The following is a 144,179-nucleotide window of genomic DNA, read 5'->3' as shown; positions in this document are numbered from 1 at the left end:
ATTGTCTTAAGTGAAATACTGACCGGTTATTTTCAACAATATGATGCAACCGCGCATACAGCTAGCGTTTCTATGTCACTGCTTGCAGAAGTTTTTGGTAATCGCATAATTTCACAGGGACTTTGGCCTCCCCGATCGCCTGACTTTTTATTCTGGGGTGCAGCGAAAGCAACTGTCTATAAAAACCGTCCTAAATCCATCGATAAATTGAAAACTGCGGCATACGGTACACGCGGCTAACAATCATAAGGCACTGCGGAGAGACACCACGTACCTTGTGTACGCGATGCTACCGCCATCTGTATATGTGCATGCTGTTGTGCCATCAGAGTTTCCGCAGTCACTACCAGCTGTGACCTGAAGTCATACCCGATGGCTCCCCAACTGCATTGGGTAACACCGTTTTGCATTTCGAAAACATACTTCATAGCCTATTCGCTGACAAAGGTCAAAGGTCATCCTGCTAATTCAGAACTGCTGTTCATCGCTGAACCCAATGCGATGACATTCATCAGCAGTGCACGCTTCCCGGTTATGGTACAACTCAAATCGGAACCGTTTGTGCTGCGTTGTTAACGTCGGCCTACTACGAGTGGGGCAGCAACCCCGTAACCTGGCTGCAGCTAGTCTCCGGCTAATGGTGTAGATGACACGGAATGTTGTAAGAGTGTATCACTTGTTCTTGGATGGCGTGGGCGGCTTTGAAGGGGTTACTATGTACCTGGTGTGGAATACGGCCATTATGGTGGTCAAACGAGTTCAACCATAACCTTGACAAAGAGTGTGCTCGCCGTTACATTCCCAAGCTGTCCAATATCGGGCCACTGTCACACGCGAATGAACCATGTATCTGGATATTTCACGATACGTAGGCCCACAACGAGGGCCTTTTCAGGGCCTGATAACACTGTATCACAAGAGTATGCGGCATCTGCGCCCCTTTCACTGTGATCTCTTAACAGCAGTTGCTGTTCACGCCTCATACTTCCCACCATGACCAATAACAACACTAAACATGATCAACACTAATGCACTACGGTGGGCGTTCTACCTGTCATAGAAAATTACAACTTAAATCATTTACATACCCGCCAATGGTGTTTTCACGTGCGGAGTTACATTTGCATCGGAGCTTGCTTTTTGTGTCTTTCACTTTTCTTGTCAGGAAGTGAAATTAAACTAGTCTTCTCACTCTACAGCCCACGTGTAGAAAAACACCCGTACGCTTCGTATATGTACATTGCCTTGGTATGTCTGCGTACTTTAACAGAAGATCCTGATGACGCTAACTCCGTAGCCGCAAGCCTACGTTAAACATTGTGCTGCCATACATGTATGCTGTGTGCAATGGTAATTGTTAATTGAAAATTAAGCCTCTGAAATTTTGATGTGAAAGGTCTTGCGGCTTTTAAAATAAAACAAACCCTCCCTATCGGCATGACGAGTCCAGACCACACACGAGTTAGGCAACATCTGCCTTGGGTTCACTGTCATCGATCATCCTCCATGAAGTACCGACATGGTCCAATCCGATTTTCATCTGTTTCCAAACCTTAAAGAATACCTTCGAGAACTCCACGTTCATAGTTATGAAGCGGTGCAAGCAGAGGTAAGACTGTGGCTCCGCCAACAAAGTCAAACACGCTGCACTGATGGTTTCTACAAACTGGTATATCATTGCGATAAATAAAATTAGTTTTAATTAAAAAATCTTTCAGAGCATTCACTTAAAAATTTCGGAGGCATTAATTTTCTGCACTCTTTTGTATGATTTTGAAAATGGTGGCGTTCATCCGAGCCAACGGTGTTAGTGATTTCAATTTTATGACGACTATGCCATCAGCATTCGTATTCACGTTGACGGTGGACGATATCTAAATATGCACAGATACAGTTGTGTGGCATACACTGAGGTGACAAAAGTCCTGATATAGATATATGAACATGTACAGAAGCGGGTACTATCAAGTAACGAGGTACATAACATCAGTGCATTGGCGGTGATGTCATCTGTACTCACGCGATTCATGTGAAAAGGCTTCCGACGTCATTTTGGCCGTACGACGGGAATTAAGACACACTGATAACAGAATGGTGGTTGGAGCTCGACGCATGCGACATTAAATTTCAGAAATCTTTACGGAATTCAGTATACCGAGATCAACTTAATGACCAACGTTCTACACTTAACGACCGAGACGCTCGGTGTTTATGTAGAGTCGTCAGTGCTACCAAACCAGCAGCACAGCGTGAAACAACTGTATGTATCAAAGTGCGAGGTACAACGAATCTATCCGTCAGGACAGTACGGCTACATTTGCCGTTAATGGGCTATGGGAGCATACTACCGACTCGAGTACCCCTGCTAATTGCATGACATCGCCTGCGGCTACTGGACACGTGACCGTAACGATTGGATCCTAGACGACTGGAAAAACATTGCATTGTAGGTGAATCCTATTTCAGCTGGTAATATCTGATGATAGTATTCGAGTGTGACTCAAACCACACGAATGCATGAACCTAAGTTTTCAACAAGGCACTTTGAAAGCTGCTGAAGGCTCCATAATGGTGTGGACTCTTCTTAATGGAATGGACTGGACCTCTCGTCCAACTGAACCGATCAGTGACTGGAAATGTTAATGTAAAGCTAGGTGGAGAGCAATTGCAGCTATTCCTGGATTTCAAGTTCCCAAATAACGATGGAAATTTTATGGATGGGAGTGGACCATGTCATCGGTTAAAAGGACATTCTGAACAATTCGAGAGAATGATATGGGCATCCAGATCATCCGATATATATCCCATCGAACATTTATCGAAGATAATCTAGAGGTTAGTTGGTGAACAATCCGTGCACTGCCAATACTTTCGCAATTGGGGATGGTCATAGAGGCAGCGTGGCCAGGTATTTCTGATGGGAACTTCCAGCGTCTTGTTGAGTCCATGCAACGTCGAGTTGCTGCGCTACTACAGGAAAAAGCGGTCAGATATATTACGAGGGCGGCCGCTGTGGCCAAGTGGTTCTAGGCATTTCAGTCCGAAACCACGCTGCTGCTACGGTCGCAGGTTCGAATCCTGCCTCGGGCATGGATGTGTGTGATGACCTTAGGTAAGTTAGGATTAAGTAGTTCTAAGTCTAGTGGACTGGTGACTTCAGGTGTTACGTGCCCAAGTGCTTAGACCCAAGAGCCATATTATTAGATATTGGTCTTTTCCACCTCAGCGTAACATGATATCGATAAATTTGTGTGAAATAAGGCCGGACTTCTTACTATGTTTAAGATTTGACTGATTGCTATGTAAGTAGGCTGTCTAGGTTTTTATGTTGGTAACGTCACGTAGCGCTCTGACTGAAAATCACGGGCTGTGCTGTGTGCAGTCTGTGGCTGGTTGGCATTGTTGGAATATTCGCTATTGAAGTGTTGGGCAGTTGGATGTGAACAGCGCGTAGCGTTGTGCAGTTGAAGGTGAGCCGCCAGCAGTGGTGGATGTTGGGAGAGAGATGGCAGAATTTTGAGAGCGGACGATCTGGACGTGTGTCCATCAGAAAGAGTAAATTTGTGATACTGGATATCATGAACTGATATATATATATATATGATGACTTTTGAACATTATTAAGGTAAATACATTGTTTGTTCTCTATCAAAATCTTTCTTTTGCTAACTATGCCTATCAGTAGTTAGTGCCTTCAGTAGTTAGAATCTTTTATTTAGCTGGCACTATTGGCGCTCGCTGTATTGCAGTAGTTCGGGTAACGAAGATTTTTGTGAGGTAAGTGATTCATGAAAAGAATAGGTTATTGTTAGTCAGGGCCATTCTTTTGTAGGGATTATTGAAAGTCAGGTCGCGTTGCGCTAAAAATATTGTGTGTCAGTTTAGTTCAAATGGTTCAAATGGCTCTGAGCACTGTGGGACTTAACTTCTGAGGTCATCAGTCCCCTAGAAATTAGAACTACTTAAACCTAACTAACCTAAGGACATCACACACATACATGCCCAAGGCAGGATTCGAACCTGCAACCGTAGGGGTCGCGTGGTTCCAGACTGTAGCGCTTAGAACCACTCGGCCACACCGGCCGGCATGAGTTTAGTGTTGATCGGAATAAGTAAAGAGAGAAGTGTCTGAGTACGTTCAGTTCTGCTCGGCTGTTGAAAATCAAATAACGCTAGGGGTTTACCAGCACAGTAATTCATTAATTTTTCTAAGGGGATGATTCAGCTAATACAAGGGATGCGTATTGCCTCCATTTAATACGACCCGTGATAATTGTTATGAGCGAAATTGTTAATCGCAGAAAGAATAAAGGAAATAAGGACAGATGCAGTCCGCATTGAATGATTTTCAGAAGCTGAAAACAATGTACCACAGGAGTAAGCGGCATTTCTGCCTCCTTTACAGCAATCCCATAATATCCTTCACGCCTCTTATACACCACCAGGCCTGCTAATGTGGTGTCCTGCCCACTCGTGTAATATGGGGTGCCTAGGATGCTGCTTTCTTGGATATCTAAACAACAATTCAAGCAGTTCACATTACTGGTTTTCATTACACTAAAGTAGATTGACAATACTTAACTCTGGGTTGCAAGCAGTTGGCGACATGCAAATAATCAATGTCCTTCGCTACATACAATGCCCATGCAAATTTATATCACAAGTTCAATTGGATCACAATTGCTGGCCGGTGTGGCCGAGCGGTTCTAGGCGCTTCAGTCTGGAACCACGCGACCGCTACGGTCGCAGGTTCGAATCCTGCCTCGGGCATGGATGTGTGTGACGTTCTTAGGTTAGTTCGGTTCAAGTAGTTCTAAGCTCTAGGGGACTGATGACCTCAGATGTTAAGTCCCATAGTGCTCAGAGCCAATCGAGCCATTTTCTTCTTTTTTTTTATGATCACAATTCACTGCTCTTCCAGTGCTTCTCTTCTTGTGCGCGGTTCCTAGTGTCTCTCTTCTAGTACGGGTCTGCTAGTGCGGCACCGGCTATGCGGCGTGTAGCTTTTATTCCCTTCGTGTAGAAACCACTCCTGTATAGGTGACGTCCTAATCAGCGTACAAGTGGCTGACGTCGTCTCACAGCCCTCTCTGCTGTATTGTTCTCGATCTTCGTGCCAGCGCTTGTCGTTACGCCGGAACATAAGATAACAGTAAACACCGTAGCAGCGGACTCGCCTCAATGAACATCAAAATATTAAACTGTTATTATTACTACCTCCGTCACATCTCCATCGCGTTCCAACCCATCTCAAATGATCTAAGATAGAATTTGTTGTCTCTGTCGCTACCTGCTACTTTATGGTCCTTCATACATACCTTTACAGGTATCACACAACTGTAGGATTACCGAGTTCCAAATATCGCAATTCTTCCCAAATTCAGTTCCACTAGGACGTCAATGAAAATGAGAAATTATTTAATATCAGCAGCAGTACATAAACATTTCTCGTATGTTCTTTTGTGGCGCTTACCGACGTTCTTAACTGTGATTATGCTAGCTAATCACCTGTTGCTGCCTTTCAAATCGAGTTTTCTGTTGACTTGTATAAGGGGTAGTCAAATGAAAGCGAGACGGGCCAAAAAGAAAGTAAGTAAACAGTTTATTATTTCAAAATTATAATCGTCGCAACTGTTAATTTATTTCTCTTATTGTGAGTTAAACCGGTCATTGCCTGAATGGAAACAGTTTTCGATTGCCTACGGAACCATGACTGACGCAGGCGTGCACCTCGTCTCCCAAGGTTTCAAAAATGTGAAAATCTCATGGCGAGAGATCGGGAGAGTGTGGAGGATGTATAAGGGCTTCCCAGCGAAACTTCGGCAGGGTACTGTAAGCACCTTTGTCAATATGTGGGCGGAAGATTAATAGTTTACCTCCTTTCTCCCATCTGCCTCGATTTGATCTCACTGCTCCTTATACTATTTACGTTCCTCGCTTCAATGATCCTCTTAGTTTCTGAATCCTCTTTTTAAGCATTTTGTAAGTGCATAATCCTGACAATACCGAAAGTTTCACACGCTCAGATGTGAGTTGCTGTGGAGCGGTATTTTAACCATTCGCGCCAGTCACTTCACTATCGTGATGCTGTTATTGCTTTGCACAGAAAGTCGTGAAGCCTTGTGAAACGGGGCAGCATGATTTCGCCCACACCAGCAAAGGCAGTTGAGTTTCCATAGCCAACCATTTTTACACCCAGATGTACATTCATACTACAACAGCATATCACTCAACACAGTCATTTACTAACATATTCAGAAACATGTATCGTTCGCACCCTCGAAACGTAAATAAACAATAGTAGCTCAAAATATTGTGGAAACGTCGCAGGCTCAGTAGCACCTTTGACAGTGACTTCCAACCACGCGACAAGTAGTCGGATGTTACCCCAGAAATATCAGTCATTCAAATTTTATCTCCATCGTTCAGACACTAATGAAATGTCAATTAACTTGAACAATGGAAATACTAAATAGGGCCACTGGGCACCATACAAGTTATTAATAAAGGAAATAAATAAATCTACTTCACGAATAATCCTGCCTAGAGAGCTTACAGATTTTTTTTGTATTACAATATTACAAGAACATGTTTTAGCTATTGCCATCATCGGAGCCCAACTTAAAACTTGAACAAAAAATTTCAGCGTCAATTTCAGATAAACCTTATTCTGAAGCAGGAAGTGATCCATTAAACTCACTTCCCTATGGCCGTCGCTCTCAAGAAGATACAAATTATCAAGAATCTCTTCACTTTGGTCAAAATCTCTCTCAAGAAGATACAAATTATCAAGAATCTCTTCATTTTGGTCAAAATCTCTCTCAAGAAGATACAAATTATCAAGAATCTCTTCATTTTGGTCAAAATCTCTCTCTGGCAATACATCAGCTGTCTTTTCCTTATATATATATATATATATATATATATATATATATATATATATATATATATATATAATTTCGGTGTCTCCCTCGGCAACCTTATCTTCTGCTTAACTTCACGTCTTCCTGATAACGTATCACTTGTACACTCCGTAAATCATTTCAGCATTTATTTGCCATAGTTTATCTTGAAAATATCTACTGATTACTCTGCCTTCCACTTTTGTACTCCTTGTAGCCGTTATTTTCTTGCAGGCATGCAGTTCTACTATATCGCTTAAAGATGATGAAATCCTCTTGGGTAAAATATGATGGAAATAAAGTAGCCCCCCATTAGTATCTTCGGGCGAGGACTAATCAAAAAGATGTTACCAGTAAAAAAACTGGTGCTCTGTGGATCGGATTGTGTAATTCCGCCGGCCGGGGTGGCCGAGCGGTTCTAGGCGCTAAGGTCTGGAACCGCGCGACCGCTGCGGTCGCAGGTTCGAATCCTGCCTCGGGCATGGACGTGTGTGATGTCCTTAGGTTAGTTAGGTTTAAGTAGTTCTATAGGGAACTGATGACCTCAGACGTTAAGTCACATAGTGCTCAGAGCCATTTGAACCATTTTTGTGTAATTCCTTAATCGGGTATATAGTGCACAGAATTTAAAAAGGGAAATGTATAGGTGGAAGATACATGTAATGTAAATTTATGAAGTGCGGTGGCAGTAAGAAAGAGACTTCTCGTGAGGTGGATACAGAGCTATAAATACGATATCAAATACAATGTAGATGTAGCTCTATTATTGAATAAGAAACCAGTAATGCGTGCAAGCTATCGTGAACAGCGTAGTGAACACATTGTGGTAGCCAGGACAGAACAAGCAAGGCAGTAGTACAATTTTATATGCCTACTAGCTACTGATACTATGAAAAGATTAAAAGAATATTTCATGAGATAAATGGAATTATTCACGTAGTTAAGAGAGCCGAAAAATTATGAAGAAGGTTCGAATGCAGTAATTTTGTAAATCCACGTCACCAGTTTTGTAGAGGCCTCGTCTCTACTGCTGTGGAGGTCGAGTTTCAACTGATGTTACGGTAGGCCGAATTTGCGAGTTCGTGAAACAATTTCTCCCTACCAGTCTCTTATTTTATTTTTATTTCTTTTTTAAGGGACCAAACTGCAGAGGTCATCGGTCCCTAAACTTACACACTACTTAAACTAACTTAAACTAGCTTATGCTAAGGACAACACACACACCAATGCACGAGAGGGGCCGCGCAATCCATGACATGACACCTCTAACCGCGTCGCCAGTCCGCGCGGCAGAAACGAAGGTTCTAAAACACTCCAACAAATTAGTAACAAAGTCACACAAATGAATTGAAAAAGGTTTACTTGTCTTTGTGACTTGTTGAATAATGAAGTCTGCAACACAACAGTTTGAAACAACTGCCTTTTCACTTTGTAATCTCCGCTGTCCTTCGTAATTCCCACTTTCCAGGCTTTTATGAAGATTTTCTAGTTTACTTAGCTGGAGTTGGTTCCAGTTCTTCTTGTCTAGGAGTCTGGTTGTTGAAGCTTAAAATATCGCATTTTAGGTCTTTACGGATACATTGCATTAAATAATTTTAAGAATTATTGTTGCAGAACTTTTGTTTTTACGTAAATATATTTTCTCACATTTTGGTATGGATACAGTATTTTGATTTTTCACATTAACAAAGCCGAAATTACATTTTTCGCACAGAATACAAAAACACGTCTGCCAAGCCTGCGACTCCCTCACACTCTGCGGAAATAATAATATTCCAAAAGGCTTACAATGTTTCTTAACTAGTATCTGTTGGGTTGTTTGGGGGAAGAGACCAGACAGCGAAGTCATCGGTCTCATCGGATTAGGGATGGATGGGGGAGGAAGTCGGCCGTGCCCTTTCAAAGGAACCATCCCGGCATTTGCCTGGAGCGATTTAGGGAAATCACGGAGAACCTAAATCAGAATGGCCGGACATGGGATTGAACCGTCGTTCTCCCGAATGAGAGTCCAGTGTGCTAACCACTGCGCACTAGTATCTGTTATGTTCGATTATTATTCCATAAGTGAATCCAGAAATCAACATAGCAAACAGTACAGGATTGCGTAATTAATAATAGAAATTTTAAGTGTGCCAACAATTCATAATTTCATATTTTGTGACCCGCTATAAGGTTTGCCAAACGCTGTTCAAAATGATGGCAAAAGTTAAAATACAGATTGTCGAAATTAAATTCCACAATTATAAGATAATTTTAGGTTGTATGATCATCACTTCCCTATGAACATGAGTATAGGTTAGCTTACAAAAAACTGCAAGTGGTATAGAGAGAAATACATATCCTCTGACAAATTTCTGATTACAACAGATTCTTGCTTACAATTTGTCTATAGTCCAGATAAGTGCGGAACATGAGTAGTGAAATGATAAAATTAACGTAAGGTGCAAATTTCCAAAATTATGGACAAAATTCGCATGAAATTGCTCTAACATATCTATCTTCATACAGAATAGTCCAGTCTAGTGTAATTTTTGAGTCTCTTTCAGCACTGTAATGAAAGAAGTTTAAGTGTCTGTTAGTTTTACCTAATAATGAACAATAAAATATTATAGAAAAATGTTACTGTAATAACATAATGTAAATGAACATAGTGCAGAAGTGAAATATTGTTCCGACAAACACAGTAAATAACACAGGTGTGTGCATATTAAGCAGCGTAAAGATGTATTCAAATGTATAGAAGTATCTGATGCATATATATATATATATATATATATATATATATATATATATATATATATATATATATTACAGAAAACATAAGAAAAATATCCACTATGCAAGTGAGAACTATACATATATGACAATATGGCATTCACATTTTCAGATCTGTGGAACGTTCTGTCTAAAAACAAATGATACAAAGTTAAAACTACAACATTACAACACTAAATTATAGGAATAAATGCAGAGGCAATGTAAAGTACTACAATTACAAATTGAAAGTTTATATCTATTAAATCACACCTTTAATATCATCAAAAGATAAGAAAAGAAATTCAGAGCCTAAGTGCACCACAAGTGAGCAGACTCGAAGAACTCACAACAATGGGTACTGACCAGAATAAAATATACTCAATCCGAAGTAGGAGTATAGCACAAAAACAACCAGCCACATAAACCCGAGTATGTAAGGATACGTTGACTCACGAAAAGAGAAAGTAATGAAAAATATTAGGACCGACCCATGAATCCCAACCACACTGGGTACACAGCATCAGAAATGATTCAACACAACAAAATGAATAATGTTCATAATCATTTATCAATAAGTTCAATCGTGTGTAAAGAAAATTTAGAGGAATAATCTAGCCACAGTCAACAGTTGCACATTCTTCTTGAGTACATACACACACACACACACACACACACACACACACACTGTTTCTATGACCAGGGGTACCCAAATAGAGTTAAGCATGAGTTTTTACACAACTCAAGTTCCAAGGAGATATAATAATGCAGTACTCTGGATAAATGCAGGTAATCAGAGTTACAAACAGATTTGAATGATGACACAATCGAGTAGCATGAGGACCAAAATAAGAGTGGATATCAGAAATATATACCTCTTGTTATTTGGTCAATACACAATTCATGATAACAAACGTAAATGCCTTCCATACTATTTGCTAATTGTTCACACAAACCAACTTGTGCTCATAGAAGCCTAGAAGATTGATATACCATTGATAAAAAATTCATACTGTTTATTGAAATAATAAAATTCATTGAAACCTACGACTACTAACCTAACAATTTTATCAGATTCTAATAATTATTTACAACACGGTTCATTGAACATACTCCTGATCTTTTTAATTTTTCACATTTCTGTGTTGAACATAACAAATCATCAGTCATAGAACATTAGAACATCAACCCACGTCAAACACAATTTAAAGTTACATAATTTATTGGGAAGTTAATCCCCCTACTTGAAAAAAAAAATACCTTTATGTGGAATAAGACTGTCCATAGCAGTGACTTCTATTCTAAAAAAATTATTCCTTGAAATTTGACAGACATTGAGTATCTTACCCAGCACCTATGATCACTTCCTGTCTAGCTTTCACATCGAATCATGATCCATTGTTCAGAACGTATGTACAAAAGCAAGACAAGTTGGACTGTACTAACACAGCACCTGACAAATGCCTAGAAAATGAGGTATGGGCCATAGTCCACGATGTAGTGACATAAGAATTCTATGTTTAACATACACATGTGTTTGGTTTGCACTACGAAATTTCAAGATATTATTCTTAATGGTGCACCTGAATAAAACAAGTCTTCACTCAGATTACCACAACACCCATGACTTTACCCAAAAGAGTTCAAGACAATTAAATTTAGCAACTCTCTGCAGAGTACAGAATAATAATAATAATAATCAACACTACTAGCATTTTAAAACAAGAAATTTATCTCTACATATTTAACGGCGTTGTCACACTTCAAAATTGTAAAATAGTCTACCCATTTAGCCACATGGCATATATGCATCAAAATCAAAAGCACAATTCTATTACCTCACAGAATTATATAGTTGCATGAACCTGCAGATATAGTGTGGCATAGAATTAACTCACACAGTAAATACGACGCAACTTTAGAAATCACAGTATCTTACATGCTGCATTCCTGTCAAAGGAGAAAGAAGAAAAATAGATACTAATGGATCATGCCTATAAGCTTTCTGTAAGCTTGACTCAGTGGCCCTTATTTTCTTAAGAAGAAAGGCGTGCTACAAGGCTAGTCTTCTGGGCACAAATAAATAAGATAAAGATACCGTTATGGTTAATGTAAGAGTCCCATGGAAGCGGGAAAGACCAAAGGTTGGCCAGGCGCTTACATCAGGAGTGACCTGGTGATACGATATCTACGGTCTCCACGCCTCGAGTAGTTACCACATAGCCTGTCCCAGCAGAGGAACAAGTGTCGTGATAGCGTCGACGCAGCAGAAAGACTATGATTCGGTTTTGGCTGATTTGATGGAAATCGATGCCTTGTCAAGGATGGGTATAGACAGTATAGATCTCCAAAATGAGATTTTCACTCTGCAGCGGAGTGTGCGCTGATGTGAAACTTCCTGGCAGATTAAAACAGTGTGCCGGACCGGGACTCGAGCTCGGGACCTTTGCCTTTCGCGGGCAAGTGCTCTACCAACTGAGCTACCCAAGCACGACTCACGCCCCGTCCCCACAGCTTTACTTCCGTCAGTACCTCACCTCCTACCTTCCAAACTTCACAGGAGCTCTCCTGCGAACCTTGCAGAACTAGCACTCCTGAAAGAAAGGATATTGCGGAGACATGGCTTAGCCACAGCCTGGGGTATGTTTCCAGAATGAGATTTTCACTCTGCAGCGGAGTGTGCGCTGATATGAAACTTCCTGGCAGATTAAAACTGTGTGCCAGACCGAGACTCGAACTCGGGACCTTTGTCTTTCGCGGGCAAGTGCTCTACCAACTGAGCTACCCAAGCATGACTCACGCCCCGTCCCCACAGGTTTACTTCCGCCAGTACCTCGCCTCCTACCTTCCAAACTTGCCCGCGAAAGGCAAAGGTCCCGAATTCGAGTCTCGGTCCGGCACACAGTTTTAATCTGCCAGGAAGTTTCAGTATAAATCTCGTTTATAGTATGCAGAATGCAAGCTGCCATCTTCGAGGCGAGGAGGAGTTGACAGGAGCCTGCAAGCTGCAACGACCGTACTCTGCCGCTACTAGCTGCAGCCCTGTTGTTCACGCTAGCACAATCTTAGCGCCCTCGAACCTGCTGGCCTACTTCAGCCACTGCAGGCCTCCTACAGCTGTGGCCTACGTTGGTGGTCCACAGTTTGAACCTGGGGCAATGGAACTGTTCACTCGACATCGCCTGCGCAGGCTATCGCCTGTCTGTCTGGCTCCTCTTGTGTGGTCAGGCACTGTTGCAGAGAGCGTGAATCTGCATGCAATGGCGCGTCTTCCCCCAAGCTGCTCAGCTCCTTTTTATCTGTGTGCTGCCGTCATGCGCTGCGTTCAGTCTGAGTGGTAGCCGCTGTGCTCTACCAAAACTACGGTTCGGTAGTTTTGGTACAGTGCACAAATGACGTACACTATGTGATCAAAAGTATCCGGACACCTGGCTGAAAATTATTACAAATTCATGGCGCCCTCCATCAGTAATGCTAGAATTCAGTATGGTGTTGGCCCACCCTTGGTCTTGATTACAGCTTCCGCTCGTGTGGCATACGTTCAGTCAGGTGCTGGATGGTTTCTTGGGGAATAGCAGTCCATTCTTCACGGAGTGCTGCACTGAGGAGAGGTATAAATGTCGGTCGGTGAGGCCTGGAACGAAGTCGGCGTTCCAAAACACCCAAAGGCATTCTACAGGATTCAGGTCAGGACTGTGTGCAGACCAGTCCATTAAAGGGATGTTATTGTCGTGTAACCACTCCGCCACAGGCCGCACATTATGAACAGGTGCTCGATCGTGTTGAAAGATGCACTCGCCAACCCTGAATTGATCTTCAACAGTGGGAAGCAAGGATGTGCTTAAAACATCAATGTAGGCCTGTTCTGTGATGTTACCACGCAAAACAACAAGGGATGCAAGCACCCTCCATGAAAAACACGACCACACCATAACACCACCGCCTCCGAATTTTACTGTTGGCACTACACACGCTGGCAGATGACGTTCACCGGCATTCGTCATACACACACCCTGCCATCGGATCGCCACATTGTGTACAGTGATTCATCACTCCACACAACGTTTTCCTAATGTTCAATCGACCAATGTGTACGCTATTTACGCCAATAGAGGTGTCAGTTGGCATTTACTAGCGTGATGTGTGGCTTATGAGAAGTTGCTCAACCATGAAATCCAAGTTTTCTCACCTGCGTACTTGCAGAGGATCCTGACGCAGTTTGGAATTCCTGTGTAACATTCTGGATAGATGTCTGCCTATTACACATTACGACCCTTGAAACGTCCCCTTGGAAAAATTATTGAATGATTGTGCTGCTAAACCCCTTACGTTACTTGATTTTCAAACAGCTGAGCAAAACTGAACGTACTCACACATTTCTCTCTTTACTTATTCTAATCATCACTAAACTGACACACAATATTTTTGGCGCAACCCAGTCTGACTTTTAATAATCCCTGCAAAAGAATGTCCCTGACTAACAATAACCTATACCTTTAATGAATCACTTACCTCACAAAAATCTTCATTACTCGAAATACTGCAATATAGCGAGCGCCAATGCTGCCAGCTAAATAAAAGATTCTAACTACTGAAGTCGCTACCTACTGATAGGCATAGTTAGCAAATGAAAGATTTTGATACAGAACAAGCACTGCATTTACCTTAATAGTGAGGTAGCTGATGTGGAGTGCCTGGCAGTAGGTGACAGCACAATGCATCTTATATGAAAAATGTATGTTTCTTGGGATGTCCGGATACTTTTGATCACGTTGTGTATTAAATGGTATGGTTAGTGGTAGTATTCTTAGCTTTGTCAGGAAAAGAAATCTAAATGAATGTCTGAGGGACAAAATGAGAGCAGACGACTTCTCCTCGTTGTTTTTTTGTTTGTTTTGATCATAATCAGAACCGCATAAGATCAACGTTAGTCCATTGCGTATTTTATGTTATTAAAATATATGAAAAGCAATTTATAAGTAATAAAAATTACTTGATTGCGTAACTTCTGCGATATTATATATCCATGCAATTACTTTTGATACAACACAGTTTACATGCACAAACATGGAACATATTGTTACTTTGAACTAAATAGAATGTTGCACATGGTGATGAAAGGCAAGAGTTTCTAGTTATCACCGATAACTTCGAAGTTGTTTATGAGTAGCAGAAACATGTGTTATATAAGCTGCACGAAATACTGAAGTGGAGTTTGATCTCTTCTTGTTTCGCTATCTTTCTAAATTTTATCTCTACTTGACGCAATTGCGTTTTCTAATATTGTATGACAAATCTGTACTTCTTTATTTTTAATACAACATCACTCCGTTTCCCGTTGCAAATCAATAGTTCTAGATTAAAATATGAATTGAACGTTGACAATTTTAATTTTGCTGTAAATGCTGCTTATTTTTAAGTAAGAGGACACGAGAATAACTGTGTAGAATAAAAATGTTTCTAGGTTACGTGGCTCATCATAGACACATCAAAAAGAATGTTTTGCATCACCTCGGTTCCGAGAATTCCGTGACCTGTACCGAAAATTGGAATAGATATCAACAAAACATCATTTATGCCCTTTATGCTCATGAAAACCACACATTGCATGTCGTACCACTATACAGCAAGACCTTCAGAAGTGGTGGTCCAGATTTCTGTACACTCCGGTACCTCTAATAATCAGTAGCATGTCCTCTTCCATTGACGAATGCCTGTATTTGTCGTGGCGTACTATCCACAAGTTCATCAAGGCTTTGTGGGCCCAGATTGTCCCACTAGTCAATGGCGATTCGGCGTAGATCTCTCAGAGTGGTTGGTGTGTCATGTAGTCCGTAAACTGTCTTTTCCAATCCATCCCAGGCATTTTCAATAGCGTTCATGTCTGGAGAACATGCTGGACACTCTAGTCGAGCGATGTCGTTATCCTGAAGGAAGTCATTCACAAGCTGGGCATGATGGTGGCGCGAATTGTCGTCCATGATGCCGAATGCCTCGCCAATATGATACCAATATGGTTGCACTATCGGTCGGAGGATGGCATTCACGTGTCGCAAAGGCGTTACGGGCCTTCCATGATCACTAGCGGCCTATGACGGCTCCACATGATGCCACCCCAAAACAGCAGGGAACCTTCACCTTGCTCCGCTCGCTGGACAGTGTGTCTAAGGCGTTTAGCCTGACCGGGTTGCTTCGAAACACGTCTTCGACAATCGTCTGGTTGAAGGCATATGCGCCACTCATCGATGAAGAGAACGTGATGCCAATCCTAAGCGGTCGATTCCGCGTGTTGTTCGGCCCATCTGTACCGCGCTGCATGGTGTCGTGGTTGCAAAGAAGGACCTTGCCATGGACGTCGGGAGTGAATTTGCGCGTCATGCAGCCTATTGCTCACAGTTTGAGTCGTAACACGACGTCCTGTGACTGCGCGAAAAGCATTATTCAACATGCTCGCTTTGCTGTCAGGGTTCTTAAGAGCCATAATCCGTAGGTAGCGGTCATCCACTGCAGTAGTAGCCCTTGGGTGGCCTGAGCGAGGCATGTCATCGACAGTTCCTGTCTCGCTGTGTCACCTCCATGTCCGAACAACATCGGTTTGATTCTGTCCGAGACGCCTGGACACTCCCCTTGTTGAGAGCCCCTCCTGGCACAAAGTAACAATCCGGACGCGATCGAACCGCGGTACTGACCGTCTAGTCATTGTTGAACTACAGACATGAGCCATGTACCTCCTTCCTGACTGGAACTGATCGGCTGTCGTACCCCTCCGTCAAATAGGAACTGCTCATGAATGGTTGTTTACATCTTTGGACGGGTTTAGTGATATCTCTGAACAGTCAAAGGGACTATGTGTGATAAAATATCCACAGTCAACGTCTATCTTTAAGAGTTCTGGGAAGTGGGGTGATGCAAAACTTTTTTTTATGTGTGTATATCCTTACTTACTTTCTAGACGGTTCATTGCTTCCGGTTTGTAGGGGAATCTAGTAAGACACTCATCGCATACGCAAAGAAATGGGATCGAAATGAGGTAACTCCCGACAAATATGCAACACACATAAAATACAAGTAACGTGTCTACGATCTTAACTGACAAAGGCTGCTCGGAAAATGACTTTATTCTACGCTTACTTCCGATACTCTACGGTAGCCTACGGTGGTTTTACAACTCTAGCTGCTGCCCGCTGCTGGAGTCAGCGTCCTTTCCAGAGTCGCGGCCGTCATTATTTCACTGACAGAGCGGTGTCACAGGTGGACAGGAGTACAAGCCACTCGCACGGTAGCACTTTCTCGCCGTCTGCATACAGTATACACTTTGGGGGCGTTCCTTTCCGGAGCACCATCACCACTGTTGTGGTATGCTGAGAAGAAAAATAAATACTTTTATCAAAAGTGTTTTCATGACGAAACGTCGGATGACGCAAAAGCCTTTACTCGCCGCTTCACAGTCATCACACTCAAGGAGGTGTACTGACTTCCTGACATCTGACAGCTCAGCTCCAATGCCCACCGTAGAGTCCAACCATTGCTGGCCTCTCTAGGATGTAAGAACATTTTTTTTGGTGGGACAAGAACATTTCCAGCAAAAATAAGAAGATGGCAAATGGAAACGTGACAGACGACCATGTTCTTGGACAAATGATATCAGCGAACCAGTGGGGCCTTGCAGTGTACGCGAGGATGTTACCCTGGGCAGAGAGGCTTGGTAGAAGACAACAAGAATACAACATAATGTTATTAATTGATATTTGCCCTAATTCATTCTGTGTTAATAGTAAACTATCGCATTTTGTTCAGTTGGGTTAAGTGAAATATCTTAGTCTTCAGTAGTTATAAAATTTAAAGGTATCTAAGGAATTTAAAGGTGGCTGCGTTCACAAATTGCAGCCACTAATAAAAACGCCAGGAATGTTCTTCGTATGTCAATGACTTATCAGTGACTGAACACGTACGAAAGAGCTAATGTCCTCGACTTTTCAAAAGAAGAAGTACTAAATATTAGAAATAAAGAACTAACTGCAAACAAGTTACGTGCAAAATAAATTTCAGTTCTTTTTAATACTAACTGGAAACAAATATGAAACTGTGTTTGTTAGAAACATTCGGAATATTTGAACGGAAAGCTAATTTTGCGAGCTGCTTTGTTACAATAGGTCAGTCATGGTTACACCACTCCACATTAGAAACGAAACAGCTACCAAAATGAAATCCGGTGACCCACCACGGAAAAAAGGAAACAGTTGCGTTCATTTAAGGGAAAGCTTATAGGAAGTGTTTGTGAGATTGAGATGTTTTGATTTCTTATTGACAACCTGCACTGCAATAATGGTTGACTTTGCTGCTCAGGATAGTGAACCAGCCCGCAAACGTACTTTGGTTCTGTGATATCTGTGGGACTTGAAGTATGAATATTTGAAAGATCTTCAATTCTCGCCTAGTTTGAAATACTTCTAGCAAACGTTTTATGTCCAAAAGCGAGGTAGTGGTACAAGTATATAGGAATTTGTAGACATTTCACGAATAACATATCAGGGATTAAATCTACTTGTTGGAAAAACGTTGCACAAATTGCGTTTATCTGACTGGCAGTTACCCCGTGAAATACGCCGTCCTTCTCCTAAGAGATCCAGCGTTCCACGGGGGCCGAGGATATTTCACCGCGTCCCCTTATATGTTGTCACGCTCTTGCATAAGAGAATCAGTAGGAATAGGAAGTCTCAAAGATCTAGGATAATTTCTGAGCGTCGTTCAGATCAGTTTATTTGGAAAACCCTATACGTTAAGGAAAGATATTCCGAAGATTGCATGTTGCTATGTACAAAAAATCAACAACCGAAATTTTTCTCTTTTAATTATAGTTGACAAAATAAAGAAAAAGTTAACCATTCAGTGAGACTTTCAGGAACCTCATACAGTAATGCGCATATATTATTCTTCCACACATGCATTCCATGTCGCAGCAAAGTGCTGATTCGTGGCACTCACAAGATATAGGAAAACATTATCTCATCGTACATTACCAGAATGGCCTAAGAACTTTTGAACCACACGTTGCGACAGTGGCAAGTACAAAGTGGCCATCGTTGACTACGTATTGTAGCCCACGCAAGTAGCGTGGTCTTGCCGCTCTTTCCTCCTGGCTCACGGATTCGCACAGGGACACTTAAATGCACGTTCCACATTATTCAGTAAAATGAAATTAAAGTGCGCTACCGTTTCTTGACATAAAGAATATCACAAATATAGTATTTTGTTTGTGATTCGATGTGTGACAATATGCACGAAAGTTTTTGATCAAGTTTGACTCAGCTGTCATATCCTAACTACAGGAACGGATAAAAGTCTCACTACCAAAAAGTAGTTGTGCGACGTAAGCAAAAGTTGGTAGGCGTGTTTCTACAGCTGAAAGACGATGTCTATTCAAATTTCGCACCAGTCGCGTTAGACTGGCGCTAGTGGCGCCACCATTAAGATGCAAATTAGGATTGCGTCAAACACACGGTGTACTCGTAAGGTTTAGTTACCTTTGTCAGTGGACGTGGTGAGTTGACTTTAATCAAGAATGCCTTTTAGGAGACAAAGATGCCATTTCAGCACATCACTGTGAAACGTCCCCTTAGAAAAATTTATGAATGACTGTGCTACGTTATTTGATTTTAAAACAGTTGAGCAAAACTGAACGTACTGAGACACTTCTCTCTTCACTTACTCTGATCAACACTAAACTGACACACAATATTTCTAGCGCAACGCAATCTGACTTTAAAAAATCCCTACAAAGGAATGGCCCTGACTAACAATAACCTATACCTTTCATGAATCACTTACCTCACAAAAATCTTCGTTACTCGAACTACTGCAATACAGCGAGCGCCACTACTGCCAGCTAAATAAAAGATTCTAACTACTGAAGGCTCTAACTACTGATAGGCATAGTCAGTCCATGATATCCCATATTAAAAATGTATTCTTTCTGATGGACACACGTCCACATCGTCCGCTCTCAAAATTCTGCCATTTCTCTCCCCACATCCACCACTGCTGGCGGCTCACCTCCAACTGCGCAACGCTACGCGCTGTTGTTCACACCCAACTGCCCAACACCACAATGGCAAATATTTCAACAATGCCAACCAGCCACAGACAGCACACAGCAGAGCTAGTGATTTTCATACAGAGCGCTAGGTGACGTTATGAACATAAAAACCTAAACAGCCTACTTACAACTAAGTTTGAATGAGGTCGTATAATAGGGCTACGAGAAATTGGATGATCGCTCCGCGATGCCGCAGAATGCTCTGGCAGTGATGTAGCCACTGTACGTGATGGATGGCAGCGATCGTCGCGGAAATGTACTCGCACGGACACAAGAAGACCAGGGTCTGGACGACCATGTGGCACTTCAGAGAGGAAAAACCATTATGTCGGTGTATAGCTCTGGCACATCGTATTGCATCTGCAGCAGCAGTTGACACAACAGCGACACAACAAATCTCACAAATCGGTTACTTCAAGGACAGCTTCGGGTCAGACGCACTATAGGGGATTCCACTGATACGAAACCACCACAATTTTCGACTCAGTGGTATCAAGCGAGAGCTCACTGGAGGGCGAGTTGAAAGCTGGTTCTGCCTCGGTGACAGTGGGGGCTTTGTGTTGGTTAGGAGGAAGCCATTTGAGGGCCTGCGACCATTCTGTCTGCGTGCTAGACACACTGGACACACACATGGCGCCACGGTATGGTGCGATCTCGTATGACAGCGGGAGCGCACTCATTTTTATCCCACACACCCTGACTGCAATCTAGTGATTCGACCCGTTGTGCTGCCATTCATGAACAGCATTCCAGGTAAAAAATGGAATGGGCGTATGGCATCGTTGGCCGGGAGGCCGCTATTCGGAGAAGCACGTGCAAGTGTTATTCATTCGACGCCACATTGTGCGTCTTCCGAGACGGTGATAAAGGATGAAATGATGATGAGGACAACACAACACCGTCCCCGAGCGGAGAAATAGAAACACCCAGTCTGATCGAACCCGGGCCCACTTGGATGGGTGGAGAGCACGTTACCATCTTGCTAAGCAGGAGGACAGTAATCCAGGTGGTGTTAACCAACAGAATAACTCTCTTCCACGTATCACTGTTGTAGCCCAACATGCTGAACAGAGTGTCGACATGTTGTCTTGGCCTGCAAGATCATAAGATCTGTCTGCAATCGAGCACATATAGAATATCATGGGACGACAACTCCAGCGTCATCCACACGTAGCGTTAGCCGTCGTGGCGCTGTCCGACCAAATGCAGCAGGCATGCAACTCCAACCCAGAAACTAAAATCTGGCACCTGTACAACAAAACGCATGAACGTTTGCCTGATTGCATTCAACACTCCAGCTGTTACATTGGTTCTGAACGTTGCATTATTCCACATTTGCAATGACTTACCTCGTACTTACTTTAACCTTTGATCTTGCAATGTTAATCACTTGTACGTGTTATCTAAACAAATGCATTCCCGAAATTTAATTATTCTACATATTTTTTTCCTTCAATGTATAAAGAGAGCAGTGACGATGTCGAAAAATTAATGCGAGACAGAACGACACCGTCTGGTGTTCATGAACGGTAAACCGCCCATTGCCAGCTTAGTTGGACGCATGGGTCTGAGACGGTTATATTCTCGACGTTGAGAGTCAGCTTAAGATATCAGTATTACTGCGTCGTTTCTCAACAAGCGGCTGTGGTAGCGGTGTCATTAAAGGCAAGAATGACGCATGAAGAGATAAAAATCCAATTACTTAATGATGATGTGTGGTTTGTAGAGCACTCAACTGCGCGGTCATCAACGCCCGTACAAAGTCCCAATTTTGACACATTCCAATTTTTACGCAGCCCATTCAAGCCACTGTCACGAATGGTGATGGTGATGATGATGAAGATGAAATAATGAGGACAATACAAACACCCAGTCCCCGGGCAGAAAATATCCACAAACCGGCCGGGAATCGAACCCGGGACCCCGTGATCCACAGCCAGCAACGCTAGCCACTAGACCGCGAGCTTCGGACAATCTCATCAGTATTAGAGGCAGTCTGAGTGTGTGAATTGTCTTCATACAGGAGTCAGTACTACTGCACCGTTTCTCAACAAGCGACTGTGGTAGCGGTGTAGATAAAAGCAAGAATGACGCATGAAGAGATAAAAATTCCATTAGTATTAGAGGCAGTTTGATTGCGTGAGTTGTAACAACAAAGTTCGTTCATAGTGGACAAATATATGCTGCTGACGTAATTGCAACACGTGATATATGTTTACTCCTTGTAGATATAATTAATTAACAAGAATAATTTGCGTCAGTGATCCATTAACACACCTAACCTTTTTCTCAAGTGTGAAATGTTTGGGTATTGGCAAGACATTAATATACTAAAAGCAAAAAGCACGAGATAGATGATTGCAGACGCAAGATAGGATTGCTATAATAACTAATTTCCAGTGGATATTTAAGTTAGTAATAATCAGTTGCGGAAGTACTTAAGTGATCAGTTAAATACACAGTGAAAGGGTCACTTTTTTGAAGCCCCCTCATTTTACCCCATTGTGACGCAGGACTGTGACTCTTGGCTCAAAGATTTGTACACCCTTCATCTGTAACAGTACAAAAGTGTGGCGCCCAGAACCTAGGGCTCGGCGAAACTTCAGACACCAATGTGTCAACACGTAAGATAAACGGTAAGAGCTTAGAAGTTCATGAGAGGTGTAAAGTGGGCTACCGAGGTCACAGTGACACCAAATTTCATCAAAATTCTACCCAATGCCACCGTGGACGTGTCACACGATGAGAAGGTTTTCTTATGAGTGGCGAAGGAGAACATCTCATACACACCGTCGCTCAAAAATGACGCGGAAAGGCATAAGCTGTGTCATTAAATCTACCCCTTCCCTTGGGGCTTTCATTTAGACACATTTCACAGTTGTAAATGACGTGCAATAGACTGATTGTTGGTTCAGTCCTTCTCTAAGCATTTCGTAGGGCTCCAGTCCCAGTGAACGCGATCGCACCTCTTATTGTCTAGTGTGACTGCAGCTTTGCTGTAGTATAGAAGGTGGAATTTCTAGAGACCGTTCAATATCATTCGACGAAATTTGAACGTGATACGAAGCAGCAAAGGGTGTTTATGCTTTTTCATCCCTTCTGTCTCACGCCCTCTTTTATCTGCTCACTTTAGGCATTGCGTCGGGGGGGTGGGGGGGAGGGAGGGGGAGGAGGTGGGAGCAATGCGACAATGACATGTGCATGAATTAGACAGCCACCAATGCACCTTTGACTGAATTTTCTCATACTGTGATCTTTGATGGAGAAATCTATGTTTTTACTTGCGAAAAGACTTTGTGTCAAAGATGGTATAAATTAGTCTTTATTGATGAGAACAGGTTCAGACGGTTGTATATGTCATCCTCTGCTCAATAACATAGTGCATATACCTGGAAAATACCTCCTACCACGATTTAGGAAAATATATTTGAGGAAAAAGATTCGTTTCACATTACAAATACGAAAATGGAAAATATACATTCGCATATCCTTAAAAAATAATTGTTATAAGAGGTGCTACACAGCATGTCATGTTGTGGCACCACGATGGCATGAGGTGATAACTCAATATCGAACGCGTTTTATATCCAAAATTTTTTGAAGGTATTAAACGTGCAGTTTCGAGTTCCGTGTTTGTAATGTTCTCAAATATTTTTTCATAGATCGTGTACTAATATCGTGCGGCCCAATGGTACGGCGCATGTCTATCAATGAAACACCACTTTTTTATCCATCTGTATCTCTGACATTTTGCCTACAGCAGTTGTGTGCGAATGTCGCATGACATCCTTTAAATTTCATGGATGAGAACTTCAATCAGTTCTTTTATAACAGAGGATGGCCACACCGTTACCGGGCAGGCGTAGCTACACATCCAGCTCGCCAACTTGCGTGTCCTTGACTGGCAGTTGTTAACTAGCTAGAGAAAAGACAACTACAGTTTGACGTTGAATTAGAACAAGTTCCTGGTTCCTCTTTACATCTTTGAGAAGTTAAAACTCAGACTGAAAAACCGTGGTCCGATCGTGATTCCATCCCACGCTTTATCAAATGGTTCAAATGGCTCTACGTACTATGGGTCTTAACATCTGAGGCCATCAGTTCCCTAGACTTAGAACTACTTAAACCTAACTAACGTAAGGGCATCACACACATCCATGCCCGAGGCAGGATTCGAACCTGCGACCACAGCAGCAGTGCGGTTCCAGACTGAAGCGCCTAGAACCGCTCGGTCACAACGGCCGGCCATGCAGACACAGTTACGGTATGTGTTGAAAATGGTATCCACGTGTCTCAATGCATGCGTGCACGCGCTATAGCACATTCTGTCCCACACGTTCACATCGGCAAGGTTGCATCCGAAAAGTGTCAAAGGCAGCATGAATAAGCTGCTCCAGCGTATCCATATCTGGAATGGCCTCTGCATACGGGATACTTTTGAGTTGGCCCGTGTAACCAGAAATCGCACGGGTTAAGACGTGGTGAACGAGCAGACCATGCAACTGGCAACTGGACTCCTTCGTCCTATCCATTGACCAGGGAAGATACGATTTGGATGTGGCCGGCAAAATCGGCTGGAGCACCATCACGTAGGGGTCACATAACCTTTCAAATCATCAACGCCACTTCTTCCAGGGGAGACAAAGTCATCCACAAGAAAAGCCGATAGTTCCGGCCTGTTAGGCGACGTGGAAGGAAGACTGGTCACAAAATACGGTCGCCAATTATCCCGGCCGATACATTCCGGCTGCATCGATGCTAATGATTCGCTATCACCTTATCAAGGGGGTTCTGCATACTATCCCACACATGACTGTTATGAAAGTCGAAGATACGTCGCCGCGTAGTAGTGGCTGTGAATGAGCAGGTCATGCCTCTGTGGATGACACAGATCCCGGAATCGCGGTTGCCTGATCAAGAAACCAGTGACAAAATTGCTCCTGATGGGGAAAGTCTGTCGCTAGTAAGCCCTGCACACGCTGTAAGTGATAAGGTAGTAACAATTGTCATGCAGAGTGTTCCACACGATTGTCTGGCTTACGTTGTACTGGCGAGCGAAATGCCTGGTACTGACGTGTCGGTCGCCTTCCACAGTGTTAATTACATATTCCTCTAAGTCTGGTGTCCGAACATTTTGGATACGTCCTTTATGATTTTGTGCTTCCTGAAACGACCGTGTCTCAGACAAACACCGAAAAATTGTTGCAAACATTGAATGTTGTGGTTTTTGTCGGCGGGGATAGGTCTCCTGATACAACCTTGCTGCCCGTCGCCTGTTGTCATTTCCCTTGCCGTACGTAAACACCTTGTCGGCAAGCTATCAACTTGAACACGGAAGCGTTGTGTACAACTCTGTATCAGATCTACTACAAGGTGAGTCAGCAAGAGAAATGGGACACAACATTACCAATTACTGTGGCAGGAGAGGACGCTAGGGCATGACGTATGAGGAACAGTTACCACCCTCTAGCAGGAAACCACGCACACACTACGTGTGTTACACCGCAGTCTTTGTGACAAAATATGATTGAATAAATGGTCTCTAGCATGGAAACCATGCATGTGCGGACATCATTAGACATTTTTTGTTCCGTGTCCTCTCATCAATCAATCCCTAACGTTTGTACAATGTGGAAAAAATCACCCTGTATGTTTGATATGACTCCACAGGGGCAGTCAAGGGGAAGAAGCTCATCCTTAATTCCTGGAAAAAATCCGGTCAGATTTGGTACACATATATGGAAAGAAATACCGAAGTGGTAAGAAACGCTACCCTCCTATTGGAGTAAGCGTGATAAATTGGAGAAAGACAGAAGGACGAGGATACGAACAGACAGCAAGGGGGAAGGAGAGAGGCATAGATACGACGAGGGTGCGATGGACAGAGACAGGGGAGGGGTAATTGGACAGAGGGAGGGGAGATAAGGAGATGGATAGTGGAAGGAATGGAGATGGACAGAGATATGAGGAAGAAGAGGTAGGCGGAGAGATGGGGAAGGAGTCGTCGAACAGAAGGGGAGAGGGATATGGACAGACAGAGGGGCAAGAGGAAATGTCCAGAGAAGAGAAAGAGGAGGAGATACACAGAGAGACGTCAGAGGAAAGAGGTGGAGCCGAAAAGGATGAGGTGGGACGAGGAAATGGACAGAGGGTGGAAGAAGGCGATGGGTAGAGAGTCCAGTATGAGGAGATTAACAAATAGAGGGGGAGGAGGAAATGGAGTGTGGAAGAGAAGATGTACGAAGGGGGAAGGAGCAGACTGACAGAGAGAGAAGGGGAGAAGGAGAGTGAAGGGGCAGGAGGAGATGGACAGTTGGGGGTGGAGACGTACAGATAGAAGGGATGAGGGATATGGACAGAGAAAGAGAAGGAGGAGGTGGACTTCTCGTCCTAATGATAAGGCTTATTACTTAAAAGTTAAATTGAAAATTTTATTAAGAGACAGTCGATTTCTTGTTGGGATGAATGAAAACCAGGGCAATGTCGGTACTTAGCTAGTAGGTTGATATAAACCAGTTTTCAACCACAGTCGGAACTGGGGATCTAACGATAAAGCGTGGCCGGCCGCTGTGGTCGAGCGGTTCTACGCGCTTCAGTCCGGAACCACGCGGTTGCTACGGTCGCAGGTTCGAATCCTGCCTCGGCAGGGATGTGTGTGATGTCTTTACGTTAGTTAGGTTTAAGTAGTTCTAAGTCTAGGGAACTGATGGTCTCAGATGTTAAGTCCCGTAGTACGTAGAGCCATTTGAACCATTTGATAAAGCGTGGGATGGAATCACGATCGGACCACGGTTTTTCAGTCTGAGTTTTAACTTTTCAAAGATGCTAGAAAGGAAGACGAGATAATAAAAATTTCAAATAGGTTAAAACTCCTACCAATTTAAATACAGCTATTTAGATTGTTAAAGAAAATACCTTCTTTGTTGTATTGTCACAGCATATGACGCTACTACTCTAGCAGAATTTCAGGTGTGAGAACAGCATGAATAGCTGCTGCTACAAGGAAATGAATATACAGGGAGAATGGGAACATTGAAGTCCTGTGTCCAGATTAATTTTTCAGTGAGCAGTATAAAGGTGGAAGACAGAGTAATTGATAGATACTTTCAAAAAATGGTTCAAATGGCTCTGAGCACTATGGTACTCAACTTCTGAGGTCATTAGTCCCCTAGAACGTAGAACTAGTTAAACCTAACTAACCTAAGGACATCACAAACATCCATGCCCGAGGCAGGATTCGAACCTGCGACCGTAGCGGTCTTGCGGTTCCAGACTGCAGCGCCTTTAACCGTACGGCCACTTCGGCCGGCTAGATACTTTCAAGATAAGTTGCACCAGCTAACAAGAGATTATATAAATCATGACATGAATTACAGAGTGTACAAGTGGTGTGTCATCAGAAAGATATGAAGTTACGCAGAAGATAAGGTTGCCACGGGTAATTCTGAAATTGCAACAAAACTTAGTGTATAAAAGGGGAATTCATCTGATGTCTTGTCAGAGCGAAGTGTTGACGAAAATGAAGAGCTTCCTGATTTGTATTATCTTGGGAGCGACGGCCTCAGGTAAGTGGGTCTTACGGTCGATTTTCTGCTTTAGAATAAGGTTTACCTCACACAAACGCAGATTTTTTGTTGATGAAGTTCTTAGCTTGGCTTCGAAACAGATGAAACAAGTTACATGAAAAACTGAACACAAAAAATCAATAAATTATGCAGCATCATTCGAAAAGCATATTTACTTATTTTCTTTATTAATTGCTTTTATGGAGCTCCAATGACCCAATTTAGTATTCTCATTCTTCAAATTCCTTGATATTCGTTATCGCCTCTACGAAGGAGGTAAAACTTGAATGTTTGGTATTCCCGATGTAACCTCAGATGTACTTTATGTAGTTGGAGGTTATTATCAAAAGTGCTAGTAATGTGTGTTGTAGTTCATGAAGATTTTTGTTTCATAATCTTCATGTCGGGGAGTCTAATATGGATATAATAGACAAATTACCGTCGTAAGACATTTCCACACTTTTTAAGCTGCTTTTCAGTGTTTGTTTACGTTACGTCGCACTCAACGAGGCAGTACTTTTCTAAATATGTTGATGAATGATTGACTTGAGAGATACGATATCGTAGTGTGAGATCAATCTGAGTTTATGTCTGCCTGTTGGTAAAATACGATTGGGTATGTAAACTAGACAGTAATTGCTGGTGCTGTAGAAATCATGTTGCCCACCTGAGGACTTCCAGTGCGAAGTGATGATTCCAACCCAGCGATAGCGCTACTGACACAAATATTTGAAGTACCGCTGTCGAGAACCGACATCTGAGCCTGTGAAATTGGCGGTATTGGCAGGCTTATGCACTTACTGAATGCTTAAGAAAGGGATTCGAACTCTTAGAGTGTCAGCATGGCTTGAAACTTAGGTAGTATAAGGGGCAGTCAATTGAAAACAATACGGAAGGAAAAAAAGTAAGTAAAGTGTTAACGGTTTTAAAAGTTATCGCCCGACCACATATTGTCAATGCTGCTTGGAGTACGCTGCGGAGGTTTCGCTGGGAAGCCCTTACACATCCTCCACATGGTCCTGATCTCTCCCTATGTGATTTACATATTTTTAGAGCCCTGAAGAGAGTCATTTGTGCCCGTCGATTTGCTTCGAACAAAGAAGTGCACGCCTGGGTACAATCATTGTTCCGCAGGCAACAGCAAACTTTTTCCGTGAAGACAATGACCCACTTGTGTATTGTTTAATGTATATTGAACCGCGGACCTAGAAAAGATGGAGAGGCTTCGTCGCGCCATAGCTCTCAGTGGTTCACAGCTCCACAAGAGGCCACAGCAGTCCACCCACCCCACCGCAGCCCCACACAGAACCCAGGGTTATTGTGCGGTGCGGCCCCCAGTGGACCCCTCTGGGAACGTCTCATACCATGCGAGTGTACCCCAAATGTTTGTGTGGTATAGTAATTATCATGTACGCTTACTTGGAGACAGTGTGTGCGTAGCAAACGCCGGCATAGTGTAACTGAGGCGGAATAAGGCGAACCAGCCCACATTCGCCGAGGCAGATGGAAAACCTGGCTGGCACCCCGGACCTCGACATGAATCCGCCGGGCGGCTTCGTGCCGGGGACCCGGCACGCTTTCAAGCTCGGGAGGTAGCGCGGCAGACCGCGCAGCTAGCCGGGCGATGACCCACTTACCTCACAATGGGACTAATGTGTTAACAGTTACGGAGATTACGTTTGAAATAATAAAGAGTTTACTTACATTTTTCACCTGACTCGTTTTCATTTCACTACCCCGTATACAAAGCAATAGAAAAAAAAATGGCTCTGAGCACTATGGGACTTAACATCTATGGTCATCAATCCCCTAGAACTTAGAACTACTTAAACCTAACTAACCTAAGGACATCACACAACACCCAGCCATCACGAGGCAGAGAAAATCCCTGACCCCGCCGGGAATCGAACCCGGGAACCCGGGCGTGGGAAGCGAGAACGCTACCGCACGACCACGAGATGCGGGCAAAGCAATAGAAAAATCTGCTTTGAAAAGCAGTAACCGGTGACTAGCTAGGGTAATTACAATGAAGAATGCGGGTACAGACTGCAAAAGCGTATACGGGAAATGTCTGTTGTAATGCTTCTGTTATTAAATAACTTGTCATTATCGCTGTCTTGCTACTTAAAGTAGAATTGGAGAAAACTTCGACACTCAGAACTTGGTAACTCAAACTGTAAAGTAAAATTACGATTTATGATACCTGAAAAGGCATGTATCAAGACGACAGAGGAACAGACAGCGACAGAGACGAGAAATGGTGTCACAACATTTGAAACGTGTTGAAACGCGATGGTGTTTATGATGTGATGTGATGGAGACAGTAATAATGCAGTTCTTCATTATGTTGGTCATTGACGCTGAGTACGCAGCTAACGTGTTTGGTATTGTTACTCCAGTGTTCAAATGGTTCAAATGGCTCTGAGCACTATGGGACTTAACATCTGAGGTCATCGGTCCCCTAGAACATAGAACTACTTAAACCCAACTAACCTAAGGACATCACACACATCCATGCCCAAGGCAGGATTCGAACCTGCGTCCGTAGCGGTCACGCGGTTCCGGACTGAAGCGCCTAGAACTGCTCGGCCACCACGGCTGGCTACTGCCGTGTCATCTATGACCGCACCGTGGTGCACAGCGTTTCGGGGCCAGGAATCAGACGGCGTTCAGCTCGCGGCCGACAGGCAGTAGCACCACCGCCGCAATACAAAGCAAGCTTAACCACCCCTGAGCCGCTTCAACGTTAACACCGGCCACGCCGGCCGCCGTACACAGGGAAAATAGCTCCCTACCGACTACAGGCGAATCACGCCATACTACTCTACAGCGGGCTCACCGGGGGTCTGTTCACTCCTGCATGCCCCGACTAGCTAAAAGCGCACGCTCCGCCACGAACAGCACTGCGCACTTAGACGCAGCGCTTGTAACTGCAGACATATACAGAGTCGAAGTGACAGTGATGTATGATAGTGATAGGGACTCAGTGCATAATTCCGGCTGACAGCGTTTCTTTTCAGATCTTGCGTGAACTTCAGTTGAGAGATTAAACTCGTTTTTCCACTAACGCTTCCAGTCTTTGCTGTTCCGCGCTTTACGGATACAAGTTACCAGGCCTGGTGGGGTATATGAGGCGTGGACAGCCTACGATGTTGAGGGATCACTTCTAAGGAGGCTGAGATGCTGCGTACTCTTGTGAAACAGCGTTGTCAGTACCTGAAAATGATTCAATGCCGCCTGCAGCTGTCGTTCTTCCTTTTCTTCTATGTACAATTGCGCACGTTCGGTCTTAAACGATTATCCTATTAAATAGAGGCAATATAAATCCCCTGTAACCGCAGTCAATTAAGTGTTAGACATAGTAAGAAGTTCGACCTTACTTCACACCCAATTATCGATAGCATATTACACTGAGGTGACAAAGATCATGGAACACCTCCTCATGTGTTGGATCTGCTTTCTCCCGACATAACTCACTAACTAGATGTAGCATGGGCTCAAAAGGTCGTTGGAAGTCACCTGCATAAATACTAAGCCATGCTGCCTCTACAGTCGTCCATAATTGCGAAACTGTTGCCGGTGCAGAATTTTTTGCTCCAACTGAATTCCCTATTAGGTCCGATAAATTTTCACTGAGACTCATTTTTGCCGGGCGATCTGGGTGGCCAAACCATTCGCTCTAATTGTCCAGAATGTTCTTCAAATCGGTGACATGGCGCACTGCCAAGCATAAAAATTTAATCTTTGTTTGGGAACATGAAGTCCACGAATCGCTGCTAATGGTCTACAAAAAGACAAAAATAACCATACCAGCCAACGATCGGTTGAGCTGGACCAGAGAATCAGTCCTATCCATATAAACGCTGCCCACGCCACGATGATACCACCACCAGCTTCCTCAGCGCCTTCTTGACAACTTTCATCCAAGGCTTCGTGGGATCTGCGCCACACTCGAACCCTAGGAACTGAAATCTGGACTCATATGACCAGGCCACGGTTTTCCCCGTCTAGGGCCAACCCGATATGGTCACAAGCCCAAGGAAGGCGACGCACTCGTGTCGGTCATCTGCTACCACAGCCCAGTAATGCCAACTTTCACCACGCTGTCATGACGGATACGTTCTTCGTACGTCCCACGTTGATTTCTGCGGTTATTTCACGCAATGCTGCTTGTCTGTTAACACTAACAACTCTACGTAAACACCACTGCTCTCGGTCGTTAAGCGCAGGCTGTCGGACACTGCGTTGTCCTTGGTGAGTGGTAACGCCTGAAATGGGTATTCTCGGCTCGCTCTTGAGACTGTGGATTTCCGAAATGGAATGTCCGATGCGCGTAGCTCCTGCTACCAATACACGTTCCAAATCTCTTAATTCCGGCCGTGTGGTAATTCTCACGTCGGAATCTTTTCACATGAATCACCTGAATACAAATGACAGCTCCACCGATGCACTGGTCTTTTTTCCTTATGTATGCGATACTACCGCCATCTCCATATGTGCATATCCCTATCCCGTGGCTCTTTGTCACTTGTATGGCATACAAGTCTCTGTCTCTGTGCTTATTATTTTAAATATCGTCCACCGTCACTGCACTTACGTATGCAGGTAGCATAGTCATCATAAAATTGAATGGGGTAGCTCCGTTAGTATGTTTGCACCTTACAGTTTTCAAAATTATACCAGTGCCCCAAATTTTTAAGTGAATACTGTTAAAGATTTGTAAACCTTTGTTTTTAACATTGCACATCTTTACATGTCTGTACAGTTTTTTTTCTCAGTATAGTCACCCAGATGACGAACACATTTCTCCTATCGAGTGACCAGTTTGTTGATACCGTCACTGTAGAATGTCTGACTTTGTTGTCGGAGCCACAACCTCACCTGTGCTTGCACCTCTTCAGCACTACCAAATTGAAGTCCTCGAAGTTGTTCTTCAAGTTTTAGAAAGAGATGAAAATCGGATGGCGCCATGTCGGGACTTCGTGGGGGATGATCGACGTCAGGGAACGCAAGCGTCGGACTTTTTCATATGTTGCAGCGGCCGTGTGTGTTTTGGACTCGTAGTGCTGATGGAGAGGGTACGCATGTGTGGTCGAGCTCATAGAATTCGAAACACAATTACAGCACTCCATTTCTCACACAGCGGCATAGTTAAGTTACACACGTCCATGTTACACACTACAATTCTCAGACCTCTAGCAGCAGAGGGCTGCAGATACGTGGACGTAAAGAACAAAGCTGTAGAGAGTTAATAACGTTTGTTCTGTGTGAAAATCTTTAAGATCTTTGACATAAAAATGTCGGACGCATTACTTTTCAGCATGCTCTTGTATATCACACGTATCATCGCACTCAGCATACACGTACGGCCGCACTACATCTAATGTTGGCATGGGGCTACTGATGTAGTGTTATCAGGATCTTGTGTTAAAGTACACACAGACATATCAAGAAGACGTACAAATACGAAGCGCTCGAGTGATTTGATTCATGTGTACTGAAGAGTGATAAAACAGGTTCAGTAAGGTTGCCTGACAACTAAAGTGAAGCACTCAAAAAGCGTGGTCGGATGTTAATGTAGCTTCGTACATGCCTACAACATCAGTGCGTATGTAAATGATTTAAGTAGAAGTTCCCTATGACAGGCTGAACGACCGCTAGGATGCATTAGTGCTGTTCGTGTTTAGCGTTGTTACCAGACCTGGTGGGGTATATATGGCGTGGACAGCGTCAGATATGGAGCGACTACTGCGAAGGAGGCGGAGGTGCCGCATACTCTTGCGACAGTGTTGTCAGGCCCGGGGAAGGGCCTCTCTGTGGGTCTCCGTATGGCCGTCTGGTATAATCGTGCAATATCCAGATACGTGGCTCATTCGTAAATGACAGTGGCCTGATGCTGGACGGAATGGCAACGTAGGGGCGAGCAAACTCGTTATCAAGTTTCCGGTCCACCACGTCTGACCACCACAAAGGAGCACCACCGTGTTATGCACCAGGCACATCTAAACCCTACAAAGCTTCGCAAGCATTCCGAGACTCCTTGCAACATTTTGAGTCACTGAATTTTCTCATTGAAAGGGATCTGCATTAATTGTTAAACATCGTCCAAAAGCCAAGATCGCAAAAAATATATTTTTTATTGAAGACATCTGGTTTCACCAGAACTGAGTTTTATTCGCGTGTCATCTTTTGCATGAGGTTCAAAGTAAAATGAACATGTGTTAAAAAAAAAAGTGTTTATGACCTGAAGAATGCGGTTGTCTCAAATAAAACAAAATATTCTGCGCAATATCATTAGCCGGAGACTAATTGCAGCCAGGCTAGGGAATTACTGTCCTAAGCGTAGTAAGATGCCGTTAATACCGCAGCACACAAGGGTGCGATTCGAGAGACGCGATAACTGGAAGCATGGAATGCTGTTGAATGACGTCACATTGGCTTCGACGATGAATCACAGTTCTGCACTAGCAGGTTGACCGTCGTCAGTGGGTGTCGAGTATGGCGGCGACCTTCAGAGAGCTCCTTTTCTTTCAGTGTTTCGGATATGCGCAGGGACAATACTCATGGCATGGTGTGAAGAGCCATCGGGTAAGACTTCAGTTCACGTCTGTTAGTGACTGCGGGAACTCTGACGGCGCAAAAGTACGGCGAGGACATCGTGCATCCTCATGTGGAACCTCGCATGCGACTGTGGTGCGGTACACCTATTCAAGAGGACAATACTCGTCCACACATGGCACGCTTCTCTATGAAGTGTCTGCGCGATGCAGAGGTATTTTCAAGGCCAGCAAGATCCCCAGATCTGATCCCATATAACATAGGTAGGACACGCTCGGTCAACTCAATCCCATTCCCACTATCCCATGTATCAAAGATACTTAATACAGCTGTGGGCCAGCTTGCCTGAGGAGAGCATACGATTACTACAGGGGATAGGCAAAATAATGTGAACACCTGCACTGACTTGGGAATGGTTTATTAATAAGGGGTTGGAGCCCGTAATAGAGCTGCGGTTCTTCTTGGAACAGTGGCATATAATGATTGTATAGTCTCCAGTGGAATGTTATGCCACTCTTCGATCAAAGCCTGTTCTAACGCCCGTAGTGACGAGGGAGGCGAAAATCTGCTCCGGAATCTGCATTCCAGTTCCGCCCACAAAGGTTCGATAATTTCAAGTCTGTGGACTGTGCTGGCCAGGGAATACACTGCAATTCAGTTGCGTGCTCCTCATACCACGATTATACTGTCCTTCTTGGGTAAATGGGTGCATTATCGTCCTGAGATATGGCATCATTGTTGAGGAATAGAATTTGAATAATGGGGTGCACCTGATCACTTAAAATGTTCACACAATCGTTGGCTCTAATACGGCCTTTGAGAGTAATGATGGGACCAGAAGAATACCATAATACGGCTGCCCGAACCTTTACAATTCGACCTCCATGCTCAACCGTTGGAATCAAGAAACGAAGATTGTAGTTGTTCTTTTTTTTTTTCTTTTTTTTTTTTTCGGCGTTCTCCAGACGTAAACCCAGCCAAATGTTGGAAATAACGAAACCGTTGACTCGTCGGGCCATATGACGTGTTTCCACTGATCAGCCGTCCAGGTTTCATGCTTCTGACACCATTTTTTAGGCTTCTTTGCATTGGTTGTCGTCACTAACGGTTTCAGTATATCAGTTCGTCCATAAATATTCCGTTTATGAAGCTCTCGGTGGACAGTGTCGCTACGTAAGAGGTCCCGAAGATGGCTTTCAGCTCTGCAGTTACTTTAACCGGCGTAGGTTTATGTTGTTTTCACACAATTCGTGTTAGCGTACGACGATCTCTGTCATTTACTTTTGATTTGCGCCCACTATTATCTTTAGACGATGATGTTTTCCCATGTTTTGTGTAAGCTGTCAGGCCTGTTGAAACAGTTGCTTTTGAAAGGTTCAGTAAGTTGGCTGTTTTGGTTACTGATACTTCAGCTAATCGGGCTCCCACAACCTGCCCTCTTTGGAACTCTTTTAGGTCTTTCATTGCACGTCGAGCTCGTCCTCTGAATGCAAATACGAAGTTTGCACTACTCGTAAACAACCTATACTGATGGCTAGGCAGTACTGAACACGCACAGTCCATCCGCAGCTCGTGGTCGTGCGGTAGCGTTCTCGCTTCCCGCGCCCGGGTTCCCGGGTTCGATTCCCGGCGGGATCAGGGATTTTCTCTGCCTCGTGATGACTGGGTGTTGTGTGATGTCCTTAGGTTAGTTAGGTTTAAGTAGTTCTAAGTTCTAGGGGACTGATGACCATAGATGTTAAGTCCCATAGTGCTCAGAGCCATTTGAACCATTTGAACGCACAGTCCAGCAAGGCACGAGCCTTACTTGCTTTACTGACCATCAAACAAAACCACTCCGTTACTACCGCTGTTCACAATATTTTGCCTGTCCCCTATACATGATATCCTTCTCAACCGATTCAGTGCATGCATCCAGACCACAGGTGCAACGTGACCTCATACTGCAAAGTTCATCACAAATTTGATTCGATTTTGTAATCACTAACATTACGTCACATGCCCTCTCAAACCTTGAAGTTTCGTTTCCTCCTGTTCTAGACACTTTCCCTTCCTTGACAGTCAGTGTGTATACAGAAAAACTTCCTTTTAGGTGCTTCATGTCAGGCAGTGTATGTGAAATGCAATGTTCATTGTACAGCCACGTGATCCCTCCTTAAGGAACGTTACACAAATGAGAATAAGTACCGTTCATCACAAATAATTTTTGCCATGTCGATACCAAATGAAAATAGATTCGCGATAGCGGGAAATTTGTGTCACTCGACATATCAAACCCTCATAAAAAATTACGCCAGCAGAGACTATTTAAAGCATTAAAACTTACCTCCCTAAGTATAAAAGAAACGTCTAGATAAGTTTATGAATAGTATATCTACTAGAGTTCATAACTGCATACAACTATTTCTCGTTCTAGAACGAAATTTGTATCCAAGAGGATGGAGTGGTGTTGGGTTTTCCCTGGCGGGCACATTAGGTGACATGTTTATTAATAATTTACTAGAAAAGATTTTTGCGGGTTCACTGGAAAACCGAGAAAATAGTTCATTGTGATAGGTGTGTCGACGATATATTAATCTTATTTTATTGTACAACAAATGAGTAATATTAAACATTCACATTTCAGCAGGTTGTGTCATCAGATTAAATTCGCAGTGGAACCAGAGAAAATGAGAAAACGTCAGCTTTTCTTATGTCAAATTTTCGAATGTGAAATTTGAAGATACATTCGATATATTTCGTAGCCCCTCCACAACGTACGTTATTATTCACAGATAGAACCGTCACCAGAAGGCACATAACCTTGCATCAGCTTACTCTATGATTCATAGGATGCTGAATCTACCACTGGAAAAAAAATTGACTACAAATGCTGCGGAACATAGCTGTAAATAACGATTTTACTAAGTAGGTAGCTCACACGTTATTTAGAAAACCAACAAAATGCGTCTCAATCCCGTTACTTTGATTAGGGATACAGGGGAAAAGAAGGAAATCAAAATTTATATTTCTCCTTATATAGGCACTTTTTCCGATTAAATAGCTCGTTGCTTTAAGAATACGATTGTGAGAACCAGTCAGAGGAACGATAACAATTTGCAGAGTTTATTGAGACACGCGCCACGTAAACCGGGGCTTTTCCCATGATACATAAAATTAATTGTGGAAATGATTTATGTTTTATATTGGTCAAAGAGAAAAGAGGGTTCAAAGAACACACGACGATAAGTGACAGTAACTCCTCCACTTTGTTGCACATTTAAAAGGCGTCAAGCACAAAGAGCTTAGTATTAGTGAATCGTTGCACGATCTGCATGAACTGCACAAAAGTAAAGTAACGAAAGTGGTGGAGGGAATAGAAATTTTTCTTAAAATAAGGATCTAAGTGAGGTAACTCAATGATTATCAGACTGGACTCGAATTGGGGGGAGGGGGGAGAGGGGGGAGGGTGAGGGTGAGGGGGAAGGAGGAGGGGGAAGGGGGGATGACGGCTCAAATTCAGATTTAGGCTTCCAGCGATTTCCCCAAATCGCTCCAGACAAATGGCGGAATGGTTGCTTTAAAAGAGAATGAAGATGTAGTTTCAAGATAAATGACGATGGAGATTACATGATACGAAATGCTTTAGAAGCACAAAGGAGGATGTGAAGACTGATCGAGCTGATGCAGCTGAACATCGATCTGGAAAGAAAAAAATTCAAATAAATCAAAAAATACAGACAAATGGAGGAAAAATAGATCCCTGGATCGAAAAATAATGTATTAATATGAAAATGAAGCGTGGAAGCTCGAACACGGACGATGAAGTTATCATACACGTTTACAAAACTTGGGAAGATTTTAATAACGGGGAAATTATCAAAATTTGTTAAACCTGCTGCATTATTGTTTTGAACCTGTCAGGCATGAGTAACGGGATTTAAAAGGAGACGTTACATATTTACTTACCAGTTGTGAGTACAAGCTGAACTACAGAAAGGTGAAAACTGTAAAAAAAAAAAAACTTTAAAGAAACCTTCTCTGTGACTCCACCGCGACGTTCCAGGTCAATTGGGCGTCAGCAAAAATTGGTAGCTGAAATCAGACGTGTCATACCATCACCAGCTCTTACATGCCAATTCCATTCATTAATCATAGGATAGATGACATATTTCTTCCATGCTGATTCTTACAGCACACAAGTGCGCTGTTCCTTTGATAGTGAACTTTGTTCTTGCCAATCTGGCAATGTTGCTTAATAGGAAGGAAATATTCTCTTGAGAACGTCAATTGCATAGCTTTCTGCTCGTCACCATGAGCAGTAGATCAACAAATTTAATTCCGTACTTCTTCACACGCGCTAAAACGCCAGGAGATATTCGTTGACATTCGACATCAAAATTTTAGTAGTACTGTTTACAAATGATATTTTTAGTCATCAGACTGCTTTGAAGCGGCCCGCACCGAACTTCTCGCCTGCGCCAGCCTCTTCGTCTATGGTAACTCTTACACCCAATGTCCTCAATTATTTGTTGGATGTATTCCAGTCTCTTCATTCCTCTATAGTTTTTTCCCTCTATTGATCCCTCTAAAACTAAACTAAACGCCGCCCGAACAGGTCATGGAAGGCCCAACGGAACAGACCGGCCGTCGTGTCATCCCCAGCCCACAGGCATCACTGGATGCGAATATGGAGGGGCATGTGGTGAGTACACTGCTATCCGCTCTCCTGGCCGTATGTCAGTTTATGGGACCAGGGACGCTACTTGTCAATCAAGTAGCTTATCAGTTTGCCTCACAGGGCTGATTGCTGCCCCTCTGCGAACAGCGCTCTGCAGACCGGATGGTCATCCATTCATGTGCTAGGCCAGCCCAACAGGGCTTAACTTCGGTGACGGATCCCTCTAGCACCGCGGAGGTTATTTCCTGATGTCTTAACATATGTCCTATCATTATGTCCCTTTCCCTTGTCGGTGTTTCTCGTGTCTTCCTACCTTCACCGATTCTTCGGAGAACCTCCACATTCAGTATCTCATCAGTACACTTAATTTTTAACATCATTTTATAGTACCACATCTAAAACGCTTCAGTTCTTCTCCAGTTTTAACGTAGTCCTTGATTAACTGCCATACGATGCAGTGCTCCAAACATACAGTCTCAGAAATTTCTTCCTCAAATTGTGCCTAAGTTCGATACTAGCAGACTTCTGTTGGCCAGAAATTCCCTCTTTACCTAAGCTAGTGCCAGTGTGCTTCTTATGCCCTTGCTACGTTGTTACGTGTTATTTTGCTACCAACGTGGCACTTCTTCACTCACCAGCAATGTCATCAGCAAATTTTGTAATAAAGGGTGTGTTCAAGCTGCATTTTAACTTCCTTGCACCTATGTTTTTCAACTTTGCCTCTTTTAGTAAAGCCAGTTCTCTCCAACTTAACTGCCTACTACCGTGTTTACTGTCTCAGTATTTACATACATAAAGAACTTCCAATTTGCCTCATCATTCCACAGTACCTATGTATCTTATTTCTTTGCACATTGACGGTTCCCTAACATTCTCTTAAACTTCAGTCTGTTGTTCGTCATTTCTGTTCTGATCAGAATCCCTGTGTAAGCTTTAAGTCAGTATCTGTTGTCGGAATCTGTGTTTCACGGCCTTTTTCTGGTATATCACCTTCTGAGTATACACTATTATTAGCTGAAATTTATTGGACAACCCGTACTCTTCCACTATCATTGCTACTGCAAAGCCGTATTCGCCCGTTACTCCGTATGCTATTCCTTCGCCTACCACCACATTTCAGACCCCTTTCATTATTAGACTATCTACTTTTACACACTGACTTACTAGTTCAATATCCTTACATATTTCGTATATCTTCTGCTGCACGTCGGTTAGTAAACCAGAACTCTTGCCTCTGGCGTTGGATTGCCGATTCTAATGAAAATCACACTATCACTGAGCTGTTTGTGGTAACTCACTCTCCGTTTTACTGTTCTATTCATAAAGAATCCCGCTCTTTTTATACCATTTCTTGCTGATTTTCATGTTATCCTAAACTGGTCGTACACACGATAACATTAACACATTTACTGAGCAAATAGGGCGTTCCAGATAGAATTAAAAATAATGCTTTGAGACTCAGGCTCTTTTTGAAGGATCATCGTTGTAAATTACCAGTGTACTACAGACATCTCAGGGGTTACTCTCAGTATGTTGCTTCTTGCTCTAATACATCGCTGCCCCAGCTATATAGAGACAAATTCGCAGAAAGCTGACACTATTATTTGCCCGCCGTATAATGCTGACCAAAGAAGTCTAGTAGTATCAAATATGGCGTCTAACTTAAAGAAGAAATTCATGAATGAACTCGGAGTTGTTTGGAAGTGAATAATTGATTATAGAAGAACTGGAAAAGAAGAGAACTGAAACGATGACATATGGTACTATAGGAAAATGTTGAAAATAAATGGACTGATAAGGTAAGAAATGAGGGAATAATTTCCTTCATGCTCTAGGGAGATCTGCACAGGGTAACAGCCGAAGGGGAAGACAGAGATTGGAATACATCAAAGAAATAGTGAGGACAATGGGTGGATGTACTACTCTGAAATGAAGGGGTTGGCACAGGAGAGGAAAGAGTGTTGGGCAGAAGACTGATGGAGGAAAGCAAAGTTGCACCGCTCTGGCCTCAGACGAGTAGGACGGGAGCGAACGATCGCCATATCATCCTCAGTCAATGACGTCATTTTGATGCGCTGTGGATTAATGTGGGGTCAGCACTTAGCTCTCCCGGACGCTGTCGGCTTTGAAGTCTTGGAGCCGCCACTTCTCATTCAAGTAGCTCTTCAGACAGTATAACGAGGCTGAGGTGAACCCTTGCCAGGCGTCCCATCGAGAAATCAATCTCGTGGAGTACCAGGAAGTCCGGTCGCGTCCTCTACGTGACTGAATGCCATGCTGACCGCTCAGATACCCAACGCACCACGGAAGAAAAAGGAAAAATTTGCTCTAAGCATTCAATTATGTCTCTACTTCGCGGTAAAGACGTCACATGAAAGTAAATAGCTGCAATCTCGATATTGAATCCTGCATTCGCCTCTTCTTTAAGACGCTATCTCGCGTTTCTGTACTTCGATTTGGAACTCTAGTTTGTTAGCGTGTTTTCTGTACGAGACTACTCTAGCTTTTCTCATCGGTGCTGACGTGAGCTGAGTTTAGGTACAGTCATAACTTTCATCCCCATACAGCATTTTCTGCTACCGATTTATCGTCGCTTTATTTTTCTATACTATACGCCATTCGCAGCAGAGGGGTGACTAACCAGGCTACGCCACAATACTTTCTACACATATCATGACATGTAACGATTTTATGTTGTAATATATATTTTAGTTTATTTACTAACAGAAAACTAAAGTGCATCCAAACACTGAATAACAAGCAGCAGTTCAGCTGTTGTGTCAGAGTGAGAGCTCCACTGTCTACAGAACGAATGAAATTGGCAGAAAAGAAGCACCTGTCTATTATTTTTCAAGCTTTGTGGAGACGTTCAGTTTACAAACTTTTATTTGGTTTGGAAGCGATGTCGATCATTAACATCGGTATGAGGTGTAGCCCACATGGTCACGAAAACAGACTTGCATTCATTTAGACATGGAACAAAAAACCCTTTGAAGGTCATCTAGAAAGAATTTCTTGTCTACTTGGAACACTTTCTCAGTTCATGAAAGTTGTTAGGAGGCTGGTATGAAAGTTGTCTTCATGCAGCACCTCAGACATTCTCTACGGATGGTACATCAAGGGTGACAACACATCGGTCAGAGATTCTTGTATTCCTCACTGTATTTGTGGTGTGAACTGCAGTGTACGGTACTGCTGTAGCCTGCTACAATACACCGTTTATTACCCTGTTCCCGGAGGGTATGACAACAACTGTCAATCCTCTTGGAATTTCCCATGGCACCCGTCTACAGGAGTTGGAGAGGTATGAGTCTGGAGAATCGCTGTTCATGTGACTCTTCACCATGTAATGCAAGTCTCTGTAGTCCATGGTATAGAGTCCGCGGTAAACGCCATCCAGGAACTTGAGAACTCGACTCAGCTTTCATTAATGTTTCCAACTATGACCTTCTGTTTGTGACATCTTTCCCAATTTCAGCTGTTGTCGTCCGTCTACCCCTAAGAGCCACTCGAAGACTACTACGATCATCTCGTGCTGTAGTCCTTCTGTAAAGACCTTTGTATCTTCTCTTCCTCCCACACTGTTGTCGTAAGTTCATCGTTCGTTATTTCACTACTGGCCAGCAATCATTGTGATTTGTCGGTCTGATGCTCCTATGACATTAATTCCAATGATTCCACCTTTTCCAAAATCCGAAAGATTATTGTAACCTGCACAAGGACATCCTTCTCCTAGAAAGTATCAGTAACGTTAAATACGCCCGAAAGTCACGTAATGATACCATTTTTCATCGGCAGGAATGATTATTTTCTGGATGAAAAAAAGCTCTGGTGAGGATGAGCTTTTAATGAATGTATGTCAAATCGTTGGAAATACTGAAGTATTAGCTAGCTCTCACTCTATCGAAGTGTTCTTCATTTCCCATTTATTTCAGTGTGATTCTGTAAGTAGCGTGACAGAGATTTCGTGAGAGGTTTTACTGCTCGTCAGCGTGACGTGATGGACATCATGTCCGGTATAAATGTATTTTGGTATGTGCTTTCCAGATGCATGGAACATCATGTTAGAAGTTACACAGGCACAGGGCTTTCGGCGTTTAATCGTTTCAGCAGATCAATTGTCAATTCATTAGTCACTATTAGCAAAGACTGAAGAGTGAAGAGCTGGTAGTTTTAAGCTGACAGCTCCCTATGGTATACAGAAATCCCCGTGCGAGACATACCTCACTGTATACAGGCATTAGTAGTAACGCTGGAACGCACCAGTGGGCGCTTGAAACATCAAAACGGGTGGCTTAGACTGCTGGTGATTTGCAGTACACATTGCTAAACGACGAAGTACGTCAAAAATCAGAGCGAACAATCACTTTTGCCGACAGATAAGATTCCGGCTGATGGGACACCTACTTCTATGTGGGAGATGTTGCTGTGAACTGTATTGGAGCTCGTGATCCAGTTTACAGTATGATGGTGAGTGATACACGAACATACAGTTCTATCGTGCGCATTGCCATTAGAACAATGTTGAATCTTATCTTTGATGAACATGCATCACGTAGCCACAAGAATAGACTAAATCGGAAATCGCGTACATCGTGTATGATATAATATGAAGATTTATTAGAGCTACTATTTGGCTGCTCCAAGAATAATACCAGTTAAACGCTGGCCGGTGTGGCCGTGCGGTTCTAGGCAGCCGAGTTACCGCTACGCTCGCAGGTTCGAATCCTGTCTCGGGCATGGATGTGTGTGATGTCCTTAGGTTAGTTAGGTTTAATTAGTTCTGAGTTCTAGGCGACTGATGACCTCAGAAGTTAAGCCCCATAGTGCTCAGAGCCATTTGAACCAACCAGTTAAACAACCGAGAACATATTACATACCAGATGACGTGATGAATGATCAGTTTCAGAGCTCTTCGTGGAATTCGTATATGCACGATATGAATACTACGATTTCGTTGCGCAGTGTGTTACCACTTCTCAGTTCTGACGGTAAGCATATAATATTCAGCATTTTCACAGTAGACAGATATAATACATTACTCCATTGCTGTTACTCCGTGTTGTTATTTAGCTGCGTCGTGAGAGCATCGGATAACGTTAAAACTTTCTTTCTCCAACGACCATACCATCTTTTATATCTATATCTACATACTTTCTCAGCAAGCCAGGGTACAGTGCATACCGGAGGCTACCCTGTACCACTTACTAGTCATATCCTTTTTTGTTTCACATGCAAACGGAGCAAGGGGAAAACGACTGTTTGTATCCCTCCATATGAGCCCTAATTTCTCTTTATCTTCATGGTCCTTACGCAAAGTGTACGTTGGCTGTAGCAGTACAGTTCTGCAGTCGACTTCAAATACAGTTTGTCTAAATGTTCTCAGCAGTGTCCCTCGAAAACAACGTCGACTGCACGCCAGGGTCTCCAGTTTGAGACCGAGCGAGGTGGCGCAGTGGTTAGCACACTGGACTCGCATTCGGGAGGACGACGGTTCAATCCCGTCTCCGGCCATCCTGATTTAGGTTTTCCGTGATTTCCCTAAATCGCTTCAGGCAAATGCCGGGATAGTTCCTTTGAAAGGGCACGGCCGATTTCCTTCCCCATCCTTCCCTCACCCGAGCTTGCGCTCCGTCTCTAATGACCTCGTTGTCGACGGGGCGTTAAACACTAATCTCCTCCGCCTCCTCCTCCTCTCCAGTTTGAGTCCAGAAGCATCTCTGTAATACCTGCATGTTGTTCGAACCTACCGATAACGAATACAGCAGCACGCCTCTGAACTGCCTCGGGGTATTCCTTCAATCCGAAGAAGCACTGATCCCAAACACTCGAGCAGTACTCAAGAACAGGTCGCTCTAGTGTCCTAGATGCGGTCTCCTTTACGGATGAACCACACAATTCTAAAGGTCTCCCTATTAAAAACCTTACATGCTCATTCCATGTCTTATCGCATTACAATGTTACGCCTAGGTCTCTAATCGTGGTGGCTGTATCAAGCAACAAACTCCTAATGCTGTATTCGGACATTACAGGTTTGTTGTTCCTATTCATCCGCATTGAATTACATTTTTATACATTTATAGCTGACATCCATTCGTCACATGAACAAGAAATTTTGTCTAAGTATCCTCCTACATTCGCCAAATGGTGATACTTTCCACTACATCACAGCATCATCGACAAGTAGCATCGGATTGCTGCTACCCTGTCCGACTGTAATAACTGAAACGGCTTTTGACACCCAAAAGTAACAGTTGTGTTACTACATGTGACACTTCTGTCACTCAATGTAACTGTGTTTTCTCTTTTGATGCTGTCATTTGTCAGGATGAGCATTCTAAAGCATTCTGTCAGGGTGAAAATATTAAATAAATTAACTTTTCTCTCGTAACAACATGTGGGCAGGGTGGGTTCTTCCTTGGCTCGGGTATGAGGTCGAATGAAACATCATTTTTACATAAGTTAACTTTTATTGAAAGTTTCGTACAACTGTATCTTACTGGGACGTTCTGGTTCGGAGAGCGGCAGCTGTGTCGTTTGTGAATCTTCTGCTACGGCAGCGGCGGCGGCGGCGGCGTCTGATTACGCGTAGCGGTGTGAATCTCGTGTCGCCGTCTCGCCCAGCTGACGGGAGACGCGCAGCGCGAGGTGGCCCGTTTAATTATTGCGAGCGAAATCGTGCATCGGATGATACCTTGGGTGCGGCGTCCCAGTGTTTCTCGTCTCTAAGCGGCCGCGTGTGTTCTGCGTCGGCCAGCGGAGCGGTGCGGCGGGAGAAGGCCAGTGTAGCGGACTCGAACCACGGACTCCAGCTTGCCAGTCTTCGGCTGTCAGCTCTTCATCCCAGCTCACAGGTGACTACTGATGTGAGGCCGTCTCCTTCCCGTCCTCACGAGTCACCCGGGTATGTAAAAACCAGACTTCCAATACCTTTTAACTTCTGTCTTCTGGCGCCGCGGCTGCTGCTTGCTATTCCATTACAGCGGCGGACTTGGTGCGTCTGTGCATGATGCAGTCTCTTCTTGCATGACGGTCTTCAGCACCGAAACTGACTGAAAACTACTGCTACTCTTCTTTTCTTCCTTCGTCTCTCGTCTTCGTCTCCGTCTGTCTTCATCTGTCTTCATCTGTCTTCCTCTGTCTTCAACTGTCGGGCCCACCGCGTCTCGCGTATTTATTCAGTTCACTGGAGGTGAACGACTTCACGGCCATTGCCTCTTCTGTCACGTTGAAAAGCTTCTCGAAGAATCTTCTTGACCTGGGTCATTGGCTCTTGAAATGTAGGCGGGGGCCTCTGATCGCATGTGACGACTGAGAAACACGTGAGCCGGTCATTGCCTCTTCCGTCACGTTGAAAAGCTTCTCGAAGAATCTTCTTGACGTCGGTCATTGGCTCTTGGAATGTAGGCGAGGGCCTTTGCTCACAAGCGACAACTGAGAAACACGTGAGCCGGTCGGGCGATGCCCTGACGGCTGAATCGACAGCGCCCGCTTATGTGGAACTCGCTGACTCCACGGTCATTGTTTCTTCTGTTCTGCCCGCTGAATGCCAGTATGTAACTCTCTAAACTAAACCAAGTTTTCCATTTATATTCTAATTTCTAGTTCACTTTGATTTCACTAATTTATTTACTTAAGTAACACTCAACATTCCTCCACCCTTCGGAGAAATTCGCCCTCGAATTTACCACTCAACATTCCTCCACTCTTCACACGGCAAAAGCACAAACACTGAAAACTCTCGAGTTAGAAGATTACACACGCTTCACATTAAGTATGTGGAAAATACTTTATCACTTTACAAAAACACTGTACAGTCATGAATCACATAGTTCTTACATAAATGGTTGTAATAAGTGTAACAAATCTTGATGACAATGAATAAACAAATAATGTATTGTGCACTTAGAAAATTACAGAGCAACAGCTGTTTAATCTACCCTATACTAATGCAAGAATATCTATTCTACAGTATTGTTTATGTTAACAAGAGACTGTTTAATAAAGAATGAAGTACAATAAACAAAATTAATACATTAATGCTCAAACGTAACTGCTGAAGTACACCAGTTAAGAGTGTGGTATCCAGTTAACAGGGATTTGATGAAGTGGTATATTATTATTTGGCTTATTTTTTCGTGTTAAATAAAAGAAAACTGTACAAAGCAGAAACACCAACACAAAGGTTCCAGATATACCCGTTCCTAGCATTATAATTTTAGTTTGCGTTCACCTTTTAATTTTAAGACATGTTGCATCATTACATTGGCATCAAATTTGCCTTGCTGTGAGTTTATGAACATATCTAATGACTTCAGAAGGGAACTGTCAAGGGAGTCATTGAGGTAGGATAGGTTTTGTGTAGGAAATGCTTGCATGGCGTTTTCTGAAAAAAGCAAACAACATGGTTATGAACCTACAAACCTAGTAAAAACAAAAACAAAGAAAAGAGGAAATACATTGTTAACTACAAGATCTACATGTTTCTACGTTCAACTTTCTTTTTCTTAAAAAATAAACCATTATCATTTATTAATTATTCACATTTGTATATTATCCACAGTCTACTAAGATTCCACTAGGACATTCGCACTCTTGGTCGAAGATTGTATGGTGCCATGTGTGTATGTTGTGCTGGCGTGGCCACTCTTTTTCCTTTACGGAAACTTCCTCCACCCTTCGGAAAAGCAGACACTGTTGTTGAAGGAATTACATCTGGAGCGCCCTTAAAAGGTTTTAAACGACTTGCATGGACAATGGTAGTTCGGGTGGGCAGTTGCAATTTAACGTTGACTGGTGACGTGATCTCAATAATTTGGTAAGGACCTCTGTAGTTTGTTACAAATTTCTTCGTTTTTCCTTTGGCTATGTAAGGAGTTGAAAGCATAACCCACTGACCGATTTTGTAATTTGGATATTTAGCTTGGGTATTACCTAATCTTTCCTGTCGTTCCAAAGCCTTTGTATTAGATTTTTGAACCTTTTTCCATACATCCTTCATCATTCGACTGAAATCTCTTACTGTTTCTCCGACTTTTCCGTTTTTCTGCCTGATTACATCAAAAGGGGACGGCATTTTTTTTCCATAGACCACTTCATAAGGTGACATGCCAGTTGCTTCATGCGTTTTGGCGTTGTATACCGACACGATTATTGGTAAATACGTATCCCAATTAGAATGTTGTTCGTTAATATAATAACTAAGCATCTTGCCAATTGTCCGATGAACTCTTTCTGTGCGCCCGTTGCACTGAGGGTGTAACGGAGTTGTGCGTAATTTGCGTATTTTTAATAAGTGGCATAGCTGTTTCATTAATTCAGACATAAAATTAGATCCCTGATCTGTGATAATAGCTTCAGGTACTCCAAATTTAAGTATCCAGTTGTTAACTAAAGCTTGGGCAACTGTATTTGCTTGCTGATCTGGGAGACTCACCATAGCTAGATAGCGTGAAAAGTGATCGATAATTGTAAGAACATACTTATTACCAGCAGGTGTTTTATGAAATGGCCCGTAGAGATCTATTCCGCAGATTTGAAATGGACATGAAGCCTCGGGGAGTCTCTGTAAGGGTATTTTTGAACGAGAAAGTTCAGCTCGTTGTGCGCACGCAATGCAATTACGAACGTACTGCGCAACATCCTGCTTTCTGGTTTGCCACCAAAATCGCTCTGCTACTCGTCTTTCGGTTGTCCGCTGTCCACCGTGTCCTGCAAGGATATGATCATGGGCCTCTGCCATTATTTCTTGTCTAAGGTGTTGGGGAACAACAATTCGCGGTCCAAGTTTTGTTTTACGGCATAATACACCATCTTCAAAGCAAAATTGTTTTTGAGTTGCGTATTTTTTACATTCTGTATCCTCATCTTGTGCCTTTCTCCAGTCCTCAGTATCTCGGCCTGTTGCTTCCAAAAGTGCTATTTTCCGACTTAGGCAATCTGCATTCGTGTGTTTTTTGCCTGGTTTATGGATAACTTCGAAATCCATTTCGGAAAGACATAGGGCCCAACGGGTAAGACGACTAGATGGATCCTTTAATCCAAGCAACCATTTTAAAGCTGCGTGGTCTGTAATGACCTTGAATTTTCTACCATACAAGTAGCATTTAAAGTATTTGATACCATAAATAACACTTAACAATTCTTTCTCCGTTGTGGAATAATTTCTTTCTGCCGTTGTTAGTTGTCTCGAAGCGTAGGCTATGGGGTGTTCCGCGCCATTAATATTCTGACTCAAAACAACTCCTACTGAATGACCACTTGCGTCACAGGATAAAATAAATTCTTTGTTATAATCTGGGTAGGCTAATACAGGACTGTGTGTTAACTTATCTTTAAGGGTTTGAAATGCAGATTCACAATCTTCAGACCAATGAAATTTTGCACCTTTTTTCAATAATTGGGTTAAGGGTCGGGCAATTTCAGCAAAATTTTGTACATATTTTCGGTAATACGATGCGAGACCAATGAAACTTTGTACTTCCTTAACGCGTTGTGGTGTTGGGAAGTCCTTAACTGCCGAAATTAATCGAGGATCTGTTTTAATTCCTTTTTCACTAATGACATGCCCTAGGTATGTAACCTCTGTCAATGCAAAACTACATTTTTCCATATTTAATGTTAATTTAGCTTTTCTAAGTCTCTGAAAAACATTACGCAGACGCACAGCATGTTCATTAATGTCTTTGGAGAATACAATAATATCGTCTAGATATACACAACATTGCTGAGTTTTGAGTCCTCGCAATACTCCATCGAGTAGTCTTTGAAAAGTTGCTGGTGCATTTTTCAAACCGAAAGGCATTCTTTTAAATTGCCAGTGGCCTCCAGGGGTAGAAAATGCTGTTTTATGCCTATCTGGAGGTGCGACTTCCAATTGATGATATCCGCTACGTAAATCGATTGTTGAAAAGTATTTACTGTTACCCAAACTGTCAATGATATCTGTAATGTTTGGAAGAGGATAAACATCTGAGATAGTTTGTTTGTTAAGGTGTCTGTAGTCACAACAAAATCTATATCGTTTCGTACCGTCGGGAGACTTCTTTGGAATAATTACGATATTTGAATTATAAGGCGAATCAGAATATTCTATAATTCCATCTTTTAGATGCTGTTCTATAAATTCATCCAGTACTGGCTGTAAGTGATGCGCAACTCTATAAGGCTTCCTATAAACTGGGGGGCTATTTCCTGTTGGGATCCTATGCTGTGTGATATCTGTTGCTGGCAATGGACCTTCTGCATTAAATAAATCTTGGAACTCAACTAAAACTGCTTCTATCGTGTCTCTATCCTTTCCTTTCAAATGCTCAATCTTCTGGCGCAATGCGGTTTTGTAGGCGTCTGGTTTCTGACCATCAGTAATATCTGACCAAATGAAATCTTCTTCTTCAAAAGTACTGACTGTAGCCACTAATATTCCCTTATGCAACTCTTTGTCCTCCACTCCGAAATTGTCAATATGTACCGGTACTTTTCTTTCTCCCTCAACGTCTTGAACCCGTACAACACTCCTACGTACAAAACAATGTGATACATCTAATTCCTCATTTTCCTCTAAAGGCTCTATTAGACACACTGTATCTGTAGGTACTTCGTGGTCAACGGTCATCCAGAGAAGTTTTCCTGAGCCAGATGGTATCTGATCCCGCGAATCAACCTTCAAGGACGTTGCACGCAGTATAGTTGATTTCGCCTTCCGGTTAGGGAAATCTTGCGGCAGAGGGCCCTTTGCAGCGGTGTCACCTAGCTGAAACACTATTCCGCTAAGTTCTACAGTTTGCTGTCTGAGGTCGATTTTAGCGTGATGTTTATTCAGGAAATCCAACCCTAGGATCGCGTCGTACCCGTCAGTTACCTTTGTTACCACTTCTACATCTTCTTGAAATTGTACACCGTGAATATAGAAAATCAATGATGTACATCCTAATGACTTAACTGTACCTCCTCCTACTCCACTCAATCTATACCTTGGAGGGTCATATTTCTTTTTTCCAATACATTCATTACTTACTATTGATACGTTTGCGCCTGTATCCACCAGTATCCTTGCCTCTTTATCCTGTATGGTAGCAGATAACCAGCATTCCGCCTTCACATTCGCCTTAATGGCATGAAATTTTATTGGGAACGCCTGGCGGCGGCTCCGACATTCCCGTTTGAGTTTAACTGATTTCTATTTCCAAAAACTTTCTTAGACCTGCATTCCTTGAATGTGTGACCGATTCTTTGACAATTAGTGCATTGAGGTTGTCTGCAGTTTTTTGCTATATGTCCCTGTCGATCGCATCTAAAACATCGTACTCCTGCTGAAAATATATTTCGCTTCTCCTTGTATCTGGTGGCAATGTCAATTTCTTCAAAAGCTGTCGCCACAGATACAGCTTCTGCTAAATTTTTAGGAAACTCTGCCCTGACACGACGGGACGTTTCAGGAGGTAACCCACGTAAAAATGTATCCAGAGCTCTATCTTCTGCCTCTTGTAAAATAACCTTATTTGCTTCATCACTAGTTGTCAACTGATAGGTGTTAATATTAACTTTTCTAATCCTATCTACAAAGCTTTCTAACGACTCGTTTTGCCTCTGAGTGATAGTGTGTAATTTTTCCCTATAAAATCTACAGCTGTTCTGTTTTTGAAAACGTTTAAGTAATCCTTTCTTCAGTTCCTCAAATGTTGGAGCATTCCGTAATTCTTCATGGTATAAGACGTGTGCTTTAGCCTCTCCTGTCAATCTTAACTTTGTCATTTGTAAGAGCTGTTCATCTGACCATGATCCTAACTTTGCAGCTGCTACTAAATCATCAAAAAAGGCTGTTATGTCCTCGCCAGGTTTACCTGAAAAAGGAGTTACTAAGGCTGCTGCTGAGGAATCTAGGTTGGGAGGGATTGAACTGGTTTGCGTAACCTCACTCAACTGTTTAAATAATGCATTATTATCACTTTTAAGCTGTTCTATCTGATTAACTAAGATCTGAATAGCTTCCTCAGTAGAAACCGCTTGTGGTGCTGACTCTGACTTTGTACGATTTCGTGTCATCATTTTACAAACTGTTAGTTACACAATCTTCCTATACTGAATTTAAAAGATGTTTAAATATTTCCGACAAACTCTTAAAATCATGAGAGAAAATACACTTCTAAATAAAGAAAATATTACGACTGCTATGCAAACCTCTATCCCTTCACACATTAAAAAATACTATCTGTGGACCTTTAGTGACTGTCATTCACACCTCATATTGAGCCAAGGGTTTTTTCTCTGACACCAAATGTAATAACTGAAACGGCTTTTGACACCCAAAAGTAACAGTTGTGTTACTACATGTGACACTTCTGTCACTCAATGTAACTGTGTTTTCTCTTTTGATGCTGTCAATTGTCAGGATGAGCATTCTAAAGCATTCTGTCAGGGTGAAAATATTAAATAAATTAACTTTTCTCTCGTAACAACATGTGGGCAGGGTGGGTTCTTCCTTGGCTCGGGTATGAGGTCGAATGAAACATCATTTTTACATAAGTTAACTTTTATTGAAAGTTTCGTACAACTGTATCTTACTGGGACGTTCTGGTTCGGAGAGCGGCAGCTGTGTCGTTTGTGAATCTTCTGCTACGGCAGCGGCGGCGGCGGCGGCGTCTGATTACGCGTAGCGGTGTGAATCTCGTGTCGCCGTCTCGCCCAGCTGACGGGAGACGCGCAGCGCGAGGTGGCCCGTTTAATTATTGCGAGCGAAATCGTGCATCGGATGATACCTTGGGTGCGGCGTCCCAGTGTTTCTCGTCTCTAAGCGGCCGCGTGTGTTCTGCGTCGGCCAGCGGAGCGGTGCGGCGGGAGAAGGCCAGTGTAGCGGACTCGAACCACGGACTCCAGCTTGCCAGTCTTCGGCTGTCAGCTCTTCATCCCAGCTCACAGGTGACTACTGATGTGAGGCCGTCTCCTTCCCGTCCTCACGAGTCACCCGGGTATGTAAAAACCAGACTTCCAATACCTTTTAACTTCTGTCTTCTGGCGCCGCGGCTGCTGCTTGCTATTCCATTACAGCGGCGGACTTGGTGCGTCTGTGCATGATGCAGTCTCTTCTTGCATGACGGTCTTCAGCACCGAAACTGACTGAAAACAACTGCTACTCTTCTTTTCTTCCTTCGTCTCTCGTCTTCGTCTCCGTCTGTCTTCATCTGTCTTCATCTGTCTTCCTCTGTCTTCAACTGTCGGGCCCACCGCGTCTCGCGTATTTATTCAGTTCACTGGAGGTGAACGACTTCACGGCCATTGCCTCTTCTGTCACGTTGAAAAGCTTCTCGAAGAATCTTCTTGACCTGGGTCATTGGCTCTTGAAATGTAGGCGGGGGTCTCTGATCGCATGTGACGACTGAGAAACACGTGAGCCGGTCATTGCCTCTTCCGTCACGTTGAAAAGCTTCTCGAAGAATCTTCTTGACGTCGGTCATTGGCTCTTGGAATGTAGGCGAGGGCCTTTGCTCACAAGCGACAACTGAGAAACACGTGAGCCGGTCGGGCGATGCCCTGACGGCTGAATCGACAGCGCCCGCTTATGTGGAACTCGCTGACTCCACGGTCATTGTTTCTTCTGTTCTGCCCGCTGAATGCCAGTATGTAACTCTCTAAACTAAACCAAGTTTTCCATTTATATTCTAATTTCTAGTTCACTTTGATTTCACTAATTTATTTACTTAAGTAACACTCAACACGACATATATTTTATGTGTATAGAAAACAATAATGGTCCTATCACCCTTCCCCGGGGCACTCCATGTCTGGGAAACCACGTACTCGTATCCTTTCTTAAGAGCCTCAGTGCGGTACCGTGTTATATGCTTTTCGGAAATCTAGAAGTATGGAACATGCCTGTTGCCCTGCTTCTACGGCTCTCAAGAAGAAAAGGGGAATCTGAGTTTCGCACCAGCAATATTTTCTAAAACCGCCCTAAATTATGGACAGAGGCTTTTCCGTCTCACGGAAATTTGTTGTACTCGACTCAGAACTTGTTCAAGAATTCTGCAGTAAACTGTTGTTAAAGATATTCGCCTATAATTTTTATGGTACATTCTTTTATTCTTCTTATGAACAGGACTCACTTGCGCTTTTTGTCGGTCGCTTGGGACTCTGCGCTGGGCGGGAGATTCGCCATAAATGCAAGATAAGTAAGAGGCCATTGAAGTAGAGCACTCTTTGTAAAACCGAACTGGGATTCCACCTGGACCTGGCGACTTATCTGTTTTCAACCTTTTCAGCTGTTTCTCTTCTGTGTCATCCATTCCCCGGGAGTCTCCGCGAAAGTCAAACGACTGCATGCTTTTACTCCTGCGTGAACGACTTATCAAACGCAAAATTTAAAACTTCGGCTTTCCTTTTGATATCTTCTACCGTCACACAAGACTGGTCAACGAGTAACTGATAAAAGCCTTAGAGCCGCTTAGTGATTTGACATAGGACCAAAATATTCTCGGAGTCTCGGCCAGATCTTTTGATAAGGTACGACGGTAGTATTTGTATGCTTCGTACATAGACTTTTTACAGAAGAACTAATTTCTACTAACCTTTAGCTGTCGTCATTTGTGCGTTGTATTACGGAACGAGATTGCAACAGCCTTTGCTTCTTCGTATTTTCCGAATTTCCTTGCTCAACCACAGTTGTTCTTTTCTGTCCTTAATCTACTTACTATGTATATATTTCTACAGAGCACGATTTACAATCCATTCAGACTTTGCCAATAATTTCTCTACCTTCATCATACTTGAACTAAATGATGCCAATCCATTGCCTAATTGAGATGCTGACAAGTCCTTATCTGCTCTTTCTAGCAGAAATACTCTCCTAGCTTTCTTGATAGATTCATTAGCTTCATCGAAATAGTGGCTATCATGACATCATGATCAAAAATCCCCGGCTCTAATCTGACGCCGTCGACAAATTCAGGGCTGTTTGTAGCTACAATGTCTCAAACATTTCCACTGCATGTTGGCTGTCGAACTAGCTGCGGGAAAAAAATGTTCAAAGTACTTCGCAAGAGTCTCTGTCCCCCGTAATGAATCCACTGACGTAGTCTTAAGTCGCTTCCAACTAATATTATATAGCCTGGGCATTTCCGTCCTACTAATCGTTGACTTTCCGTAAGTGACTCTAAAACTTTCATAGTTGAATCGGGTGGTCGGTAAAAAAATTCAATAATTTACTTGGTTTAACGTAGACTTTTATACGCGACCAGATAACTTCACTGTCACACTCAAATTCTGCCTCAACGAAAAACTATTCTTTTCAGCTGCAATGAACACTCCCACTGCTATTGCATCTAATTTGTCTTTCCGATACACGTTGCATGACCGGCTAAATGTTTCAGAGCTTTCTACTCCGGGTTTCAGTTAGTCCCAAGAATAATTTGAGCGCAGGAACTTTCCTTGAGAAGAGGACGGAAAAAGGAACGATATTTAGCCACGACATCGTCACCGAAGTTTACTAAATGGTGTGGCTCCCAATCTCGCAACATCTCATTTGATTTCAGTGCTAGTGGGACGTCGCGTAACAGCATGTACATTTAATGGATAGTAAGTCAAAGGCCATCTTACACATGAGTAGTAGGTATTATTCACTACGTGTTGTGATAGACATTCAGAGTTGTCTGTCGCGATGCAGTGTCCGGACACGGTGGCCGCATCGTGAACGGCAAACCGGCGGAGGACCACGAGTTCCCGGCGCTGGCGTCTCTGCACGTGAACGGCAGCCACTACTGCGGCGCCAACGTGCTCTCCGAGAACTGGCTGGTCACCGCCGCGCACTGCGTCACCACCAGGTAAAGCAGCCCAGCCGCTCTTATAACCCTGTCCAGTCGGAAAAATACGCTTTCTTATACTTTATATTCTATGTGATATAATTTCACTACCGATTTCCCATTCGCATCACCTAACAACAATATCTTTGACCCTTTACAAAATATATATGAAATTCTTTCACTTTATTTTTATACTTAAGACGCATTTATGGCAACAACATAACGTTCCTGATTGCATGGTGATTCCATTCATCCCATACAGTACTCCAGAAAATGTGTAAGGGCTTTGAAAAAGTTTCCGTACGAAGGTTATCCACACCAGAATCGGTAAGCCAATCAGGCAAAACCGCTGTGAGAACTGAAGAAATCATTCCACCGAAGCACCAGCTTGAATACACTCGTTTAGTAAAACACCATGTCCTGCTGCATGACGAATTCCGTAACTGCCTGCTGCACATCCTCTTCCGACGAGTATTATCTAATCTCCAAGGCGTTTAAGTGACCGAAGGTGTGATAATCGCCGAGAGAGATATCAATACTACAGGACAGGTGCTCCGAGTGTCTCGCACTTGAGTTAGCGAAACTTCTCCACGACGAGGAGCTTGAGGATGGCCTCCCAGATCGACCACCGTCATGTGCCGAATCGCTGCCAGCACAACTTGGTGCATCATTTCACTACGATGGTTATCAGCAGACATGATGCTCCATACACGTTCTTGATTCTCTGAGGATATTTGCCCTTCGGCAGCCCAAAAGAGAATAAGTCGTTGCTCCTGTACAGATTCATTTGGTAATAACGTCGCCATAGTTTACGTTTCCGCTTTTACCGTACGCAAGTCGGAAAGACACGAATGCCACACTAATCCCTTGCCTTTACGTCGGTGATTACATACCCACATCGGATTCGCGCTACATTGCGTTCCTATAAGAAATCCATATTTCGAGTGTTAAAATCGGTTTAATACATGACCCCAATCTTAAGTACCGTGAACTGAGGATCGATAACTACTTTAGACCATACCAGAGTCATAGGACTGATTCGGGGACCCTCTCATTTGGCTAATGTGAAAGCGTTGTCACTAATTAACAAAAGATATATTGCTTCCCCCTACTTATACCTCCCGAGGAGATCACGAATGTAAAATTAGAGAGACTCGAGCGCGCACGGAGGCTTTCAGACAGTCGTTCTTCCCGCGACCCATACGCGACTGGAACATAAAAGGGAGGTAATGACAGTGGCACGTAAACTGCCCTCCGCTACACACCGTTGGGTGGCTTGCGGAGTATAAATGTAGACGTAGATGTAGAAGCTACTGTTCTGTAATATTAAAAGCGAATTAAAGAACTGTTTTGAAAAGTAACATTCATTCAGCATATGCTATAAGACAAAATATCACGTTATACACATACAACAGAGGCCAAAACATATGAGCTAACTTAGTATATTTTGAAACATAAATGCTAATTTAAGTTATCCGTAAATTCGAAAATACCATAGAATAGTAAAATTTGAGATCAGGTTTTGAATTACAAAGAAAATTCCTTTAAGGCGACAAGTTACACATGAATTATAAGCCTTTTTAAATTTCCTAAACAATTCATCTATTTTATTTTCCTAAAGTGGCAGGCAGGTTTATGGAAAGAATGGCTGAACCATGGTCGCATACAGCGTCAAGAACGAAGCGGTCGACCTGTACAAGCGACGGAACGAGAGAACCTAGTAATCGCCAGAGCGACAATTACAGTCCCAGACGCATCTTTACCATCGATCTGACGTGCAAATGGTAGATCAGTGGCCGCAAGGACCATTAAGTTCTTCTTATTCTCTTTTTGGCTGCCGAAGGGAAAATATCCTTAGCATCAAGAACGTGTATGAGGCAGCATGTCTGTTGATAACCATCGTAGTGAAATGGTGCACCAAGTTGTCCTGGCAGCGATTCGACACATGACGGTGTTCGATCTGGGAGGTCATCCTCAAGCTCCTCGTCGTGGAGAAGTGCGTCTTGCGCCGACTGCCATTGACCTGTGCACAGCAGTCAGCATATTTGTAGTATTGTCTGGCACATTCTGCCTCTAATCACAGTTGTCTTCACGAATCCCGCTTCGCACTACGACCAGGGAAGACTTGTCTGGAAATGCCCCGAAGAGTGGTGGGATACCAATCCGGCTGTCACTCACCATACAGTCCGAGACAACTACGACGTTGATGACATTCTACGCCATGCTTTGTTGCCCTTAATGGAAAGCCATCGTGGTCTTACATTTCAGACAGAAAATTCCCGCCCGCACGCGCCAAGAGGTTCTACTGCTTGTCTTCGTGCTTGTCTTGGTCAGCAAGGTCACCTGACCTCTTCCAAATTGATAGTATTTGGAGCATTGTGGGCAGAGCCCTCACCCATCCGTGGATTTTGACGATTTAACATGTCTAGTGGAGAAAATTGGGCACGATATCGCTCAGGAGGACACTCAACAACATTATAAATCAATGCTAAGCTGAATAACTGCTTGCATAAGGGGCAAACAAGAACCAATGCGTTACTGACTTGCTCAATTTCTGAAGCTCTTTCTATAGAACAAATCATCCAATTTTTCTGAGCAACTAATGATTTGTTTATCTGTACTACATGTACGCATTTACCGTATTCAAACCACAAAATGATTGAAATATTCTCATTTTTCATGATATGATGTTGCGATTTCGTTTTTGGCTTAGTTAGAGTATTTTAATAGTATACGCCGGTTTTACTTTTCCGAAATTAGAGAAAAATATTTTGCACGAAATGGCAATCCCGTACGCGTGCTGTAGTCTTTTTAGCAGCACGCTTGCCATTTGCTAGTTAGAGAAGCGCAAAGCGCCATCTGTTGCATCATTAAGCCCCCGGTTCGCGATGTACGCCTCCGATCACTTAAGTTATATTGATCATTATTCAGTGTCTAATCCATTGATGCAATTTTCATCATCACTGGAACATTTTCTGTCCGGGTCAAAGGGCGTTGACCTCATGTGAGGTATAAACACAAACCAGAAAATGGTGCCATACTCAGCACATCGCGATGTAACTGTCAGCTACCCGCAGCTCTGCTGCCTCTGACGGCTAGCAGTCAGGGCACTATCGTTGACTTGGTAAACTGCGTCCCGGAGAGACAAGTGACAGCTCTGCATGAAGTGGTCATAGTCGTGAAGTGTTACGTCACGGCCCCTGAGCGAGAGAACGCCCAGTGACGCCGGAGTCTGCTTATACAGCATGAACATTAATAAAATCGACAAACTGCAGGAACGGATTCCTGACTGGAAATGGGAAAAGTTCCTACGAACCTGTGTCTGGAAACGCATCATTGCCACGGTAGATGGCTCTGGCAAATGAAAGTTCCTCTGGTGAAGTGCTGTTTGTTCCTTGCGTGTTATAGGCTGCTTGGTTCAAATGGCTCTGAGCTCTATGGGACTTAACTTCTGAGGTCATTAGTCCCCCAGGACTTAGAACTACTTAAACCTAACTAACCTAAGGACATCACACACATCCATGCCCGAGGTAGGATTCGAACCTGCTACCGTAGCGGTCGCGCGGTTCCAGACTGTAGCGCCTAGGCTGCTTGATTGACTCTGCGAGCGTACTGTAAGCAGTAGAATGGTCCTGTATTCATGTCTCAAACAAGCCGAGATGATGTTTGTATACGGCCAAGCAGATGGGAAGTTTCGAGAGGTTACACCAGAGCAAATACCCTAACAATCACCAACCACATTATTCATAATTTCAAGCTCTTTTTGGCCGTCTGTGTGATCTTAGACCCTTTCAAACACACGAATGTGCAGTGAGGCGGCGAACTATGAGTAAACCAGATTCGGAGGACCGTGTTCTAACGATTCTGAGATGAACCCTAGTACGAGTTCCAAATCAGTTGTACGCACAGTAATCCGCCTCCCGGCACGTTCGTCTGTCTGAAAGGACCCATGATCACACAGACGTCCAAAAAGGACTTGAAATATTGTGGTTGGTGTCTTGTTTTGATGTAACAGTGCTGCCTCTCGGCAGTTTCCATCTAGTTGGCCGCACGCAAACACAAACAGCATCTCGGCTTGTTCCCGACATGAAAACTTCGGAAAGAATGGAAATTATATGTAAAATTTGTTGCTGCTTGAAAGTGCTTTTGTTCTCAAATAATGGATGAATATAGTCTGGACAATTTATGTGTCGTGAGATATATAGTCTCAGCACGTATACAGAATTTTAAAATTTTATATTTAATCGATAATTGCTTGAAATATGAGGAAATTTTTTTTGTGGGTTTGGGAGCCGTTGGATCGGGGGCCTGAAATTGGTATCGGGTGATGGAGAGTTGTTCCTGTCGTTTATTAATACACATCCGGGGTACAGAGGCTGCTACCAAGCTTCACAGCTAATTGAAAAGAGCAGGGCAAATGTGTTCATTGGATACCACAAACAATCCTATTCACTTTAAGTTCCTTTCATTTGTACTGCCCTTCTAAATTTCGGATTTCCGTTCTTCACGTAGCATTCGCGTGCCATTTGAGCCCTTGGTATTCACACACCTTTCTCTTTCTTCTCTAAACGTTTATTTTATTTTCGTGTAGCGCAGCATTTATCTTTCCCATTGCCATGCGTACTTCAACAGCTGTGCATTTCTCCTCTAGCCATTACTGCTTTGTCGTTTTGCACTTCCCATCAATTTTAGTTTTTTAGATATCTGTATTGTCACTTGCTGTTTTATTAGCTGCATTTTTATTTCTCCTGTCAACAGTTAAATTCAGTTCCTCATGTTATTACGCTCTAACACAAACTGTTGAATTTTACCACGGTTGATGTATCTTACAAACCAGGATTTCTACTAGACCTTGTCTTTTGACCTATTCGATCCTCTGCTGCTCTCGTTATGTCTTCTCGTTGACCTATCCTTCCATCTTTAGTATTCGTTACTTCTGTTTCAGCCAATCGTTGCTTGATACTCTGTGTAAACATCTCAAGGAACTTTGTTTCTCTCAACATATCGAAGTTCCTTCTCTTCAATTTCCTCCTTCTCCACGTCATCACACAAAGTTACCAGTTCCTCTTTTATTATATTTCTTTCCCTATATCAGTTGCCTAAATCATGGTTTGAAACTCTCAACATCTGGGTCTTTCAACTCATCCGGGTCCCATCTTAAATTCCTACTTTCCTGCAATTTCTTTAGTATTGACCTGCAATAAGTAACAAATGGTGGTCGAAGTCCACAGCTGCTCCAGGAAATATTAATGGTGGGTCAGTGTATGGACTGAATAACGTGGGTAGTATACAACTCCGTGTCGCGGTCTTCTTAACTCCTGCTTCCCTGTCATGCGTTTCAACAAATATGACTACAGTCTGGGTTGCATACGAGTTACAGATAGAATTACCCTCTCTGTAATTAATCCCTGCTACCTTCAGAATATCACACAGTCTATTACATTCAACACTACCAAACGGTTTCTCTGGCTCTAGAAGCACTACTAACTTAAGTCCACCAGTCTTCATTCAACTGTCTAACATAAGTCGTGGGATCATCACTGCTTCGCATGTTCCAACTTATCTCAGGAATGTAAACCGATCATCCACGACGGCAGTTTCTACTAGTGCTTCTGCTTTCCTGTAAGTACATAGTTTATTCATTTTGCAACTACTATTTATTGAACTGAAGGAACTACCAGTATCTGCCATATCTGGAGCTGTTATTACTGAATTCCTCTTGCAGTTTTAGGCTTATACCCCTGTGCCATATATCTTGCATGCTAGGTGGAATTTTTTTGTCATGATTGATTCTCCCAGAGATGTTAATTTGGTCTACTCCAGGTGCCTTATTTCAACTTAGATCAGCAAGTTCATTTTTTTTCTAAAGCTCTTCTATATATAATTTCCAGCTTTAAGCTGTCAATCTCAATTATTAGAGATCTGTGTTCCATTTTGCCTGTTTCATTTGCTTTATTTTTATATTTTCTCTTCTCGTCAGTTACATTCCATATCTCGTATGTTATCGAACAACTTCTACTGGGACTTGTTTTTTATCCTTTGTTACTCTTCTGCCTTCATCACATCATCTTTGAACGCTTCCCATCCATTTTATGTTGCGTTTCTCTTCCTGTTTCTGTCAGTCGTTGCATAATGCTTCATATAAAACTTTGAACTACGTCTGGTTCTCTTATCTTAACCACACATCATCCAAACTTTTTACTTCTTACGATTCCTGTACATTTAATTTGCAATGAGTAATCAATAAATTCTTATGAGGGTCTGAGTTGCTGCGTTGTAGCCTCTGATTCCGCTGAATAAGTATTGCAGAAGTTGTGTTTTCAGTTAATAAGCTTTGCACTCAAGTAAGTATTTGATTTAATCTTTATTGACCGTGTTCGGTTACCCAGTGTGTAGGCCTTAACTATATTTTTGTTTCGTGGAAAGGAATTTGCAGATTCTATCGTTCAGAGGCTCTGGCTTGAGCATAAACACTCTCCGTTGACCTAGTAAAAACATTAACTTCATCGAAAATTCCCAATAATAAAGCCTATCTCTGGAATGGGCAGCTCCGTGAACAAATTATAGCTGAACTGGCAGATTTTCGTTCATTATCTATCTCAAACTATTCTCAAATATCAAAAGCATCACACAAAACAGGGAAGTGATTTTACCGCAGGATCTTGCAAAATAAATGATTACTGTTTGCTTCTTGAATGAGAAGTCGAACACAATAATCTTCACTTCTAGCTGACTTTATTACATCGTAGCATACACAAGTTTGTGACAGCTCTTGACAGCAAGACATTAACATGCATACTGCTACATAATCACGTTACACGTTAGTCGATGAATACAACGACATTCATTTACTTTTCACTTACAACGTTTTTCGTAAGTAATTCAGTTGAAGGCAAAGAGTAACAGTCGTAAGTAGGATATTCTTCTCTGCGCTGGTCGTCGGGTTTTGTGTGGCAGTGGTCGACTTATTGTCTCCGGCGTCAGCGACGAAGATGCTACCGGAGATAAGGGCAGAGCCACACGATGACGATATGAAACAAATAGAAAAAAAATATTTATATGCAAAAATTAGCAAAACATCATATTTAAATAAGAAAACCATTTCGGAATCCAATGACTTAATAGCTATCGTACCTTTACCTCCTCATCTGCATACAACGGGATGGACAGAAACCTGCTGTAAATTGCCGCGAATTTCCGTTATACCACAACACGAGTTTAAAATGGGATTTTGAAACCTCTGGCTTACCATCACATCATCATTCTGAAACGTTCCAGAGTCTCTCGATCTCAACCACATACACAACCTTTCGTGATTGTTAAACAAATGTTTGCTATTATTAACCTGAGTTCTGTGCAAAATTCACCAGTTCTCCTTGTATTTCACCTTCTCTTAGTTTTCCTACCATGTAATTATAAGTATCCATTAAAACTAAAATTTGGTCTGCCTTATACATTCATTGCTCTGTACAAACATTGCGTTCGTGGAGAAAGTGCTCTGTTTAAAGAATTGTGCGGACTTCATGACAGTTAACCATAGATGCATATGAATGAATGTTGTCCTACGCAACGACTTGCGTTTTTTGTAGGTATGTGAAAGACTGGGCTGTCTTTCAGCTATCAGCGTCCTCTTGGAGGAATGAATACAGGAGAACAAGCTCATGTAGCTCTAAATACACATTTTCAATATAGTTGCTCCACCGTTTTGAAGCATAAAAAGTGGATCTTCCAATCCTCATAGCTATAGCTCTGTCATTCGACAGTGAGGTCGATTCCGCTATCAACGAATTCTCCGGCAGCATCAGAAAGCCATCATATTGGCCTGCCTGCTGAAGTCAAGTCAAAGTTAAGACCTCGCCACCAGATAACTGGAAGACACTTTGAATCGTGTTGTGCCGAAGTCTCTGTCTTGCTTATTCCGTAATGTTGTGACATGGCTGTTTACTAGATTTCAGTTGAAATACTTTATGGATTTGTTTGAAGCCCGAAGATCTCGATCTCTTGGCTTTCAAATTACGACGACGCAGCGTGGAGTTTTGAAATACAGAGATGGAACTATAAGAAAAAATGTAAATTAGTTACAAACTACGGCGTGCTCACACTTTTCTCGACATCTAAATGTTACCACAGACATTCGGATTTAGATTACGACATGTTCGATATGCCTGCTATCCTTGGCAGTGATCAGACGCATACGAGTAGCGAAATCCTGCACTACCCGCTAAAGTGTCGGAATATCGATGTCATCGATGACCTCCCGATGGCTGTTTTCAGCTCAGCAATGGTTTCGGGGTTATTGCTGTACACGTTGTCCTTAATATAGCCCCACAAAAAAGAGTTGCTTGTGTTCAGATCCGGAGAATATGGCGGCCAGTCGAGGCCACAGAGCGAGAATGCTGTCCCCAGAGTGCTCCTCCAGGACATCACTCTCCTGCTGCGATGAGGTAAAGCTCCGTCTCGCAACAATCACATCTTGCAGAAATCATGGTCACTCTGGACAATGGGGACGAAATCATCTTCCAAAACCTTCATGTACCGTTCGGTACCCACCGTGCTGTCAAGGAATATCGAACAGATTATGCCGTGATTGGAAATTGCGCACCACATATCAAACGTTGGGGGTGAAGAGAGACTGGATCGCGAAATGCAGGTTTCAGTCCACCAGATGCGCCAATTTTGCTTATTGACGAACCCGTCCAAATTAAACTGTGCTTCGCTAAACCACAAGGCGCATGCGCATACTAATTTCCATCATACCCCGCGGCCAACAGTGCAGTTTGAACGTCCTAGCGCTAACAGTTCAGAGGTCATGACGATCTTATTTCTTTTAGTTCAATGATTGTCACCTTGTATTAAGTGACCTGTAACGTTGGCGACGAGGATTCTAACTTAGGGTGTGTGTGAGGACACAGCCACTAAGATCAGTAATCATGAAGCCGAAATTCAAGGAACTGTGGCACCGATTGCAGAGTTACGTCCTCTCGAAACTCCCGAGTCTTGAGATTAGCTAGAGTATAATTTACTCTCTAAGCATTGCGAACAGCAACCACATCCTGTGCCGTCCATGCTAGAATTTTTCATTATCACAAGAAGTGATGTTAGTCACATGCTGCCTGGGAAAGTGACCTCGGTAGGCAGTCCCGTGAGTGACAGATTTTTTTGCAAAAATGAGAGTTACAAACAGGTTTATGCTGACTCGTTAGTGTGTGATGTATTAATTAAGTATTCATCCGACAAAGTAGTTCGTGCAGTGTCGAAGAAATTTAAAGAATAACAAAAAATTCTGAAATACGAAATGCAGCTCAACACTATTTTGTGGAAAGAACCGTGTCATCTGTAAGACCGCTTAAAGTGTCACAAACAGCACAGCAAAACTTTGATGAAAGTAAGGTAGAGTGTGTGAGAAGTCACACCACAGGTAGCGTATTCGGATTTCAAGCTCTTATTCATCGTCCTACTAAAATTTGAAACCTTGTCATCCATTTGGGGACCAAGCCCAAACAACAAATCGGCTGTGGCCTATAGTCTTAGCATAGTCTCCCTACTGCCCAATCTCGGTGAAACGATACCATGACGCTGCCTAAACACACATTCAGTGACCTCAAAGGAAAACGTGCTGTGCGCAGTGATGTGAACAAGGATATGTGGCGTACCGGCAACGCCGCAGCAGCATAAACATGTCACAGCCACAGAAATCGAAGCAGCTTTATTATGAGAAAAAGATAATTACATCAGGCAACAAAATAAAAACTGTATGGGATATAGTGAAGACAGAGACAGGTGGGGCCAAACACGAAAAGGAACAGATAGCTCTAAAAATAAATGAGAGTTTGATGACAAATACATGTAGTGTTGCAAACCTCATAAACAGGTATTTCATTTCTGTTACTGACAGCTGGGGGTCATCAGGTTCGGTGAACAGTGCAATGGAGTATCTGAGATCAATCTTTACAAATAACTTCAGTAAAATGGAAATGACACTCACGTCTCCCAAAGAAGTGGCATCCGCCATAAAATAATTAAAATCTAAGTATTCCACTGGGTATGATAAAATATCAAGGAAGTTAATCAAAGAGTGCTCATGCAAGTTGACTTCTATCTTAAATTATTTGCAAATCAATCTCTTATCAATCAAACATTTCCAGACTGGTTAAAATATCCTGAAGTTAAGCGTCTTTACAAGAAGGGAGATAAAGAGATACCATCAAACTGTCGACCAATTTCACTTTTGCCAGCTTTCTCAAATATACTTTAAAAGGTGTTCTAGCGTCTCCTTAAGCATCTGACTGCAAATAATATATTGTCCAAGTCAGAGTTTGGATTTCTTACCTGTTCTGATATTGAGAAAGCTGTTTACACTTACAATGAGAATGTACTTAATTCATTAAATAATAAATTAGAGGATACTGGCATTTTCTGATTTTCTGTGACCTGTCAAAAGTTTATGACTGTGTGAGCCACAGAAATCTCTTAAGTAAATTACAAGCAGAATATTATTGTGTCACCGGCAATGCTGCGGAATGGTTTGAGTCTTGTCTATCTAACAGGAAAGAAAGGGTGTCATTGCAAAATATCTGTGCAGTAAGCAGCCAGTCTTCATCTAATTGGGAAGAAATTACATGTGACGATCCTCAAGGTTCCATCTTGGCTCCATTGCTTTTTCTTATTTACATTAATGACCCCTCGTCTGTTACATTGTCAGATGCTAAGTTTGTTTTGTTTGCAGATGAGAAAAACGTTGCAATAAGTAGCAAGTCAAGTACAGATTTAGAAATAGCTGCTAATAAAATTTTCAGTGGCATTATTAAATGGTTTAAAGCTAATTCACTGTCATTAAACTTTGAGAAGACCCACTATATGCAGTTCAGAACCTGTAAGACATTTCCTTCCATCATGTGTATAACGTATGAAGTCATGCAGATCGAAGAGGTTGACAATGTTAAATTTCTGGTATTACAACTCGATAATAAATTCAGTTTGGAACGGCATACAACAGAATTTCTTAAGTGCCTAAGTCTGTATTTTCATTGAGAATTATGTCAGATTAGGAGATATAAATATAAAAAAAGTTGCATACTTAGCTTAGTTTCATTCTATTACGTCATACAGAGTCATATTCTGGGGTAACTCATCAAACCGAGCAAAAGCTATTAGGATACAAAAGCGTGTGATAAGAATAATTTGTGCTGTAAATTCCAGAACATCATGTAGAAACCTGTTCAAGGAACTTGGTATTCTAACCACTGCTTCTCAGTATATTTATTCCTTAATGAAATTTGTTACAAGTAACATCTTTATTTCCAACCAATAACTCAATTCATAGTGTCCATACTAGGAATAAGAACAGTCTACATAAAGACCTAAAATCACTTACCTTTCAGTAACACACATTTTCAATAAATTTCCAGACACCATTAATAACTTGGTTTCAGATAAAGCACACCTTAAACAGAGTTTGAAAGACTTTTTGATAGGCAACTCCTACTACTCTACTTCTTAACAGAGACTATTAAGCCAGCTTAAGTAAAAATGTCTGTTAGATTTCAGTTTTGACAGACTTACAATTAGTTATCACAGTCAAGATTAGGTATTTTTTATATGATAAATTTATTAATAGGCGTAACAATGTTTCATTCTAACAGCATGTTAATTCTGTAAGTATTAGGTTTCCCAGTTTACTGCATTGTATTCACCTGTTTCGACAATCTCCTGACAAATGGTCAGGGGAGTAAGTATTATATTCAAATGTTTTACGTTATATGTTCTGACATGTTCCACACCCACGAGAATCTTCTCGTTTTTTGTACCTATGGAACGAAAACTGAATCTAAAATCTATAATAGAGCAGCCAAAAAATATTTCTGTGCCACTAACGATCCTGATACATAAAATGATGGCCATGCAAACAGACTTGTCGGTCAACAACCAATTAATAAAATTCGTTGTTCATGCCTATTCACTAGGTCTATTAAAAGTGAAGAAAACTGTACACAGACCAATTCTCTGTCTCATCAGCCCATCACAAAGATTACAATCCTACAGCAAGCAGTGCATAACTTTGCATGTTAAATGCAAACTAACGGCATTGTATTAAACTGTCATCGGCCCGATTAATTTATTAGTTGTACCATCAATGTCAGGCACAAAACGTTTTTGGGTTGGACACTTTTACATCTGTTGTTTGAAAATAGTAGACGTCATCAATGCTATATCAGCTGCTGTACATTCGATGACCTAAAGCCACTGTGTAACAAATTTTATATTTATTTTCACTGGACTGAAGATGTGCATACAGTTACGGAGCTCACATATAGCTACGGCTTCCGCAACACTTCTCTACTTTAGAGTTAGACCAGTGACAGCATTGTTGCGAGATGACGTCAAGTCCAAGTTAAATATTCTGGTGCTACAAGATATACTGTTTCCCTTACATCCCATCAATAGACAACATGCCAGGTAGTGTTACGAAGAGCAAATGGCTCCCTGCGTCTTGGTGGTGAATTAATGTACAATCAGAAATTAACGTCTACCCATTCCAAGGCCAGAAGAGCTTATGTCAGGACTATCAGCTGGACAGTAAGTGTCTAGTATTGGTAGATCCGAAGCTTATTTACAATTGCTGCTAAAGGCCAGTTCATGGTCACCAACACTTCATCTAGACTGTACAAAAGGAGGGGCTCTGAGCACTATGGGACTTAACTGCTGAGGTCATCAGTCCCCTAGAACTTAGAACTAATTAAACCTAACTAACCTAAGGACATCACACACACATGTCCGAGGCAGGATTCGAACCTGCGACCGTAGCGGCCGCGCGGTTCCAGACTGTACCGCCTAGAACTGCTCGGCCACTCAAGCCGGCTGGACTATACAGGCACAATAGGTTGTGTTTCCGAATTGTTGTTGCACCAAAGATATTCCAAAGATTTTTTTAAAAACAGATGATCGAAAACTTTCTGAATACAGTTAATCATCTGGATGATACGTTATTAAGTGTTGATATGAGTGGGCAATACTTTGCAAAATGATGTCTACTGTTCCAAACACCACAATAAAATGAACTGAACAGCAACCTACGAATGTTTCGAGTTCGTTCAAGACTAAATGGTGTAATTAGACTGCACATTAAGTGGTAAAAGCACTTCACCCGACATAGCAACATGTGGATGCCGCAGAAAAAATCCAGAAATTATTATGTAATATTTACAAGTGTCTCTCACATCATCTGTCCCCTTGATAATCTAAGCAAGAAACGTGCAAAATATGAATGTCCAAAGCAGTGTCACGGGACTTTTCACAAGATAAAACATTATCTGAAATAAGCTCGTTAGCGACCTATGATCTGTCAAGGAAGGAAGACTGGGTTTCACGTCCTGTCGACATAGAGGCCGCTAGAGACGGAGCACAGGCTGAGATATTTTCATGGATGGGGATGGAAATCGGCCGTGGCCTTTCAAAGGAACCATCCTAACATTTGCCTGAATCTATTTAAGAAAATCATGGAAAACCTCAACCTGGACATCCGGACGTGGGTTTGAACCAACGTCATCCCAAATGCGGGTCCAATATGCTATCAACTGTGACACACAAAACGTTTTATCCTGATTACCAGCGTGTCTCACTATGGCATCGGCGCCAAACTTCCTCACAAAAGTGATGATGGGCATCCATTCTTTACAGTACAATATTTCACCCCATAAACAATGGGCCTTGCGTCTGGTGGGGTGGTTTGCATGCCTCCTTGACGCTGATAGCCATACACCATATGCGAGGCCAGACAAACGTGTGGTTTACAAAGATGGGAAGCAGCCTTTTCAGTAGTTTCAGGGGCAACGCTCTGGATGATTGACTGATGTGGCATTATAACATCAACCTAAACAGCTCTGCTGTGCTGGTACTGTGAATGGCTAAAAGCAAGGGGAACTATAGCTGTAATTTTTCTCTAGAGAATTTTCGGTTGAATGATGATGGCATCCTCTTGTGTAAAATATTCCGGTGGTAAAATAGGCCCCAATTTGGATTTCAAGGCAGGGAAAACTCAGGAGGATGTTGTCATCAGGGTAAATAAAACTGGCATTCATTGGATTGGAGTGTGGAATCTTAGATCCCTTAATCAGGTAGGTAGGTTATAAAATTGAAAGAGGAAACTGGATCACTTGAAGTTCAATACAGTAAGAATTACCGGTTCAGTGGCAGGAGGAACAGAATTTCTGGTCACCAGTAAACAGGGATATGAATACAAAATCAAATAGGCGTAATGCAATAGTAGAATTAATAATGGAAAATATAAATGTGTGTATGCTGCTATGAACAGCATAGTGAATGCGTTATCATAGTTAAGATAGACACGAATCCAACATCCACCACAGTAGCACAAGTTTATATGCCTACCAGCTCCGCAGACATTGAAAGGTATGTGCTAAGGTCTGATCAGGGAAGATCCAGAAAATAAAGTCGTTAGTTGCCAACCGCAAGGTGGAACGAGTATAATATCTTTGAGTAGGAGAATCTTTGATGGTTAACAGAGCCGGGCGCACTCAGTAAAAAAACTCGAGAGTCGCCACTAGATGCCCCGAAGGAGCAGACGTGTGCGGACAACTTTAAGGTGGGAGTTGCGCTCGTTGCACAGTTAAGTAAGAAAACTTTAGCACGTCAATGACAGAAGATACATAATGATTTCAAAATGGTTTTTGTTAGATAATGTTCAGAGTTAGGATTTGTATGTCCAAGGTATGACACAGTACGCGTTTTGTAAAATTTATTGTAAGAGTGATTCGTGCTACAAAAGTGTTGGAAATGGTAGGTTTTGTGTATGACTTGAGAGAGAGAGAGAGAGAGAGATCAACATTGTGTTTAAATCTAACAGCCTGAATCAGAATCCGCATCCTTTGCTTCTATTGAATATGAAAATGAGAGGTAAAGTAAAGTTAATCACCAATGAAAGAATGTAAAGAAAATGAGGACTCTATGCAATATATATGTGCAGTTGACAGTTTGAAATCGATTTTGGTATAACTAATGTTATCAAAGCAAAGTTATTTCAAATAACTAATTTTATGCCATTGCACAACTGGCATTATTCAAGTCAAGATATAACTGCATTAAGTAAACATCAGGGCCAAAAGTTAATTTTTCAGAGCCATCTTAATGCCATTGCACAAACGGCATTATTCTCTTAAACTTGATTGCTGAGTCAAATACATGTTGCATTTCTGGCAAAATGGAGGAGTATAAGAAACAAGTTCACAGACGTTGCAGGTTTGTTGAATAAATAACTTGGAACAATCTTATCATTGATACTTTCACTAATAAAAAAAAGGATACAATTTTGGTTACATACTTTCACTTGGCGACATCCTCTGTGGTGACGTACTTGGATATACTTTCCGTAACTGTGGGCTTTGTTGCGAGCATTCCTTTCCCCAACACTGTTTCAGCTGTGTGCTGCGTTGCTAGTTGCGTAATATTGCGTTTGCTTCTACACCACTGTTTCAGCTGTGCGCTCATTGCAAGTTGTGTAATATTGAGTTTACTGCTACGCTTGTGAATATTTATTTTAGCTCTAGCTTCTGTTTATACTGATTTTATGTGTCCATTCTAATTCTTTTACTTTTTGTGTAAAAATATCGTCTTGTGAATTACGACCATTTTGAGATTTTTTCCGCCATATTGTCTCCCTCAAGATGTCCAAAACAAATCGACGGGGTGATAAAGTACAATTACGCAGTTCCTCAAAATCGCGTAAGCAACAACTACCGGACAACGGCCTAGTTTTGTCAGCTAACCCTCCTACTTCACAAAGTGATCTGGAATTTCATAACAAAGTTGCGGCAAGTAATGACGCCACAAAATCACAAAATTCTACCTAGGTTCCTCTTCTGCCTTCGGATTCTCAGAACGTAGTAAGCCAATTAGAAACAGTTTCCCATGACTTCTTCATGTTAATTCAACCTTCACAAAGTCATGTGGTTGATTCCGATAACCAATTTCTCTTGCAATATTCTTCCACAGACAGAGAAATTGTTTCATCTGAGAATTCTCAAACAGTTTTTAGCAGCCCTCCCCAGCAATATGAGTTGCAACACCCAAATTCCGAGGTGAGATCCCCAGCTCTAGTTGAAGATAAATTAGAACGTGACGCAAAGCATGATGAACCGTGCAGACAATGCTAAACGTGATGAACAATTTGGTCAATACTGTGCAGAGTGTGCTAAGCGTGATGAACAGAACGCAAAACGTGACGAATACCTTACCGGTAATATTCAGAAATTAACTCAAACTATCGACACATTTAAAGAAATAACTGACAATAAATTACAGGATATAATTGAAACGCATAAGCGCGACGTTACTAACCTTAGGGACAGAGTCAATGTGGTACTTCCACCTGAGTCTATTGAAAAGTTGGAACAAACTTCCGCTGCTCATTCTGAGCACACACAGGCCTTAGAATCACGTACCCAATCCCTGACATCTGACGTCACTCAAAACAAAGGTCAATGAACAGGGTGAGCAATTCCACTCACAATTAGAAAACATAACGGTAAGAGTAACCGCTTTGGAAACGCATGCAGAAAATGATTTAGATCAGACAACCCCAGTTCCTTTTTCAGAAACAACTTAATACCAAGCGCTGGCTAAATTTAAAAGTAAACAAATCACTATTAATGAACAACAAAAACGATAACTCAACTCAATTCATAGTAAACTCTGCGATATTCAGCAATAATTACAGGACGACAGTGCGCCTCGTAATTTTGTCCCAGAACAGCAGCAAAATCCGTTTGCATACCAGCAACAACAGCCCCAAATCTCATCTTCACAGGCTCCATTTGCACAATATTATCCTGTACAAAGTAATTCCTTCCCAGGCAAATTTTCTTTGCCCCATGATGCTCCATCTTTTCCACCCAAGACAATGTAGATTACAAACACTTCCTGTCAATCAAGAAATTTAAAATGTTCCGGAATAACCCGAATGATTTACATCCTCTTGATTGGATTCAGCAATTTACATTCGCTTTTCCTCCAAATTGGCCAGTGGCACATCAATTAGAACTTGTCTGCAGTTTCTTGGAAGGCGAACCTGCAACACGTATGTGATACATTGCACGCCAATGTTTGTCTTTCCAGTCATACCAACAACAATTTCTTGATCCTTACTGGAATCCCACTTCACAGCGCGATGTGAAAGATCAGTTGCTAAATATGCCTCATTTTTATAACTCACAATTTGGCACTTTGACACAATATTTTGACCACATGATTCAACAGTATCATCATTTAACTGAACCTTACAGCGCTTCCGGTCTCATTCAGCTTTGTATTTCAAAATTACCTAGATCATTGAAGGTTCCGTTGCTGACAGGGAATCGCACAGAAAACTTGAACACTTTTCTTGGTGTTTTACGGCTTCTTGAACTGGGTGAAACACACAATCTACGATCTAGTCACATTCTTTCCCGGAAACCCAAAGAATAGAGACAACCGTTTCCGTAATAACGGCAGGCAGTTTCCGAATAATAGACCTCAATATGGAAATGCAAGACGCTTTCTTCCATAACCCCAGTAACAGCAGAATGTTAGAATGATGTGAATGCCTACCCATTCATGAATCAAAATTATCATCCCCTTCCATCAATGTCGTTCCGCAATGGTCAACATGGCAATACCCCACAAAATAATCGGCAGTACAGTACCAACCAGAAAAACTGGGAGAATTAGTGGAATAATTCCAACACATCTTTTTTACAAAGAAACCAAATGTGGCACCAGAACCGCCATCAACCATACGGAGCCAATGATTACTACCAACGACGACAAACCTTTGATGGCCCACCCACTCGTCAGAACACTCAACAGAATTTTTCAAATCGTAATGATAATTATCCAAGTCATAACCAGAGACAAAACAATGCCAGCCAAGATATAATTTCACCAAGTAAACATCAGGGCCAAAAGTTAATTTTTCAGGGCCATCTTAATGCCATTGCACAAATGGCATTATTCTCTTAAACTTGATTGCTGAGTCAAATACCTGTTGCATATTTGGCAAAATGGAGGAGTACAAGAAACAAGTTCACAGACGTCGTCAGATGCAGGTTTGTTGAATAATTAATTTGGAACAATCTAATCATTGATACTTTCACTAATAAAAAAGGAAACAATTTGGTTACATGCTTTCAACATGAAGAAATTGAAGAAATGAATGATGAGATAAAAGAAATTACTCAAATAGTTAAGGGATACGAAAATTTAATCGTGACAGGTGACTAAAATTCGATAGCAGGAAAGGAAGAGAAGGAAAAATAGAAGATAAATATGGGTTGTAGCAAATGAAATACAGAGGAAACCACCTGGTAGATTTGCACAAAGCACAGTTTAATCTCAGCTAACAATTGGTTTAATACGTGGAAAAGACCTGAAGACAGATGAAGGATCCATATTGACTATTTAATAGTAAGACAGAGATTATGGAACCAGATTTTAAACAGTAATTTCCATGGGTAGGTGTCAACTCTCATCACAATTTATTGGTTATGAACTTTAAATTAAAACTAAAAACTGCAAAAAGGAAGGAAATTTAGGAGTTGGGAGCAGGATAAGTTGAATAAACCAGAGGATGTTGATAGTTTCAGAGGGAGTACCAAGCAACAATTGACTAGAACAGGGGCAGGAAATACAGCAGAATGGATAGCTCTGCGACATAAAATAGTGAAGGATCAAGTACTTAAAAGGACAAGGCTTAGTAGATATCCTTGGATAACGCAGGAGATATTAAATTTGATTGATGAAATGAAAAAAATATAAAAATGAAACAAATGATGCAGGCAATATGGAATACAAACTTCTAAAAGTCAGATTGACAGGAAACGAAAAATGCCTAAGCATGAACGGCTACAGGAAAAGTGTAAGGAGTTAGACGCATATCACCAGGGAAAAGATAGATACCGCATAAAGGAGAATTAAAGACATCTCCAAAGAAAAGTTGTATGAGGACGTAGGTAAACATGATGTGGAAGATATAAGACTGCGAGGAGAATTTGACAGAGCACAAAAGAGAAGTCGAAACAACGCCCTGAGAGTAGACGACATTCCTTCAGAATGACTGTTAGCCTTGGGAGAACCAGCCAACCATGACAACAATCTTTCACCTGGTGAGAAAATTGTATAAGACAGGTGAAATACCCTCGGCGTTCAAGAAGAATATAACAATGCCATTTCCAAGGAAAGCAAGTGGAGTCAGGTGTGAATATTGCTGAACTACCAGTGGGTAGATCACATAACTAATGATGAAGTATTGAATAGGATTGGGGAGAAGAGAAGTTTGTGGCACAACTTGACCAGAAGAAGGGATCGGTTGGTAGGACATGTTCTGAGGCATCAAGGGATCACCAATTTAGTATTGGAGGGCAGCGTGGCGGGTAAAAATCATAGGGGGAGACCAAGAGATGAATACACTAAGCAGATTCAGAAGGATGTAGGTTGCAGTAGGTACTGGGAGATGAAGAAGCTTGCACAGGATAGAGTAGCATGGAGAGCTGCATCAAACCAGTCTCAGGACTGAAGACCACAACAACAACAACACCAGTTTAGTAAGTCATGGTTCCAAAATGCGAACACGAAATCCTTACATAAAAATGGAGAAAGTGGTATAAGCCGACGTTCGGGAAGATCAGTTCGGATTCTGAAGAACTGTAGGAATACGCGAGGCAATACTGATCCTACGAGGTCGCTTAGAAGACAGGTTAAGGAAAGGAAAATCTACCTTTATAACATTTGCAGACTTAGAGTAAGCTTTTGACAATGTTGCCTGAAATACTCTCTTGGAAGATCTGAGAGCAGCGGCGTTAGAATACAAGGAGCGAAATGCTATTTACGACTTTTACAGAAACCAAACGGCAGTTATGAGAGTCGAGGGGCTTGATAAGGAATCAGTGGTTGCGAAGGAAGTGAGACAGGGTTGCATCCGATCCCTAATGTTTTTCGGTCTACACACCGAGCAAGCAGTAAAACAAACAAAAGAAAAATTTGGAGTAGGAATTAAAGGTCAAGGAGAAAAGGAAAAAGTGAGATCTGCCTGTGATATTGAAATACTGTCAGAGAGAACAAAGGACTGGGAAGATCAGTTCAACAGACTGGATAGTGTCTTGGAAGCAGGATGTAAGATGGACATAAACAACAGAAAAATAAGGATAATCGAAGGTAGTCTAATTAAATTACGTAATGCCAAGGGAATTAGATTACGAGACGAGACTCTGAAGGTAGTAGCTAATTACTGCTATTTGAGCAGCAAAGTAACCGACGATGGCCGAAATGGAGTGGATATAAAATGTAGAATGGCAATGAAAGAAGAGAATGAAGAAGAGAAATTTGTTAGCATCTAATACAAATTTAAGCGTCAGGAAACCTTTTCTGAAAATATTTTTATGGAGTGTATCCACATATTAATATGAAACAGGGGCGATAAAGAGTTTAGGCAACAAGGGAATAGAAACTTTTGAAATGTGGTGTTATAGAACAGTGGTGAGGGTTAGATGGGTAGGGTACGTAACTTATGAAAATATACTAATTAGAACGGGGCAGAAAGATGTTCGTGGCATTATCTTATTGAAAGAAGCTATGGGTTGATGGGACTCATTCTGAGACGTCAAGGGATCACCAATTTAGTATTAGAGGGAAGTATGATGGGTTAAAAATCGTACACAGAGACTAAGAGATGAATACAGAAAGCAGATTCAGGATGTACGGTACAATGGTTATTCGGTGATAAATAGACATCCACAAGATAGCGTAGCATGGAGAGCTACATCAAAAAGTTCCTCGAACTAAAGACCAAAACAACAACTTCAGGGACTTTAGCCTACAAACTGCAAGATGCAGGTGTACCAACACGTTGGAGCTAAGAGAGCTCAGTGCGCTGAGAAGGTAGGTTTAACTTGTAAAAAAGCGCGAATATGTCCAGCTATACTGGTTTAAATGTCTTTGAAGCAGCCAGAGAAGCCAAGGACCTAGTTCCCTTCTTTTACAGCTCTATCTACAAACCGCCTAAACTGGACGAGTTTGCTTGCTTCGAAACTGCTCTTTCAAGTCTCAGATGGACATATTAGCATATAATTACAGCTGGTAACACTAACGTAAATCATTTATACACTAGTCCATCCAGTATGAAATTTAAGTCGGTGCTTTCTTTTTAAAACGTGTCGCTACTTCAGCTTTCTCCTGCCCATCATACGAACAGCAGTCACACTCTCTCATAGATATATTTACAACGAAATCCCCAAAGAGAGTGATTGGTACGCGCTAGAATGTGCCAGAAAGAAACTGCAACTGATTATATACCGATACTTAAGACACATTAATTTACCTGAACTTGCAACTGAGCGGCGAAAACAGTTTGTGGGCTTTTGCTATTACTCTCTCAGGAGGTGAAGAGGAGGAGATTAGCGCTTAACGTCCCGTTGTCAAAGAAATCGTTAAAGACGGAGCTCAAGTTCGGATCAGGAAGGGATGCTGAAGGAAAGTGGCTCTGAACTCTAAGAGGAACCATCGCAGCATTTGCCTTAAGTGATATACGGAAATCACGGAAAACCCCAAATCGGTATGGCCGTACACGGGCTTGAATCGTGGTCCTCCAAAATGCAAGTCCAGTGTGCTAACCATTGCGCTGCCTCGTTCGCTTCCTCTCTCAGGAGTAAATGAAAATCCTCACGGCTTTACTAAACTCAACTGTATGACAAATACGCTCCATTATAGGCTGGAAAATCATCGAGAGGACAGTCTGCCCTTGCAAGTCCTGTACGTCAACCCAATCAGCACCCCTGCAATGGTTCCAGTTCTAACTGGATCCAGCTGGCGCTCTCTTCGCCCAGTTGCCACTCCTCGTCATAAACCTATTACTCAAATTTCCTCACGTTAGAACGTTAAATACTACATAAAAGGAGACTATAAAGTGCACTGCAGAATATATTTGTCATTGAATGGATCCTAGAAACAATCGTTTCGGACAACGTTCCTCAATTTTTATCCATTATCTTTCTGGTTTTCCGCTCTGGTAACGTCATAGTGCTCTTGACAGTGCCGTCGTTGTAGCCAGCCTCAAATTGCAAAGCCGAGTGGTTAGTTCTCACCATTAAAGTGCAGATGCGGAAGAAGCTGTCAGTCTCATGTTAAAACCAGCTGAGCCTACACTTAACGGCTTCTACCTCGACACAACCACCACCGTCTCAAAAGCCCTTGCCCTCGTACTCCAGGATCAACACTGCTCTCCCTGCTGCCAACCGAGGTTCAAATGGTTCAAATTGCTCTGAATACTATGGGACTTAACATCTGAGGTCATCAGTCCCCTAGAACTTAGAACTACTTAAACCTAATTAACCTAAGGACATCACACACATTCATGCCCGAGGCAGGATTCGAACTGCGACCGTAGCAGTCGCGCTGTTCCGGACTGAAGTGCCTAGAACCGCTCGGCCACCACCGCTGGCCCAACTGAGGTCTCAGCGACTCCACATGTCGAGATGCCGAGATTCCCTGTGAAAATTTAGATGACTTGGCCACCCTTCCCATACGCTGATCACGACATCGACCGGGCTACTTCTGGCGCTAAGCGCCGATTAAAGGGAGGGAGAGGGATGCTGTGTCTCTGTCATCCGTCAGTGAGATCGATATACAACGACCTCCGCTATAAACTTCACCGCCGCCGGCTGGTAAAAGAGGCCAGCAAGTGGTTGTGTATTCCTCGCCATGGACGTCGGACATGAGATAAATCCCGGCCACCGGGCGGCTGCGAGGCACTACGAAACATTTTATGCTATAGTCTCTACCTCACTTACATCTTACTTTCGTGACCTGCCCGTTAACTGGACTATGTTTTGGATTGCTGTACTATGGATTATTGACGGATCTGCTTGAAACTGGAGTATCTGCATTATTCTCTTGGTTTGTTCGTGTGCTTCACCGTAGCAGGTGTAACACATTTATCAGACCATTAGGTGATGCTAGTATCGCTGCTTATCTATTAGTACCTTCAGATGTGTCGTCACCCATTAGTAGTGAATTAAGTACTTCTATATGTAACTTTTGATAACGGGCCGTTTCCAGAATATGACTCGAACCTGTATAGCTGCCCTATGGGCATAATGTGTTACCTGCTGCACATGTCGTAAATGCCTCACGAGACTAGCTCAAAGCAACAACCTAGCGAAGGCTTATCTCAGTTCCGCCAACCGTTCTTACGCACTTCTCCACGACGCTGTGGAATATGGACAGACAGCGGTGTTCTCTTTCTAAAGGCGGTTAACCAGGTGTTGATGTTCTGACACACAGTTGTAAGATATAATCTACAACCTACACGGCGTATCATTCTTAAAAGGAAGCAACAATCACTGTGTTTTCGCTTAGAGCGGTGTTTCCCAACAGAAGTGACAAAGACTCTCCTAGCCATGAAACAAACCCGTGAATGTAGTTTCAAAATATTTACAACGACACAATGGGCTCCAAGGAGCGACGTACAAGCATGTTATAATATGTTTCCATTTGCGTATAAAATCTTTTCAAGTGCTGTCTTCATATGTAATATTCTTAGAATATTATGTAACTGGAAATATTGTGGAATGGCGGAATTTAATCATGGAGCTGGTTCACTTGATCGTTAGTATTTTCAAACATCTCCTTTGACAAGGCAGCCGGTTTTGGCCCTCAAATAATTAATAATTAAACAGTTGCAAAAACTGTTCAAACCAATCTTAAGAAGGAACAATGGATCGTGGCCTCTAAAACAGTTAAGAATTTGAACAGTCACAAAAAATTTGTTTTTATAAAAGAACTCTACACAGCTGCTCCAGACATGCAATAAGAAAACTCTTTGGTGCATTTAGTCAACATTCAGTTACCTAAGGTGAAAATTGAATGACATTTAACAGTTCAGTCGACCTCAAGAAACTTGACTCGAAATGGAGTTTCTGGCGAGCTCCCACGGTGCGGCTGCACACGCCCTGCACCACGACCCGTTGGGCCAGCAACAGCATGCTGCACTCTCGCGTGTTGTTCCGATCAGCGGCGGTTACAAGACTGCCTGTCCCTCGCTGCCTGCCGTCTCGTGCGTGGAAACCAGCACGTAACACCGACAAGCGCAGGCTACCTTCATTGACCACCGAACGCTCCACTCCCTTCTCGAAAGTCGAAACAAGGCCCCTTTTCCACGCTTGTGCGCTACTTAAAACTATTCCAGATCGCGGGGCGCGCCATTTCTCTATGGCGTCTAACTCCTCACACCAGTTAAGCTGACCCGCGGGAGAAATTTAAACGTATGTATCAGATTGGTCATATGTTAACTATCTGCTCTCCGCATTTCCTAAAAAAAATACATATTAACAGTTAGTAACTGTGAATCGTTGGAGACACTTGTTATGGACAGTGTGTTTTCTTAGTGCATAAGTGGGCGCAGTGTGCTGTCAGATATCTCGTTCTGCCAATTAATATGATCGTTTCCAGCGCACCGTCTGAGCAGTACATATTGGCCGGCACAAACTCACAGACGAGTGGAGGCTCCATCCACCAAGTGGAGCAGAACATCGTACACGTGAACTATACTGGTATGGTGGACTCATCTGCAGATATAGCTTTGCTGAGGGTGAGTTTACAAATATGATGGATTTCATATAATTCTTTACATTCCGTTGTAGTATTCACATACGCAGGAGAAATGTCGCAGATCACTCACTGTTTCGAGACCATAATGCAAAAGCTAAATTTAAGTCTCGCCATTTTATTGTCAGTTATCAGTAACTATTAAAATAGTGCAGTGTGGATCTGCCTTTCGTCTTTCCTGTAACAGTTCTCAGTGGACGTACATATGAGATGGTGGTTATTCAAATCACCATCAGATTATTCACATTTAGTATTCAATGGCTTCAATAAACTGCCCATGTTAATTGTTTAGATGATCATTTTGAAAAATACATGGGCGATATCTCTTTCCATTCCTCTCACAATCAGATACTGTGGCCTTTTGTGATGATCATCGTTAAAATCCATTGAGTCTTCCTGCTTCTTCCAAAAGTAATTACAATTAGTGCCTTTTCTAGATGACACATGTTTGGCCAATTATTCTGTACCAAGAGACATATTTGTACAGTCACAACTAATGACGGGGAACAGAAAATACAAATTTGTTTTCAAAATTGCCCCATCAATCAACAAACATCCAAGTATGTCTAAAGTAATGTTTGCCAGAGCAATGGAGTGGTCTCATAACGGATATATACAGCACCTTCTGCCTGCAGTCATTTCATAACCATTATTCGTCTGGTCTTGGATTGGATTGGATTGTTTTGGGGACGGAGACCAGACAGCGAGGTCATCGATCTCATTGGATTAGGGAAGGAAGTCGGCCGTGCCCTTTGAAAGGAACCATCCCGGCATTTGCCTGGAGCGATTTAGGGAAACCACGGAAAACCTAAATCAGGATGGCCGGACGCGGGATTGATCCGTCGTCCTCCCGAATGCGAGTCCAGTGTCTAACCACTGCGCCACCTCGGTCGGTTCTGGTCTTAATAGTCTGAATTCACGAATACGAGTGGATACATTTGTGGCGCACAGGTTTTCGACATTGTTATCCACAATTTCAAGATGCAGAACAGTTACGACTGTTTTAGATAAAAATGGTAAAATACCGCAAAACTTTAAGTTTGAGAAACCCATATTTTTTAAACAGAGTTTCAAAACATTTAGATATTTGTAAAAAACAAAAAACAGAAATCTACAAATATCTTAAGTACTACACTTCCAAACACAGAATCAATAAATTTTCTGGTTTTACGCATACCTGAAAGAAAAATAAGTTTTTCAGTTAACCCTTTGTTGCCTGACGGTACTTAGAAGTACCAGTAAGTTTTGACTTTCATTATTTTCTCGTGGTGCAGTTTCGTGATCTGAGAGCCTGTCGGTACGTAACAGTAACTCTGCTCTACTGTTTCATAGATGTTATTGTGCAATACATAGACCTCTCTGGTGGTCAGAGCTTGAAATTGTTTTTCGCGCGCTGCTGTGAAAGCAGAAGATTGTATGTGCTTGTTTCCATGGTGTTGCCTGAATTTGTGCGCAATTTATTGAAACTTCCGTTGAGTTTTCCATTGTACGTACTTACCTTCTTTGTTTTTTATAATAGTTTGAAGCATTACGTTACATGTGAATGAGATAAAGTGGAAAATATAAGGCGGACTTATTAGTACCGTCAGGTTGTGTGAACACTTTATGGTAGCAACAATGCATTACCTCTCACTAGTTGTTCTGTCCACTTTTTCTCACACAGAAATAGGTAAATACATTTGCCTGTGGAACAATTAGAACAAACAGGAAAAGTTTGCCAGGGAATTTACCTAAAGAAAAATGTCTAAATCAAATCACAGAGAGTCATCTTTAGACCTAACAGTATTTCAGTGGAAGGAAAATAAAGTAGTGTATTTTGCGTCAAACTTCCATGGCACTGAACAGAGCGTAGTGACAAAAAATCAGAGAGATGGAACTAAGATGACTATACCATGTCCAGTTATTGTATGTGATTACAATAAAAACATCGGTGGTGTGGATCATGCAGACAGATTACGTTCAACTTATGGTCTTGACAAGCGATGAAAGAAATGGTGGCACCGTCTCTTCTGTGGAGCAATAGAAATTGCTTTTGTCAATGCTTACGTCATTTTCAGTGATCTACATGGGGCACTGCCACTGCTGGAATTCAGGCGTGCTGTGGGACTAGGGCTAATGAATGAACAGCAAGTGCCAAATCTCAAAAAGAGAAACTCTGGTAAAGATGAAATAACTCTCCCAAAGAGAACGAAGGATAACTTTTCTGTTCCGAAGGATGTACGTCTTGGCAACCGAGGAAACCATTTTGTAGTGTTCAGTTGTTAAAGAGGACGATGCGAAATGTGTGCGAGAAATAAAATTCAGTCGAGACCACATTCACAATGTAGTACATGTAAAGTATATTTGTGCTGCAATGAAAAAACGAACTGTTTCCTACGATGTCATGAGGTATCACTAAATATGTGATATGTATACACTGTCAAAAATGTATAGCTAAGTTACTATGCATTGTGAAGTTGCTCTAGAATAAATTTATGCGAAATTTAAAAAAAAAATTCAGAAATATCATATTTCTGTTAATTAATTTTCTAATGTAAAAATATTTAATATTTACGTGGAATAAAGTACAAGTTATAAAAATTGGAGCATTTTTCTGCGCATGTTGTGATTCTGTCCATGGAGTCTGACGGTACTTCTGAGTACCAGGAGAGAAAAAAGTTGTGCAAAATAAAATAAAATTTTACAAAAAATTCTACCGTCATTTGAGGCCACAATAGCATAAATTCTGCAAAGAAAATGTTAAAAAGCAAATTTTTTCTTATGTCAGGAAACAAAGGGTTAAAACAGTGAAAAACAACAAATTTTCCAACGTTTCGGTCCCGTATGCTACACTCATCAGAGAATTTCTATTTATTATAAATTTAATAGAAAATAACGGGAAATACAATCTCATTTTACTACGCACCATTCTATTAAATGTGGAAAAAATGAGCAAAAACAGAATTGTGAAATAGTTATTGTATAATATTTCAGGAAAGGGTACAGTATGTTTACTGGGGAGCCTGAAATACAGATAAGTTAGCTAGAATACGAAGCAAATTATCAGAAGACAACAAGATAGAACCAAACCAGTGAACTATATTTTATCTGCTTATACTGTTAGTTCATTAGCAGTTAACTATCTGGAAGTTGTGGAAAATGTAGGAAACATTAACTGTTATATCTGTGTTCAAATTTCTTGTATTGTGTCCGAAGAGATACACTGAAGCGTCAAATAAACTGTTATAGGCATGCGTTTTCAAATACAGAGCTATGTAAACAGCCAGAATAAGGCACTGCAGTCGGCAACGCCTATATAAGGCAAAATATGTCTGGAGCAGTTGTTAGATCGGTTACTGCTCTTACAATGGCAGGTTATCAAGAGCTGGGTGAGTTTAAACGTGGTGTTATAGTCTGCACACGAGCGTTGGGACGCAGCATCTCCGACGTAGTGATGAAGTGGGGATTTTCCCGTACGTCCATTCCACGAGTGTACTGTGGATATCAGGAATCCTGTGGATCATCAAATCTCCGACATCGCTGCGACCGGAAAAGATCCTGCAAGAACGGGTCCAACGACGACTGAAGAGAATCGTTCAACGTGACAGAAGTGCAACCCTTCCACGAATTGCTGAAGATTTCGATGCTGGGCCATCAACAAGTGTCAGCGTGCGAACCATTCAACATAACATCAGTGGTATGTGTATCCCTGGTGACTGTACGATACAAAGCTCAACGTCTCGCCTGGGACTGTCAACACCGACTGTGGACTGTTGATGACTGGAAACGTGTTGCCTGGTCGGGCGAGTCTCGTTTCATATTGTAGCGAGCGGATGTACGTGTACGGGTATTGAGACAACCTCATGAATCCATGGGCCTTGCTTGTCATCAAGGGTCTGTTCAAGCTGGTGGTAATGGTGCGTGGCGTGTGCAGTTGGAGTGATATGGGACCTTGATACGTCTAGATAATATGGGACCTTGGTACGTCTAGATACGATTCTGAGAGATGACACCTACGTAAGCATCCTGTTTGATCACCTGCATCCGTTCATATCCATTGTGCATTCTGACGGACTTCGGCAATTCCAGCAGGACAATGCGACACCCACACGTCCAGTGGCTCCAGTGGCTGAATTTAAACACTTCCACTGGCCAAACTCCCCAGACATGAACATTATTGAGCATAACTGAGATACCTTGCAACGTGCTGTTCAGAAGAGATCTCCACCCCCTGGTACTCTTACGGATTTATGGACAGCCCTGCAGGATCCATAGTGTCAGTTCCCACTACTTCAGGCATTAGTTAAGTCCATGCCACGTCGTGTTGCGGCACTTCTGCGTGCTTGTAGGGGCTTTACGCGATATTAGGCGGGTGTACCGGTTTCTTTGGCACTTCAGTTTGTATTCTGCTAAATCTGACTCATAGAAGAGCTTGAATTAGTAAAAATTGCTGATGTTACTCTGTTTACATTATAAGAAGGAACCAATACTACTAGTAAACTGTCTTTATAGAGAGAAAGAAAAAGAAAAACCGTAGAAGTAGAAATACAGAAAAAAGGTAAACATTACGAGCTACGATAATGTATAGACTAAAAGGTACAAAATCCCTGTCCCACTTGAGTACACATGTTTAAAATGTAACACTGCCTTAATGTCTGTAATACTGGTCAAGGGTTTCATACTGAGAGCGTCTGAAGATGACGCAAATATTCAGACTTCTTTGGTAATTATCGTTGTCAATAAGATTAAAAGATTCATGAAATTGCCAATTAATGTGTGATTAACTGTGCACTTGTAAAGTTTCTTGCTGTGGAACACACTGTTTCCCGCACGTAGTTGAGTACAGCTGTGATCTCGTGTGCAGGTGTCTCCTCCGCTAGCTCTGGATGGAGTGACCGTTACCACAGTGAAGCTGCCGGCTCAGGGACAGGAGATAGAAGACGGGGCGAATGCAGTCGCTGCTGGATGGGGCAAACTGTCGGTAAGCATAGCCACAGTTTACCAGGAGGGTGACTCCAGCGACACTGGGAGCGATGGAAAGTGACTTGCCGCCATGTTACACTCTCTGATCCCCCAGCTTTATTTCTATTGTTTCCTTTGAGTCAGTAGCTGATTGCACATCTGGATACTCATCTACTAGTTTTTACTGCTTTTATTCCTGTTTCCTGTCGTTTAAAAATTGTCACCTGCATTTCTTTTTTATATCTTCATTCCTTTGGAGTTCCAATAGAGAGAATCACGCAAGACGATATTCGCTTTCCCAGTTTCATTTATTAGTTCTATTTTGTTCCCTGTTATAACAGCTATTAACATAGCTTTGACAATCTCATACAGCATATCATTGTCAGATTAAAGGTTATTACAATGATTAAACACTTCGTTAGAAAATTTTTAAACAATATTATAACATTTTCCTTCGTCATATATATCACTCTGCTCGGGCCCCTCGGGCATGTGTTGTTTAAATTGACAAAAACTGAAAACATATTGACTATTTATGACGTAGACCACCTTATAGGTACAAATAATTTAAAATTACGTTGATTGTTTAAATTTTGCATTTTAAAAAGCCATTTCATATTTCTACTGGTGGCTTTTTAATGACATATAGTTTATTCTTATTCAACAGTAAGTGTTTTCATCACTTAACACTTTCGGCCTGAGATGCCGTGGTCCATACATAAGACTCTCCCTTGAGTAAGTGTTTTTATAATATAATTCTTATAGCAACTTTGAGCAGAGTCCACATATAATAGCAGACTGTTACGAGCATACAGGTTTCTAAAAATTGCTTCTAACCACACAGGCTGGCGTGGAAACGTGAACCAACACGTCAACATAAAGCCATAATCAAATTTTGGTAATTATTTTCCGGAACTCTCGACTGACGAGACAAATTAGGCGAAGTGATCAAGTGAAATGTATAGCTGCTAATAGAAAAGCTAAAAAATGGCAGACTGGCCTCTGCTGCTAGTTGGTAGTTAAAGGGATAAGAAACATGAAGCAGCCGGAACAAGGAAACTGATTTACAAATTTTTTTACATCTCCCCATGGGGTTATTCATTAAGTTTACTGAACAGAATTCTTGAAATTGTACTCGTTCGATACTACTAATACTCCACTGGCAAATGTCTTTATAGGAAGACAGGGGCACTCCTAACTTTGTTTATTCCTGTCTGGTATCGATTTCGTATGGAAGCATCTCATTTCTCCAATGACACGACCTGAGTAGTTTTCTACACTGGTGTACATGCAGCTGTATTAAGTTGTCGCAGAAGCATTCCCCATCGTAGCCAGCCTGCATTCCTCTGGTCGCGACGAGTAAGCAAGTGATTGAAGACAAAAATAATTATTGATGTAAGACTTTTTGAAACAGAGGCGAATTAGATGCACATATTTTACAAATAAAATTGTAGCGTAATTTTTACGATCGTACTGGATATGAAATAACGAATTGTAACAGTTGCTAATTCACATAAATGACGATTTACCCGTGTTTTGAGGATTAATCATTTCCAATTACCTTTACTTCGTGATATTTACGTTATCAAGCAGGTAAATTACTGTCTTGAATTAAGTGTATTAGCACACAGCCCTCTGGTTTGATCATTGTGGATACCATTAAAGGTTTGCTCTGTGTTTACATAGTCTTAAGAGCTGTTGTACAGTAATAAATCCATATCGTAATGGTCACACAACTTAAACATCACGGGAGACACGACACTTCTTCTCTAGTGTATTTAAATTCGGTCATGTCGTCCACGACAAATAACTCCGTGCGCAGTAGTCACTGATTTAAGTGTGGACAACAGTCTCAGCTCCTTATGCAATGAAAGGAGTAACGAACTCTATAACCTCATTAATAACAACTGAGACATAAAACAAAACTTTTGGAATGTTGTAGAGTTATGGAAAAGAAATTTACCCTCGTTGGTGTGTTTCAGTATGAATAAGATCAAAATATTTTAACGACACGGAACATAACACGAAATCCAAATTAATACTAATTATGTAGACTTGGAATGCCACCATAAATAAGTACCTAAATTTTACGTAGAAGTAATACAGAAGAATACATGACTTCTATAAGAGTATGGCTTTCGTACTGATTACAGTAACGTCCCCCATACGCAGAAAAGTAACGTCCTCATCGTGAGATGCGACAAACACTCTTTTAGGTACTTCATATAGCATCCGGTACTCGCACACTAACCTTTCAGTTAAGCCTGTGATATTTGTCACAATGTTTGGCTGGACATACGCCACTCTACGCCACCTTCTGGTGTGTTGGTACTTTAAGTGACATTTCCATACAGGATGAAGCTGAACTCTACCGGTAAAATATTTGAGCGCCGGAGGGATACTTTCTGCGTATTTTCGTACAGGTGACAAATAGTCTTCAGTGTAATTACGATTTACTCGGTTTGTTACACAGATTACTTACGTTTCTTTGGAAATGTCTTCACACAACGATAAACTGTGTAATATGCCAATCATTCTAACACAAAAGGATACAGCTCCCTGTAGGTGTCTATGAGCAGATAAAAAACTACTGTGATATGACTGCCACCGCCGTGGGATCAGTTTAGTAAAGCGCCTATGCGAAGCTCTTCCGTAGCTTTAATGAACAGTGCACGAGTTGCACACCGACAAACTCTTCAACAGTGAACATATCCATATTTCGCTCTGTCTCACTGATAACGTGCAACTAACAGTAACGGAAAAAAGATATGTAACCGAACGGTACAGAATCCGTACTGTAACAAATAGGACTGAAAAGGCCGCGCGTACAATCGAGGTTTCGTAGGAGTCTTGGTGTTCGGTTCTTATTTGAGCCAGGAACATTTGGTTTAGCTCTCACCAGCCGCCATCTAGTAGCCATTCGAATATCTGTCTAGCTGTAGTTATGTTACGATATACAGGGTGTTACAAAAAGGTACCGCCAAACTTTCAGGAAACATTCCTCACACACAAAGAAAGAAAATATGTTATGTGGACATGTGCCCGGAAACGCTTACTTTCGATGTTACAGCTCATTTTATTACTTCTCTTCAAATCACATTAATCATGGAATGGAAACACACAGCAAAAGAACGTACCAGCGTGACTTCAAACACTTTGTTACAGGAAATGTTCAAAATGTCCTCTGTTAGCGAGGATACATGCATCCACCCTCCGTCGCATGGAATCCCTGATGCGCTGATGCAGCCCTGGAGAATGGCGTATTGTATCACAGCCGTCCACAATACGAGCACGAAGAGTCTCTACATTTGGTACCGGGGTTGCGTAGACAAGATCTTTCAAATGCCCCCATAAATGAAAGTCAAGAGGGTTGAGGACAGGGGAGCGTGGAGGCCATGGAATTTGTCCGCCTCTATCAATGCATCGGTCACCGAATCTGTTGTTGAGAAGCGTACGAACACTTGCAGGAGCTCCATCGTGCATGTAGTGCCGTACTTGTAAAGGCACATGTTCTAGCAGCACAGGTAGAGTATCCCGTATGAAATCATGATAACGTGCTCCATTGAGCGTAGGTGGAAGAACATGGGGCCCAGTCAAGACATCGCCAACAAAGCCTGCCCAAACGTTCACAGCAAATCTGTGTTGATGACGTGAGCACCGAAGTCAACATTACCTTCTTCAATTGGGCTAACTGCCGGTGAATCGAGGAAGCACAGTACATACTGACGAAACTAAAATGAGCTCTAACATGGAAATTAAGCGTTTCCGGACACATGTCCACATAACATATGTTCTTTATTTGTGTGTGAGGAATGTTTCCTGAAAGTTTGGCCGTACCTTTTTGTAACACCCTGTATTAAGCAAAGTTGGAACTCGAACCGGAGATTGTGCCAAGGGAAACAGTGCGAATCAATTAATTCCTTTTGCAAAAGATATTAATTGTGTTAAAATTGATGCTCGGCTAATGGCTCCGTTTGTACTACGGCTACCACCCACATTTTACGCACAACAGAATGAAAAAAATACTCTTCCATAGTTTAAACTTATAGGAATCAGTTCAGACTTTGCACGAAGGTAGACACAGAGATAAAGTCAAAATGAAATTTTCTATCCAGTAATCTTCATCCCTTGTCCAGATATAATGGCTTAAAGTTGAGATGAATAAAGTACATAAATGTCGTTCGTATGTGAACTAAATACGCAGAAACGATTTAAAGTGTATCAGATATTTAAAAATGCGTTATTACGATAAAATTAAAAACTCGCTTTCAGAAATCCAGCTTAATTCGGATATTACGTGCAATAAACGTTTTTTCGTGAGGATTCTTTCACGCATCACTTCTGTGTTTCAAACTTGCGCGAATCAGTTCAAATTTTCTGAGAAAGTAGACAAATACACGCAATTAATGGTCACCCTGTTGTGTTGTGAAATCTTCATCCGTTCTCACGATTAGCAGTCTAAAGTGACACATGAAATACACGTAATATCTTCAAAAAATACTATGCTGTCTCGTAGAAAAGTTATTTTCAGACAAGATAAGCTTACTTCGTCAGTTTTCATACAGGTCTGAAAAGCTGACGATATTTTGTCGTGTGTAATTTGTTTCATAGTTCCGATTGTTTCAGCCAATCATACTCATAGGAAATCCGAACTGTTTTGTTGCAGCATTTCGCGGCAGAGTGAAAGTTGGAACCGAGAATGAGAAATACTCCCATTATGGCACAAAAAATGGCGACTATGTCCTGCCCACAGTTCTGGATGTTATAGAAGGGAACCAGCCTTTCGACTTATCCGGTTGTACCAAAACCATTTAAACAAAACATCTTCACGTATTCGATCGTTTTTACGAGTTAACCTATTTTCCCAGCACAGTGAGCACTCCAAGCAGCAAGGTGTTAGTACACCTGCATCATGCAATTTATAGCCTAAAAGCCTCTATTTTCTTCTTGTCTAAACTGTCTCTCGTCCATGTTTCATTTCCATATATGGCAACAATGCATACTAATACATTCACAAATGGCTTCCTAACACTTGACTATAAGTTTGGTATTAGTATATTTATTTTTTTCTGTTACGCTTTTCTTGCCATTGCCACTCTACATTTTACATCCTCTCTACTTCGGCCAAAGAGTGAAACTCAGACACTACTTTAAATATCTCGTTCCTTAATGTATTCCCTGAGCATCACCAGATTTCATTCGACTGCATTCGTTATCCCTGTTCTGCCTTTGTTGATGTTCATCTTATATTCACCTTTCAAGACGTCCATTTCTTTCAACTGCTCTTCCAAGTACTTTGCTGTCTCTGACACAGTTACAATGTCATCGGTAAAGCTCAAAGTTGATATTTTTGCTCCCTTAACTTTACTTCATATTTCAAATTTTTCTTTGGTTTCTTTACTCTTTGCTCAGTGTGGTGAAATCCGTCCACCCTCGAAGGATGATGGTGTAGCATACGTGGTTCAAAGACTGCAGCATCAGCTGTGGTTGAAAAGTCCCATCCGAGAGTGTCACTGCCCATTGCAGTTTGAGGACGTGAAATGTGAGGGACTTCGAACAGAAGCCGCTCTCCCTTACCGTGTTGTCCTCTTCCTAATTTGTTCATGTGTGCGTTCGTCCTCTGCAAGCTTGACCCCATTTCGCGCAGTTAGTCGCCACATGACACGATCATCAGCAGATCAGCAGTACTTTCCCGGTAAATTGGAAATGCCGTGTGGCTAGGGCCCCCGTCGGCTAGACCGTTCACGTGGTGCATGTATTTCGAGTTAACGCCACTTCAGCGACTTTCGTGTCGAAGGGGATGAAAGGAGGATAAGGACAACACAACACCCAGTCCCTGAGATAAGCAAATCTCCGACCCAGCCGGGAATCGAACCCGGGCCGTTAGGTATGACATTCCTTCGCGCCGACCAGTCAGCTACCACGGGCGGACAGTCTCCCTGTGATTTGTATTAATACCGGCTTTGGTCAGGCCTCTCTTGCAGAAATCCTTGAAGTGAAGGTGCGATCTTCCGACTGGCTTCGCATCCTCCTGGAATACCCCACACAGCAGTTTTTTCGGTATTCGCTCAGCATACATGTTGTAGACATGTCCCAGTTAATTACTTTTGAATACATTGTGGGAGTAAACAGTAATCAATGTGTTACAATCACTGCAATAAAATTCATTGTGATCAAGACTGTTTTCGATAGTAAAGTGTCCCTATTACCTTCGAATTCGATGGGTCAGGAGGGCTTGAATGCTGGTTGTTCTTGCGAGCTGTACGATTTCCGTGTTGCGTACTGTATCTCTTCCATGTAATCTGAAGAATCCTTCGGAGACAGTGGAGGTGGAATTTGTTCAGCCGAGATTCTTGCTTAGCAAGAGATGCCCATGTTTAACAGCTATTGAGAAGAGTGCTGATAACAAGTATTGTTTACATGTAATTTAGTTTCTATTTTGAGCAGTCCATTGTAGCGTACGCTGTTCTTCAAGTCGTCACTGCTTCTCCCGGCTCCTCGCTTGCAGCTGACGAAGAGAGATGATATCCACGTTTGATCGGCCAGGTATGAATCAGCACAGAGATTCTGGATAGATTCTGGAAGCTAAGATCTGTAATCATATTAAGATGGATCTTGCTTATTCTTTCCCAGCTACAGTTGACAGTGTCGTTCGTCGGTAACTGTTGCAATCACTTCTGCTCTCTTTTTTTTATACAGAACACAAATCTTCTAATTCCGCATACTCACTGAGTTGTAACCTTCTTCCTGGCTGGTTGTGGGACGTATGTGTAGGTGTCTAAGAGGGACAGACTTGTTTTATTTAATAATATCTGCAGAGATCCCATGTTCACATAGAGTCTTTCCACTAGCAGGAGAACCTATTGGTTTACTGAGTTTTCCATAGTAGCCATTGCATGTAATTATTCTATAAGTACCATTTGTGTGATGGCGGCAGTTGTATCCCTGAAAGCCGGCCGTTGTGGCCGAGCGGTTCTAGGCGTTTCAGTCTGGAACCGCGTGACCGCTACTGTCGCAGGTTCGAATCCTGCTTCGGGCATGGACGTGTGTGATGTCCTCAGATAGTTAGTTTTAAGTAGTTCTATGTCCTAGGGGACTGATGACCTCAGATGTTAAGTCCCATAGTGCTCAGAGCCATTTGAAGCGTTTTATCCCTGACAACTTCGTTCTCCGCTACATACAACTCGAGGTAGTGTTCAACCCAGCGTTCCATCTGCTTACCTAAGGTTGAGTGGTCAGCGCGACAGAATGTCAATCCTAAGTGCCCGGGTTCGATTCCCGGCTGGGTTGGAGATTTTCTCCGCTCAGGGACTGGGTATTGTGTTGTCCTAATCATCATCATTTCATCCCCATCGAGGCGCAAGTCGCCGAAGTAGCGTCAAATCGAAAGACTTGCGTCGTCGAACGGTCTATCCGACGGGAGGCCATAGGCAAACGACCCACATCAATAGGAACAAGCGAGGTGGCGCAGTGGACTCGCATGCGGGAGGACGACGGTTCAATCCCGTCTCCGGCCATCCTGATTTAGGTTTTCCGTGATATCCCTAAATCGCTTCAGGCAAATGCCGGGATGGTTCTTTTGAAAGGGCACGGCCGATTTCCTTCCCAGTCCTTCCCTAACCAGAGCTTGCGCTCCGTCTCTAATGAGCTCGTTGTCGACGGGACGTTAAACACTTATCTCCTCCACCCTACATCAATAATGACTTCACCTGCCTTGGGCTTCAGAGGGGCTGTTTTTCTGGCAATTAGACCAGTTGCTTTCTTAATATAATTATACACTCTCTGTATACCTAAACATAAATTCAGCCACCAGTTATCTGAACAACAACCCTGTCTCTCTCCCTTCTCATGCCCTTGTAACAGCCGTCTGGTTTCTGTACAAGCTGTCAATACCCTTCGTTTGCTGTATTTTACCCCTGATACCCTCAGAATTTCAAAGAGTGCATTCCAGTCAACGTTGTCAAAAGCTTTCTTGAAACCTACAAATGCTATAAACGTAGGTTTGGCTTTTCTTGTGATGTCGTAGGGCCAGTGTTGTCTCTCGTGTTCCTGCACTTTTCCGGAATCCAAATTGATCTTCCCTGAGGTCGTCTTCTACCTGTTTTCCCATTCTTCTTAGCATTTTGCAATCATGACTCATTAAAATGGTAGTTCGGTAATATACACATCCCTCAGCACCTGCTTACTTTTGAATTTGAAATTATTATATTCTTTTTGAAGTGTAAGGGTATTTTTCCTCTCTCATTCGTCTTGCACCAGATCGTGAAGATTTGCCATGGCTGTCTCTCTCAACGCTATCAGTAGTTCTTGTGGAGTGTCTTCTAGTTCAGGGACCTTGTTTCGGCTTACGTCTTTCGGTGTTCTGTCAAATTCTTCTCGTAATATCGTACCTCCCCTCTCATTTTCATTTACATCCTTCTCCATTTCTATAATATTGCCTTAAAGTACATCACCCGTGTGTAGACCTCCCGTACACGCCTTCAAACCTGCAGCTTTCCCTTTTCGTCTAGAACTGGTTTCCCAGCTGAGTTCTTGATGTTCGTGCAGCTTTTTCTCTTTTCTCCAAAGGCCCCTTTAATTTTCTGTAGACGGTATCTACCTTTCACTTAGTGATATATCCTTTTAAATCATTACATTTGTCATCTAGCCATTCTTGCTTACAAATTATGCACATCTTGCCAGTCGCATTTTTAGGCGTTTGTATTCCCTTTCACCTGCTTCATTTGCCGGATTTTTATATTTTCTCCTTTCGTCGGTTCAATTAAATACCTCCTGTATTATCCAACGCTTGGTTTTAGGCGTTGTCTTTCTACCTATTTGATCCCCTACTGCCTTCACTATTTCCTTTGAAAGCTACCCACTCGTATTCTACTTTGTCTCCTTCCCTTGTTCTAGTCAACTATTGTCTAATGCTCCCTCTGAAACTTCTTTTTGAATTGTAATCTTTGGTTCATCCAACTTATCCAGGTCTTCCGTACCTTTTCCATTTTGTTCAGTTTTAATTTACAATTAACAACACTCTGGAGGTGCCTTAGAGTTTAAAATCTGGTACCGAAAAGTTTGTCTTACCATTATAAACTGACGGAAAAAAACTGCAACACCAATAAAGAGCTGTGCGATATAAATGAAATTTGGTAGGCGTATTTCTACATCTGAACGATTATATCCACTCAGATTTCGCGCCAGTCGCATAACAGTGGCGGTAGTAGCGCCGCTGTGAGGATATAAATCAGGTTTTCTTTAAATACGCGCTGTAACGGTCGTTACGTTTGAGAGTTGACGTGTTCAGTTGATGTTAATCAGGAATAACTTTCAGACGACAAAGAGGAGACCATTATGAACACCTTATTGAGTTTGAATGAGGTCGTAAAACAGGTCTTCGAGATGCTGGTTGTTCTTTGTGTGACATAGCGGAAAGACTAGGAGAGAATGTAGCCACTGCACATGATGGCTGGCAGCGGTGGTGACGGGAATGTGCGGTCGGGAGAGATACGGACTCTGGACGGCCATGTAGCACTTCGGACAGGGAAGATCCTCGTGTTCGGCGTGTGGCTCTGGCGGATCGCACTGCATTTGCAGCAGCTATTTGGCCAGCAGCTTGCCCCACAGTCACGCAACGAACTGTTACGAATCGGTTACTTCAAGGACAGCTCCGAGCCAGATACCCTGTAGCGCTCATTCCACTGACCCCAAACCACCACCATTTGCGACTTCAAGCGCGAGCGCATAGGAGGAAAGTGTTGGAGATCGGTTTTGTTTTCTGTTGATAGCTCGTTCTGCCTTGGTGCCAGAGTTGATCATGTGCTATAAAAGAGGCTATTTGAAGGCCTGCAACCAACCTGCGTGCGTGGCGTACACATTGCATCTGTACCTGGAGCTATGATTTGGAGTGTGATCTATTTATTTGACCTGTTCTGCTGTCATTCATGAACAATGTTCCAGCAGTGTTTAGTTAACAGAATACCGCTCGCCAATATACCGCCGTTGTAACCCAATATGCTCTACTGACTGTCGAGATGTTGCCTTGGCATGCTCGATTACTCCATCTGCCAAAATCGAGCACAAATGCGACATCAGCGGATGACAACTCCAGAATCATCCATAAAACACCATTAACTGTCCCTGTATTGACTGACCAAGTGTAACAGGTATGGAACAGCATGTCACAAAGTGACATCCGGAGCCTATACAAGAGAATGTGCTCACGTTAGCATGCTTTCATTACGTGCTGGCAATTACACTAGTTATTAATGTACCAATATTTCACATTTGCAAGGGCTTATTTCTCTCTTAAATTAACCTGCGATCTTGCAGTGTTTACCTAGATAAATGTGTTCCCAAAATATTATTACTCTACATTAATTAGGCTTTGGTGTTGCAATTTCTTTCCTTCAGTGTATAATCCATCTGGAACCTTCCGGGATCTCTAGGTCTCTTCCATGTATACTTCTTTCGTAATCCTTAAGCCAAGTGTTGGCGAGGATTACGTTCTCTTCGAAATTCTACCAGGCGGCTTCCTCTTTCATTCCTTTCCCCGAAGTCCATAGTCTCCTAATATTTTTACTTCTCTTTCTTTTCCTACTATCAAATTCCAGTCCAGAAAAACTATTAAATTTTTGTGTCCCTATCTAAATAATTTCTCTCATCTCAGCACACTTTTTTTTCAATCTCTTCGCATCTGCGGAGCTATTTCGCGTATAAATTTGTACTGTTCTGTCTGTCTTGAGAACGATAATGCGTTCAGTATGCTGTTCGTAGTAGCTTATTCGATATTAAACCTACCCCTGCATTACTTGTATTTGATTGTAGATTTATGACCCAGTACTCACCTAACCTGAAGTTCTGTTGCCCCTGCCACCGATCTTCACCAACTCCCACTACTTCGAAGTTCCTCCTATCCATTTTCATTTTTAAATTTTCCAACCTACCTGCCTGAATAAGTAATCTAACATTCCAGCCTCTTATCCGTAGAACATCAGTTTTGTTTCACCTGACTGCGACACCCTGTTGAGTAATCCTCGCGCGGAGATCCGAATGGGGCACAACTTTACCTCCGGGATATTTTACCCGAGGGATACCATCATCATTTAACCAATAGTAGAGCTGTATGCCCTCAGCAAAATTACGGCTGTAGTTTGAAGTTGCTTTCAACCGTTTCGCAGTACCAGCACACCAATGCCGTTTCGGTTGATGTCAGATCAGATCAGTCTATCATCCAGACTATTGTCCCTGTAACCACTGTCAAGACTGCTCCCGCTCTTCAGGATCCATACTTTTGTCTAGCCTCTCTACAAGTACCCTTTCGTCGTATCACTAAGGCATGCTAATCTCCTCATCGTCGATTGCGACGTCCATGGTTTCTCGGGGGGGGGGGGGAATGCTCAAAATATTTGCCAATCATAGTAACCAATATACGAGGTTCGCCCGGAAAATACGTATAAAAGTTGAATAATAACTTTATTTTACAATTATTCAGGTATTACATATGGTCTCCTTCAAAGTACTCGCCCTGAGACGCGATACACTTCTGCCAGCGCAGTTTCCACTGTTGATAACATTGCTGAAAGTCTTCAGTTGTGATGTTGTTCAGTTTCCGTATCGTTTCCGACTTGATGGTTTCCACATCTCCCAAGTGCCGCCCCCGAAGCACCATTCTGCATTCCGGAAACATGAAGAAGTCACACGGGGTTAAATCGGGTGAATAAGGCGGGTGGTCTGTCACGGTGATTGAGTTTCGGGCCAAAAACTCGTGCACAACGAGCGACGTGTGAGCGGGCGCATTGCCGTGATGAAGGATCCCTTTTGCCTACTCAGATCGAACTCGCGCCACACGAGCTCTGAGACGTGTCAGAATTTCAACGTAAAAAATTCCGTTCACTTTCTGGCCGGGAGGGACAAATTCCTCGTGAACAATGCCTCTAGAATCAAAGAAAACAATCAACATTGTCTTCACATTGGACCTTGATTTTCGCGACTTTTTGCTCTCGGTTCTCCTGCTAGTTTCCATTCCTTGCTTTGAGATTTGAGCTCCACATCGGATTCGTAAAACCAGGACTTGTCTACCGTGATGACTCGGATGAGAAAGTCCCCTCGTTCCTCTGCTTCCAACCAATCCTCACAACACTCAACCTTCTTTGCTTTCTGTTCTGTCGTCAAGAGCTTCGGTACGATTTTCGCACGCAATTTCTTCATTTCAAGTTTTTGTGTCAGGATTTCGGGAACGATTGTTTTGGGGATTGACAACTCGTCAGCAATCATTCTGACTGTCAATCTTTAAGAACACAAGCCCGAATTCGTTCAACATTTGCATCGGAACTCGATGTCGACGGGCGTCCTGGGCGGGGGTCATCGTTCACTTCTTCTCGGCCATCCCGGAACCTTTTTAACCACTTGATCACGGTTGGTTCCTTCAGAGAAATTTCTCCGTAAACCTGTTTCAAACACTCAAAAATCTCACGACCATTCTTGCCTAGCTTTGCAAGAAACTTGATGCTGACGCGCTGTTTCTCAGTCAGAGAGAGCACCATGCCGACGGCAAGTGAAGAAGGGTAACTGTCAACAAGCTGCCGCACACTCCCCCTTCACGCAGAGTGCTCTGACTCGAACTGAGCGTTGATGGGATTGATTACAGCAGTAGTCCCATCTGGCGGTGACTGCAACCTGTAAAATAAAGACATTATTCAACTTTTATACGTATTTTCCGCACAAACCTCGTACAAAATCATATGGATAAAGAGCATACATACATGTAATAGCTAAACAAGTTTTTTTTGCGAGGATGAAATATTTGGGTGTGGATATATTCCTGAGGAACGCTAATTTTTTTATTTTTTGGGTGAGAATGGTTAAGTTTTCCGCGAGGAGACTATTTGGCCCCCTAGATACACTCCCTGTTACACGTATTGTTAGTGGTGTGAGAGGAGACACAAAATTATGTGATTCTAGAGAGTGAGAAGAATCTACAATAGGTAGTATCCAAGAGTGGGGATGCATGCATCCAAAATTTTAATGGCTATTTGTGTCCTACTGCACGACATGACAAATGCCATACTGAATGACTTGAACACATGTGTCATGTTATACATCATGATATCACGTATCATGTTCCTTTACTTGATGCAATGTATTAAATATATGGCACGGGTACTAATACTAACAATTGAAAAGCGCGAATATATCAAGATGTTTTGATTTAAATGTCTCTGAAGCTGGGAGATAAGTCAAAAGCTAGTCCCCTTCTTTCACAGAACTCTAAGGAATTTAAAATACGAATTGGGGTAATATCCACATAGAAACCTAGATGTCGACCCCTATGACTTCCATCTCTGCCCACATCTAAACAGCTTGTGGTTGCCACCGTTTCTGGGTCTAGTCATTAGGTTATGGCAACTGTGGCTATAAATTTTGCAGTATTGCCGATCTACACTTCAGTGAGGGAGTCAACTTACTGCAGAAACTTTCTAACAATGAGAATTGAGCTAAATGGGATTGTGTCCACATTTAATTACAGTTTCTACATAAGAAGCGCAGTCTTTTACTTTTAGGACGACGTATGATGATAGTGCCTTTGAAAATATTTCATAATTATATGCAGAATTCCAGTAATAAATTTTTTTGCAGAGTGATTACGGGAACGACACGCTGGCGCCATGGCTTCAGAAAACCAACTTAACAATCGTCAACAACCAGGAATGTCAGAAAGACTACAGTTTTAATCTCATCCTGCCAGAGCACGTTTGCGCGGGAGACCGTTATTCCGGGATTTGTGGTGTAAGTAATTTTCAATTTTTTTTACGTTGATAATCAAGCATATGGATATTTTAGACAACTACGGGAGTAATAATTACTGTTTATACTAAAAGATAATCTGCTAACATTTGTTAAAAGTAAACAGAAATACTTGGAAATCGTATTCCTGAGATTTTCTGATACGTCTCATTTTTACGTTACATCCACTTCTGTCCAACGGCATGACAAAGGAAATACCTGTCAAATGATACCAAATGGAGGATACAAAAGTAATTTATTGTACAACTTCAAATCAATGTCAGAATGTTTCTCTTGTTTCAGTATACTGTATTTATATTTCTTGATTAGCGCGCGCGTTTGTGTGTGTGTGTGTGTGTGTGTGTGTGTGTGTGTGTGTAAATGTGTTTCTGTGTGTAAATGACTGGACACAAGTACGAGACATACAAGCACTTATAATGCGAACATTTATAGCATTAACTGGCCAGCTGCTTATTCAGTCGTTACCTTCCATACCTGCCATTTCATCCTTCACGTCCACTATTCAATCACAGATCTAATATAGATCCACAAACCTTTCAATACCATCCTACCAAATGAGTTTTTCTGTCTGTAGCTTTCACATCTGTCTTACTTTCTGTCTGGTCATCAGTATTCTGACTGGTTTGATGAGGTCCGCCAAGAATTCCTCTCCTGAGCCGATCTCTTGATCTCAGAGTAGCACTTGCAACCAGCGTCGTCAGTTATTTGCTGGATGTATTTCTGTCTCTCTCTTCCTCTACAGTTTCTGCCCTCTACAGCTCCCTTCAGTACCATGGATGTCATTCCCTGATGACTTAACAGATGTCCTATCATCCTGTCCCTTCTCCTTGTCAGTATTTTGAACATATTTCCTTCCTCTCCGATTCTGCGCGGCACTCCTCCACTCCTCATTTCTTACCTTATCAGCATTCGTCTGTAGCACTACATCTCAAATGCTTTGATTCTCTTCCGTTCCGGTTTTCCCACAGTCCATATTTCACTACAATACAATGCTGTACTCTAGACGTACATTCTCAGAAATTTCTTCCTGAAATTATGGCTGATATTTGATATTAGTAGACTTCTCTTGGCCAGGAATGCCATTTTTGCCAGTGCTAGTCTGCTTTTGAAGTCCTCCTTGTTCCGTTCGTCATTGGTTATTTTACTGCCTAGGTACAGAATTCCTTAACTTCAGCTACTTCGGACCATCATTCCTGATGCTAATGTTCTCGCTGTTCTCATTTCTACTACTCCTCATTACCTTCGCTTTTCTTCGATTTGCTTTCAACCCATACTCTGTACTCATTAGACTTCATTCTATTCAGCAGATCATGTAATTCTTCTTCACTTTCACTCGGGTTAGCAATGTCATCAGCGAATCGTATCACTATTATTCTTCCACCTTGAATTTTACTTCCACTCCAAAAACTTCCTTTTATTTCCATCATAACCTCTTTGATGTACAGATTGAAAATAAGGGGCGAAAGACCATATCCCTGTCTTACCCCCTTTTTAATCCGAACACCTCGTTCTTGGTTGTCCACTCTTGTTACTCCCTGTTGGCTCTTCTACACATTATATATTACCCGTGTCTCCCTATAGCTTACCCCTATTTTTCTCGGCATTTCGAACATAAAGCATCATTTTACATTGTCAAACGCTTTTTCCAGGTCGACAAATCTGTCTTGATTTTTCTTTAGTCTTGCTTCCATTACCAACGCACCAACGCAACTTCAGAATTGGCTGTCTAGTGCTTTTACCTTTCCTAAAGACAAACTGATCATCATGTAACACATCCCCGATTTGTTTTATAATCTTCTGTATACTATTCTTGTCTGCAACTTCTATGCATGTGCAGTTAAGATATTTGTGTGATAAATCTCGCACTTCCCAGCTCTTGCAGTCTTCGGAATTGTGTGCACAATATTTTTCCGAAAGGAGGATGGTATATCGCCAGGCTCATACATTCTACACAGTAACGTGAATAGTCCTTTTTTTTTTTTTTTTTTTGCACTGCCCCCAATGATTTTAGAAATAATGATGGTGTGTTATCTATCCGTTCAGCCTTTTTTGAACTCAAGTTCCCCAAAGCCCTTTTAAATTATGGTTCTAATAATACTGGATCCACTGTCTCTTCTATATCGACTCCTGTTTCTTCTTCTATCACATCAGACAAATCTCCCCCCCTCATAGGGGCCTTCAGTGTATTCTTTCCACCTATCCGCTCTTCCTCTGCATATCACAGTTGCATTCCTGTTGCACTCTTAATATTAACACTCTGGCTTTTAATTTCACCGAAGGTTTTTTGACTTTTCTGTATGCTGAGTCAGACCGTCCGACAATTATTTCTTTTTCGATTTTTTCGCACTTTTCATGTACTTCCGTCTTTCACCGATCAACTGAATCATTTCTTCTCTTTCCCATGGCTCCCTCGCAATTACCTTCTTCGTTCCTATGTCTATCTTTCCAACTTCTGTGATTGCCCTTTATAGAGATGTCGATTCCTCTTCAACTGTACTGCCTACTGAACAAATTCTTATTGCTGAATCCATAGCCTAAGAGAATTTGAAGCATATCCCGTCATTCCGTCGTACTTCTTTGCTTACTGATTCTTCCTGAATAGTCTCTTAAACTTCCCCTGAATCTATATCTGCTCCTTGGTACGCTTTATAATCTAGTATCTGATATCTAATTCTCTGTCTGACCATTATGTAATCTATACGAAATCTTCCCATATCTCCTGGCCTTTTACAAATATACCTTCTACTCTTCTGATTCTTGAACAGAGTATTTGCTATTACTAATTGAAATTTACGACAGAAATCAACTAGTGTTTGTCCTCTCTCATTCCTGAACCCCAAGCCATTATTCTCCTGTAAGCTTTCCTTCCACTACAACTGCTTTCCAGTCCCCCATTGAGTACTGTATTACCTTTTCAACATCCTCATATACTTTCCCTATCTCTTCAGATTTGGCTTGCGATGTCGGCATGTATACCTTAAATATCGTTATCGGTGTTGGTTGCAACCGATTATGATGAGAACAATCCTATCACTGAACTGTTCACAGTAACACACTCTCTGCCCTACTTTCCTACTCATAACGCCCGCATCTCGTGGTCGTGTGGTAGCGTTCTCGCTTCCCACGCCCGGGTTCCCGGGTTCGATTCCCGGCGGGGTCAGAGATTTTCTCTGCCTCGTGATGGCTGCGTGTTGTGTGCTGTCCTTAGGTTAGTTAGGTTTAAGTAGTTTCAAGTTCTAGGGGACTGATGACCATAGATGTTAAGTCCCATAGTGCTCAGAGCCATTTGAACCAGCCTACTCATAACGAATCCTGCTCCTATTATACTATTTTCTGATTTTGTTGATTTTAATCTGACCAGTAATCCTTGTCTTCTTTCCATTTTACTTCACTACTACATCTAATCTGAGCCTTTGCATTGCCATCTTGCAGAACCCTCAGACTATTCGAAGCCTTCTCTTTCCTTTCCTCAATACAGAGTTTACTTGTTTATACCGACAACAGCGATTTTTACAATGATTCCTAAATGGTTGTAGGATGTGATGTGCTCCAGATTTTCACCACTAACATCGTAATCAGTTTCTATTGGATTAGTTCTCTTCTCTGTAAGGCTAGGAGAGGCAGTTGGGCATCTGGCGCTTTCAGAGCCAGTGGTATGAGGCGGTAATGCAGAAATCGGTGATGTCAGCAAAGAGGTACTCAGGGGATGTACATTTATTCTGATGCGAAATCAAGTGTGGTGTGCGTACTGTAAGACCTTCGGTACACACACCATCAGATTATTTGACCTCTAACGAAGTAGGCGTGTGTCAGCAATATGTCTCGTGGTCTTATCGTGGTGTGTTTATCTTCTGCCGTTAGGTCAGACAATAGAAATGCCATTTGCATGGTTAGAGTAGCAGATTGACAGTGACCAACTTTAAACAGAACTTGATTAATTTTCACACACATCTATTAAAATAATAACAAGCATAAACATTACGTAACTTGATTCTGTATGCGATTTACAATTGACAATCTGAAGTTCCTTTGGTCTTGGTACGTTAATCTTATTCTCACATATCTCTGATACTTGACAAAAGTGTCTATACATTTATCTTCATGGCTATGTACAGGAATATGATAATCTTACTAGGCACAGACTGAAACTTGACTATCAGCTGGTACAGACAAATGCAGACTAATGCAGACTGATGCAGACTGACTAATCGGAGGTCTTTACACCTGTTATAATACCTTGCGCGTTCAGGTATCACTGCGCGAGGGTGATCTGCGAGGAGAAAAGGTTTTACGTTAGCAGCAATCTCATTGGCTGCGTTACATATTAATACGTGGATCGGCGGAAGCAGAATTTGATCCATCTCTAAGGCAGTGCCATCTCGTAGTGCGGAGACGGATGAGCGCTGCGCCTGTGCTGTTGTGCTTAGCGGGGCGCGCTCTATTGGGAAAGTTGTGCATACACTGACTACGCAGGACTATGTACACAACATCAAGTAATTGTTATTAATAAATATTTGCTAACAAAATTTGCTTGCAGACCGTAGGAGCCCAGGGGTGATAAACACTATCTTTCAGTAATTTTACATAGGTAGGAAATGTTGCCATTAATAAATAAATGAATAAATTTCTCATAACCGAAGACGTACGATCTTATGTGAACTATATCGGTTGTATACTCGTGTTACAGAATTGCGTCATATTCGGCAGTCGTCGATAGGATGTTTCTCGACCTTGTCATGTGGTAGACCATGCTGTCGTACCGTTAATCGTTTATGATTAGTGTGAACAAGTTCATTTTATGGTGTTTCTTAAATAAACGAACAATAGTGGCATCCTGTGTAAAAAATTTTTGCTCAAAGAAAACCTTCCCGCCTCATTACGTAAAACATAGACAGCAGTATCGCACTTCCGGAATCCGACAGCGCTGCTACGGCTCTGCAAGGGGACACAAAACTACGAGAGCATCTCCACATAACGGATAGGGAGAATTCCTACGCGGCGGCTCACTAAGTCAGTTCAAGGACGGAGTGGCTTAATTATCGCAAAACTCGAGTGGGGAATCGTGGCCACTCATACTGTACGCCCCTTATACCACCATCTACGGACTCACCTGCAAAACTGAGGCTTAGTAGGAGTGGGGGTTCTTGCAAAGTAAAGTAAAAGAAAAATATAGATTGCGTTTTAAAAGACATCGTTAAGAAGACACCGGTAAAAATTATTTATTTATTATTTCCACAAGTGAACCCTCGGTCGTTGCATATTATCAGGTGGAATACAGCGAAAAATTTCCAAATTTGAGAATATCGAACAACGTATATATGGCTTTTTAAGTTCTAATTTGTATTACAGTACGTAATTTGTAATAGTAATCCTCCTGAAAAAGGCCAAAGTTTGAATATGAGCAGTCGAGATCGACAAAGATGTTTGATAAAATGCGTTATCTGACTGTGTACATCGCTCAGTAACAGGTATTCAATAGATACTCGAATTTAAGGTCTCATAACATTAACGCAATCAAAGCGCACCACGAAATACGCAGTGTATTAGTGCTTTCTTATAATGTGAATAAAACTGAAGTTTGCTGTTGTTTATTTCTATTTTATAATGCATTGATATGTTTGCAGGGGGATTCTGGAGGACCTCTTTATGTGAACGACCAGCTTGTGGGCCTAGTTTCCTTTTCTCGGTACTGTTCAGGCCTTACACCACCGAGCGTCTACACCAGGGTCCCAGTGTTTGTCGACTGGATCAAAGAAAACGCACAGTAGTTGATCGCCTTCAAAAATAAATAAAAGAAAAACATAGACGACGTGAAGAGGCGTTTTATTTGCTGTCTCAATAATTAACAACTTATCTGCATTTCACGTTATCCAAAGCATTTTTCACGTTCATGTTACTAACCAAACTATCATGTAACTCCTCCTTCTTTTATAGTTCCGATAAAACTGAAACTATGTAACTGACCGCCGGCATGGTAGCTCAGCGTGTTCGGTCAAAGAATTAGCTACCCTCTATAATAATAAGAATAAAAAAACTGAGTGACTGGATCAACTATGAACTTGAACGAGTGTCACGGAACGTCCGCCCCGAACAAATGCAACGAACAATTACGAACAAAATGAGACAATCCAAGAAAACAAAGATAAAAACCGGCAGTCCAAAACGGTCCCTTGCTCTTTTGAGGAAACTCTACAGAGTATATTCCAGGTAGCTATATGTTGTGGTGAACGACAAAGAAAAAGGGTACTTCCTTGACTGAATCTTCCACTCTGCAATGTATACTGGTAGATTGAAGCTTTGAGGCGTAGTGGAGTGTACTGTGGTAGACTGAAACTGTTGGGAGTGCTTGAATGGTTCAATCGGTATAGCACCACTGTGAAACCCAGTCCCAGTTCAAGATGTTACATCATAGCGTATGCTGCGCTGCAGAGTGGGGGCTACGTTCTGGTACAATTATGTGTACAACGCTTGAAGCCTGCAGTGACTACGACGGGTGAGATCCGTCGGCATTTGTTGCAGCTCAAAAACACGACCTTAGCTGTACTGAGAATAGCATACAGTTACTGCCTGTACTAGGATACTGAAATCGAGCATTACAAAATTAAAACCAAAATATGCAACAATGATCCTCAAAAACAAACGAAAGAGAAGAAGAATGGCTCAACGCAAAACAGGAAGAACCTATAAAATCACTTTCCCACATCACTATCTTTTGCCTGCATGAATCAAGGATCATGTTTAAGGTAAGAGTGTAGTTTTTGTAATACATAAGGCAATAAACATGTAAAAATTATGCTCTCGCTCTCCATACATGGTTTAACAGTAGTCTTGTAAGTATAATCTCATTTATATTATTCGTATGTGTTTTAATGAATGTCACATATCACTACACACAAACTCACTATTCAGTTTTCGAGAGTAGTTTGGCTTCGATCGGCAAGTGTATTGTTTACAGTATATTCCTATTGGTCAATTGCGGTAAGCGTTTCGTCACTGCTGTTCATTATCTATACAGATGAGATAGTAAATGGTGTTAACTACAGCCTCATACTTTTCAGTTGTCAAGAAGAAACTAAAGTGGCAAGAGTTCAAAATGAAGATAGTGTAGTACACATTTGCTGAGTAACAGCACACGACTTTTACACTTCTGAGGACACTTAATAAGTGACTTTACGAGTGAGATGGTTAGCCTAACATATGAAAGAGATGAAAGAGTCGTTTCTGCGGAGATGATAGTTACATAATGTCCTACTATCTGCACACGACCATCTCCAATTTTTCCTTACTTTAATTAGGACTTTCTCGGATTCCTGATGGCGATACTGTTACACATTTTCATCCAGGTGGCATTCGCAGTAGGCAGAGAGTTACCTTTATTGTCGTTTCGTAGGCTCCACGAATTTTAGTACCGTACGGAATCATTTAAAATGCTTCGTCTACAAATCTGATATTACATTTCTGTAGTAATTACGACTCTACACTGAAGAAGTGTTCAGGCAACTGGAAAAGTATCCATGGTAACAAGATATGAATCATAGCTACTTGGAGAAACATGTATACATTAGGTAAAAAAGACTGTCTTTTCCTTCAGTTTTGATTGTTACGTCAAAAAGTCCCACTCTAGATACAACATGGGACTCTACTAGTAACACCAAGAATCGGTCTTGTGGCTTCTGTCCTACTTTAGACAGGATATATATGCTTGCACTTTAATCCGGCACTTTTCACGACCTTAAGAGGGCAAGTTCTCGCCTCTACCGCAAAGGGATGGGCCTAATCTGCTATCTACGAAACCACAGCACAATTAGTCGTTGATCAGTCTCCTATTCCCTATTTAACTATAACTACTCCACTTATCAACGATTATTTACATTAATAGGCTAACACTCATTCTAGGTACTGCTGTTTATGAACAAGAATTAATTGGTAGTTTTGAAGGTGGAGGCAGCTTTCTACTTACTTCATGCTATAATCTATACTTCGGTAAATAAGGCTGTCACAGTCTCACCCTCTGTCACCTTCCAGTCCATCCAGCATCTTATATGCACCTTTCCTCCGGACTTGTCAGAACCACCACTGTTCGGCCCCGTCACTGCATGGTGGACTTCACGTTCAACAAAACGTTTCCAATACTCATTGCAAAACTGTTTGTGACGGCTAATTTGCGTCGTTATGTCCTGGAACGTATTTGAAAGCTTGTGCCTCTTCCGTGATTGACAACTGTTTCTTGTGAAGTGATTGAGTAGCTCAGACTTACCCGCGAAAGACAAAGGTCCCGAGTTCGAGTCTCGGTCCGACACACAGTTTTGCTGCGCGGGTTAGCCGCGCAGCCCAGGGCGTCTTGTGACGGTCCACGCGCCTTCCCCCGTCAGAGGTTCGAGTCTTCCCTCGGGCATGGGCGTGCGTGACGTCCTTAGCGTAAGTTGGTATAAGTTAGATTAAGTAGTGTGTAAGCTTAGGGACTGATGACCTAAGCAGTTTGGTCCCATAAGACCTTACTACAAATTTCCAATTTTTTTCCACTGTGAAACGTGTTGTGTGTTGATAGTTATGAAGTACCATTATAGTTAGTACGATGTTTTGTTTTTCAGATAGTTATTACAACTCTTTACTCTGCTGCGTTTTTATGGTCAAGGGACACGTTATCGCATACAGTAAACATGGCCTCGATTCAATTTTACATATCACTAATTAATTAGTTACATAACAAACATTGGACTAATAGTACTATACTACTCGTCACTTGCTTATTTGGTTCCCTACTGCTAATTTCATTTCAACTACAGACCAGCACTTTATTGTACGGTGTAAATACGAAAAAGGTATAGCTGAGATATATTAAAATGTGGGTGATATTATCCAGGGTGAAGAAAAACTCGCCCACTCGGACTTCGCAGCACGATTCCCCACATACTACCATTACAAAAATGTCTAATACGAAATTTCGTAATGCAATATATATATCTTGTAGGAAATGGACATTAAGATTAGAAATCTCGCAACACATTCATCACATGTACGGTAATCAGTTAGGTCAGCATATAGGAGTAGTACTGTGGAGTTTGTGGGGTGGATAACGTTTTGAGTTAGCATGCGGGAGGTCAAGAGTTCGATTCTGCGTCGAGTCGTATTTGTTTTTGTTTGCTACATATAGTGTGCGTGGTACGGTATCTGGTGTCTTAATCGTCATACAGCGATTCCTTTGTCAGCTTTTAAAGAAGCCTTGTGCATATCGAGGACGCGAATTGTTTCGCACAACCGTACCTACTACATTCCAAACCCTTTTTCTGTATATCATTTCCCGATGGTCTAATTGACTAGTACCAACAACTATTATTCTTGCCACGTGCAGGTCCGTTACACTTCGTTAGTGCCTTACGTCACCAGTAGGGCTTCTGGGGCGGCAGGTAATAATGAAATGGTCTTTACTTCGTTATGTCACAATGGAAAGACTCTTTAATTGTCTGTGCGTGCTTTCCATCTACCTCTGCCATCTACAAGTGCTTGAAAACTATTTTTACGGTCAGCCAGACAGCCATACAGAACATACTCACCATAATTTCCAGTCTGCTAGTCACCATTACTCTTTGCGCTTACTGAAAAAAAATGTTCTTACTTCTTGTAAATAAAAATTTTAAGGTTTAGCTGACTAATATATTCTATAAAAGTACACACCGAAAAAATATCTCTTAGTACTGTAACTAATATCCCTATCGGAAACAGTACTATTAACAGTTCACAATATACATAAATGACATTGTGGATGAAATCGGAAGTTCACTGAGACTTTTTGCGGATGATGCTGTGGTGTATCGAGAGGTTGTAACAATGGAAAATTGTACTGAAATGCAGGAGGATCTGCATCGAATTGACGCGTGGTGCAGGGAATGGCAATACAATCTCAAGTGCAATGTGCTGCGAATACATAGAAAGAAAGATCCCTTATCGTTTAGCTACAATATAGCAGGTCAGCAACTGGAAGCAGTTAATTCCATAAATTATCTGGGAGTACGCATTAGGAGTGATTTAAAGTGGAATGATCATATAAAGTTGATCGTCGGTAAAGCAGATGCCAGACTGAGATTCATTGGAAGAATCCTAAGGAAATGCAATCCGAAAACAAAGGAAGTAGTTATAGTACGCTTATTCGCCCACTGCTTGAATACCGCTCAGCAGTGTGGGATCCGTACCAGATAGGGTTGATAGAAGAGATAGAGAAGATCCAACGGAGAGCGGCGCGCTTCGTTACAGGATCATTTAATAATCGCGAAAGCGTTACGGAGATGATAGATAAATTCCAGTGGAAGACTCTGCAGGAGAGACTCTCAGTAGCTCGGTACGGGCTTTTGTTGAAGTTTCGAGAACATACCTTCACCGAGGAATCAAGCAGTATATTGCTCTCTCCTGCGTATATCTCGCGAAGAGACCCTGAGAATAAAATCAGAGAGATTAGAGCCCACACAGGGGCATACCGACAATCCTTCTTTCGACGAACAATACGAGACTGGAATAGAAGGGAGAACCGCAGAGGTACTCAAGGTACCCTCCGCCATACACCGTCAGGTGTCTTGCGGAGTATGGATGTAGATGTAGAACAGTTCATTGGCTTTGTGAACATTGAGGGCGGTACGTAGACAATCACTTCTGCGAAAACTTAGCGATTCAGGATGGAGTACAGTCGAGTTCACTTCCTACTTTTACCGAAAACCCATTCAAGTCTGCCCAGCTCTGACGCCATGCGAGGCACAATGCACATGGGTGTTTGACTCATACAAGTGGAAACGTCGGTGCGAAGTGTGTCCTACCATTGCCTCTCTGAGTGTACTTGTATGGAGTTACATCTGCTATCAACCGCCCTACCACAGGCAGCAGAATCTAAATAGCGCCTTTCTCGGACACATATTAATTAATAGCTCTATCATTTAGCAATTTACAATCTTAATTTGTATATAAATAGAGTTATGCATGCTTTAGTTACTGAAAAAGTCTTAGCTCGACTGTATTTAAACTCTAACAACTAGAACATTACCTCTGAACTGCCTCTTTAAGATTTATCGCAACCAACGTTATTTACAATATAGTCTTGAGACTTGATACAACTGTACTATTTCATGAATGTAGCCGATTGCTGTGATTAGAACTTTGTATTACAAATACAAATGATATTCTGTCATGAATAAAGACGTTTTCATTCTAATGTAATTCTTAGTAAGTAACTTGAAAACTAATAGAGGTAGCTTATTTCTGTCACATTCTTAATGTTTTCTCATCAAACTGAGTCTACATAGGAATTTTCAGCTTTTTGAGTCCAATATTTAACGGCTTTAATTTTTCGTAAAAACTCTGATTTTAACCAAAATCTTGCTCTGATAAAGTTGACACTTGTAACTTTTAATTATGACACACATTTGGTCAATTTTTAGAATTCTAATTGTACTACTCAGAGCCTTTTATTTTTTTAAGATCAGATGTTTTGCCTAACTTAGTCATTTAATCGTTCTGAGACGTTTTATTGTTAATATTAATGTACTTAAGCATACAATGACGAAGCTAGCGAAAGTTATATTAGTTTTTAATTTCACTCTTAGATTATGATGCAATCCTTTGTACGTTAAGCGCAGGCAGCTTATGATGACGTGGTGCTGGTAGTACTGAACTGAGGTAAGCCCTGACACTCTCGCTCGCCTCTGTACCTCTTACAGTGACACGGCTCTTGTTTCGCCTCTTTATCCCCTATTTATTCTTCAACAAAATTATCATAAACAAGTAATGTTACTATAGCTGACTTCTTTTAAATGAAACTGATTTTAGCTATATTTTCCTTAATACCAAACACACTACATTTAAATATGTATATGTAGATTTTTCTTTCGTTTTGACTAGCAGTAGTTCACCAGTATTTAAACTATTGGGGGCAGATTTTGTTGCATGTCGCCTTTTTTGTCCAAGACAGTTTTATGTATGGATGATCCAGCCTGTACTTTCTTTTCATCCATGATATAACTTTCTTCCGCATTACCATCTTGCACATTATTCCCGAACTCAGAACCTTCCTGCACCTATCCCTCATTCCTCATACTCTAATAAACAGTTCCGGTGCTTCGTAATTATTGCCCACATAACTTCAAATAAAAGGCTCCGTAATCACTCCAGAATCTAGTAAAGTTAACACTAAGTGGATTTGTTCAAAGTCGGTCATTCCTTTTTATTTAGTTAAAATATCTCTATGAATCACATTTAGACACTTAACCTGATCACGAATAAACAAGAATGATCCATTATTATCATACCTATACCAGTTGGTACCAAAGCTTCGTGCTGTACTGGTCTAGGAAGTTTCCAGTAGATCCTATGATCCTGTATTCTGAACCACCGTACTTCCAACATTCAGGTTCCCACTATCATTATTTCGGTTGTTTGTATGAATGATGGAAGATCTATTATTATTCTATATCTGCTGCTCAATAGCAGCTACTCTTTCCACTTAATTCAGATATTCAGTGAACCTATTCACGTAATCTCCAGGTGCGGAAATGATTCTTTTCTGCCAATACAAAGGCAGCCTATCGTCTAGTCCCATGATTGTCTTTCCCGGATTCACCATTTCTGTCAGATGTGACAGGCGTGAAACCGAATTTCTAGAGAAGTCTTTGACTGATTCAACATGGAGCAAATTTTTTAAACCTCCAAAATTCTCTCTGAAACATCGTTTTGTTTTTTATGTGACCAGTACTCATTAAGAAATTCAGTTTTAAATTCAGAAAGAGTTTTCCATCTATGATTACACCAGCTGACCATCGAAATCCCCTCCCGACAAATGGCTTCTTATGAAAGAAATTTTCTCACATTGCCGGCCGCGGTGGTCTCGCGGTTCTAGGCGCGCAGTCCGGAACCGTGCGACTGCTACGGTCGCAGGTTCGAATCCTGCCTCGGGCATGGATGTGTGTGATGTCCTTAGGTTAGTTAGGTTTAAGTAGTTCTAAGTTCTAGGCGACTGATAACCACAGCAGTTGAGTCCCATAGTGCTCAGAGCCATTTGAACCATTTTTTTTCTCACATTCTGATCATGCATTTGGTAAAACATGCTCAAAATCATTTCAGAACTCTAGCAGGTGAACTTGTTTGTCTCGATCAAGACCTAAAAATTGACGACATCCATAAAAGCAGAGTCAACTACAGCAATATGCTGAACAGTAGTATTACATGAGCTAGCAGAGGTTTCTCTATTTCCTATGTTAGTAATATTAATATTTAGTTCTTCTACTTGCAGTACTACTGTCTCTAGTGTGCCAGAAATTTTTTAATCAACATCCTTACATAATTTCTCACAGTCAGATTTTACTTTCTTAATATCCCCCTGACAAGCATTCACTTCATTAGTTATTTCCTCAAATCGATTAGAGCGAAGTTTGTAACCTGTTGCCCTACTTTGACCTGCAGATCATGATGGTTACAATCATTTTTATAATTTAAGCTATTCAGTTTGAATTCATTTCATCCTTTGATTCTTTATTGCTAGATTCAATGTTACTGCTTAACTGTTTACTACTTGATTCCAGCTTATCGTTCTCTTATTTATGATGCGACTCAAGTTTAGAAAACAGTAATTGTATCCATCTTGATGCCTCTACCTTGTTTCTCAGCATTCCAGCCACTTTTAAAGGAGTTTATATTATTCACTAGTTTGCCTGAAATTCAGACATATTGAACTCATGAGCTATCCTTGTTCGCCGGCCGGGATGGCCGAGCGGTTATAGGCGCTACAGTCTGGAAGCGCGCGACCGCTACGATCGCAGGTTCGAATCCTGCCCCGGGCATGGATGTGTGTGATGTCCTTAGTTTAGTTAGGTTTAAGTAGTTCTAAGTTCTAGGGGACTGATGACCTCAGAAGTTAAGTCCCATAGTGCTCAGAGGATTCATTTTCAGAGACTGATTCCATTTTAACTTTACATCATCCTCATCAGTAGAATCTATTTTTAATAGCCTGTTGGAAACAAATAACAAAAACTTTAAATATTGTTGACTTACTTTCTTGACCTCGACAAACGATGCTGGCACGGTGTACCAGCAAACGTGATGCAACATATTGTGTCAGTTTCCTGGGCTGATAATAACCATATATGGAGCAGCTGATAATAACCAAATGGCCGTTACTTCGTTACGTCATCATGAAAAGACTTAATTTCTCCTTGTGTACTTTCCATCTATCTCTGCTGTCTACAAGAGCCCGGAAACTATTTTTTCGGTCATCCAGTGATGGAAAACAAACGGACCATAATTTCCAGTCTGCAAGTTCACGTTACTCTTTGTGTTCACTGAAAGAAAATGTTCATACTTGCTACCTACTCAGTGGGATCAGTAACTATGACTATAAATAAAAGTATAACTATAAATAAAAATTATGGTGCAGTCCTTTGTATGTTAAACACAGACACCTTATCATGACGTGGCGCTGGTAATAGTGAAGTATAGTAAGCCCTGACACTCTCGTTTGCCTCTGTATCTCTTACAAAGATACAGCGTTTGTTCGTCTCAGGCTAGCGACGTCATTTGCAAATAATTTCCAAATTCGGTTACCATTTGTATGTATTATGACCATGGAACCGCTAATTATGGCTTTCAGTGTTGAGTCTGATAAGATCATGCTGTTTAGCAAGTATCTCCATGGGTTACTATTATCATTATTCTTCTTATTATTCGTATTATTATTTCGATGGAAATGTGGAAACATCACGGTCATTACCGTTAGAGAAACAGTGTAATTCGGAAACGAACATTTCACAACTAGCAATGTCGGGATGAATCATGCGGAACAAAAGCTGTAAGAGAGGTGATGTGCGTTACAGGAAACAGCCTGCTGCGACTAATACCATGTTTATGCTGTATGCGCTGTTCACCAGACAGGGACTAGTTGCTAGCGGAGTAACGCGCCCGTGATCGACTCAATGCACATTCGTCACATATCGTATTTTCTTCTTATGTTATTCTAAAACCGTGTGGCAGACGGTGAATATGTGGACATGTTTCTAATCCATGAAGCATCTGATATCCTTGCTAGCTTTTCCGCCCGTGAATATGCTGCTAGATATCCTGGTCGACGCCATCCAGATAAAAGTATGTTTCGTCGTCTGGAGCTTCGCCTTCGGGAGACAAGTTATCTCCCTCCACCATCGCGTGACAGAGGTCGTCAACGGACTCGCCGTACTCTAGCTACTGAGGAATCTATTACGGAGGTGTATGACACCAAGGAAACCAGTGAATTACACATGGCGTGGCAAGATAACAGCGCGTCACCAAAAGCACGATCGTTAATGTGCTGCACGAGAATAAGCTGCATCCATATCATTATTATCTGTCGCAGAACCCACATCCTGCAGATCGCCGTCTGCGGATGCAATTTTGTGAATGGTTCCAACAAGAAAAGGAAGCCAACGACGACTTCATAAACATTTTGATATGGTCGGATGAAGCAGCGTTCAGTGATGAAGGTGTCGTCAATGTGCATAATGCCCACCTTTGGAGTGATGTTAAACTGCAAGTCACCCGCGACCGTGGATATCAAATTCTTTTTCGCATCAACGTCCGGGGCGGAATACTGGGAGACAAGAGATTGGGTGCCTACTTGTTGCATGACAGGTTGACTGCACCAAGGTATCATACATTCCTCTCACACTACTGTATTTGCCTGACGCAATGGAAGGTCTTCTATTCTATGTTCAGCAGATGTTATGGTTCCAACATGCCGGAGCACCTCCACACTTTGGAATTAATGTGCGACGGTACTGAGACAGAACATTTCCAGGGAAATGGCTAAGACGTCCAGTTGTGTGACCGCCGCATGCACCTGACCTAAATCTCCAGGATTTCTTCCTATGAGGACACATGAAGGCGCACATGTGGAGCAACTGATAGCGCTTGTTAATGCTGCTCTTGTATCTGTCAACGCAGCCATACTGCGAAGATTTCAAAGCCGTATGACCTAGCCGCTATGGGGTCGCGCAATGTTTTGGTCATGCAGGGGGTCGCTTTCAACACCTGCTCTGAGGACAAGGTATTCTTTTGTAAAAGTCATATGTCTTAATACGGAAATTATTATTGTCATAGTTCTAACGTGTTACTTCTGAGCGGGCGTACTGGATGTAGTATAACTGGCAAGAAGATTTTGAGTTGTTTGACCGTGAAATCAACTTTCTCAGCGTCAACAATCTCGAAAATGATATTGGATTTGTAGTTATGTAGTCACATGCTAAGTAATTTGTGTCAGCTGCCTATTTCTGATTTTTGCCGGCCGGGGTGGCCGAGTGGTTCTAGGTGCTCCAGTCCGGAACCGCACGAGCACTACTGTCGCAGGTTCGAATCCTGCCTCGGGCATGGATGTGTGTGATGTCCTTAGCTTGGTTAGGTTTAAGTAGTTCTAAGTTCTAGGGGACTGATGACCTCAGCAGTTATTATTTATACAAGCATAAATACAAGAGAAATGCCGTTCTTCCGGAGGAATCAACAACGGACATAACACTCGAACAAGGCGAGCAAAAGTTTTTATTAACAAGGCGTCGGAAAAAAATAATAACAATAATACTGAAGTAAGCTAAGAGGTGTGAGGCAATAGACAAGAAGGGAAGAAGGTGCATGGGTATGATAAGACTTGCAGGCAACTGCCCGACAGATGGAGCGTGGTGGCAGAGTGGGCAGGGCTCAACATGCGATGCTTGGCCACTGTGTTCCGGCACCATTACCGGGAAGAAGCGCCCGAAAGGAGGGAAGAAGTTAAGGACGAGGGGACAGTAGAGGAAGGGGAATGACCAGCGTGCTCTGGTATAGCGCATAAAAGAAAGGAGGCGCGTGTCCATGCGCCCACACTACTGTGGGGTACGATATAGAACGTAGCGCGGAGAGTCTCAGATGCCAGCAGGTGAGAGGGGGGGGGCGGGGGGGGGGGAGAGTGTCGTCTACTTGTGGCACCATCCCGCTGAGCGGGAGAGACGTAATTATTGCGTGTAGGTAATTGGCGAAGAAGGCGCGGTAGCGCGGTTGGTGCTCGACTTCACTGTGGGCGGTTTGTAAGTACTGCCAGAAGTCAAGGCGTGATTTGTCGCCTTCATTATACATGTAGGTGATCGTCCACACCTTGCCCCTTACAATCACATGATTTTTGGTGGCGGGAAGCAAGTATTCTCAGGATGGATAAAAGACCTTGGGTCCATCGAATCCAGCGAAAAGCGGAGGTAACAGGTAACGAACTATGGACCAAGGTTCCAGACGTCACTGGTGACAACACAAGTCAGTTGGTGGACATCGTCATGTATGAGGTGGCGCCGCGCGGGGTAGCCGTGCGATCTAGGGCGTCTTGTCACGGTTCGCACGGCTCATCCCGTCGGAGGTTCGAGTCCTCCCTCGGGAATGGCTGTGTGTGTTGTCCTTCGTGTAAGTTAGATTAACTAGTGCATAAGGCAAGGACCCATGACCTCAGCAGTTTGGTCCCATAGTCCTTACCACAAATTTCCAAGTTTTTCCATGAGGTGGCAAATTGAACAAAGTGGAGAGTCCGTTAGTCCGATGTCTTGAAGGCATTGATTTGTGGCAAATTTTCCACATGCGACGTGGTACCATGTTGCCCGGACCCCGGTTGGAAGGAAAAGCTGGTGGATATGACGCCAAACAGTGGACCACCGAGTCGATGGATGTCTGAGTTCGATGTTGTTGCTGGATGTATGACGAAGCACTCGGGTGTAAAAATCTTTAGGTCGAGGAGAACGCGTGTCCGATAAGTGTGTGTGAGCATAACTGAAGTCGACGATGAAATCAGAAATGTGCATCAGATGGTGCTTGACGTGTTCGACTGGTACTGGCGGCTTTATGGTCGCGGGTATAAGAATTTCCAGCAAGCTGCGCGTAAGGGAGGGGCCTCTGTTCCACTGCTTGTGCATGGTGGACATGTACAAAGACGCCGCTCGGAGTCACAAATTGATAAGGCCGAGACATCCCGCTCGCTGGGGGGGGGGGGGGGGGAGGGTGAGAGTTTCGTAAGAGTTTCGTAACGAACCTAAAGAGCGTACCGGCCGTACGAAAGTATCAGAAAGCAGCCTGGAGGCTGCGTCCAATAGTTGATGGCAGCAGGAGTACCTGCGTGATGTGGACCATTGTGGACGCCACATGTTGATTGAGGTATTGGATCCGTTGTAACGAATCGAGTCGGCGAAGGAGATTTTGTCGCACCGCCGAGCGGATTATTTGGAGTGTACGCCGAAAATTGATGGCAGCGGAGCGGCGCACGGTGGAGGTGAAAATTATACCAAAGTATCGTAGGTGCTGTACACACGGCAGAGGTGATAAGTCGTCGTGTGAGAGGCCGCGTCCAATGGACATCGCCGTAGATTTAGCCACAATCATGGTGCTGCACGCTGCAGTTCCGTACGTTGATATCAAATCAAGCACCGTTTGTGTTTCATTCCGTGAGCAGACTAAGAGGTGGAGGTCGTCCGCATACGCACGACATCGAAAACTGTCGCAAAGTGAGACCAGAAAAGTTGCTCGTCAGACTTCCGATTAGTGGCTGCAGGTTTATGGCATAAGTAGGGTGGAAAGTGGGCAACCTTCTACGAGTAGATCGCCGGGTCGTCACTGGTCCCGCCATTCGGCCATTAACCTGAATCAGCGATTCGGCGGTGCCGTACAGGCGCCGGATGACTTCGATAAATGAGGGTGGAAAACCCATTCGGCTCATTACTGAGAACAGAAAACGATGACGCACCTTGTCGAATGCGCTGTCAAAAGCAACAGCAACCGCCGCGGCGCGAGGTCTGGACGCCGCTGCCAGTGCAGTTAAACCTCGACGTTCTCCCGTGGCCGTTTATTACCTGCGCCACCCGGAGTTGCCTGTTCCGGGGATAGAATGCTAGACAGGATCTTGCGGCATCACGTCGCCAGGAGTCGTGTAACAATTTTATAGTCTACGTTAAGCAGAGTCAGGGGACGGTAATGTGCTGTCGTAAGTGCCGGTGTCGCTTTGTCGATGAGTAGAATAATTCCCGTGACATTATCCCCATAATCATCAGTTCGTGAAACATCGTCGTCCACCGTAACGCCATTAGCACTAGGAAAGAGCGATAAAATTCTATCGGCAATCCGTCGACAAATGGTGACTTATTCAGAGCACCTTTGTTGATTGCATCGTGCGTACGTAGCTCCATCAGCTCGTCCGCTTCGTCGCTGGCGAGGGTACGAGTTACGTGTGGTAACAAACCCCTCAGCGTAGTTGTTGGTAGTCTCCTCCTGGTACATTGGGCGGTAGTGCTCTACAAAGGCATTGAAGATTTCGGCCTGGCAAGTTACTTGCTGGGCGCGACTTGTGTAGATCTCGGTGATGAGTCGTTGTCGGTGTTTCTTGTCGGACGTGATATGACGCATGGTGGGATTTTCTTCCTCCACCGAATCTTGACGTCGGGTCCGCACGATCGCCCCCTGCAGTCTACGGCGTGTTAACGTTATAATTTGTGCCTTAATTCTGCTGCGTTCACTCTCGGTTCCAGGAGTGGGCGGCTGGGCGTTCAGTCCGCAGAGAACGTCGTAGAAATAGTCGGTAGTGTGCCGGCGCCACGTAGCGACTTCCTTGCCATACAGAATAGAGGTACGTAGAATGGCAGGTATGGCACATTCCAGCCACCAAGTCAAGGTTCTGCAGTACTTACGTAATGGACGTTCACAGGTGGACCATGACTTGGTAAGGCGTTGAAGGCATTCGGGATCATAAAGATGGGAAGGTGTTTAGCTTCCGCGGTGCACGACTGCGCTAGATTACTTGTTACGGGAGGAGATCGTTGCAGATGTAGGCACAGTGGTCCAAAAAGCCAAGAGCCAAAGTTCTGCACCTTAAACTTCAGGTGTGAGTTCCCGAGAGACGTAAATCCCATCAAGGCGGCTCGCGGAGTGACTCGTCTGGTAAGTATGTCCAGGTGCGTCGCCGTGCCGAACTTTTCATGTGTCGCGGAGCAACAGGTCACGGACGACAAGGCGCAGTTCTTGACAGGTGTTGTAGTGGGGCATTTGACCCTTAGGGTGCAGGACACAGTTAAAATCACCCCCAAGCAAGTAATCATAACAGCGTCCAAGAAACGAAGGGGATATTTCTTCTGAATAGAAGTGTGCCCTGTCGCGTCTGCGGGTGGAGCCTGACGGAGAATAAATATTGACAATATGCGTCCCAATGACGGTGTGGCCATGCCTCTGGCAGGTATAAATAGTTTGGTGGTCAGAAGCTAATTTCTTAAAGTCCTTCATAGCTACTATTATTATTGTTGTAAGACTCTGTTCCCAGTCTATTAGGATGGCACTTGCCGGCAGTGAGTACTAAAAGCTCTGTGTTATGGTGAATAAGAGTGGGCTGACGGTGTACTGTAACACACGTTCTAGAAACTTACGTTTATCAAACACTACACGACATAACACAATTGATTTCATGGCCCTATTGATAGTAACATGTTTGTCGTTAGTTCCAGCTCTGGGAGAATCCGTGGTCATGAATAACTGGGGCGAAAGAAATGGAAAGGACACGGGATAGGACAGAAATAGGGAAGAAATAATGACTTCCAGCCACAGAGAGCAATGCGGCAGTGTAATGGCGAGAGTTGAAAATTTGTGGCGGAACTGGACTCGAACCCGGATGCTTTCGCTTCTCTAGAACTGTAGCCATAACCGCAACAGACATGTGGACACTTTTCCCGTTAGGCCCAAATTCCCAACTTCCTCCCCGCAGTGACCCCCGCCCATTAATGCCTTAACGCAGATCTTTGTTTCACATTCTAGGTTTTCTTCTTACGCTTACAATTCTTGACGGAGACCGTTTCTCTTATATCGAAAGGGTATCTCAGTGAACTCACTCACAGTACGTGATCAAAAGTATCCGGATACCACCAAATCTTAAGCTTTTCATTATAGGTGCATTGTGCTGGCACCCACTGCCACGTACTCCATACCAGCGACCTCAGTAGTCTTTAGACATCGTGAGAGAGCAGAATGGGGTGCTCCGGTGACTGTGTTTAACTTGTGTGATACGTCTGTACGCGAGATTTCCACACTCTTAAACATCTCTACGTCCACTGTTTCTTATGCAATAGTGAAGTGGAAACGTGAAGGGACACGTACAGCAGAAAAGCTTACAGACCGACGTCGTCTTTTGAATGACAGGGATCGCCGACAGTTGAAGAGGGTCGTAATGTGTAATAGGCAGACATCTATTCTGACCATCACATAGAAATTCCAAACACCACCAGGATCCACTGCAATAACAATGACTGTTAGGCGGGAGGTGAGAAAACTTGGATTTCATGGTCGAGCGGGTGCTCATAAGCCACACATCACGCCGGTAAATGCCAAACGACATTTCACTTGGTGTAAAGATTGAACAGTGGAAAAAAGTTGTGTGGAGTAGCGAATCACGGTACACAATGTGGCGATCCGATGGCAGGGTGTGGGTATGGCGAATGCCCGGTGAGCGTCATCTGCCAGCGTGTGTAATGCCAACAGTAAAATTCGGAGGCGGTGGTGTTATGGGGTAGACATCTCTTTCATGGAAGGGGCTTCCACCCCTTGTTGTTTTGCGTGGCAATCACAGCACAGGCCTACTTTGATGTTTTAAGCACCTTCTTGCTTCCCGTTGTTGAAGAGCAATTTGCATCTTTCAACACGATCGAGCACCTGTTCATAATGCACGGCCTGTGGCGGAGTGGTTACACGACAATAACACCCCTGTAATGGACTGGCATGCACACAGTCCTGACCCGAACCCTATAGAACACCTTTGAGTGGTCTGGAACGCTGACTTCATGCCAGGCCTCACCGACCGACATCGATACCCCTCCTCAGTACAGTTCTCCGTGAAGAATGGGCTGCCATTCCCCAAGAAACCTTCCAGCACCTGATTGGACGTATGCCTGCGAGAGTGGAAGCTGTCATCAAGGCTAAGGGTGGGCCAACAACACATGCCTAAGGCGGCTATCTTAACAGATTGGTCAAGAGCAAAGATCCTTCCAGGATGAATTAATTCCCTTGAGGTTTGGTTGGAACGATACTGGAAAATTTATTTTTTTATGTCGAACTTTAAATGGGTTCTATGCATTCAGAGGTTTAAATGGTATTTTGGCGTATTTGGACTCTATGTTTTCATTTCCACATCTGAAAATAACCTTCAGGAACAGTACTAACTCCACGACTGCTATTTCTGCTTATCGCAGAAAAACATACACTGCGAAACACAACAAAAGTTGGTCCTTCAAACCACGTAATTGTCTCCCTATAGTGGCGACGAAGAAGTTTGAAATTGGCTCAAAGGTGCCTACAACCATCGTCTTTAATGGCCCAAAAGCGTGCCTCCTGGAACGTCACCTCGGACTCAGAGATGCCTCAAACAGCATGGCGTCGACATGCGAAAAAATGGCCGCAGCTCAGAGGCTCATGTGAAGTGACGGACGTGTTCACTATGTCGCATTGGCATCAAATTTCACCGAAATTTTGCCCAATGCCACCGTGGATGTGTCACGCATTGGGGAGGTCGTGACACCACATCTTACCCAAATTTCACCCCTTCTCTTGAGGTCTCTGCGATGGAGGTCAGAAGCGCGACACCCAGAGTTGAAATCACGCGATTTTATTATGGGTGGTCGAGGAAAACACTTCAGACACACCGACGCTCAGAAGAGAAGCAAATAGCCTCCGGGGGTGGCAGAAAGGGCGTCAATGAAACAACGTCTTTCCTTGGAGCGTTGATTCCCACACATTCGTTGGAAGGAAAAAAGGACTGGGCCGTTAAGAGACTGAACATCGTTGTAACGATTATATATACAAGCATTTATTAATATCATCGCAGTTTTCTTATTACCTTACAGCTGACTTGATTAAGGAAATGGTTCAGCAAAACGTGAACATTAATTTTAACAATTTAAGAAAGCAGTTTTATATCCCAAGCAAATCACTAGCTTTCTTTGTGAAGTTGAACAGAATTTTTGCAACGTCTTAAAATGTTCACAAGTTAAACAGAAATTTTGCAATCCTTTGAAATATCAGTGCCCTAATCAAATTAATTCATCATAGAATCTACAAAAAATATGAAAATCTGAAATTGAATCACAACAGAAAAATGTGAAGTAAATATTAGAAATAAGGAAATACACGCGACTAGAGCAACAAGCCCAACCTCATCGGAAAATTCCAGGACGCCTTACAACATGGGCATCCTAGAAGAAATGGAAGCTCCAGCTTCCACAACGCACAGTAAAATATCTTTTAAAACAAATGGGCCTTAATGTAGATGACCAATGGATATGTAAGAAATAAAAAGGACATATTAATTAGAAGCCTAAAGGATTTCCGAAGTTCCCACTTAAGTCGAAACCACTCGACTACAGCTTAAGACAAATGGCACAAGCCACTTTAAAACTTGCTGTACATTGGGACAAAGAACCAAATAATTTCCCTCAAATAAAAACAGACTTTCAATCCACAACACACACAGGAAGCACATCAAACATCGTTAAAGCAAATAACTTACTGGAGTAAAATTTCAATTGGGCCCCAGCGAGAGGATACAATTCAGCAATTCCCAGATCCAACTTAATCAGCGAGGACAGCTAATAAACATTAGCACCCTTTATTAATTAAAGGCTGCTCAGGGTCAAATTACGTGGGTTTATCAATCGAGACGCTGAGCACTATATCAGGCATCGAGAGTCAGTTTCAACACAACATAACATCTGCTAAATGTGCACAAGATAAACCAGCAGTAAAACTGCTCCAGCTGGCAACGACTCGATGGACAGGCTAACATTACGTGTACCCTGAAATTTTGAGAAGATTCAGGACCTACAAATCACCAAGCAGTACATTACAGTCCACTCACCAAATAAACAGAACTCGTGGCGATGCACAGAAACCAAGTGAGGGCAGAAGCGTGTAGTGGCCGGGATGGACAAAGATGTGCCATATAGCTGACACCAAGACGTTACGGCAGAAGACGACTGGGAACACTGGAAAGGTGCGAGTAATCCAAGCCCGGTCGACGTACCCTTCCTCGCATACCCAAAGCATGGTCAGCACTCCTCGACTCAGTAACGGGCTCAGGACGCGCCGCTGCCGATGCCACACGGCCAACTCAGCAAATATGCCGTACCCAGGCTTCTCCCCAGCCTCGTTCCTTCAAGCCCGTCAAGAACCAACTCAGAGCGGCCGCCTCTGCTCGCTGCCTCAGACCACTGCCATCTCGCTTAAGCAAAGATGTCATTTAAGGAGTGACACGACTTTCGATGGTCGTGGCACGGCACACACATGATGTCCAGCACTTCATGTGTATAGTAATCCACAACACTTCGTTCGCTGTCACTCATACCGGGCGACAGACATTGAACTATATGAAACAAAATAGTCGTAACTTCTGAACGGTTTGCGTTAGAATGTTCAAACTGCACAGTTGGCCGCGGGACATGATGGGAATTAATATGCGCGTGCATGGTTTGGTTTAGCGACGAAGCCCTCTTTCATTCGGATGGGTTCGTCAATAAGCAAAACTGGCGCATTTGAGGGACTGACAATCCACATTTCGCGATCAGGAAGTCTGTTCACCCTCAATGGGTGACTGTGTGGCGTGCAGTGTCCAGTCACAGAAGAATTGGTGCGACATTCCTTGATGGCGCAGTGACAACTGAACGATACGTGTTGATTTTGGAAGATGATTTCATCCCGATAGTTCAAAGTGGCGCTGATTCCGATAGAACGAGTGATGCAAGACAGAGGTCGACTCCATTGAAGTAAGAGAGGGTTCGGTGTCCTGGAGGAGCACTTTGGGGAACGCATTCTGGCTCTGGCGCACCCGGAGACCACTGCCATGGGCATCGACTGGACACCATATAATCCGACTCTTTTAGTGAGGCTAAATTAAAGACACGTTCTACACTAACAACCGCTTAATCAATGCTGAGCTGAAAACAGCCATTCAGGGGTCATCGAAGCATCGATGTTGCGACACTTCAACGTGTCATGCAGAATTTCGCTAATCGTCTGCGCCATATCGTAGCCACTAAATCCGAGCATCTGTAGTGAGGTTTATATGTTGAATACAGTGTGTGTACGCCGTAGTTTGTTACTAATTTACGTTTTTTTTCTATACTAAAATTGGAGAGATGTGAAGTAACAGTGTTTCAAGCCCCTGTGATTGGTAGGTCGTATCACATGTCATCATTAATATTCCTTTGACTTCGAGGTTGATCTTACGAGGAACATTACGTTGTAGATGAGAAGTGTTTAAGTGTGTGATTTCCTTAAGGTACGGCTTCACCCCAGTGAGAGAAAGACTACAGCAGCCCGTAGCGGCACCTCTGAGCTCTACAAAGCTGAACAGCGAGGCATTCACTACGGATTCCAAACAACACAAAAGCCAGCTGTAATCGTAATAAGATCATCAGGCGGCGAACGCTGGCGACTCAGCGAACAGCACGCTCCGCTATTTGCGCTTTCATTCTCAGCTATTACGGTGGGATTACTGTTGTCGCTGCTCCGTCTGGATTAATTAAGAGGCGGCCGGATTAAATGCGTCAGTGAATCACTCACGTCCCCACGGCGCAGCCTCGGCCTGCAATTACGTCTCCAAGCAGGTAGCTGGGCAACACCCGCAGCCGCCGACGCATCCGCTCGCGTAACAGCGAGGTAGCACGCAGTATGTCAGCAGTTCCCATCTAAGCAGAATACCGTCAACTCCGCTTTCAATCGCTTCGTAATAGTCATTTGCTTCAGATGAAAAGAGAAGTTTCTATAGATAAAATCAAAACAGTTGTTGCTATCTTCTCTAAAACATAAAAGGCCATATCCCGACTGACTGACTGACTCACTCACTCACTCAGTGACTCATCATCGCCTAACTTTAAACCGCTAAGGACAGAAAATGAAAATTTAGAGAAGTTGTTGATGTATACTGTGGTTTAAGAATGGATTTTTCGCAACTGTGGCCTTAGCAAGGTGAAATAGGGGATGCAAAGCTTTTTTTGCGAAAGCTACACCTACAAAAATTAAAGCTAAACCTACGAAAATTGGTATGTGGTTTCACGGTCGGAAATAAATAAATATGTGCTTTAACATTCTAGTGGTGAAATAGTGCATGAAAGTTTTCTTTAAACAAATCGTTGTTAAAGAATTACTGAAGTATTTTTAAAGTTACATCTGTGAAAACTGGTATTTGTCTTCTCAGTTATAAACAAAAAATATGTATTTCACTGTTTCTGGGAAGTTCAACCGCTAAGGGGGTGAAATATGGGTTGTAATTTTTTATGAAATTATTTCATTATGAAAGCATTTTTAAAGCTAAATCTGTGAAATTTTGAATTTAGCTTCTCGATTAGAAGTAAGACAGACGTGTTTGACTATTTTTGGAAATTCGTTCCCTATGAGGATGAAATAGAAACTGAAAGTCTTTATGTAAATTTTTCATCATGCAAATATTTTTGAAGCAAAATATATGAAAATTTGAATTTGGCTTCTCTGTTAGAAACAAAAAGACACATTTCGCTTTTTAGTGAATCTCAACTCCTAATGGCGTGAAATAAGAGTTGTAATGTTTTATGAAAATATTTCATTCTGAAAGCATTTTTAAAGCAAAATGTTTAAAAACTAGTATTTGCCTTCTCAGTTAGGAACGAAATAATTAATGTTTCACTGTTTTTGGAAATTCAGTTCCTAAGGCAGCGTAATAGGGCCAGACTGTTTCATTGAGTGACCATCGTCCAGCCCAAACCGCTAAGTATGCAAACTTGAAATTTGGAAAGCGTTTTGACCTTATGCTGATGTCATTGTTTAATGACATAGCTGAGAGAATTATTGCTATTCACCGAAAAAATTCGATTATAGCTGAGCGCGAAAGTAAAGGCGCCATGAACTATCTCGACGTTAAGGTTACAAGAGAGGTTTAGCGTACACAGAAAACTGACCTGTACAGACATTATTATTGACTTTCTAAGTATCGACCCCCTGAAAGAGCCAAGGTAGCGGTCTAGATCCATGATTACGAGGTTATTAAAACTGCCACCAAGCGAACAAGAGAGGAATAAATAAATCGCTATTATCAGGCAACTTACAGTGAGCAACGGTTATCTTGTTCCAACAGTACGTAGGTTACTACAGAGCATTAAAAGACAACAACAGCGTAAAATCAATGACAGCACGCTAACAGGTGAACAGGAAAACAAAAGAGTCATGTAAATGTCCATGAGTTATAAATCATGTGTTTCAGAAATTGTTGCTAGACAATTTCGCAATACTAATATGCGTATAAGGCTGAAGACGACCTCATACGCTTCAGGCTGAGGCACGGCGTGAATAGAAAAGCCTCGTACTTCGCGGCAGAAAGTGTAGGCCTATATAAATAAATGTGTGGAAGTTTTCCAAAAGTTTACGTATCTCAGAAAGGCAGGACGTTTGAAGCACGCTTCAAGGAGCAAACTTCAAGTCACAACAATAGAACATCGTCTGGTGAACATCTTCTGCCGCGCGGGATTAGCCGAGCAGTCTAGGGCGTTGCAGTCATGGACTGTGCGGCTGGGCCCGGCGGAGGTTCGAGTCCTCCCTTGGGCATGGATGTGTGTGTTTGTCCTTAGGATAATTGAGGGTAAGTAGTGTGTAAGCTTAGGGACTGATGACGTTAGCAGTTAAGTCCCATAAGATTTCACACACATTTGAACATTTGAACATCTTCTATTATCGAAGCATGCTTTTGGAACTATTGATACACATATGGAAACCCTGCACAATGAAGCTAAGGATCACCTCCGGACAACGTTTGAAGCCTGGTATCACATTAAATGAGGAGAACGATTTTATTAGCAATGTATTTTTTTGAAACTTCGAAGGCCCCTTCCAACCATCCACTTTGCCTCAGCGGACGTGTAATCAACAGGCCCACTCACTGAGACGAACGGCGCCAGCGCATCAACTAGCACCAGGTCGGCTTGCAGACAAGCTTCCGCACCTACTGGAAAACTGCGCGATGTACAACGCCACCAAGTAGAATCAAATACATTAGAGAAACTGTCACAATACCCTGTTCCTTATGACTTTAGTTGGTACTCGTAGTTTCGCTTTTATAATTTATTATGCATTTTACGGTTTTATACTTTCATTTTTTCGTATTGTAATGATACTTCAAGCTTTTATAGCTCCTCCACATAGTTCCACATCTGTAGTTTTAAAATGTTTGTCTCTTTAACTATTTACGTATGCATTTTTCTAGACCTATACTTCTGATATTTTAACAAAAATTGTTACACAGTTTTGTTTCTTGTACTCTCAATATTAAGACCTTATGGTTTTATTCTCTCGAAGTTTCACACTTTTAATATCTTAGAACACTAAACCGGTTTCAGTTAATTTATTTTCACTTTTATAATTTGCTATTTTAGCCCCTTTAACTTTTTAACACATCCATTGTCTACACTTCTGGTATTTAAACGGAAGGATTTCTATATTATCGACTGTTTGCAATTTCAGTATAATATCCTGTCTTGTGAAACCCATACCATCCATGCCACTAGCCTCCCCCTTCCACCGTCCTTTGCCTTTTTGACCCACTCTCAATCCCCTCAATCCATTTTATAATTTTACTATTTGACACCATTTCCATTTTATACGTTTATTGATCTACACTATTGGTACTTTAACGAGAATTTTTACATAATTATATCTACTATAATTTAAGCAGGACTTGACTTGTTAAACTCAAGACGTCCCTACTACCTCTGCCTCCTTTCGCTTACCTCCTTCAATCACCCTTACTCCCTTTGTCCTTGCTCCTTCCCTCCCTTCACCCCGACCATCAACATATACGTATTTAAAACACTGACCACAGCTGGAACATGCAGTACTCTGACATATAGTTCTGAGTAGACAAGACGGATTGCTGAAGCCACTACTTAGGTAAATTGTACATTTATGTACAATTCCTTTTTTCTATATATTGCAAAATATTAGAGATACATGTTCAGTTGTTCATTGTTTTATACCTGGAGATGACCCTGAATGATAGAAACACCTAATGTAACTAAAAATGTACATCCGAGACGGAACAATATAAGAGAATAGTCTTAAATTTTGAATAATCTTAGTTCCATATTTTCTCTTCACAAATAACATGACATCAATGCACTGCACCCTAGGCAAAAACAGTGCAGCTCCATCTTGTAAACATTCGTACATCTGACGTCTGCTAGAGCGTCTGCCAAGACTCAACACAGTAACTGCCCACGCCAGTGCTTACTGGCAAAAGGACACCGTTCCTGCTGAGGCTGCTGTCTTTGTTCTAGGCATTAATGACGTCAGCCCCTGGCGTTACCATTGCTGGGTGTCTAATGACTGAAATTAAGTACTGTGCATTTTTAACTAGTGGTGATCGCTAATGATAAGACAGTTAAGTGCATCCAAATGGTATAGGTAATCCCTCATAAACTACCTCTTTGGCTGCATGCATCTTGTATTTATAACATTCTGTTTGAGCCAGGTTAAAAGTGTTGAAATATTTTGCTGCTTACAGAAGAAAACCACTAAGAAAATTATATGAAGATGACAAAATATATATAAGCTAAAGGATCAATATGAAAAGAGACGGACAATTTCAAGAAACGTAGTGTAGTGGCAGCAAGTGTGTGCTATATTACATCATAACCTATTTTCATTACGTAGAATTTAGATTATGATGAACAGAGCAGTTTCCAACTGAAGTAATCGGTTTGGAATAGATTGTTCGCCATCGATTTTTTAAAAAAAATGAGGAGAATCAGTAACTTAAATGTTGCTACTTCTTATGAAATGTCCAGCACAGTCTATGGGTGATACATATGTAGAGTCCAGAGCTGGCCTTCGATGCCTATGGAGCCTAAGTCTCTGAGACGATGGACGAACACTGCAGTCAGCAAACTCGGCGGTAACTGGAGGCTCCACACCACTCGTCGCACTGAAGAGTACTGTCCGCTGTAGACCTTTTTTTTTTTTCGTGGAATGTTGCGTCATCGGTAGAGAGCGGTTTAACTTTCAATTACGGCACCGCAATGACATATTTTACAGCACGTTGTAAATTTGGCGGTAAGACTTGAAAGTCCCGCACTACCCTCCGACGGAGTAAGTTTAAGTTTACCAATAAGACGTGACACAGCTGCAGAGGTAGGTAGAGTGGTGGTATATTCACGGTAGCTCAGTGCTCCGGCATTTAACGAAGCATTGACATCAAAAGCATCCAACACAAAAAATGTTATGACTCGAAGCTTCACGAATGACAGTAAATCGCACTGATTTTGTGGTCTTCTTGTAAGTAGCATTTAAAACACATGTTCGTAAAATGCACAGAGTGATGCCTATGGATTGGCAGCTTCGGCGGCTGGCGGGCCTCGGTATACTCCGTGCTTCCAACTCATACGGCTGCTGCGCTACGACTAGTTCCAACGCGGCCTATCGATTGCGGTGCACTACTCTGTGAGTCGTTAATACCTCACCACACCCCTTCCTCGCAGAATCGGTGCACGGTCGTAGGAGAATTGTGTTGAGAACATTGTGGCGGGTGGTGTGGGGGAAAGGGGGTAGGAGCACTGCCGCCGGACGTATATGAGAAGACTGGTGGCGGAACTGTGGCGGACGGATCCTGCCAGCCCACACTCCGACACCTGTTTTGATAGTTCGCCGGGAAACCGTCATCAGGGTGCACCCATAGGGCAGGCCTTCAGGGACACCAGGTGGCGAGGCGTGCCTGGTGGTTTCTGAACGTAGTAGGCGACGAAGATGACCTGAGCGCGTCAAGGTCCACGGGGACTGCGCCGTCCGGCGACGGTGGTTCTACGTCCATATGGGCCGGCAGCGGGGGAAGATGGCGCCGCTGACGAAGGCTGCTCGAAGTAGTTTGGAGGTGACTGCACCCTGGGAGAGGGGAGGTGGGCAGGGGGAGGAGACTCACGAAGTCGGAGGGAGGCCCTGTAGCCCGGAGGCAGACAGCGATCTGCTGAAGCCCGGAGTGGCGATCGGCCGGATTTTGAGGAAGGAAATCTCGCGGCAGGTTCACTGTATTCATCATATTAGCGGGGCCTCAATTGTTTCTGCAACCGACGGCAGATGCGACCAGGAGCCGGTGTGACGTCTTAATGTGTCTGACCATGAGCGGCGACGACAATGACCAGCTCCCAGGCACGTCGCAGATTGTATACGCGGAATTATACTTTGTTCGACAATGAACTTTGTGCGAAATTGCTGAGGAGATGGCACAGTTCTGGGAACCAATAAAATCAAAATTGTACCATGAGGACGTCCTTGTAGAAGCTCTGGTAGAGACTTGCCACTGGAAGGCAGAGAGCGATAAGAATAAGAGACGACGAGAGCTTACGCCCACTGACTTGCCGTAATAGGCTTTATAATAACGCCAATACATTGCAAACGACGTAGCTCTGTGGCAACTTTGCGATGAACTGCTTGAAGGACAAAACTGTTGACGTGCGTCTGGACGAATACTTTTGCTCACCTCAGAGATCCATCAAATAAAATTTGAAATTCATTAGATAAGGCATTCACATCAGTATAAGATGTATGAGAAGCCATGTGCAGCCCATTGTCCTGTATTTTCAGTTCAAAGACATCAAAAGCATCCAACACAAAACTGATATGACTCGAAGCTGCACGAGTGACAGTAAATGGCACTGATTTTGTGGTCTTCTTATTAGTAGCGTTTAAGACACAAGTTCCTAAAATGTCAATTTTAGCGCCATCGTGAGTCGTCACACAAGTATTTTAAGAGAACAATGGCGAACTGCCAAGCAGTTTGTAAGTATTTTGATTCAGTAATGTAAGAGATGCACCCGTGTCTAGTTGAAACTGCACATCATGCTGACCAATTTCAGAGAAATAAACAACTTTTTTGAACTTCTAATAACTTTAAATCGGCTCCTGACAGGGTTTTACTTTATTAGAAGTAGCAGATGTGGGTGCAGATTTCCAACATTTGCGTCGATTTGACATTTTGGTGTCATTAATAACATTTATATCCATGAGTTCTACATGCTGTCGATGTGTTGAAGGATTCGGCTATTGTAGCTTTTGAGAGCAGACTTGCTGTACGTGACCAGGTCTGTTACAGAAAAGAACATGCATCGTCCCTCTGTGGACAAAGTTAACGTTCGTGGTGGACAGAGAGCTGGGGGCATTATTTTAATTTATGCGCGGCCCTTGTTTACCAAACTCTGTGCCCGTGATGGCCCGCAGGAGCATGGCTGGCCGCACCTATTGGCAGCTGTTTGCCGCGGCACTTTGTCAACAGCAGCGATTACGGGAAATCGCATGTCAGTGTTTGCTGAATCACAGTCTCGAGAATTTGCTCAACATCTGTTGGGTTTGATTCCTTCGCCAGGAACGCTCTGAGTAGTTGCGTCACGCAGAATTTCATCAGCATGTGGTTTTCCAGAGGAACAGTAAAATTGGCTATTTCTAGGAAGACCCCGTAGCTCAGTAATTCATTCCTTGTAGGTTTTCTGCTGTCGTTCGGTACATCGAAAGAATCTGAATCGAGCGACAGCAACGTCAAGTTTGCTGCCAAAGCAATCCGTCAGAGTCGTAACACTCTTCTACTTGTGCGTGTCAGACTCAAGAAACAGTTTGACAAGGTGAGTGAAGGTAGATTTTCCAGTCTTCTACCTCCTCGTCACAACTACGAAAAGGTGGCACAGCGACTTTATTGCTTTTATCCCTCTTGTCTAAGCATCAATGCTTGAAAAACATGAGCTGCGACTTCTACTGTGACTGAGACCAAAATAATTTATGTAAGTTCACGTTCGCGTTAGGCATCATGGTAAATAATGAACCACACAAATTTATATGATAATTTAAGAATATTTCTGCTGTCCGCCTTCCTGAAACAGAAAATTACTCACATGCACAGTAAATTACTACGCACAAGCACTACACCTTTTTCCGCTATCTGCTTGTCACGGTGTATCAAACAGAAATTACCGACTGTGTTGTTTCGTTGGGAATCGAGGAGGACAGCGTAGGTTATCTTCAGTCAGAAACATTCCTAACAATTAGTAATAAAATGATATTTATTAAGTACGAAGAAATCCTCAACTTCCTTTTTCCGGACGGCGTAAGCTTGTTAAAGTTTTCCGGTAAGACGTGATACAACTACAGAGGTAGTCAGGTTGGTGGTACATCCGCCGTAGCTCAGTGTTCCGGTGTTTAACAACGCATCGACCAATCGCCATCCAAACACGTGATGTCCATGGGTTGGCAATTGCGGCCCCTGGCCGACCTCGATATAGTTCGTACTGCCAACCCATACAGCTGTTGCTCCATGAGTGTCTCGAGCGGTGTTTATCGATTGTGATGCGGTACTCTCAGGAGTCGAGAGTACCGTCAGCACAAGGACGAAAGGGAATTTAAGCGCAAACGAGTTGCCTACTTCCTCTCAACCACCGCAATGAGGAGTCTATACGCTACTCTCTTGACACGTTTGCTTTCTTTTCTTTTGGTCGCTGTGTACTAAGAGTATTATATTTGTTCGAGTAAACACAACAATAAAGTTTCTTGTTAGTAATTGCTTTAGTTTTACAACATACAAATGTACTATGACAGAGCTGGCCTTCTGTAGATGTTAGGGATTTTGTCCTGCAGAACGTCTACTAAGAATTACTGAAGCTTTGTTAGCATGATTGCTTAGCATGGATAGTGTATGATAAATTATACAAAAACACAAAATGTAGCTGGATTTAGGACCACCTTTCAGTAACTTTATTAAGGTGAACGTTCCTAAAATGAACTGAAGGAATACAGAAGTATACAGGGTGAAACAATGTGGTCAAAGTTGCACGAAACAACTTTCACACTGAGAGAAAACATTTCCGTGTTAGAGCTCAGTCTCTGCAATTCATCAACACAACGAAGACATTTCAGCTGGAGGAGGAGCTTCTTCGTGAACTTCGTGACGACCCTGGGGTCAGCGTAAGACAATTAGCTGCCAAATGTAATGTTGACTAGCAGGAGAGTGCTACATGAAAACCTGCTGCATCCCTACCATGTACACCATGTGCAGGCAATATCAGCAGCTGATTTTCCTGCACAGTCACGCTTATGTGAATGGTTCATTCTTCCTGCATTCCCAACAGTCCTTCCTTAAGTAAATTTCCTGTGGGTTGCCAAATGCTCTTATCCGGCAAGTGATGGAATTATAGGTCGATGACGTTTTGGGACGCACAGCACACCTAGCCACAAATAGAAACGTCAGCCAGTACACCGCGTGCGGTTCTTCAGAGCTCGACAAACATAGTTGAACATCTCAATAGTGCTGAATTTTGCACGATTTGGCACAGAGGGATGAGATAATAGGTGTGGGTAAAAGAGGGATGTGAAGAGAAGCCTTTAGTGAGCTTCTCATATGGAGACCTGATGCAGCCTTTCCGCCAGCGAATTTGTCTCGGGGGACGTGGTGTTGGTGAATTTCACGTTACAGTCCAACCGTCTATCATTCACAAATTTGTGTTCAACCATGATATATTCCGTAAAATATCCAAGACGTACAGAGACTCTCAGTATAGCGACATGACATTTTTAACGACGTATCCTTGTTTTCGTTGATGAAAACGGCAAGTTAGAACTTTATAGGGAGAGAAAGAGGTAAAAATAAAAATGTAGAAATATAAAGAGGGAAATTACAGTGGGTTGATACACAGTCTAAGGGACCCATGGCCTCCAGGCGGTCGTTGCGGAGGAATAATGTAATATTTTAGTCATCTTGTCCACGTCTCGTGACATATTCATTTTAGCCTGCAGATATCTCAGATTATGTGGCTGCCTTAGCTTCTCGGTTTTACGTACTTGCATTTTTTGTCTATTTTGGAGGACACATAATTCATCATTATACGATTCCAAAGTAGCCTGGGATCACGTGAGATTGGACATTGTCTCTTAAGGAACACTTGATACGAATACCTGCTAAGCTCAAAAGCAGAAACAACGTCCTCCATAAACTCTGTGGCAGTAGTTGAGGATCCTTAGGAGACACTCTTCAAGTGTCAGTCCTCGGATCAGTATACTCGACAGGAGAGTACTGAGGGCCTGTCTTGCTGAATAGTCTATACATAAAAACATAAAAGTACAACTTAGCAAAGGCCTGCACATTGTTAGTAGGTCAATACGGTCTACTCCCACATACTGGTTACACGTTTTAAGCCACAATCCGCCTTCTGATGTCAGACGGAAGGGTGTGCTACTAAGTGGTTACCAGAAGAATGCCAATCGCCCCGACCTTCAAATGTTGAATGGTGCTCGTATTCCCTGTGGAACGAAAAAGTTTGAGATCAAGACTTCCCACTCTAATCATAGCCAGGACTCTTACGGAAATTGAAGTCAGTCCATCCAAGAATGGAAACGTTGCTGGACTCAAAACTGTCCTCCATAATGCCTGAAACTGGCCTGCACATAGAAGGAACACCATGGAATTGACTAGCCTCGGCCAATTTGGACTACCCTGAACAGTGTCCCATAGTTTAACGGAAGAAATGCAGACGCTCTCCATAAGTGGAGCGAATCTTCAGCGCAGAACCATCCTGCGACTGTAGTGTAGAATGACAGAACTGCTCATGATGTATAAAAATGACAAAGATCCTTTCGAAGATTTCGTCATTGCAAAGAGTAGTGTGATAAAATACGTAAAAAACTCCAATATCGATGTATAACTGTTGTTATTTGTGTTATTTTACCCTCGATAGATGTGTTTAAATGTTGACATGTAGTAGTTTACTAATCTTTGCATATACAGGGCGTCTCAAAATTATAGCCGCTGACTTCTCGGGGATGTATAATAAGATGTCTTGGAAACAAAATGAGGTTAGGGACCCTGTCAAAGTCGTCATCCATTCACGCTATATAGCGTCAAAGTTACAGCGCCGGCGCCTGTATAGCTCATTAGTCATAAGAAGTGTTGAGTGCTATCGACAAGGGATTTCCAATTGATTCCATATTTTTAGATTTCCAGAAGGCTTTTGACACAGTATCTCACGAGCGGCTTGTAATCAAATTGCGTGCTTATAGAATATCGTCTCAGATATACGATTCGATTCGTGTTTTCCTGTCACAGAGGTAATATTTCGCAGTAACTGACATCGAATAAAACTTATTTATGGCGTTCCTGATGGTAGTGCTATGGCCACTCTATTGTTCCTTATCTACTTAACGATTTAGGAGACAATCAAAGCAGCTGTCATACATCGTTTTCAGATGATGCTGTCGTTTATTGTTTACTAAAGTCATCAGAAGATTTAAAAAAATTATAAAACGATTTAGATAGGATATTCGAAAATTGGCAATTGACTCTATATAATGTAATGACTGAGATCATCCACATGAGAGCTAAAAGGAATCCGTTAAAGTTCAGTTACAAGATAAATCAGTCATATCTAAAGGCGGTGAATTCAACTAAATACCTATAAATTACAATTACGAACAACTTAACTTGGAAAGAATTCATAGACAATGTTGTGGGGAAGGCGCCAACTAAAGACTGCATTTCATTATCAGAATGGTTAAAAGATGCAACAGATCTACTGAAGATACTGCGTACGGTACGCTTGTCCGTCCTCTTTTCGAATAGTTCTGCGCGGTGTGGGATCCTTACCAAATAGGATTAAAAGAGCAGCACGTTTTGTATCGTCGAAAAATAGAGGAAAGAGTGTCACATACATGATATAGGATTTGGAGTGGACATCATTAAAACAAAGGCGTTTTTCGCTGCGCCGGAATCTTCTCGCGAAATTTCAGCCACCATATTTCTTCTCCAAACGCGAAAATATTTTGTTGACGCCGACCTACATAGGGAGAAACGATGATCACAATAAAATAAGGGAAATCAGATCTCGCAAGGTAAGATTTAGGTTTTCGATTTTTCGGTGAGCTGTGTGAGAGTGGAATAACTGAGAATTATTGTGAAGATGGTTCGATGAACTGACTGGCAGGCACTTATTGTGATTTGCAGAGTATCCACGTAGATGTAAATGTAGGTGCAGACACTATAACCCCTGACCTACAACCGATGTAAACCCGTCTAGGCGATAGCAGCGTCACCTGGAGAGGAATGACTGCTAGCCACACACACGCATGGTGCATGTAGTATCAGTAATCATGCTGTTCGTGTTAGAATGGGGAAGGAGTTTAACCGAGGGCAGATTGCGGTGGCTCGGCGCGAACATTTCGGAGACTACACGAGTTATCGGGTGTTCGACGACTGGTGTGACGAGTGTCTTCAACATTTGGCGAAACCATGTTGAAACCACGTTACGACGACGTGGGACTGGACGGCCACCCCTCGCTACAGGCGTCGGATGTCGTAGGATGGGCAGACTGGTGACACAGGACAGGCGGCGAACTGTGCAGGAACTTGTAACCTCCCCCTCACTTATCGACCTTAATGACAGTGAGAAATTAAACCGCGTGTACCTAATGGAAATTTGGGAAAATCAATCGTCACCGAAGTTAATCTGTCGGTAAAGAGGGAGGAAAGGGTTACATCTAAATGAAAGGAAAAATGTAAATGAAATTGGTGGAAATTAATTTTGAGAAAAGTGTAAAATTAATAAAGGAAGTAAATGTGCGGCCGTTACGTTAACAATTAACTAGCGGGAATTAGATATTTGAGATTTGGGGGAAATTACGATCGCCAGTCCTATGGACAATTACTATAGTAACTGAAAAAGAAAGGTTATTACACATATAACTAGCACTAGAAGCGTGGCAACTGAAGGTTGACACGTGTAGTGTGAAAACTGAAAGTTTGTCAGAAGTAATAAATTTCGCTACACTCTGACTTAATTTAGCAAAAGAATTAATAAAACCGGAAAATTGGAAGTTAATTTAGTGACTGAAATTAATAGTGAGCTTTGTTTCTGAAGCACATCGATACGGTTAGTCTTGGGCTACCTCAACAATCATTTCAAAAGCTACTTGAATCTACGTGATTTAGAAATAAGAGATTTAACTTTGAACTTGAACTAAATGATTGTGAACAATTAACAATAGTAAAATTTAGTACGTACCAAGCTGAGCTGCAGTCACAGGTAAGATAAAATACAGTAACAAAACTCGCACTCTTAATTTGTGCTTGTGTAATCTAAATATTGTAACCAGCTATGAATACCTTAACTGAACTTTGAAATTAAAGCAGTGAAATGGAATGATGTTACTTTAATGCTGGCGTCTGAATTTGAACGACACTCGGGTTCATTTCGGAAAAGGAAGGGACCCTGCTTGGTAATGCAATTGGGACAATGAGCAACAAAGGTTCATGCTAAGTTGCTGTAATTTTGTGATGCAACAATTTTAAAAGCTGAGGTCTGCCATACAGTTCTGAAACTTTACGTGCGTCCAGTCTTCCTTGGTTGATTGAAGGTTTGAAGCTGCCGATCGAGGGGGTGGCGACAGTCACTCATTGTCGGCCGTCACTGTTGCAGAAGCTGGATGTTGGCGCGCCTTCTTCTCGACACGGTCTCCAGCCGAAACGGGCTCTTGATGTGTGCCAGCTAACGCTTCCCGTCCGCGACGCCATGTCCGAAACTATCATAGCAAGTCGAGCGCAATTACATGCTACCAAACCCCGAAAGCGCGGCAACTCGCGGAAGCGTCACACACTGCACTACCCCAGCCAGACTCCACGTGACAGAGTTAACCCTCTCAAAGATCGTAAACACTTTGGTTCTCCACACGACCTATCGATGTAATCGTTCGATAGCATAGTTTTCCCTAGGCAAGACCCAGCGTAAAAATACAAATAATATTTACAAAACAACCAATTATACATCGACATAAATGCATAAATATATATATATATATATATATATATATATATATATATATATATATACAAATAGTAAAACAATTACAATATATAAAGACACAGAAATGTCATATCTTGAGGTAACAAAACAAGGAAAAAAATTATAGTACAATAGATGGAAATAGGAGGATATGCATTTCCGGCGTTACAAACTAACATCAGACAATGGTGGGCAGAGTACAAGTGTGTCTGAAAGCATAGTGCACCACACAATACTGACGATGGGCGACCCATGCACGTGCTAATGTTAACATCGTCTGATGAATCCCGATACCTTCTTCATCAGGACGATGGGAGGGCGCCAATCCATCATCTTCCAGGAGAAGAGCTCCTTGATCCCCGTAAGGCGGGACGGAGACAATTTGCCGGCGGCTCCACTGTGCTGTCGGGAACATTCATGTGGGCACCCATGGGTCCAGTGGAGCTCGTGCGAGGTACCACGAGGCCAATGAGTATCGTACACAGTCTGCAGGCCACGTAAACCCTTTCACGATGATTATGTTTCCCGACGGCAGTGTCATTTTTCAACAAGATAATGCGCCACGTCACAAGGTCTGGAGTATGATGGAGTAGGTCGAAGAATACAGTGGCGAGTTCCAATTGATGTGCTGGCCCCACAACTCGCCAGATCCGAACCCGATCGAACACGTCTGGTTGCGATTGAACGTAGCGTCAGAGCTCATCGCTCCCTTCCCCGGAATTGACGGAATTAGGTGGCTTGTGTGTGCGGATGTGGTGCCAACCCCTCCATTTACCTACCAAGGGCTCATTGCTTCCACGCCACGACACGTCGCCGCTATTATCCGTGGTGGACTATTAGGTAGATGGTCATAATGTTCTGGCTGATCAGTGTATGTATGCACAGGATGATTCCGTGATGATTTTACAAACTATGAGGGATGATGGAGAAGGATAACTGTATCAGATTAGGTAGGGGGCCATGGTCCGGAAACGAACGAGTATAAAGCTATATGGTACTGTAGTTGGCAATTTTCAATGGTGGTAGTATGGAACAAAATGAGTTCAGTAAACATGTACTCTAAAGCGCCTATCTGAGGAGCTAAGAGCACTTTTTCATATCCGCTCCTCTGACAAAAATCCCCTCCATTGAACAAATGCTCATAGCTTATAAGGCATGCATTTTAAGGCCCATGTTTGGCGAACATTTTTGTGACCCTGATCCATACTACAACCGCCGAAAGTCTTAGCGCCAGCAGTACCTGTACTTGTATTACACCGTCGCAGGTATCAGAACGATTTTCGCTTGTAACTTCCGAGTCGTTCGTTTTCGGGCCAGGATCCCTTGCGTCAAATTGATAAATTTATCCTTCTCCATCATCCCTGAAAGTTTGTATCATCGTAACTGGATCACCCTACATAAACATTCATAAATGGGAACCGGAGATTCTAACATCGACGCTCAGTAGCGTGGTTCGATAACTTTTCCTGACACTGGTTTCTATCTTCATTTTGTTCCTAGGGACACCTATCACACCCCTTCGATGTTAGTCGGCTTAATTTTGAAAAACCATGTATATTTTATAAAGGTGATTGTAATAGTCAGACAATGAGATTCAGTTTTTACAACACACTTATTAAAGTTCAGTTTTTCTTCAGCAATTTAGTGAGTTTAAATCCTGCCACTGCTTGCTCACGAAAGAATTTCATATTTTCATAACGAATTTTACTCTGCTAAATGATTAATTACTGAAATGTAAAGGAATGGTAAATCTGTAGCCTCTAAGTGCAAGTCATTTCAACAGAGAACTGCGTATTCTCGCCTGAATAATGAAATGAACTAACCAAAACCAATGAAGAAAAATTTCACTAAAACTTTCTGTTTTTCAAACACGTTACAATTACGTGCAAGCAAGCAAAGCAGCAGCACTTTGCCTCAGAAAATCGTCAATTGTCCAACTAATCTCTAGAAAATCTTATTTCACTACTCATCATCCTCTGTAATTTTGCCTCTGGGCTCTGCAAGCTGTTTCAAGACCGCTACCAACCTAAGATCACAGTGCTTGTTCAGCAAAGCTCTGTGGCGTAACACATTTACTATCGAAAACTACTGTTTGAAAAATGTTTATCCTACAAGTAAAAGTTTAGCCTACAGGTGAAAGCATAAAGCTCACATGCAAGTGGAAAGTAAGAGAAGCCTTGTTGAAAAATTACAAACAGGACGTGCATCTGCATCCTTATAAATTTACCGTTGTGCGTGAATTAAAACGTGCAGATGAACTTTCGCATGAAAGTGGAATCAGGACTTTTGGGTCCTCAGTTTTTTCCTTCAACAAACGGCACCTGACTCAGCCTGTCAGGAGATGTTAATTCTCATACTCCATTATGCATCAGAAAATCCCCTTTAGTGCTTTGAATAGCAGTTGAATAATCTCAAGATTAGTGCTCGGTGTGCAATATCTGTTGCCCGCAACATAACACGATTCCCTTGCCACGTTCGTAATGGAAACCGGTATATCAAGAAATTGTTTAGTGCATATGGGGATCAGCTCACAGAGGATGAACGACTGTATGGCGATTTGCAGCAACACAAAGAAACGGCACACTTCTCCTTGACAACCTTGTCACGAGTACATGATGTGTTCAATGTGGAGAGATCACTAAAGACTGTGCAATCCCTTGGCCACCTCGATCGTATGGTATCTCTGCCTCTGATTTTTATCCGTGAAGCAAATTGAAGGGTCAGAAACACACAGATAATCCTCACACTCTGGAAACCATACAGCAGAATACTGAACACGCTGTTGCTGCTGTCCCTCAGGCAAAGCAGCTACGAGTCTGCCACAGTTTGATAAATGGAGCACTGCGCTGCATCAGCGGAGGTTATTTGCAGCATCCTCGGTATATTCAGTAAAAGGGGTCGCTATTACGTCAGTCTTAAAGTATATATTTTCCATACCGCTTTTATTTTATCCTCCCTCCATAAAAAATTACAATTTTCACCCGTTTAACCATAATGCCACTATCTTCTGTATGTACATACTTCCAATTATTTACTTTTCCAGTCGCGTTAGCAGTGCAAAAATGCCCGTTTAGACGGTGAGGTGTACATTTATACATGTCTCTGTTACTGGCTGCAGTCGAGTTTCATCTCAGAGGCCTAACGTATCTCCGCCACGGTTTTTGCCAGAGACAGATCGAAGGCGACAGTGACATGGCGTTCCCTAACTGACAGCTGACAGCGGATAAATTATTTTCCTTGGCGTCTCGTCGCAAGACAGATCGACAGGGGCGCTGTTCAGCTACGTACACTACTCCCCAGGGTATGATATTTATTAGGAAAGCCGCTGTTTCCTTATTCCCTGAAAGGGTATGAAACCCTCCAACACTCCAACGACAGTTGAAAAATGGTAGTTAACGACTACATTCCAGGGAAACAAGAAGGGAGTTCTGTAAGTCTAAAAGTAAAGCAAAATCATATTAACAGAAGCCGCGCTGAATTTAAAAAACGATTATCAATGAACAGCTGCCTCATAAACTAGAAACAAGTGACACTCTACGGTCCGAATAGCAGAATGTCCTTTTTGTCACCTGTTAGTTACTTAAGTAGTGTTCGCTTAAAAATACGAAAGCGACACTAGTTTCGCACCAAAACTTTTGCAGAAAATACGTGATCGTGAGAGTAACATGTAACTCTTCAAGAATTCCTCGTACGTTTCTGTGATCGTAACTTAATGATTTCCGTAGTTCTACATCTGGTTCATAGTAGTTAATGAATCCATCTCTCCCACATCAGAGGCAGCCAAATGTTTTAAATTCAGTACTTTACTGTCTTCTTGAATAGTATTTTGGCAGGAGAAACGGAGGTGGCTTGACCTGGAAATCATCGACCAATGAACATGGACTGAAGAGTCAAAGAAACTTGTACACCTGCCTAATATCATTTAGGGCATCCGCGAGCATGCAGAAGTGCCGCAACACGACGTACCATGGACTCGACTAATGTCTGAAGTAGTGCTGGAGGAAAATGACACCATCAATCCTGCAGGGCTGTCCGCAAATCCGTAAGAGTACGAGGGGCGGAGATCTCTTCTGAACAGCACGTATCAACGCATCCAGATACGCTCAATAATGTTCATGTCTGGGAAGTTTGGTGGCCAGCGGAAGTTCCTGGAGCCACTCTCTTGCAATTCTAGGCTTGTCGGGTGTCGTATCGTCCGGCTGGAATTTCCCAAGTCCGTCGGAATCACAATGGACATGACTGGATGCAGGTGATGAGACAGGATGCTTACATACATGCAACCTGTCACAGTCATATCTAGACGCATCAGGGGTCCCATATCACTCCAACCGCATACTCCCCCACACTATTAAGAACATCCACCAGCTTGAAGAGTCCCCTGTTGATATGCAGGGTCCGTGGATTCATGACGTTGTCGCCATACTCGTACACATTCATCCACTCGATACAATTTGAACCGAGACACTTTCGACCAGGTAACATGTTTCCAGACATCAACAGATCATTGTCGGTGTTGAAAGACCCAGGCGCGGCGTAAAGCTTTGTGTCGCGCAGTCATCAAGGGCACACGGATGAGCCTTCGGCTCCGAAAGCCCATATCGATGATGTTTCCTTGAATGGTTCGCACGCTGTCACTTGTTGATGGTCCACCATTGAAATCTGCAGCAATTTATGGAAGTGTAGCACTTCTGTCACGTTGAACGATTGTCTTCAACCGTCGTTGGTCCCGTCTTTGCAGGATCTTTCTCCAGCCGTAGCGAAGTTGGAGGTTTGATGTTCTACCAGATACTCACACTACATTCGTGAAATGGCCGTACGGCAAAATCCCCACTTCATCGCTACCTCGGCGATGTTGTGTCCCATCGCTCGTGCGCCGACTCTAACATCACGTTCCAACTCACTTATATCTTGACAACCTGCCATTGTCGCAGCAGTAACCAATCTAACAACTGGGCCAGACTCTTGTTGTCTTATATAGGCATCGCCTACCGCAGCACCGTACTCTGCCTGTTTAAATATCTCTGTATTTGAATATGCATGCCTATACCAGTTTCTTAGGCGCTTCAGTGTACGGAAATATTAGCTATAGCAGGGTCGAGTCCAAGAATTATAATCTCAGTTCCATGGGGGGCATAGGACACTTTATTTTATGTCTGTAGCCATTGTCCTCAATGCTATTTGTGTGAAAGCAATGATAAGTGACGCAGAAAGAATAATCTACGACGATTATTACAAAAAAAAAGAGACGAAGCAAAACGCGTTTTGGATGGTGCTCATCTAATAAAAGTGGAGGAACCCTAACATGTCTCCACCAACGTCTGTTACACGCAAATTTGAAGGTTACGGAAAACAATAATAGTTAACCTCCCTGGGAGGAACTATAATACATCCGCAAAGCAAATCATCGCACGTCAGCTAAAACCAAAAGTTGTCCCCTAACAAATACCTCACCAAACACATTGGACACGTCGTGGTCGGCAGCTGTGTAATACCTTAATGGTGGGCATAGCACAACTTGCATATTTGCTGAACACACGACAATAACCCACACGAGAACTGGTGCAAAATAAAGTAGCATGCAAGTAAAACAAACATCACTAGGAATAAAATAAATATGCATAAGTGATTAAAAAGCGAATGACAGCATTAAGGCTGACTTATTTCGCTCTTACTAGCAATAGCAACAGCTACTTACAAGAATAATGCACTGTCGGAAGTTAATGAGTTTGCAGAATTATAATGTCTATAGTCAAAAATGATTTACTGAGTGAAACATCGTTTAATTATAATCCTGAATGTTACTGAAAAAGAAAGAAAAACTGGTGGTTCAGTGTGATATTTTACAGTTGCGTAAAATAAGTGACAACGAGAAACTACCATTGCTTTTTGGAAAGGTCCATACAGGATCATTTACAGAAATAGTTGGCGCGAGTTGAGCTTTCTACCAGTGTTTTTCAAAGTCAGTCTCCACTTAACAGGCGGTGTCGGTGTGTCGTCGACGCCCGCGTCATTGGTCCGTAAGCCTTGAGCGTGCCATCCGTTAATTACTGTCGTCTTGCTGTTGCTCTTTAGTTCCGTCAACGACGGACAGCTGGTGGGAAAATCGTGCAGTCTGAAATTTTTGTTCAGTGAAAGGAGAGAATGTCATGAATAATCTACTAAAACTCCTGACCAGTTTGATGTGAGCGTTGGGGAGGAGCCGTTGGGGGGAGGGGGGCTTTTAAAGGTCACTTTTTAAAGTTATTCTTGAATAACTCTAAAACAGTGGCTTCTAGGAAAAATGTTTCCCAGTGAAAAATTAAACTACGTTACATTTCCTACAGGAAAAGATCGCATGCATCATTCTCTAGTACAAATATAATAAAATAAATAATCAAGATATCCTGATTTGCACAGAAAAATTTTCAGTGTTGATAGAAAAATAGCATATTATTAAAACAGCGTTTTAATAGTACAGAATTAATGATTACTGTCAAATAAAATTGGTTAAGAACAAATATTAAATTTGTATATGTGGTGTCTATTCGTGCAGACATTTGTATAACACTTGTAAGTACAATATGCCGCGTGAGGGGATAAATTACGCTCTGTGCGTGTGACAGGTTGGACGGGAAGAGGG

The 144,179-nt window shown here is 42.5% G+C and overlaps 1 protein-coding gene across 1 annotated transcript; it reads left to right on the top strand.

Moving 5' to 3' along the window:
- The first annotated feature begins 27,271 nt into the window (after positions 1 to 27,271).
- Positions 27,272 to 104,473, top strand: LOC126433168 (trypsin 3A1-like). The gene is made up of 5 exons (XM_050090447.1): positions 27,272 to 27,317; positions 55,193 to 55,349; positions 79,785 to 79,959; positions 84,820 to 84,936; positions 104,330 to 104,473. Exons 1-5 carry the CDS (start codon positions 27,272 to 27,274, stop codon positions 104,471 to 104,473), a joined length of 639 nt encoding a protein of 212 aa, XP_049946404.1.
- The last annotated feature ends 39,706 nt before the right edge of the window (positions 104,474 to 144,179 follow it).

The sequence above is a fragment of the Schistocerca serialis genome, chromosome 1, assembly GCF_023864345.2.
Source record: "Schistocerca serialis cubense isolate TAMUIC-IGC-003099 chromosome 1, iqSchSeri2.2, whole genome shotgun sequence".
Lineage (NCBI taxonomy): Eukaryota > Metazoa > Arthropoda > Insecta > Orthoptera > Acrididae > Schistocerca > Schistocerca serialis.
Note: the sequence above shows the minus strand (reverse complement) of the source record. Positions and strands in the feature narration are given on the sequence as shown.

Excerpts from the sequence above, each read along its gene's own strand:
- LOC126433168 (XM_050090447.1), top strand. The coding sequence starts at position 27,272 with ATGAAGAGCTTCCTGATTTGTATTATCTTGGGAGCGACGGCCTCAG. Across the intron at positions 79,960-84,819 it reads CAGATATAGCTTTGCTGAGG|GTGTCTCCTCCGCTAGCTCT; the intron begins GTGAGTTTACAA and ends TCTCGTGTGCAG. Across the intron at positions 84,937-104,329 it reads CTGGATGGGGCAAACTGTCG|GGGGATTCTGGAGGACCTCT; the intron begins GTAAGCATAGCC and ends ATATGTTTGCAG.